Source organism: Neopelma chrysocephalum, unplaced genomic scaffold (genome assembly GCF_003984885.1).
Source record: "Neopelma chrysocephalum unplaced genomic scaffold, ASM398488v2 Primary Assembly neopelma1_22, whole genome shotgun sequence".
Classification (NCBI taxonomy): Eukaryota; Metazoa; Chordata; class Aves; order Passeriformes; family Pipridae; genus Neopelma; species Neopelma chrysocephalum.
The window spans coordinates 16755990-16900168 of NW_020897689.1; the positions used below are offsets into that span (position 1 = coordinate 16755990).

The following is a 144179-nucleotide window of genomic DNA, read 5'->3' on the forward strand; positions in this document are numbered from 1 at the left end:
GCTCATCAAAAGGATGATATGTGGCTGTCACAACACTTATTCTTTTATATTTCTGTCACTTGTACTTAATCATGACATGAGTGAGAGAAGGTTCTGTAAGACAGGCAAGTAAAGACCACCAAAACAAAATTTTGCTTATTACCATGTACTATTTAAAGAAAAGTTTTTCCATTGTATTTTTTTTAATTTTATGAATTTGTTCATAAATTTTTTTATAGAATTTTATGAATATTGGCATATAACTTGGTCGTTAAAGGGAATAGGTATCTCCTACTGGTAGAGCTTCTTTAGTTATTTAATGCTTATGGATATTGAAAGAAAATAAAATGAACCATAAGGATTTCCCAAATTTAAAATCCAGGGTGAATAATACAATTAGAATAAGATAGATGTCAGGCCATATTTAGAGATACCTATCTTAAGGATGCAATAAACTTACTTAAAAGTTGTAAACTTTGTTTAGTCTTAAAAAATATGCTGTTAAGTGCAAGGAATGTACCACGTCTCAAGAATTTTTACTGAGCTACCTTTTTATTTTTATAGGTATTTTTTTCTGTGAATATAAAAGTGGAGAATTTTCAGATAGCAGTTCTAGAAAAAAAATAAGTTTAGAAGACTAAAATAGACTCCTTTCTTAGACGATGCTAATAAATAAAATATACCTGTAATTTTTTCTTTGTTGGACCATAGGAGCTTTCCTGGGGTAACCAGAAAGCGGAGAAAGAAGATCTCTAGCTCTGAAGAAACCCTTGTTGTTTGAAGGAATCAACCAACAGAGAAGGACAATTTCCTGAAGCTCTTCCTTGGAAACAATATGGAAGAAACATGGAAGATGTGGGAAATTGAGTTGCTGATCTTCAAGATTTCCATTTTACTATGGTATCTATCAAGAAAAATCAAAGAGCCTAAATCCTTTGGAAATTTTTTCCTTTTCACTATGCCTATGCATGTACACAGAGACAGAGGACATGGCACTTGGAAATACAGTAACAAGGACTAAAAGAGAAAATAGAAAGAAAATGAGAATAAAGAAAATAAATATATGTAGCGAAAGGCTAGTGGACACAGTAAGGAAACAACTGACTGTTGCATTTAATTAGTTTCGTAATGTTAGCACCGGTGTTAGAAGAGGTTTTAAGGATGTAACAGACTGAAATACTGCCTTTTTTTCTGATTGTCATGTTCAGAATAAGGTCAGCCATTTCTCTTTGCTTCCTCTCTCTTTCTCTCTCTCTCTCTCTTCATGGGAGGGATAACACTTAAGTAGCACAAGCTAATGCCTACTGTGTCCTTTTGGATGGATAATCAGGAGAAAAATCTTCCATTCACACTGGGACCCAGCCTTCCTGGAAAGTGAGTGATGCATATAGAGCCTAGTGTAGCCTAATTTAATTTATCATCTGCTTGCTATTGCACACTAATCTTAAACTAATCAGTCTGCATCCTGAAAAAGAAGATGTGTCTGAAATAAAATTCATATAATACATTGATTGAAGACTAAATAATAGGAAATCATTTAGTCAGCCAAACGTAAAAGATGAGAGGTACCTATTTCCATGCAACCATTATGAAGACAAGACAGGTGGGACTAATTGCTACAAAACAGAAAAAAACTGCTGATTTGCTGTAACATTGACCCTAATAAGTTGTTTGGTGATGTTCAGGTATACTTATGAACAAGCCTGCTTATGATTTCTGATGACCATTTATTTTTTCAATTCCAAGTCCATCATTTTATTTTTATCTATAGCGATGTCCATCACAATTCCTTAAAATTCTGTCATTTTTATGCAAGTCAACTTTCCCAATTTTCTTACTAGAGGAAGTTTACAGATATTTCAGTTACAAATATTGTATGCTGTAACTAGTAGTTATTTATTCTTGGATATATTGTCTTTGGATTGAAAAACCCAAAGATTTTCTCCAAAGTCCAATAGCTAGAGAAAGCATAGTGATGTGTTGTTAGAAAAACAGCATATCATATAAGCACTTTGTTTAAGTGTGTGCAGGGAATCTGGGTTCTGTAACAATAAATCAGGCAGAGGAGGTAAATAGACATTTTCTGGATTAGTGTTCCAATAAATATGTTACAGCTTGAGGCAGGCTATTCTTTATAAAAAAGGAGCTGCTATAAAGGCTTTCTGTTTGAATTGTCAGGATCAGACTCCAATTCACTGACTGTGTTTACACATAGTCCAAGGGAGACTACCAGGCCGATCCCTCCTGGGAGAGAAAAGCTCCCTCTCTGGCTCTCTAATTTGTTTAAATATGCCAGTTATTTGTTCAGCTATGCTAAAGCTGGGTAATTCTGCACATATATCAGAGAGGTATCTGGCGAACTTTACAGCCAGAAACACCCCCAGGTTTATTTTTATGGAATCAGAGATTCTGCAGGGTGAGATAGCAGCTGGATGGAAGTTTCTGAGGTTATTTTGGATTTAGGGAGAAAAGTCGCTCTTTCTCACTTTCAGTGCATTTTTAATTTGAGCTGGCTGGAATAAAGTTAGGTAGATAGCAACATAATCAGCTGTAAAGTTCTTTTCTGCCCTTTAAAAGGAAGTAGAAAATAGCAGATAAATTTAATTTATAAGTAATTACAATGAATTCTTAATTGCCACAGTGCACATTGCCAGTCCAGCTGATTTGCTGATGGGGTAATCAGAGACAATCTTCTGACATTTTCTAAGGGCTCTGGGAGATGTGTGGTTAAGCTGACCACCCTGCTGCATTGTGTGAACTGCAGGTTGCCTGCATGGCTTTTGCGTCTCACTGCACCGTTTAACTGCCTGCTCAGTTAGATTCTTTGCTGGTGAAGGTGGATGAAATGAAGCTGCTGAGCCATCAGCTAGGGAAGCAAGGTAGAAGTGTATGTTCCTGCTTCTCCTCTCACTACAAGGATATTTCCTTACTGATGGGACAGAGAATATCATCATTTGTGAGTTGTTGAAGGATATACTGAGTCACATATATTTGTGCAGAATAAGTACAAGAATCAACTGGTGCACAATACAGAAAGGATGGTAAAAATGTTACCTGTCTCTCTGAAAGGTAAAGGGATATTAGTGCCAAAGGAAGGAATGGAGTCTTCCTGTTAGTGTAGTGAGTCTGAAACTGAAAGATTCAGAAGTGTGAGTGCTTTCCTGCTGTTTTCTAGACGGGGCTGTCAGAACAAAGAGACTTAGTTAGGGAAGAGGACTGTCTGACCTGCAGGCTCTTGTAGACAAATAGTGAAAGGTGATGATCACACTGTGTTCAAAGGAAGTGAAGGATCATAGTGAGATTTGTTCAAACACCTGGGTGCAAACTGTGATAGCTCAGTAACAATGAGTGGTGCCTTGTGTTATGCACTATTCTATTATACAATGGAAGTGAGATAAGATGAAGAGCTGACTGATATGATTGTCCTGAAATCTCAGTCTGTGTGGAAGGAAATACAGAAAGTATTCATCTTATCAGGTATTTCTCTTTATTCAAAGTAGACGAGTATGTAAATTAAATTGAACATACAGTTTTTTCTACTTTGTCACTGTTATAGGATCAAAAGAATGGAAACTATAGAGCAGCAGTCAAATGGAAAGTACAGAAATAAGACAAGAAGGTAATGGTTTTAAATGAAAAGGGGAGAGGTTGAGATTAGTTATTAGGAAGAAATCCTTTACTGTGAGGGCGGTGAGACACTGGCACATGTTGTCTAGAGAACTTCAGCCCTGGAAGTGTTCTGGTCTAGTGGGTGGCATCCCTGCCTGTGGCAGGGGAGTTGGAACTGGCTGATCTTTAAGGTCCTTCCAACCCAAATCATTCTATGATTTCAGGAAATATTATGGTTCAGGCTGAAAAGAAGCTTATACAAAATTAAATGAGATGGAATGAGGAAAGAGGAAGAAGGGAAAAGAAAAACATTGGGTTTGGATACATTTTTGGTTGTTTTGTTTTAGGTATATTTGATAGCATCTGTTGTCTTTTTAACTTGATTATCTGAAATGAAATTTTGAAAAGACTTTTCCATTTGAAAAACAATTTCCATAACCACTTTCAAATAACCTTTCCAGAAAAACCTAGTTCTGGTCTAATAAAAAAAAGTGAAGTTCTGACTCTAGGTTTTCTTCCATAAGAGAAAAAAATAAAATCAAGAATAAACATTTTTCAAAGCCAGCTGAAAGTCTGTTATTTAGACACAGGTCTAGACTCCTAGCCTCTCTTGCTCTCAAATACTACATTCTAAACCAGAGAAAATGTCTGCTTTCACTGCTGTTATTATTTCAATTATAGACTTCCACAATAAGTTGTTGTAGAAATTTGATTTTTTTAATTACTCATATATCCATTTATCAAATAAGTGCCATTGTAATATAGCATATGTTTTATTTGAAATCCTAATTACGCCATATATTTATGGAAATTCAATTTTCTGTTTTATTGGTCTCTTTCTTCTACATGTACTTAACATATTTCAGAGCACAGCAGGACTGCATAAAATAAAAGGCCTGGATACTGGTTAATATTGAAGGCTATCATTACTGAAAATGAAATTAATTGTATTATGCATTATGTGCTGTTGGTTTTTATGAAAACACCAGAACAAAACAGCAGGATTTCTTGAGAAGGGGAAAATCATGTAAACAAAACATCAAAAACCTCACCAGAAAACATTAAACTTCTGAAAAGTAGAAAGAAATTAACCATAATTTCTATCTTGCTGATGAGGTTACAACTACAGTCTCTAAAAGACTGGTTGCACTTTCAATTCATATCAATGACTTTGCTTAATCTTTTTAGCCTATTGCTGGTAAATTCAGGTAGTTTTCAGACTAACTTGTTCCACAGAACAGAAATGTTCTTAAAAGCCTGGTCAACTGGCTAGGACTACAAATCATATTTAAACACAATGTCTACACTCTTTGTCATTTACTTCATTCTGCTTGAGAAATTCTTGGAAATTTTAAAAACCAGTTTTACTCTTCAAATGATATAGAGAAAAAAAATCTACCAAAAGTAGATTGCAAAAATCTAGCAGAAGATTTCCCTTCCATCTAAATGAACTTTTAAAGTTTTCTTTTTTTTTCCTTGTGTGTGTGTAATTTTGTATTGATTACACATATATTGAATTGATCCATGAACTTTTAGTTAGCTAATTGCTGTCAGCTAATAATCTAGAATGTGCCTAAAATAAACAGAGGTTAGCCAAGTTTGCTGTTAATCCCCAGAACTATCCACAGCCTTTAAAACATGTCCCAGTTGGGGTTTTCGGTGTAAAGGCATAGATTTAGTGGGTTACATTTGTGCAGTGCCAAAATGGAGTTAATAAAAGGCTTTTTAATGCATCACAAGGTCTTGCAGCCTGTTCTAATCTGGAGTATAAAAGCTATATAGGCCATAAACCTTGTCTGAGTGTTTAAAAAATCAATTCTATTTAGAAAAGTCGCCAGAAGAAAAATTACACCCTCTGAGGATTTCCAAATAGAAGTGAGTCTGGAACTTTTTTTGAAATTTCTCAATTTATGTGAAACCTTCAAAACAATATTGATACACAACAAAAATTAAAATGTGAAAGTTTAAACACTCAGACTGTATACTATGAGGTATTTAATTCAAATAGATATTAAGAAAATGAAAATATAGCATTACTGTAGTAAGCTATCAGTATTGTTTGCTTGCTTAGCTATTTTCCTCTTTCTTTACAGATGACAACTCACACAAACCATAAATACAGGTTTTGGTTGTGGTTTTTTTATATTTTTCCCTCATATATTAAATTTGGTGATTTATTTTATTAGTTCTTCACCTGCAAATTGCACTGCAGATCAGTATGAAAATGCATATTGATTTGCTTTGTATTCTCTGTTTAAATCTTACAAAATCTTCTGAAGCCTTTCTAAATGGAGAGATTTCTCTCTACCCTGGAAGGTAAGGGTCCAGGCTGATTCTTTCTAGTCTGGTTGACTTTTCTGTGGAAGGACTGACTGTTGCCAGCCAGGACATAATCAGCAGTTCTGTTGTCTGTTTGTACTAGTACATACCTAGTGGATGTGTAGCATAGGTACTAATGCAAACTGAGGCACTTCAATATAATTCCAAAGTATGACTCCTGGAATATACAAAATGGAGTTGGTGTACATCCAAAGAGAATTCTTTCCCCTTTACCATAAGGCCATATATCAAATATTTTTTATCCATAGTGTATAACTGGAAATGAAGTTTAATTATATTCATGGATAGTTTGTTCCAAACCCTTTGATTTTATGGAGTATTTTGCAATAGTTATACTACAGTAAGTAAACTGTATTATTGGGGTCTTATCCCTACTGGTTAAGTCAGTGTCATTATCTATAGGAAGTCTAAGTGAAATGTTGATTTCAGCTTACAGCTAATTTGAATAGACAAATGAGAAACATATGACAGCACAGAAAAAGTTATATAGGTGATAATGTAGATGGTGGAAACTAAGCTAAGGGAGAGAAGAGGGTAACATTTTGAATGACCTTGAATCAGTAGTTTGGACCAGCTTGGAAAGCAAGGATTTTGTTGAGACATTTAGAGAAAAAAAATGATACACTTTAATGGAATGTGAAGGAAACCAAAAGTTGGTCAAGAGGAAGAACAAGAAATGGGTTGGACCAGAAAAAGACAAAGACTCTGAAGATATCAGTGATGCAGATGGATAACAGGAATCTGTATATCAAATCCCTTGACTTGAACATGTGGAGTGTGCTTGGAGTAAGAGATGCTACCCAGGGTGCATTTCCTAACTTCTTGAAATTTAGGACAGCTAGATATACCTGGCACAAGGGCTTAATCTTCATGTGGGGACTCATATTTTAAAGAAAGAAAAAAAGAGAAAAGAAAAAAGAAAAAAGAGCCTTTTATAGAAACAGCCAAATCACTGAAAAATGTTGTTAGAAAGCTTGAAATCCCAGCTGGTTCAACAGAATTATTTGATTTCTTTTTTTCTCAAGCGACTAAGCTGTCATGAGCAAAACAAAACTTCCAAAAGCAAAATGAAAAATATTTCTTTTCTGGAATTGATGATCACTAAAAGAAGTCTTACATAAAATACTTTTAGAAGTTTTTGAAGATAATTAGGTCTCCGGTGCTTGTGGGAGTGCTTTTCAAACTGCTTTGAGGCTGATATATCAGTGACTAACACAGAAAAGTGGAGGTGGAATGCCGTGCCACATGGTTTCCAGTGATACCACAGCTAAAAAAGGGGAAAAAAGACAAAATCAACAAATCTTATATCTGTGGTGGGGGTTTGGGGGGGCCTTTTTATGGGTGGTGGTGTTGTTTTGTTGTTGTCTGTTTATTTTTTTTGGTTTTGTTTTCTTTAGGGAAAAAATTATTCAAACTAAATGATGCTATTTCTGTAATGTTTATTTACCTCTGTTTTCCTTAGATTGAGTTGTTAGGGTCAAGGGACTTTTTTTGTGTTTGGGTCACTGTTAGTAGAAACTTAAGAGGTGATTTGAGATATGCATGTTTGTATCAGACTTAAAAATGTGCACATATGCATTTGCTATTCTTTCCAATACTTTGCATTGTATGGTAACAAACTTTAAAGATGTGTTAGCAGTGCTATGCACAGCTTAAGAGGATTGGCCTAAACAACCATCCAAAGCATCAGACTTACCTGAAGATAAGTCAAAACTTCCGACTTTGTCTTTAGTAGGTGCTAAAGAAGGGTTACTTAAGAGATATTTATTACATCCTGATATAATGATTCTTATTTTAAAATTAAAAGGAATACTGTAATGACTCAAGTCTATAAACATGTGCTTAAATGGTGGCTTTGACTTTCTCATTGTCAGGGAACACATACAGTGTTGTGTCTAAATGCTTTCTGTAAATTACCAGTCAACCTGCCTAAAGCTGGCATCTGAGTGAAGCAGCTGAGTGATAAATATCCCTTGTAGGTTTTGTAAGGTTCAGAATTAAAACTGTGGTCTGTGTTAAGGGGACTGTTGGGACATTTTCAACATTTTCATGTGAGCAGTAGGATAGTGTAACATTACTTCAGTAATGTTAATTCAGGCCATTCTTTGTGGCAGACAGTAAGACACTGACCGTTGTGCAAAGAAGCATGGACTCCTCAGACATCTTGAGTATTTTTCTCTCCATTCCCTTCTATTGTAAATTGATACCTTTTCAGCACCTCCTATCCTATTTTGAATTTTGTTAAGCTTTCTGCTTCACTACTACTTGTAACAGTGAAGTCCAGCATGCAGGATGTTTGCTTATTCTGTGAGAATTATGATTTCTGCTGTGAAATGTAAATTTGGTGCTTTCAGTTTCATGCACTGGCTGATGACTCTCATCTTGGCTTTTCAGACTCATCTAGCTTTCTTCATGTGTGTTCAAAACCTCTTTGTACATGGTATTATAACTACACCACCTACAAAGTTTTCATTGTTTCAGTTGTGCATCTATACCACCTTTGACAACTAACTTGATGTCCACCCTTAAATTGCTTCCTCTAGAATGGTTAATTTATAGTCTTTGCAAGAAAGAGGCAAGATTCAGTCCTGAAACACTGCATGTGCCTAGGTGCATTGGATCTATGCTTAGTTCAAATAATGAGCTTGCATAAAAGGTTGTGGCATTGGCTTGGAAAATGCTGATGGACAAGGACCACTAAACAAGGCAATAGTCACATAAAGGTAATTGTCGCAATACTCCTCTGTTGCATGGTTACATAGAGGTAATTTTATAAAAATTCCAGTTACAGTGAAACATAATTTAATTTTGAAATTACATCTTCATTTTATTTCACTTCATGAAAATTCAAATGCAGTTTCATTCAGTTTCCTTTTTTCTCTCTTTTGTAGATCTGAAAAGCTGACTCACCATGCCTTGTTTCTTGATGTTGACTCTCTTCTTATGCTCACAGTGATATCATTAAACTTGTTCACAGATTTAGTTGTACTTTACCAGATGGATTAAAGCAGATGGGCTAGTTTTATCTCTTCTGCTTCCCCCCACCTTATTCTCTAGATAAGGCTAAATAACGTTCTAGTCCAACCTCTCTGAGATAAGTGGGAATATATTCAACTAGATCAGGTTGCTCAAAGCCCATCCAACTTGCCCTCGAAGTCTATGTGTGATACCTCTAATGTGCTATCTTTGGTAGAAGCACAGGGAGCAAGGCTTGCACCTGGCAGGCATTTGTCAGAGCTCTTCTTTGAGGCAGCTGGGCACATGTGGACAGCTACTCTTGTAGACTGAGGATCATGTCCCCTTGTGGGTATCAGAAGGTACTGAGAGGAAGCAAAAGGTGTACATTCACTGTGGTATGTAGTGTTCCACTCCAGGAAGGTTTCAGATCATCTGAAGCTATGACTGGAAAGTCAGTTCTGCTGAGAAGCTTTAACAACTGCACTAGAAAGGCTTGAAATGAAACTGAGCCTACTCAGTCCTTACTGAACGAGGTGTATACTTTTTAATAAATAAAAAAAACCAAAACACACAAAACCCCGCAACAAATCCTTCATTAATTTTTTGATGTTCTTTTTCCTTATGGAGAAACTCACAAGGCTTCAAAACTCACAAGGCTTCAAATCTGTAGGACTCGGTAGGATGACACTATGAATGAGACTAAGTTATAAATGAACAGTCTTATGAAAGTGTACCTATCCATCAAAAATGGAATCACAGCTTTTCTTCATCCTTTCAGTTGCCAATGGTGCATTTAAATTCCATTTTAATAGTGTGGAGTTTTTTTGGTATAAGCAAGATGGGTAGTTTGTGACTGTTCTTTGAGCTTTTCAAGTGTGGGATGGGTGTTGAATGATGTATCAACACTACCATGAATTCAACTTTCACTGAGCATTGTAAAACATGCCCATGTGAAACCTGGCCAAATTGCATAGCAGATCTCTTAGAAAGACGTGGTACCATCAATATGTATAGTCATAAGATTTTATAGTAATTAAGAGAGAAAAAATGTTATGTTTGTTCAATTATAGATGGAAAGCAGTATGAACAGTATGAAAGATTATCTCATAAAAGCACATGCTATGACCTAAAATTGTGCATAGACCTAAGGAAAGAGAGAGAGACAGTAAAAGCAGGGATTTCATTTTAAGGCAAAAAAATAAATTGAAACCTCATAGCCATTTCAGCCTTTAACAATAAGGACTTCTACAGAATACGACAATACCTGGTTAAGCTGCACAAGATGAAGAGTCTACTTCAGAAATGAATGGGATGACAGAGGTTCTGGTTAAGTGGAATTTTAATAGCATTGGGAATTTTTATTGCAATTTTATTGCACTATTGCAACCCTGTGTTTTCAAAAAGGTCTGTAGGGATAAAATGAACCCTGATTTCTCTAACATATCAAGTCATTCTATGCCTACCAATACTAAAATCCCTAAAACCATGCTATGGGGAAAGCTCTTGTAGTCAGAAGCATTTCAAGAAAAGTTCTCAAGGGTATCCAAAGGTAAAGTTGTGCCTTCACCTGTTTTCTCAAGTACATTTAAAAGCTACTACAACAGCCCTGTGTAAAGCTCCTGCTTCAGACATAGTTATGATGTTGGTAGCTGGATGGAACTTGTACTACAGTTGGACTCTAGTGTTTTTAAAATATTAAAAAAATGTCTTATCTTCCTGGGCATAATTTTCATGTATTCCTCTTTGTAACTGTCAAATTTATTTGCGTTTCATTTTTATCAGTTTGAATTTCTTGCCTTTATTTCCCATGTGCTATGCATCTGAGTTTTGCTTTCTGACAATTTTCATTTCAGCTCAACAATTATGGAGTTTAAAGTAAAAGGGCTTTCCTTTTCTGGAAAATGTTAAAATATTTTAAAATAATTCCCCTTTACCAGTCACATTTATATATTTTTATTTTTCTCCTCTGCAGTCTTTTACATGTACACTTCCATGGTAAATTTTTAAAAAAATTTTCTTCCCCTTGAGTTGTGTCCTATCTTTCTAAATTTAAAATTAACCATCTTTTTACTTGTTTTCTGGTTTTCAACTTCCAGATCCAGCAGCAGCTTGTCAATATTTGGGCATTGGAGTAATTGTTTAAGAGTAAGTGCTTATTAGTTTTGTCATGAACATACACACAACCTATTTACATGACAATGTAAATAATTTATTAGATATGCAAAATATATTTAAAAGGAAGAACTAAAGGATCAACTCACCTGTCTACAAATGTTAATAAAATTGCAAATCTGTTTCTTGCTCAGAAAAAGAAACAAAAGTCTGATTGATTTCAACATTTTCATCCCCACAATTTTCAGTGACATAAAACAATGATAGGGAAGCAAAGTCTACAACAATCCAAACTTGGTTTAGTGAATATAATTTATTTGTCTACCCACACTCAATTAAACAGTATGGTATGAGGCTCATCTAATTTCATTGTTCCAGCACAGACAACCATCATTGAAGTTAATGTTTTTATATTATTTTACAGAGCTCAGTTAAATTATTCAGGAACATTTTAATAAATGCTTGCAGTGAATAGTCTCTTGCCAGTCTCAGGGGGATTACAGCTTGTTTCACACAGAGGGTGTGTCTGGTTATACACATCCATGCACTGATAGATGTGGTCGACTGATCTCATAAACACAGACAGAGTGGCTGAATTGTATTACATGATCATAACTGTAATAAGCTTAAATTAAAGTCAACATTACCCTTCTCGCTCATGTGCAGTCTGCAGAATGAAATTACAACTGGAGGATTTGGAAAACCATGCATATTATTGACCTCTGGAAAAATACAGATTGAGCCCTGGTAAAGCTAAGCTTGAAATCACTGCAGCTTCTTTAGGATCTAGAAAAAAATTCTAATGAGGAATGGCTCAGGGAACTGGGGCTGTTTAGTGAGCAGAAATGAAGGCTCAGGAGGGACGTCATTGCTCTCAGTAGTTGTAACAACCTGAAAAGAGATTGTAGTGAGGTGAGGGTCGGTCTCTTCTGCCATGTCTCAAGCAAAAAGGATGAGAGGAAATGGCCTCAATTTGTGCCAGGGGATGTTCAGATCATATATTAGAAAAAAAATGTTCACAGAAAGAGTCACCAGGCATTGAAATAAGTTGCCCATGGAGGTGGTGGAGTCACCACCTCTGGAAATGTTCAAGAGGAATCTGGATATGACGCTTGGGCTGTGGTTTTGGGATGATTATGGTGGTGCTAGGTTGACAGCTGGACTAGATGATCTTGAAGGTCTCTTCCAACCTTGATGAATCTGTGACTCTGGGATTCTTGCCTTGCTGTACTTCCTCCAGCATGGAGGTGTAGTTCAGTTCTCAATTGTTGTACATCAGGAAGCACTTATGTTTACTTTTTGGTAATTTTTAGGAATGTTACCTCAACAAAACATCTAATTTTAATGTTCACTTGTTCAGGAAGGGTGTTCTTGTGAGACTTACTGTATTTTCCTGTATTATTTCTCATCAAAGATGAAGTAGAAAAGATATAACACCATCCATTACTGAAAATAAAACTGACTTAAGTAAACTTAGGTTGAGGTCTTCAGTTATTACCAAACAGCACTATATATCTAACAATATGTAACTCTTTTGGTCTTCTGGAAATAACAGAACAACTATTCACTATGTATGCCTAGTCTTCTTCAAAAATTGCACAGCCAATCAGAAATGTGATTGCATTAACCATGTCTTAAGTGTATATTTTTACGCTAACAACAAATAGAAAAACATTTTTTCATTTTCACATATAATACCCAAGATATCATACCAAGAAAACAGAGACAGGCTCTTCACAGTGGAGCAGTGGGAGCACAAGAGACCAGAGGCACAACATGAAACAAGAGAGGTGCTGCCTGGATATATGTAAATACATTTCCTCATGATGACACTTGGTCACTTATGTGGATCTGGTAAAGCATATCCTATTTAGCTCCACCACGTGAAGTAAGAACCCATGCTCTTAGCCTTATATTTACAGACATAAATTTTTTTTCCTCTGTTTTAAAAGGCTTCTAACAATTGAGATTTTCAGTAATTAAAATATGCTAATATTTTTTTCAAGTAAAGTTAAACCCTCTATATTCTGTACTGTGCACTTGCATTAAAATGAACTGTGTTACAACTGAAGAATAATTCTCCAGATGAAATTGGACACTAACATAAAAATGCCTTTATTTTGAACTGTCGTTGGGAAAAAAAATTTAGTTCATGTTGTTGATCACATTTTGTATTCACTGCTGTCTTTCTTCATTGTAAAAAGGATTACTTGGTGTATTTGTATTTTCAGTAACATCTCCTCTGTACAGAAGCATTTCTGTTGGATGAGATTAGGTGCTCTGAGCAAATAGGCAGAAAAAAGTATTCTGCCCAGGGACTATGAATAGTGTCTTGCTCTTTCCTTAACCTGTGTCTTGATTTCTGCAGAAAATGAAAGCATTGAGGGCCTGAAGCTTTCTATTTGCTCCTCATGTTGGTCTGGATGCTCAGCAACAAAAACTGGTGCAGAGAAAAAAGAGGGTAGAGATTTGGGGCCATTGCTCAGACACTAGATGGGACTCTGTCTTCTTGAGAGGTTGATTACCTTTGTATAATTATTTTTCTTTCTTTTTCCTTCACGTATTAAGCTGTCTTTATCTCAACCCAGGAGTTTCTTCCCTTTTTTCCTTCCTATTCTGGTCCTTCTCCTACTGGGGGAGGGGGGGATTGACCAAGCACTTGTGTGGGGGTCAACCCGCGACATTGTCTTTTTACATATTTTTTAAATGCTGTCAGGAGACATTGCCAGCCTCTGGAAGAAATACCTTTAGCAGAGTTTTATTGAAAAAATGAGTTAAGTGTTAAAATGCTGAAGAAAAGTGCTACAAATTAAGGAATTTTGAAAGTATGACTTCCGATGTATCACTAACAAACCAGAAAAAAACTATTAATAACCATGGTAGGATTAGGCTATGATTGGATTAATTTTTAAGAAACAGATTCCGAAAAAAATTACTTGGAGTTAGTTACCATCACAGATCAACCACCCACTTTTCTTTGACTTTGTCTTCTGTAATAATGGCTAGTATCACGTTTTCTTTCTTTCTGTAGCACAAAGAAACAAAAATGTTTTGTCCTACAAAACAAAACACACATCACACCTGATACCTGCAGTGACTGAGGAGAAAGTAAGGCAATAATCAATAAATTATATACCCTACACACAGTGTGATTTTAGGCAGCTACCTTAAGTACTGTGAGGTGTTTTCTATATGATAGACATTTTTCTCTGCCTTTTGCCTTTGGTACTGCTACAGGACTTGCCCTAAGGTCTGTAGTGCAAAAGGGTTACTGAAAACTGGGTATTCTCTGGGCTGATGCATGGCAGGGGTGGAATGAGGGTCAGGGAGGGTGAGTAGTACCTTTAGCTCTAGCCTTTACCTGTACTATTCTGTAAGAGGGACTGAACCTTGACTTGATACTTAACAGAAATATTAAAGAGAACTTTTGCAAACCAAAATATTTAGCATGGGTGTCTGCCATACAATATCACACAGTTTTTACTAACATAGATAGCTAAGAGACAAACTAATGTATGCTGATTAATTTTTCATTTTCTAACGTCATTGTCCAGTTTTGGCACCTCAAGCAAGTATTAACAGCAGTTAGCCTGTCTGCGAGAACATTTGGCTTTGACGGGATTGCTGGATGCCAAAGCAGAGAATATATTTCACCCTCAGCGATATCTGGATCTTTGTTTTGCTCATTCCTCTTTTGTTGAATGATTTTTGGATGAGATGAAACATTACGTTTCTTTCTTCTAGAATTTCAAGAAAAGTAGTTCACACTCAAAAACACCTTAGTGATTCTTTAGATAGCTAAGGCAGATGGAAGAGCCTATGTGTGAACATTTTATTTATACTTTTTGAAAGGCATCAAAAAAACCCCTAATGTATTGCTCTGTACTGCTCTTCTAACAGGAATAGAATTTCACTTCTCTGCTATAAGATCTCTGCTAATTTCTTCTCTTAATAATCTCTCCTCTTCCTTAATAATGGTGATAAAGATTCATTTGAGAAAAAATCAATGAGAAAAGAAGTATTTCAGTGGCATTTCTCTGAATAAATAACATGATTTTTGCATTATAGTGGCTCAAAATGTAGCCACTATAAAATTATATATTTTATCAATATTAATCAATATATTCAGGTCACTTGCTGCTGTATTTCATGAAAATTGTTGTTCATTCACACTTTCAGTTTCCCAAGAGATGAACTTATCTCAGCTTGCCAAGTATCTAACACAGCTCCTCAGTGTACTGCGACCTTTCCTACTCCCTCTACTTGAGCAAGGGGAGGATTTGATGAGGAATAAAAGTAAAAGTAATTAATTTCAGAATTTTCTGCAGAATGGGATTTCCTTCTTCTAGTCCCCTACAAACCCAGTCACCGCCTCCTCTGTAATTCTCCTTGGTCCTGTTCTGAGAGGATAAATAATTTGATGAAGTTGCATAGCCAGATCTCAAGTGGTGAAAAATACTAGTGGAGAACATTAGCAACCTGAAAACATAAACATGTAACTAGGTTCCCAAGTCAAAGAATTGAAGTTGTGTTTCAAACAGGAATCCCTATCCCTGGTACATCCCAGATGGCAAATTGTGCCAAACCTCCAAGTACAGTTATCAGCATGATAGATTATTTCTTACAATAAAAGCGTAAGCTGCTTCCAGCCCTGATCCGCGCTCCTGTTCCACTGTCTTATTAATATATTGTGATCAACTGGAAGGGGGAATTCATGGTAAATTAAAGCAGTAGTGAAAAAAGGCTATTTTTAACTGGTCCCTGTTCCTTTTCTATCACGCAGCTCCACAAACAGTTGTAGTGGTGCAACTAAAGCAATGAACTGGAAGAATAGCTGACGGGGCTGTTTGAAGAAATGTAAGTATAAGCTCATGATTTTCCTTTGTTGTGATGAGCTGAGTACAAGTGCTTGTGAGTCTTTTTTCCCTTTCTGAAATTATCCTTTGAGAGCTGTGGGCTGTGAATTAATTTTAATGAAACACCAACTCTGAAATTTAGAGATGTTAAAGTTCACACTGCACATTGCTTCATGACTTATCATCCTAGCAGAAGCAGCCAGCTAATAAGATACTCTCATGTTTCTTCATTTCCCTTTCAAATATTTGGAAACCAAATGCACATAAAATGCTCAACAAAATTACCAAAAAATTCTCAGGTTTCTGTTCTCCCACTCCATTGCTTTCCAGAGTTGTTACTGAACAACTGAAATTATGACTTTCCTAAATGCATACATATCGTGAAACGGATATTAATGTTGGTTCATGCTGTCTTCACTCCTGACCATATTTTTGTGCAAATATTATGATTTAGTAGATTTTGTGCTGGTTTGACTTTTCAGAACTATGTACTTATGACTAACACTTAATAACATTATTTTCTCTTGGTTAAAGATGTAGTTTTTCATTGATTTAGTCTCCTCAGCTTTTCCGCAACTTTCAGTTTTCCTGATGTTTGATATGATTATTGAATTGTCTTGAAGACTGCATATCTCAAAATAGCAGCAATCTCCTGGCACCAAGAAAAAGATGGATAAATGGTTTCTTTCTGCTCACACTAACTTGCAGTTCTAAGGTCCTCTCAAGCTCGTTTGCAACACTCAGTGGATCTGTTCACCAGACACCAAGAAAGCACGTGAATGCCTCATTAAAATCATGTAGAGTATCTTTTTGTTCTGAATACATATTTCTTATTAAATAGTGTAAGAAACCCTTAAATACTTCCACTGTGAAAATTGATTCTACTTGTAAACTGATAAGATAAAGTTTTCTTCTCAGTAGTCTTTTGCAACTTAAAAAAGTCATTCAACTGACTTTCTTCTGTAAAATTTAAATTTAGGTAAATGGCCAGGTTTTTTACTTATTTAGATCAAATGAATACAGATGTAGGAGCACAGATTTTGAATTGGGTTTTATTGAGCAATTAGTTTTGAGAAAAAGAGGTCTGATTTGCTCACAAAAAATGTACGTAACCATAAATCTGTATTCAGTGATGATTTGCAAAAGTCCTACATGTTCAGTTTATATTGCAGCCATAGTTGAACAGAGGAACTCTCCTCTGCTTCTTCCACATTTGTCTCTCCTGTCTATCCTCCTTTCTGCAAACCATATGTTACTACAGTATATTTCCCTTACTTCTCAAACATATTCTCCAGTTTTAAGTGGAGTCTTTTGTTTTGTTTTGTTTTTAAAGAAGGAGTTTGAAAATGCTGTTTCAGAGCATTTCTTTAATGCTAGAATTTGAAGGAGTATAGTTCCAGTTTTCAGTTTTGTTGATCTTTAATATTTTTAAATAAATATCTCTAAGTATATCCTTTAATAAATCCCTGAAGGAGGTTGGAACAAGAATCTATGCAAATAATTTTAACTAATACTTAAACTAATCAAAGATTTTTTGAAAATTAATTTTCCCCCTTTAATAACCTTTCTTTGTCTCTATTCAATCTGTTTCCCACATCTACATACATAGGAAAGTAAAATTTTTTTGGTCAACTATTTCTCAGATATTCCCTGTTTTGACACCTCTAAATCAACTTAACTATGACTTCCCATACTAAGAAATTATTTTCCACTGAGTTGAGCTTTATTCACCTTTACTAGTGCAGGGTGAATTTTTGGAGGGGGGGAAAATACTTTTAAATAGATTTTGTACTTAGGTATGACAAAATGAAAATAACCAGTTGTCACAGTTACAGGACAATTTTTTAATTCCTCTGATGTGGCTTCTTTTGGTATTGCAGGCTAGTTTTAGGCACTTCCATGCAGGCAGCAATTTGAAAAGAGTTAGCTAAGGGCTTTAGTGACTCTATTGGACTGATACCACTAGGAGGGGTTTGATATTCTAGTTGTTCTAGCACCAAAACTATTGCTGTCCCTTCCTAAAAAATTTAGGTGTTTCAGTAACTCAAGCAAATTTTTCGACTTTTACATATTTTGTCAAGTCAAAACTATGGATCTAACCATTTAAAGTGCCTTTTCTTGATACTTGCACGTTAAATTTTCTGGGTTTCCATTACCATGGACTCATCTTCTGCAGAAAAGCAGCCTTTTCTCACTGGCACTGTTCCAAGGTGCTGCTGTTTGAATAGAAGGTTATTCAGGTTCACAATCACTTGTTCTTGCTATATCAACCTAACTGATGGCAAAGCCTCGTTGCTGAGCAGCTGGCCTAGTACAAATTGTGGTTCTACAAGCTAAACCACAAGCAACTGTCTTGCTTCAATTAATGGTTTTACAAGAGAATCCACAACTCCCGAAGTCTGCATTAACACATTTGCTAAACTATGAGGCAAGTGATTAGAAATGTGTTCAGCTGTAACTCTAAAACTGTAAGTTTTCATTTTATTAGTGCAATTTCTATCCTTATGAAAAATAATTTGTATTTATGAAATCTAGCTAACACAATGTAAGTGTTCTGTAACCAAACTCTCTACTTTCATTGATCTTCATAATCTCTCGACACTGAGATTAAAATTAGAGAATTTTTATATATAATTGGGAGAAAACACTGATTTGCTTTTGCAAAATTCTCTGCTCTTTCATCACCCAGGAAATTATTTGATAAAGTCTCAGGAGAGCACAGGACAGTATTTTTGAATCTCAATTATAGCTGATTTACTTAAACAAATGTAAATGTAGATTTTTTTTTAATTGTCTTACTTCTTAATTAAATAGTGTGCTTTATTACTGCTATGTAACAAAAGAAAGTGCTATTCTTTGATGCAATTCATGTCACAACCTCAGACATTTTTGTACTTAGGAGGGGATTTTTTAGATCATTCATCAATAACTCTTGTTATTATAGATGTAAATATAACAATTGAAACATTTCTTTGAGAACACTGGAGGGCTGGAGACCAAGACTTTTTCTTAATTTGTCATTTTTTTTTACCTGTAAGTGTTATGCAGGTCATGTAGTACTGAAACAACATTCAATTTCAGATGGCAAATACCACAGAAGCAGCAAAATGGTCATAGGGTAATAGCCTGTTTTGAATGTGAACCAGAAAACAGATTATGAGAAAGTAGAAAGATTAGTATTGTGCCAGCCTTTAAAAAGGGGCAAGGTGGAGGGTATAGGCTGGGCAGCCTCATCTCTTCTTCTGGGACTGTTTTTGAGAAAAACTTCCTGAAAGGCATTTCCCAGTACATGCTGGGCAAGCAGATGATCGGGAACAGCCAGAGGGGCTTTACCAAAACAGCTGGCCAACTTTTTTTCCTTCCATGAGGAATTGACTGGTTCTGTGAATACAGAAAAAAACAGTCAATTTTTTTAACCTTTACTTTAGCCAGGCCTTCAATATCTTCTGCCAGAGCATACTTAGAGACAAACTGTAGGGAGGGGGTTTGGATAGATGTACTTTGGGGTCAGTGGAAAATGGACCCAGCCTCAATGCAGGGTCTACAGTTTGCAGCCTGACTGTGGCTAGTGCCAAGCACTATGCCCAATAATTGATTCTGGAGCAGATAGTGTTTAACACCTCCATTTATGGGAAGATAGTGTTTAACATCCCAAATGGGATACACGCTGCGCACCCTCAGCGAGCTTGTGAGTGGCACGAAGCTGGAGGGAGTGGTCAATATGCTGGTAGAAATGGCTACTTGTCAGAGGGGCTTTGAGAGGCATGAGGAACAGGTTTCCTGGGAGAAACCTCCGGAAGTTTAGCAAAGATAAAGGAGAAGTCCAATGCCTGGGACAAAATAATCCTATCCAGCAGCAGAGGTTTTACTCTGGCTGACTGGGGATTAACCATGCAGAAAACAGCCTGGGATGATGGCAGGCAAAAGTTCAGGTGAGGTTGCGGCGTGTCCCTGCAGTGATGATATGGCTGCATTAGCAAGAGTGTATGGAGAAGTCAAGGGAATTGATTATTCCTTTCTATTTAGTATTTGTAAGGGTATGTCTTACCTACTATGTTCTCTCTCTGCTGTGTATCCTTCCACCCCAGTACAAAAAAGAGATTGAGAAACCAGAGAAAGTCCAGCATAAAGGTTGTAACATGGCTAGGGTGCTGTAGCATACCATGAAGAGACACTGAAGAAGGTGGCTTATTTCAGACTGGGCAAGACTAAAGGTGAGGGAGTGTAACTAGTCTTCAGCCATGTAAGTGCTGGCAATAGAAGACTCATTCCAGCTTCTCCATCAAGTGTATAGAATGACAGGCAATACTCACAGGCTGTATGAGGGGAAATTCTGTCAACTATAAAGAAAAATAAAAAATAAAAATGAGAATGGTTAAGCACTGGAATATGCTGACCAGAGATGCTGTGAAATGTCCATCCTTGCAGATATTTAAAAGATGACTGAACAAGGTCTTGAGCATTCTTATCTGACGTTGAGGTTGGTCCTGCAAGTTTGGCTGGGGAGTTGGGAGTGGGCTGGATGCCAGAAATTCCTTCTAACCTAAATTATTCTGTGATTCTAAGATCAAGTTAAGCAGAGAGGATCTCTGTTCTTTCCCAGGAAAGTAATAAATGGCTACATTTAGTCACCCTTTTATAAGGTCAATGAAAGCAATAAATGCCTCTTTAGAACTGTTGAAAATAGATTAAACACTGCCTTTGGCTAACCCAACATTAGAGGTACCACAACCGAATTACCCTCTGCCACTCATTGCACAGTGACACATTTTGGTAGTGATGATTTATCAGATAAATGTATGAATTGCAGAGATGAAACTTACTTGTTTTAGTGAAACTTCCCTGAACATCTGTATCATTTCTTGGGCATCCCCTATTGGCACTCCATGTACTATGCTTACAATTATCCTGTAAGGGGTTTGTGTATCTTCTACCTTTTTAAAACTGCAACACAGGCACTATTGTACTGCATTATACTATCATTTATGGACATAGGTGTTCATAAAATGTAATCTTGACCTTATTGAAAGCAGTGGTTAATCCCCACTAATTGTAGAAGAAATGCATCCTAGTGTAATATGAAGATTCACTCATATATCAGTTCCAAGAGCCTGATGCACTTTTGGTGATTATTCTATAATATGAGAACCCTTGAATCCTCACCGATAAGAAATAAAGAATTAATCAAAATGGGGAGCTTGCATATGATGTGTACATATGTGAATAATTTTTTTTTTTTTTCACATGGCTTATAAAATATGCCATATCTATCTAGTCTTTGTTAAAATTGATGGAATCTTTAGGACCTCTAAAAGACTGCTACTATTTTCTTTATCAATTGGATCAGATTAGAAGACAATATGATAACCTGCAGGTCATTCAGTTTGGACTGTACATTTAGACTTTAGATTATACTAATTAAATCAACCATTTATAACTTTGTATGTTTTGCCATATCTGTATTATTCCCATTGTATCTAATTTACTATAAAATGAAGAAGTATTTTTAAGAATATATGAATGGCAGAAATTTTCTGGGATACTTTAATGAATAAAGGCTTATTTGGAGGAGCTTTTCTATTAATGTGTGGTTAGAAATAACTGCTGAGGAATAAATTAAAAAGAAAAGACTTCTGTAGCCATGCATGTCTTGCTACTTACAAGTGGTCTCACAAAGCTTGTATCCCACTCTGCATAGCTATACAATATAATTTGAATTTCAAACTAAAAATTGGCTCTTTCTGCACAAAATTGTCCATAGCTGGTAATTTTGTATTTCACAATACTGTTACATATTGAAGAAGTTTGTAGAAAGAAAAATAATTAAAACAAGTTCTTGGCACATTTTTCACCTTAGAATTGAAATTGCAGTGGTTTAAAGCTTGAAATGTATGTGAAATTATAATTTTGTTTTGCTTGCAGCAGTACTGCTTGGTCCAGATCCTGTAGTGATTCTGACATTCAAGCACACTTGCCTTTGACAGCAGCAAGGGCAAAGACTGGTAACACAAGAGAAGTGAAACAAACAGGGTTTTCTGCTTAGTCTAAATGTTTACAAAGCTATCATTGCTATGCTAGCAAATTTCCAGTATTTGTGTTTTGTAGATTAGCAAGAAACCCCCAACAGTTTAGGCTAAATTCTTGATAATAGTTCTCCCTTTCACTAGAGAGAATTCTCTCTCAGCTGGAACATCAAACATGTCTAAAAGAAAAATATATGCATCCAATAGAAATATGCATAGATAAAAACAAGAACAAAATATTTTGACTTTGCATATGATTTATTTTTTTTTAGATCCCCTGTGGGATAGAAACTTTCAGTTTTCTTTTCATAGAAATGGTGTAGGGAGAAGAGTCTGGAGAGAAACACCCACAATTATTTCCAATACCCAAAATGAAGGAACAAATTATGCTCTTCCCAGTCATTTATTCAACAGTAATAGTTGTAACAGTTTTATAAATCAGACTCTGAAAATCTCTCTGAAAATTCATGCTTATAAAAAATTCCACTGGAGACAGTATTACTGTATCACACATCAGAAGTCAGAATGCTCTGCTATTTAAGCACAAAATTATAGAAATGAAAGGCTGTATGTCCATGCAATAGCAAGCTTACTATTCTTTCATCAGATACTCTATGCTTTAAAAAATGTGCATAAAAAGTTTTGAGTTTAGCATTATTGTATACATTGCCTATGAAACATTTCTTTTCCTGTATCTAACTTGCTTCTACACCTACAATGACATTATGCGAGGAATGTCTTAATTTGAATCTTTACTAAATGATGGTCCTTACTAAACTAGCTGGATGGTATTTTCATTTCCCAGGAATTCTTCCTGGCCCCAAGCATGACTCTGTTGAACAGTTTTACCTTTTTTTAAGTTTGTGATATAAATTTGTGATATAAAAAGGCAATTATTCCCAAGTAAAAATCCCTGACGCAAATTATTTGCTCTTCAGCCAGTGACTGTGGCTGTCTGTAGCACTAGAGCAAAATAATTTCAGCCTCAGCTTGCCTTGCTGACATTAGTCCAGGTTTAGATGCTTCACTATGTCACAAACCAGTAATATGTTCATTCTTCAGGCTGAGACCTTTAATCCAAAATTGAGTTCTAAACTGAAAAGAGTTGTTTTCTTCTGACGTCCTAGGAAAGCAACTGAGAAATGAGAATGGAAACAGCTTAAAGAAATTATTTATTTACTTTGGCTATACAATAGCAATTCTATTTCTAAAGCAGTGTGCACTTCTTACTACTGCCCATATTTTGGTACTGATTTTTTCTCAGCCTACCTACCTGCTGCTTGTAGACGCTGAGGTCCAGCTGACAGTGTTGCAGGGTTGAACAGCCTGGATCTCATGTGAGAGAGCCTGGATATCATGAGGTGGTCTGGATCTCATATCAGAATACTCCAAAGTGTACTGATAAGAGGCTTGGAAAAAGCTTTGTGATCAAATCTCTGGAGTAGGCTCTGTTTTTCAGTGCCAACTATATGTTTGTAAAATGATTGTTAACTAATATTGTGCTTTCCAAAAAATACTGTCTCCAGTAGGCAGAAGGTATCATGATTTTTAAATTAAGTTCTGGTAGGCTACCTCATCCATCTAAAATACAGTGTCTCGGGACCCATTCCCAATCTTTTCCATTTTTATTTTGAACATCATATTTCTTTTATATCTGCCCTAATAGTTTTTTTGGGGTTTTTTTTGGTTTTGTTTTCCTTTGAAACAATACTATGTTGCCAGTTTGCTGTCTCTGCCACATGTTTAACTACTGGTTGTCTTTATTTTTCTCCTTCCAAAGATGGTTATAAAAAAGTGTACTTTTATGCCTTTATTATTACATGGGATATGTGGTTGATAGCAGGAATATCAATGGCTCAAGGGCAAGAAAAATTCAGATTAATGCTTTTTCAGACTTCAGAGTTTTTCTGCACGTGAATTCAAAGATAAAATACGTTTTAATCTAGTTTTCAAAGTCCTTAATGATGAGACTGTCAGTGATGCAAAATTTTGTTTTCTTTAATTAAATTTTTTTTGACTTGATAAAAAATTTTACTGGAGTATACTTTACTTTTATTTGATGCTATTAGGTCTGGCTGTGAGCTGGGTGCAGGGAAAATAAAACTGGAAATGACTGGATAGTACCTTACCAGGAGTTGATGTAGACGTTGAACATACAAGATTCCAGATACTGGATCATTTGTCAGAGATGGACATCTAGTTTTATAATGACCGTGAGCCAAAGCACAAGCTCACTTTACCCAGAAGCTGTTCAGAAATAGCCACATGATAAGAAAAAATCTTGGGCCTTATCAAGCTGTGGTAGCTAGAAATAAAAAGAATTTTTCCTTATTGTCCCTACATTTCCTTTTATTTTTTTCTGTTATCAATCTCCTCTCTTGCGTCTAATATTAAATGAAAGTGCAATATGAGTCCTGTCCTTCTAGTGCAGTGATCCCATTGTCATTCTATTGTGCAAGGTTGGCTTTTTGTCACAAAACCAGTAATCCCATTTATTTTTAAATTAAACATGCCACAACTTTCTAAGAAAAGAAATAAAATAGGGGGCATTAACATTTTAAATACTAAACCAGAAAGTTAAGCAAAACTGACAACGCCAAGAATATGCCCTTTTACATGCAAAATATCTAACTCCAGAAATAACATTAGTGGTGTGTCAGTGATCATAACATGTAACCTTACAGAATAAGCGTCTTCAGTTATCAGTTATAAAAATCTTGTTTGCAATTACTATCTTTCACTGTCACCTAGTGTCCAAAAATACTTTCTGTAAGTGTTTGGTGATTACATAGAAGAATGAAATACTATTTTTCCCAACTTCATTTAAAAACTTTTAATTAGAAAGTAATTCCTAAAGTTGAATATTCAAGGTTTATTTCTGTCCATATAGTTACTCAACCTTGAAAAAGTCTGTGCCACTGAACATGCTTAGCTAGCAAGGAAATACGAAACGGAGAGGAAATACAGAGCTTTGAAACCAATACCATTACAGAAGATAGGGGAAGGAACAGTGACTTCAGGTCTCAGTTGCGTCAGGGCATTAAGGGATTTGTGGGCCAGAAGAAAGCACAGTCAAAATATGTCAGTACAACTGAACAGAAGCAAGAAGTAAATATATCTAGGGAAGAAAAACATTAGAAGATATTGCAAAAAAACTCACCCCAAAAGAAACAAAAACAAACTTTAATTGCCAAAACAAGAACATGCATTAAATATATTTCATACTTTCCCATGAATTGTTAATTTTTCCTTCATAAAGTACCAAGAAAGCAGGTTTGAGTCATGTTCACTTCGGGCAATTGTAAGGTGAGCACTGTTTCAGCTTGCACAGTGAAGAACAGAGCCATATTGATGGTTTACATGTTTAAGTCTTACTCTTCATAAACACCCATGTTTATAATTTTAATTAGTAATATTGCACTGAGAATATTTGATCACTTTTTCAAGGAAGTATATTATTAGTCTTCAGAATGAAAGACTGTATTAAATTGCTGTTTCTACCCACGTGTACTTGCCACAGACACATGATCAAAGTCAGTTTTCATTTCACAACGTTCAAACACTGCACCAGTTATTCTGAGTAAAGCAAAGACTATGCTTACACATCTGAAAGGACACAGGAGGAAAAACAAATATAAATAACCTGAGATATTGTTAATCTGTTTAGTCCTGGTGAAATTAGCCTCAAGGAACCATGGCACCAGACACTTAAAATGATAAACTTAATGCAGGGCAATAATATCTGTTCTTAAATGTAAGGTTGGTGCCAAATGTACATCACCTGTTTACTTCATAAATGTAACTCCAAGGGCAAAAGGCAGTATAGCGAAGCCAAGTAACCCAAAATTACATAAGGGTAGTTTATTAACATAAAAGAATATTAATAAAAGGGTAATATGAAAAAAATCTGTAAAAAAAGTTTCCCTTTCAGAAAAAGCCCCACAAAAAACAAAATACAAAACAACAAAACCCCACCAATTATTCTTTGAAGAATAATGAGAATTGAAGAACAGATAAAAGGATAAATATTGCACTGTTATTAAAGTTTTAAAAGGAACAAAATAAAAAATATTTATCGTCTCATTCTTGCAACATGGTAGCAATATTTTTACATGTTCAGTTGAAGGAAACTGGATTGATTGTCCATACAATTTAAGATTAAAAAAATAATAAAACCCTTACAAAAATTTCATTTAAAAATATTTATCTGGAGTTAGTGAAAGACTAAACTACACTCGACATTCTTGATTAAGGTAGATAGTGAACTTGAAGAGGTAAGGGAAATAAAGGTTTCAACCTATTTAATATTACTTTTATTAATGGTTTTCTTTATTTATTTACTACATATAGAAATAGCCAATTACATTTACTAGTTTTCAGAGAGCAAAAGAAAAGACACAATCATCTTTCAGTTGGTGGCTTACTGTAATGAGTAGTGATGTCTGATTATTAGTGTTAGAATAAGATGTCTATATGGCAAATTCTAAGACACTTGGGATCCAGTGGAATATGTGCATTATTTATTTTCCTTTCCATTGCTTCACCTGGTAACTAACAAAATTACAGTAGCTCAAGATTTTGAAAGTATTTTATCTCATTTTCTGTAAAGAAAACAATTTATTCTATAAAATTGAACTGTCATTTCCTTGCCTTAAACTGTGCTGAAAGAAAATCTAATGGCAACTTCGGAACTCCGTAGAAAATACCATAGAGATGGCTACCATCAGAGATGACTATCCCATCTAAATTGTTGTTTTAAGAAAGCAAACAAAATAATTATGACTTTTTTTTTTGTTATAGTTATCTTTAATGTTTGAACACAGACACTTTCAATTTGAACAAAACTTGAAAACCATTAAGCAGTTCAAGCACCTTCAATCTTTTGTGAAATTAATATACGTATTTATTATAATATCTCAGTATCAGTACTTAAACATTTGATGTCATGCTACATTGAACCTTCAAATTTCTACTTGCTATTTGTTAGAGCATTAGAAATATTCATGGATATAACTTTTGGAAATACTAAAAGACTTTCAGACAACTATGCAATCACTTGGTTCTAAAAGAAACAGAACAAAGATAACTAACTTTCTGAAAACCCTCCTAACCTCACAAAGGATTCTACATACTATATTTTGCATTGAAATTCAATAGATATTTCTCACATTGGCCTTTAATAAAAATATCAAAAGAGATTGGAAAAATAGTTGAGAACCAATTGGAGAGAAAGAAAGAAATTGCAGAGGAATGGCATACAGGTTGCTAGACCATTGTGTTGTTTTTAATATATATATTTTCTTGTCTGCTCTGGGATTGCTATCCTACTTCTAAAATATTTCTAAAAAGATAAAAATAAAAGGACTATTTTAAAAATATTTCTTAAAAGAAATCTAAAAGGAAGTGTGAAAACTTATGAAACCATAGATCAAGAGTGAATATGGATCCCAGGCATAATCCATACTTAAAGAATTTAAAAAAGCAATTCCTATCACTAAACCCTGAGAGCTCCAATACTTGCCTTCACACAGATTAAAAATGTAAAGACTACCAATGACCTCTAGTGTTGTGGCTTTAGTACTGCAAAATACCGTTGCTAGGAATAAACCGCAGCATCTGGGCAACAGCCAGGGATTTATAGACTGTATTATTCAGTTATTAGTGTAACATAGAAAAAGCTCTTTTAAAGAAGAAAAAAAAATGTCTGTTAACTAAAGCTAACAGCATTATAACAGCATAACTAAAAACCCTGCCATTTTCCTTAAAATCTACTTTGAAAAAATAGTGTAATACTACTTGAATTGAAAGCACCAGTTTCTGATGTACAGGGTGGAACATACTGTGCTCTTCTTTGCACCTCTTTCAAGAACTAGGATTAGGTATCAGATGAGATACTACTCTGATTGGCTCACAAGCCCAGGACAGGTAGAATAAGGGGAACAGGAGAGAGCGAATGAAATCCCAACAAGAAGAGTAAGTGTCCATTATATTTCGTACTATTGCCGGATACGTCCTTTGGACCATTTGCAGAGAAAGGACAAAGCAGTGTTGCTTTCTAAGATGATCTTCATGCAAGGCTGTTACTGTCGCCTTCACGAGCAAAAGAACCTGTTGCATATTGGCTTTATCAGTCATGAGCGTGAACAGAACAAGCCTAGATGCACAGATTCAGTTATAAAATGACAACATGACAGTACTGGACCTAAATCAATTTTCCATTGAGGCTTGAGAGGAAATGCAATACTTGTTTTTGCTAACACCACAGAATTCTCAGCCTTACTCTTATAGCTCAGATCTTGCTTTTAGATTTCCTATGCACTTATATAAGAAGTGGGATTTTTTTTTCTACTACATATTAAAAAAAAAGGTCTATAGCTTCAGGGAAATATGAAAAATTGTCATTAGGGACAAATCACCACAGCAGGATGGTTAAAAAAGATCATGTGAAATTTGTTGTGAAATTCTTGTGCAGCTTACCTGAGGATTCAGGGGTACTCCACAAACATAGCTGAACTGGAACCACAGAGTGATCTCCTGAGGTTTTCCAGGGCTTGTTCTGATCACAGGCACTGAAGAGAGTAATATTTCTGTGTCTAATTCCACTTTTGGATCTTCCTTCCTCTCACTCCTCACTTTTTTGTTCTTAATATTTCTTTCTTTTTAATTCCTAACAACAATGTTAAACACTTTGCTTAGCTATTCTTACAGCTGGAAGTGTTTTTACGCGCTCTTTAGCACTTTGATTTCTTTACATGCCTCTGTTTTATTGTTACTTCCTGTACCAATGTGGATATGTTTTGTTGTACTTTTTTCAGAGTACATCTGTGCAGTACTCTAGCCAATCTTTATCTGCAATTTGAGATTATTTTTTCATAGATTTTGAGAAATGTAATCCCTAATGTAAATAGTTGCTTTAACCACAAAACTTCTTGCCAAAGGTGTGATTCTGCTGGCCGTAAATTGGTTGCAGCCCTGCTGGTGCCATAGCTGCAACAACAAGGAGCTTGGGCTTGTGTAGTCTATCATGAATTTCCTCTTTGCTGGTTTTGCAGCCTTGGCTGAGCCATATGATGTATCATGCAGTTGCTTAAAGCAAGATCCACACTGCTTCTATGATTTGAAATCCCATATAGAGCATTAGCAGTGTGTGATGATTTTAAGATTAGCTGTCTGCAATAAAATCACAAAACACCCTGATTCATGCTAGAATATACTTCGCATAAAAATTAAGAGGCACAATGGTCATAAGGGTGTGTGGGGAAAAAAAAGGCTTTTGAGATGGTAGTCTGGAGAATTTCTGAATTACAGATAATTGCAGGAAATCCTCAAATTTCTATATGGCTCTGGAGAGCATAATGCAAACCTGAGCTTCAGCAGGCTCAGATTTTAAGAAGTACTTGGGAAAGACCAGGGTTTTCTCCTCTTCTGCACCCTAAGCAAACTCGTAAATTGAGTCAGTGCTTACAGAAATATTAAACAAAATTCTTTATGGCAGTTTCTCCAGCTCTGTCTTTAAAAAATAACCTCATAACTAAGCCGGAAAAAAAAATCAACAATTTCTTCTGCAGATAAATCTAGATTAACTGATTCTTCAGCTGGTTTTGTCACTATTCAGTGACCACCAATACTTTTTATCTCATATTCAGAACACGTATATTTTTTTAAGATTAGGGGACATATGTAAAGTTGGTGATTCTTTTTGCCTAATTTTCCAGAGGTGAAAGTAATGAGAAAAATAAATCTGAAAAACACATACAAAGAAACATGTAAATGAAAATGGATTATCTTTCAAAGGATAATCAGATAAAGGATAAGCAGACAAAATGCCTAGACTCCACAATTTAGAGAGAGCTACTGTTAAGAGCCTGTCCACATTCACCAGTTATATAAAAACATAGTTCGAAATTAAACAACAGCAGCAACAAATCAGTATTATGTAACAAAGCAGAGGAAAAGAGAAACTGATAGGAGTAATGTGAACTGGAAGCTATGAAACATAGCCCATAGCCAGTCAAGGTAGGGGTCAGTTGCTTTTTTTTTCCCCAAAACTCCTAGAACTAAACACAGATTATAACAACCTGCTGAAACTTTTAATGACATGAAAATTGTCTACTGCTAATTAAGAAAGTTACTAGACAGACACAGAGTTTTTAAGTCCAGGTAATTGGAATTGTACACTGTGGCCAACTAAAGGTAGTATTATAAAACTGTGAAAATCAGGGAAACTTCAGAAGATTGGAAGTAGTAATGTTAGGGCTATGTTCAAAAAGGGCAAATAGATAAAACTGCTTAATCTATAGTCTGATGTGATGTCTATAACATTATTTCTTTATAATGCCAGCAGTTCAATTCAGTTAACACAGATAGACGGATTAAGAACAGTTAATGTTGCTCAGAAATGTTCAGTGAAAATGGATTCATACCAGTAAATTTTGACTGGGATTATGTGTTTGAGGAAAAAAATATATATAGGGTTTACTGAAGTTAATTTCTTTACTGTTAAATAAGGAAAAATTCCAAACTTTATGCACAGACCTGATTTTGTACCTACAGTGTAACAAAACAAAACAAAACAAAGAAACAAATAAACAAAAAGTAAAACCCCAATCCAGTCTTCAAGAAAGCAGGGATATTGTGCCAGGATCAGGGATTTTCGGCATCTCTAGCTGAAACCGCAGGCCACAAGCCAGTCAACATCACAGCAGCCAGCCTGGAAATGTACATCACATGGTACTCTGGAAAGCAGAATTCTCATTACAGTTTTGACATATCTCTCTTTCTTTCCTGTGCTCAAATAATTAAGCAGGTATTGATCTATATTCCCTCTAACTTGCTTATTTCAGTAGAAGAGAGGAATTTGCAATTAGTAGAGAATTTTATGTGTTAGTTTCTGTTTGGTTGTCCTCTATACATTGGAGTATGAATATACTTAATGCAATAATTACAGAAATACATTTTAGAAAGTCATTAATTTAAGAGCTTTGGATATTCTTAGCTTCAAAACAGCCTACCACAATCTCTAGCTCTCTAAACAATTCCTTGTGTACACAGATTTGAACAATCTATACATGCTTTTAAAATGCATAGGAAACATAAATGAGGCAATCAAATCAGCAGTCATCTGAGCTGCTGTGTTGAAAAGCTCAAGTGAAGAGCAAATTCCAAAGCTGCAAAGCTCTGAAAGAGGATTCCACCAGCACCTACGCCTGATCTCATCAATGAATATAAAAAAGCTCCTACAAGTGAGTAATAAATGCAAGCGCACCCAGAATAGTTTTCTTTTTTTTTCTTGAAAATTATTTAAAACCTAGTTTAAATAAGTCTATGCCAATAGTATCTTTTAAAATAATATAGCTAGGTACTTAGGAATGTTTGAAAGGTGTAGTCTCTTCTGGACATGCAAAGGATCATCTTTTCGGTGTACTTAGTTCATCATTTTGGTTTACTTTGCTAATGGAGTTCAATGACTACTTCTTTGAATTGAGACTCTGAAACCTGTAAAAAAAAAGAGACGGTCTTGTTTCTATTCCATTCAGAAATGAAACCGAAAGAAAAAGGGCAGAACACTACAACTTATCAGAACAAAGGACAAAAAGTTAATTCAATATGTTAATATTCCATTAACAATTCATCTTTATGTAAGTACAAAGTGAGTTTAATTTATGTGGTTTAAGGCTGTTAGTAGTTTTTTTAAATATATTACTAAAATATTTTAAACAAAGAGTTTCTGTATCTTGAATTTCCAATTTGTGCTACTAGAAAGATTGGGAAGGAGAGGGGAATATAGACAGCCCCCAAATGTCTAGATTATTGACTCAGATTAAATATAACCATACTTTTCTAGCCTTTAAAAAATAGACTGCACATTAAAATCTAAATATAGAAGGAGTGGACATAGTTTAGAAGCATTCAAGTTTGGCTCTCTGGAATGCCTGATGAGGTACAGTTCCAAGCCAGATGCTGTGATGCAGGCTGGCCTGTAGCCTGTGGTTTCAGCTGGAGATGCCGAAAATTTGCATCTGGATTCCCATACTGTTCCAGGAGTCACAGTGAGAAACAAGTTCACTGCCAGGTCTAAGGGAGGAGCTGAAGCTGCACAGGTATGCCTGAACCCCTTAGTTTATAAATTCTGTCTTTATGGTTACAGAACCAGGGGAGTGGCTGATGCAAATCATGAAAGAATCAGAGTATGTCATCTGTGAACAGAAAGACCTTTAGATATTCGCAATGCTATTTTGTAAATGGGGACAGTCTATCCTGTTTCATTACTGTAAAAAGAAAAATACATGAAGTTGCTAGCAATCCAGGCTAAATTATTACTGGTATAACTTCTTCAACTGAAATATCTGCCTATGTAATTAATTTTACTGTTAGCAGGAATTAAACTTAAAATTTAAAATTATGATTGTATATCTGAACAAAGAGACCTATATGGATTAACAAGGAGCTCCTGCACAAAAACAAACAGAAAAGGGAAGCCCACAGAAGGTGGAAGCAAGGACAGGTAACCTGAAGGAATACTGAGACATTGTCCCAGCAACCAGGGATCAGATTAGGACTACTAAAACCCTGATAGAATTAAACCTGGTCAGGGATCTCAAGGACAACAAGAAAAGCTTCTGCAGGTACATCAGTGATAAAAGGAAGACTAGGGAAAATGTGGGTCCTCTCCAGAAGGATACAGGGGAGCTGGTTGCCTGGAATATGGAGCAGGTTGAGGTATTCAATGCCTTTTTTTGCCTCAGTCTTCATTGGCAAGTGCTCCAGCCACACCGCCTGAGTTGCAGAATGCAAAGTCCTGGAAGAATGAAGAACTGCCTACTGTGGGAGAAGATCAGGTTCAAAGTCACCTAAAGAACCTGAAGGTGCACAAGTCCATGGGACCTGATGAGAGGCATCCACGAATCCTGAGGGAACTAGCGCAGGAAGTGACTAAGCTACTTTCCATCATATTTGAGAAGGCATGGCAGCTCAGTGAAGTTCCCACTCACTGGAAAGGGGGAAGCAAATCTCCCATTTTTAAAAAGGGAAAAAAGGAATACAGGCTTATGACTAATACAGATTTGCTTGCTAGCAGGTCCCTAACTCCAGCCCTCACTAAAGCTCCAAGACATAAGAAAGAAACTTTTTACAATGAGGGTGGTAAAACACTGGAACTGGTTGCCCAGAGAGATGGTGAATGCCCCATCCCTGGAAACATTCAAGGTGAGGTTGGAGGGGGCTCTGGGCAACCTGGCCTAGTCAGAGATGTTCCTACCCATGGTAGGGGGTTAGAACTAGATGGCCTTTAAGGTCCTTTCTAATCCAAACCATTCTATGATTCTATGAACATGACTCAAGCATTTCAATATAAAACCCCCAAAGCTGATAGACAGTAAAAAATGGGAATTATTCTTAGTAACACTAAATATTCAGAAATACTAATACAGCAACACCTTTCTATAATAACCTTACTGTTGTTCCATGTAGTCTTCACTTTATTGCTTGTTTGGCCTTGTTGCATTCAGTATCATCTGTGTGTTGGGAAGGGGTAGGGTGGGAAAGTCCAGCTGGTATAATACACAAATGGGGCTTCTTAAATGAAAATGCACAGTAGGGGATTTTTATAGGATTATTCAGGGTGCCTATTTTCCCTTGAGATCTGTCCTTAACCACTTCTGAGGGTATGTCCATTCTGACTTATTTTATCTGAGGTTTAAATGTCCTCTGCATATTTTTGCCCAGGACCAAGAACTGATCTCATGACCTATATGTGAAATTGAAGCTAACTATCCCCTTCCTATAAGAAGCTCTGGCAGTAAACAAGAAAAATCACTTATGAATTCAAAACCTATGTAGTCAGAATTACTGAAACATATTGGGAAGCCACACAATGTTAAAATCACTGGTTAGGAATGATCCATAAAGAGGTCAGAGGGAGTGGCATGCTTTCAAAATGGCATCAGCTGCTCTTGAGTCATTGACCATTCAAAAACAAATTACTGATTGCTTATGGACCAGTCAGTGCTCTGGGAAAGCAGCAAGAGATGAGATAGTACCTGGTGTTTGCTATGGACTGTTGGGCTACATTAAAGGATAATCGAAGTTCTTGAAGTCTCTCTCGAAACATGCAGGAGCATTTGTGTTGGAGACTGGTATTTATGTTGCATATTCCAGTTCAGAACGGTAATATATACTTTGTGCCTTAAAAAAAATATTGGTTTTTGAAGTAGTTTTTTAGTTGCAGGAAGACTATATTGAAAATGAATGCTTACTAAAGATTACTTTACAAAATTGACACAAAGCATCAACAGAGAAGGAAAGAACTTGGGTTTAAAACATCAGCCCAATTTAGCAGGGAAATGAATGCAGCTGTTTCCAGTATATGAAATGGGGGAAAAAAACCCTAAAAAAACCTGGCAAGACAAAAATCAAGGGAAATTGATGAAGATAGCAATGTGTTCTGGTTTTGACTGGGACAGGGTTAATTTTCGTCTTAATAGCTAGTACAGTGCTGTGGTTTTTTTATTTAGCGTGACAATAATGTAGATAACATGCCGATTGTTTAGTTGTTTCTACGTGGTGCTTACTGCAAGTCAAGGATTTTTCAGTTTCCCAGGCTCTGCCAGCGAGCAGGTGCACAAGAAGCCAGGAGGGACCAGGGCAGGACAGCTGACCTGAACTGGCTATAGAACATTATTATAAACTGGGGGGGAGTTGAGGGCAGGAGGGGCCGATTGCTGTTCAGTGAAGGGTTGGGTATCAGTCAGCAGGTTGTGAGCAACTGTATTAGGCTTCAATTGTCTGCCTCAGGTTTTATTTCTCTCTTTTTTTGGTCTCCCTTTCCATTACTACTACAGCTACTACTACTATTACTATTATTATTTTATTACTACTATTTTATTTCAGTTATTAAATAATTTCTATCTCAAGTCATGGATTTTACATTTTTTTGCCCGATTCTCCTCCCCATCTCACTGGAGAGGGTGTTTACGTGAGCATGTAGCTTTGTGGTACTCAGTGGCTGGCTGGGGTTAGACCAAGAAACAACAGTAAGGGAAGCAGAAGTACACAGGGAGAGTTTATGGCAAGCAGACCTAAAAAAAATAGGAAGATGTGGTTTTTCAAGTACATTTGGAACTAAATAAATACTGACAGCACTGGTCCATTACTGGCACGGCAGACTACAATTGTACAGAAAAACTGTTGCCAGACCTCACTCTGATGCTGTGGGACTGTGCCCCTTGTCCATGGCAGTGCCCCTGCCTGCCTTGCTGCCATCTTTGGCTTCCAGCTTGCCTTGCCTTGAAGAGCAGCCTGCTCTTTTTACTCTCTGACTACAGCTGCATAAATATGTAGTTTAAAAGAGACACATTCTTTGGTGTAACAAATTTGGCACCCAAAATTAAAAGCACACAGGAGCTGAAAAACTCCTTCAAACTTCTCATCTGTTTTACAGAATGTGAAAAAAATATACAGCTGGATCCTAAACAGTTTCTTGAAAGAATAATAACCTACATTTGGTACAGCACTTTGCAAATGTGAAAAATTATCAGTAACCTTGATTAGATGCTTTCTTTTTGTATATCCTGGAGCAAAATAATCTTTATAAAATACAGCTTTTTCAGGATAGAAGTGCCAGATATAATGTCAAATTTTAGGTTTTGTTCAGACAGGCTTATGAAAAAAACCTGTAATTAGTTGCTTGGCATGAAGTGGCTCTGGATCACTTCGAGAGGAAGCAACATAATGAAATGTTACAAGAACAAGCCAGAACAACCTGCTCTGCTAGCAGCACTTTGCTTACTCCTCAGAACTGAAGTTTCTGCTTCAATCCAGCCTGAGCTGCTTTTCAAATCAATCAACAGTTGTCCCACACGTGCTGTAAAAAGCAGAACAATGCTTAAGCGCCTGAAGCCTCATTTTATGCAATTGTTGAGAGTCTGAGAAGCAGAGGTTCTTTGCCAGAAAACTACAAAGCCTGTTGGCACTGCTGCTTCAGTGTTTGAAGAGATGCTGCTGCTACTCTTGCCGGTCTCTCAGCTACTCAAACTTCAAGAGGTCACTCTCATAATTTCTCCTCAAGAGAATTTTAATGAAACTTATTGGTGCTTCAGGCTTACTAAAACTCAAAGTTGTTTTTTACCTCTGTTTATAGCATGCATGGTACTTGTTCTGTCAGGTTCTAGCTGGATATCATTCCCTTCAAAATAAAGATTAGTCCTTCATCACAATCAATGAATTTATGAAGGAGAAGATCATTTTAGGTGATGCAAAAAGCTGAACTTGACATCTGCAGAACTAAAACAACACAACTTTGACATAATCAGTGTTACATTACAGAAAGATCCCTTGAATTGCTTTGAAACTTGTATTATATTTCCCATTATTTCCCAAATTATATATTTTACATTACATCAGTTAATCCAAGTACCGATGTCTTCTCAGCTCCATTCACTCATGTAGTCTGAAGTGCCACAGGTGTCTTTCAGCATGTGGATAATTTGGACACGTCTCCCAACAAGCTGAAAAGTTGGGGAGTAGTTGTTTATGGGTGCCACAAGGTGGCAACTGGGGGTAGAGCAGCCATGTTTACCTTTAAAAGCCCACGAAAGTGGTGTTTTCCAAGAAAACGGGACAGGTTGTGAATACTCAACATTGTCTTTCATGAGTCAAGCAGGCAGGAAGCTCTCCAATGTAGCAGAGGTGGCTACTAAGAGTTTACAGTGAAAATCATAGGCCTGGTCCAGCTTGTGAGAAGTGGTAGACGTACAAGCTGGTGAACTCAAAGTAAAAATAAAACTAGGTGAAGGGCTGTGTGTATGTTTAAACACACCTAAAAGTAAACTTTTGTGAGGGGAAGAAAATGCTTTATATAATGGACCTAGCTATTTTACTAAATGCATAGAATCATAGAATGGCCTGGGTTGAAAGGCTTAAAGATCACCTAGTTCCAACGCCCCTGCCGTGGACAGGGACACCTTTCACTAGGCCAGGTTGTTCGAGGCCCCATCCAACCCAGTCCTGAGCACTTTGAGGGATGGGGCATCCACATTACCTCTGGGGCGACCTGTTCCAGTTCTCACAGGAAAGATTTTTTTCCTAATATCTAATCTAAACCCACTCTCTTCCAATTTAAACCCATTCACCCTTGTCCTCTCAGTACATGCTCTTGTAAATAGTCTTGCCCCATTTTTCCTGTAACTTCCCTTCAGGTACTGGAAGGCTACAATTAGGTTACCCTGAAGCCTTCTCTTCTCCAGGCTGAACAAATAAAATTCTCTTAGCGTTTCTTTATAGAAGAGATGCTCCATCCCTCTAATCAATCTGGTGGCCTCCTCTGGATTCGCTCCAACAGGTCAATGTCCTTTCTGCACTGGGGACCATGACATGCTTGCACTCTCTTTTGCAATCCTCTTCGGATGTGCAAAGTATATTCTATATCTGAATATACTCTGGCCGCAATATTATGCTTTGAATTTCCTATATTCCATGACCTGCTGTCTATGGTGTATGTTACAGAAGAAGGAGAGGTCATGGTGAGGTGGCAGGGAAGGTACAATCCAGTTGTATGTTGTGCTCGAGGGATCTTGGCTGGAGGATGTCTGTAATGCCAGTGTCGTGACTCCCACCTGCAGTTCCAAGTCAAACAAGCTTGCACCCCTCTCTAATTCACTCTAAGTGAAAATGTCCTCATCTCAAAGAAAAGTTCTGCAGGCTGAGCCTCTAAAGAAACTTGTAATAAAAGTGAAACCCAAAAGTGACGTGTGTGAGGTTCACTTTCATTTTCTCAGATAGGAATAAGAGGGTGCTTCCCACCCTACAGCTCATGGGCTGCTTTGCATCAGAAGCTCTTCAAGCTCCCATAGGGGCCCATCCTCCTCTGCAGGGAGGGAGGAAGCGTGGAGCCTGACTTGGGAGGTGAGCACATCTGGGGCCACCCTGTCCTGCCGGTGAGGGGATAAGTTGAATGTTTTTAAATGCAAACGATGGGCTTTTGCCTGCCCACCCCATGCTGGGGTGACCCGTCAGATTTTTAAGGTGTGAAATTTTAATTTTCCCTAGCAACTGGAAATACAATCAGCCATTGTCTTAAATGCTGAAATAATAGTCAATGCCTATGGCAGGAAAAAGAATATAGTGACAGAGAGCCCTTGATTCCTTGCTATAAATCCTTCTCCTTTTATTTATATACAGTTTATCCTTGATAGCAGGTCTTCACTTCAGGCCTTTAAAAAACTACCGTGTGTTTGGGAAGCAGACTCATCATTTGGCTGGACCGGCGATGGTGATGCCTTCTTTAAGCAACAGATGATACGTAGAAGTGTGGTGGAAACTGATATCTGTGTAGATACAGAAGATACATTTCATATCAAGTGTTTGATAAGTTTCTCTACTAGAAGCTGACATTTTTCTATTAGTTCAGGGTGTAACTAAGTATTGCAAGACATCTAAAAACATCTTTTTTAAATGAGTATTTAATTCAAAATATCGGTGAAGTGCACAAAAGTTATTTCAGTGTCGTTTTTTACAATAAAACTCAAAACACACCAGACAGATTTCTATTCTTTTCTAAACCTCTCTGTAGATTTCCTAAATCTTTGATCTCCTGTGATCTCAGAGTAAAATGAAATAGAGGAAACCACGTGCTGTGGTAAGGCCGAGGGCACAACTTCCAAAAGCCAGAGGTATCCTGGGCTGCATCACAAGCAGTGTGGCCAGCAGGTCAAGGGAGGTGATTCTGCCTCTCTGCTCTGCTCTGCTCTGCTGAGATTTCACTTGGAGTGCTGCATGCAGGTCTGGGGCCCCCAACACAGGAAGGACATTGATCTGTTGGAGTAAGTCCAGAGGTGGGCCACCAAGTTGATCAGAGGCATGAAACATCTCTCCTACAAGGAAAGGCTGATTGTTCAGCCCGGAGAAGGCTTTGGGGTGACCTAATTGTGGCCTTCCAGTACCTGACAGGAAGTTACAGGAAAGATGGGGCAAGACTATTTACAAGAGCACGTAGTGAGAGGACAAGGGTGAATGGGTTTAAATTGGAAGACAGTAGGTTCAGATTAGATATTAGGAAGAAATTCTTTACTGTGAGGGTAGTGAGGCACTGAACAGGTTGCCCAGAGAAGCTGTGGGCGCCCTATCCCTGGAAGTATTCAAATGCCAGACTGGATGGAGCTCTGGTCTGGTGGAAGGTGTTCCTGTCCAGGAAGAGGGGCTGGAACTCGATGATCTCCCAGTTCCCTTCCAACCTCGATCCCGCCCGGGCCCCGGGCCCCGCGCTCCGCTGCCGCCGCCGCTTCCGCCGCGCGCTGCCTCCCGCGCACCGCCCCCTCCCGGCAGCCCTCGCGCCGGAAGCGGCTGACGACAACAACAAACAGCGGCGGCGGCCGCGCCAGGCAGGGCTCCTCTGCTCCCGCGCCCCCGGCCCGCCCGCCGGATCCGCCGAGCTGCCTCTGCCGCCCCGCCGCCTCTCCCCGCCCGGCCGCGGTCACCACCGAGGCGCTGCGTGCCCCCGCCGAGCTGCCTGGCCCGGCCGCGCCGCGCGGGGGGGACGCGCCGCCACCGCGGCCGCCGCAGGATGCGCGGCGCTGCCCGCGCCGGACCCTCCGGTGAGTGGGGAGCGCTGCCCCCGACCTGCGGGCTCCCCCCGCCGCCCCACTCGGCCCCTCCCCGCCGCGGGGGAGGCGGGGACTCCGGTACCGGGAGGGCGGCCTTGGCGAGGGGCGGCGGTCGCGGCTTTGGGCGCGGAGCTGTACCCGTGGGGCGGGCGACAAAGAGCCGGGAGGCGGCGGGGAGGGGGTGCAGAAGGACCGGGATCCCACCGCTGCTGCCGGTGCCGCGGAATGACCCCTGCGCAGCCGGCGGGGGGAGCGGGCACGGGGGGCGGTGACTCCCAACCCGCAGCGCCGGGCAGGCCGGGGTGCTCCTGCCTGCCCAGGGCTCCGCTGCCAGGGCAAGGGATTCGCGGTGAAGTTACTAAAAGGAATGACTCAGCCTGGCAGCGCCTCCGTGCTCGCCGCCGGCGGCGGTCGGGCGAGCGCCGGCAGAAGCGATGTGTGTTTACAAACGTTGTTCTTTCTTTCCCTCCGTTGTTTACTTGTTCCTGCTCCCGAGGAAGCATGTGTCGTGTGCTGGATTTTGCCATCGGTTTCTTCTTATTGCTTTCCAGTAGACTTTCAGGCTGTTGTCTTGACCAGTGCTGGCATTTCTTTCTCACTGACCCCCAAAGTACTGGCTGCTAGTGATCCAGAAGTAGAAATGCTAATATAAGTGCTGGGAGAATTAAATGAGCTGATCTTTGTAATGCTCATGCTTCTTACTTAACGTCAGGTAGAGAGGAAATAAAAAGTCACGTCAGTTTCTGAGATACTCAGAACCAACCCAGAACCAACCCAGAAATGTTAATTTAGACCTCATATGGCCCTGTCTTTCTTCTCTTGTGTCATTTGTTTTTTGTCTGAAGTAATTACATGGTATGTTCTGGTCATGAGCCATTTCTTGTGGTTTGTATTTTAAGCTTTCACCTTTATTTTTTTATGGGAAAGAATGAGAAGGTTAAGCTGTTTGTGTTTTTTTTTCCTTCTGCTCACATAAATGTGTGTCAGAATTAGTTTGTGCCATTGGGTTTATGGAGGAACTTACACTCCTGAAGGTGTGCGTTTGTAAAAGATGGTAATGTATGAGGTATGGTAAAAGATACCTCAGTAATTATAGAGAAATGATGAGGGTGGAAAAACATGCTTCTTACAGTTGAAGTTTATATAGCTGAGAAGTACTATGAGAAATACTAGACACTATAAACAGAATTAGAATCATAGAATGGTTTGGGTTGGAAGGGACCTTATAGATTATCCAGCTCTAACTGCCCTGCCATGGGCAGCGAGACACCTTGAGGTAGACCAGGTTGCTCAAAACCCCATCCAACCTGTCCCTGAACGCTTCTAGGGATGGGACATCCACAACTTCTCTGGGCAACCTGTTCTAGTTGTCTCACCACCCTTACAGTAAGGAATTTCTTCCTAATATCCAGTCTAAACCAATCCTCTTTCAGTTTAAAGCCATTGCCCCTTGTCCTGTCCCATACATAGCCTTGTAAAAAGTCCATCTCTATGGAAATACTTCATAATAATAATGAAAATGTGCACTACTACAGTATGTTTAAGTTGTGATCTTGAAGAGTGTTTCATATGTAGTACCTTAGGAAGCTTTTAAAAGATGAAGCACATAAAGAAAGGGCCTTATTGTTATCTGGTGCTCTACTTCTGTGCCGAGAAACAAATATTAACAAAAAAGAAATTAGGTATTTAAGCATCGTTGAGTTTAAATGAAAGTGCAGGGGATATATTTTACGTATTGTAACTGCTCTCTGGAACTCAAAGTGGTTTTATTTTATTATGTTGGGAGTAGTAAAGAAAACAAATTTTTGAAGAACACGGGATAAGGAGTCTTAGCTGCACCAGTTATAGAGCTAGAAAGACAAACAGGATCTTTTGGGATAATGGATTACTGTAGACCTATCTGTGCTTTGGGAGTATACTATTGTTTTATGCTTTGTGCAAGTAGCTGTGTGTTATGTAGATTGTAAAATAGTGATCTATCTTATGCTTTATTTTATTGTTCTAGACTTGTACTCAGCACAGATTTGGGTTAGTAATCTCTGGGATCATATTCAATGGGCTGTCTCTCCCCATGTCAGGTTACTATATTTATAATTAGAAGTGTATGCAGCAGACTTATGCTGTGACTGGAGAAGAGGGCAAGGGTTATTTTGAGGTCTTTTGTGGTGTCTGTTTAAAAAACGTTGTGTCCCTGCATGTTGGCTGAACACAGCTAAGGTTACGTGGTCTTGCAGAAGTTAAGGTGAAAAACTGAATTTCTAAACTATTAGTACATTTCTTAGAACTTCAGTTATTCTGATAAATTAGGGGGTTGAGGGTATGTTGGGGATAGGAGAGCAGCACATGTTGATTTGCTCTTTTTGATAAGAGAGTGGCAGTTACAGTAGTTTTTCTGTGTGTTGTCCTCTAGGGCATGTTGTCACCGGTGTGTTCTTAAGTCTTTATTTGGTTTTAAACTAGCAGTTAGTTTCTGTGGAGGACTGGCTCAGAGTGATGTGAGGCTCTTGAGACTTACATTGCACAGGTTGGGTTCATTCGCATGTTGGGGTAAAGTGAAACAAGTTGAAATGAAAAACTGTAGTGTGTGTACCCAGCTGTCACACGAGTTACTTCAGTCATTTGGATACTACCCAAGCAGTCACGTGTCTCCTGCATATGAAATGTTGCTCAAGAAAGTTGTGCTCCTGATTTTTGGTTCACAGCTCAATGACAATATATGAACAGTTTCTGAAGAGGAGGAGGGGGGAAAAAAGTTAATACCTTACTACTTACAAGGACCCTATTAATAGTTAGCATGCTGATGCAAAGTTGTTAATCAGTATTATTGAATAGCAAACACTTGATTAGGAGATGCCAACTTACATAATAATGTATTATACTGCAGGACCTGATTGAATGCACTGATACCAAAGAGGCAAAAAAAGAAAAATATCACTAATATGTAAATTACTAATATAATTCCAAGAATTACAGAGTGTGTGTTTTATAGCTGATTTGTCAGAGTAATGATTTTGGTGTACAAGTTGAAAGATCCTTACATGAATTCTTTGTTGCAAAAGCCTACAGCATAATTAATGGTGATAAAAAAATTGCTAGCAATTATTTTTGTGAGCTAATTAGCATTCCGTCATTGTGCAAAAGTCACTTGTCTATTTATGAGTTAATTCATATTGCAGATCCACTCTTTAATTTTGAATTCAGTTGAAGGAGAGAAAGTGGAAGACATCATAGACGTGTATCAGCTCTTTCTATCCCTATTTGTAAGCAAGGTTGGAAGTGGGTATACTTTGTCTTTTCTAATGGGATTCATGCATAACTAAATTCTTAATAATACATAGTATCTTAATATCAATTGTTGGAAGTTGTTGCTAGAAATATCAAAAAAGATTTATTGACACAACGTTTTCATTCAGAGTTTGAGATGAGGCTGGTCAGGAGAAACACCAGGGATGTCAGGGCAATTCTTGCTTTTCTTCTGTCCATCTCCAGCTGTGTATTTTTATTTTTGTTGTTCAGGTTTACAGTCTGTGGTTTCAGCATGGTTCTGAGCTTAAACTACCAGCAACAGCTCAGTGTAGCTTTTTATGTCCATCCAAGATGTTGACAGTTTCGTTTGGAAACAGATTTTGCAGCTGGGCCTGCTGTCTTTATCGCATCAAGGTGAAACGATTACAGTGTGCTATATATATAAAGCTCTAGTAGTTTGTGCATCTAGAAAATAAGCTATTGTAGAATCTGGTAGCCTGCTTTCTATGTGAAAAGGCTTAAGTGCTGTATGAATTTCTTTCTGACCTGCATTGATTACCTGTTTATTGAAAGTAAAATGTAAAATTGCTTTGTTGACTAGTCAGGTTCCAAATGTCCCGTGTCTGTCTTGCTGTGTAATGCCATAGGTTCAATAAGAAGAATGACGTGCAAGTATTTGATAGCAACTGTGCTTAAGGAATGTTCTCATGAGTCTCTGACTTCAGAACATGCTTTTATTTTTTCCTCAGGAAAAAGCTCATGTTTTCTTACCTCCTAAGACTTACTTGTGCAACTGTATTTTTGCTTTTTCAGGAAAGTAGGAAAGTTGTGGTAGTGGTGAAATAATGAGCTCAGTATTTCAGTTGCATTGTCTTTTTATATGGAGGGATTAGGTGGAACTAGTATCTGTATGATACATCAATCTTCATTATTATTCTTGAAGATGTGTTTGACAGGCCAATATGCTGTTTTTATTTCAAACAGATTGAAAATAATATGTATTTTAGAGGTAGAAAGCAGCATCGAAGAATTAATTAAAGGCAAAGTTCTACTTGTATTATTCAAATTCAAAAAATCATACCACTCTTAGCAAAGCTAAATATTAATTCTGTAAGAGTTGCACTTTGCTGAGGCCCGATTTATAAATGTTTGAGGTAGCTGTTTCTAAATTCCCAAATTTTACTTTGATTTAGTGTTCAGGTTCTCTTTTGTAACTGACTTATCTGCCATTTTATTTTATTTTTTTTTTGTAGAATGTGTTCATGCTGCATTCTGTAAAATATGCTCTTCTGTGTGTTGTAGATATGGCTGCAGCACTTTTTGCTCTATATTGTTTGAATGGTGTTTTTTTCCTGATATAGTAGGGACTCTTAATGTCAGTGGTTTATCTCAAACTTTGAGTTTGTTGATGCCAAGTAGCTCTGCTGGTATGTCAAAGGTGTGGAAATTTGACCCTTATTTATTGTAGTTGTGCTTAGGATAGACAGTTCTTGCAGACAAAATGATACTTTTATTCATACAGTTTTCCTTCCATCCTCCAGAGTGTGTATTTTTATTAAATTCAAATGAAGCAGAAATTCTTATATAAGAGTATATTGTGTAACTGGACTAGAAGCTCTCTTCTAATACATTGTGCTTATGTTATATCGCAGATATTCTACTAGTAAACTCAGTATGAGTTTATATGTCTATTTAAAAATATTCTTTACAAGTACTCATGTTGTCTACTGATTGAAAGAGACTTGATTCTCAGTGAGCGGTTTAAAAATATGACTCAAAATTTTCAGTTCTGTCTGAATGAAGGGTGGGGGGAGGGGTAATGTGTAAACTTTCGTGTATGTTTTATGTGAAAGGCTTGGTGGTAAAATACCTATAAACTTCAAAAAGCAAATATAACAACAATTTCACATGCACTTTATGGCTGCATGCAGCACAACCCGAGTTCAGTAAAGACGAGTACAGTTTCACTACATCAACTGCTGTGAGTTGTGTTTTTTGTTGGTTTTCTTGTTTGGTTTTTATTTTTTTTTTGGTGAGGTTGTGTAGTTCTTAAGTTGGTAATATTCCATGAAGGGATTTATTAGTGCTGTTTGTTAACTGTTTTAAACTAGCAAAGACTTACATCCCAGAAAGATAAAGAAGGGCAGATGAAAATTAGGAAACACTTTCTTGAGATAAGAGACAATTCAATATTCTTCAAACACATCCTGCAGCTTTTTTCATTTCTGAACACATTGCTGTTATCTTCTTTCAAATTGATGCCAGTAGAGATCTGAAGGTGATTTGTAATTATGTGACATCCAACAAGAATCTAGACATGGTTTCTAAATATGTATTCCTAGGGAGGCTGGGGGTTATATTGGCTCTACATCTCACTGATAGTCCTGTACTTACCTGTTTCAGATACCACTGAAATAAAAAAGAATGATGAATGGCAGGAAGTTCATAGGTGACATGTGAATTATAAGTAGCTTAAAAAAATTGAGAAATTTCATCTTTAGATCATGAAATTAAAATGCTAAATTTATAAACATCCATATGGATAAGAAAAATTTGAAACAAGTTTGGAAGTTGCAAATTATTCGAACAGTTTTCCAAGATGGTGGTGCATTTCCTTATTACTGGACAACTTCAATGTTATTTGAAAGCCTGATTGCATATGAATAGAAATTAATTCAGGAAGAACCTGAGACTGTTATGTAGGCAGTCAGACTAAATCACAGTGACTTTTACTTGTCTTACATTTCATTATTTTCAATCTTTTACTTTCTATCTGTAGTGCTTTCATTTCTGTGAAATAAATACCATTTAATCAGTCTTAATTTCTGTGATTTCATCTTTTAAAGTAGGCCTGGCCAAGATTTTTCTCTTTTCTACATAAAAGAGAAAAAGGCATTATAATGGTATATCTAGAAAGGGGAGGACAGGATGAGTGGTCTCTTAGACTATATTTTGAGAAACTCTATCCTGAATTGCATCTCTAATAATTGCCCATTTTTTAGTTATCTTAGCCTGCTCTTTAAGAGGATGCTGGCTTTTTTTTTTTTTTTTTTTTTTAAATAGGTTTCCATTTATAAGCAATCTGCTAGTAACTGAGGATGACATGGGCAGTTAGGAGTGTGATGCCTTCTGAAAATTCTTACTTGTCTTCTTGAATGATGGTTCTGATGTTTGGTATCCTCTGTATTCATTGACCTCTTTCCAGCCTTAGTTGAAGTTTATCAGTTTGTGGAGCTGTGCAGTGAATCAGATCAGGGAATCAATTTGAGCTGTTGGTATCGTGGGGAAGTAAGCTGTTTCTAACTTGTTACAGCAAAGTAATCCAGTTTATTCCAGAGAAGTATAGACGGTTGCACCACTGAAAGTTGGTGCAGGGAAAGGAGCAGGAAAACTGGCTGAGGAAGGGGATTCCGAACTCTGGTGCTCTTTCTATAACCAGTGTTCATGGTCTTGGTTAACCAGAGAGAGCATGTTAGTGGAAGAAGCACCGATGCTGACTTGTCTGAGTTTGGTGCAAGAAAGAAAGGAATTTTTGTTGTCTGTTTCTTGCAGAATTGTTTCCAAACACTGTAAGTTTTTTACATGCTAATTATTTTAAAGAGTATGTGTCTACAGGGAGAACCTTCCCACCAGCATGAAGTCACTCAGTAACTTCAATAAACCCACCTGAAGCTCCACTTACCCAAGAGCACCATTCTTTGCAAAGCGATTGTATTAATCTCTGTAATTCGAGGGAGGCTTGTACACTACAAATGCCTTTGAAATGGCAAAATTATACATTAAAAAAAGAAAAATCTGACAAAACCTTCAGTTAACTTTGCAAAAACCAAGGTGCAGACAGCTGTAAAAAGACTTGTTTCCATCAATTAAAAACCAAAAAAAATAAAGGAAAGAAAGAAAAAGGATACTACAGGCTGTGGGCTGTTTCCTAGCAATAAGATTGTCAGGAATCCTTGGTTTGTTTTCTGACTTGTACCTGCTACCTGAGGCACAGAAGTTTCACTTTCTATCATGTAAGAGATGTGGCATTTTGAAAAATGTGGTAAAATTGTGTTTAACTGTTGGAGGAGAAAAACTTTTGTCTGATCTGTTATATGGATTGTGTTTTGACAGCTCCTCAAATCAGTGAAACCCGCAGTGTGAATAGATGCTAACCATCAGATCTCAAGTTTTATAATTATGTACCTATGGAATCATGACACAGTGCCTAATATTGTGCTTGTTACCTCATGAACGTGTTTGAGACTCTTACTTTCCTAGAATTCACAATGTAAGTTTTGTCTGAACTTGTAAGAAGCTGTATTGTTTTGGGCCACACCAGTTTCAAAGCTACACTTAAACGCACCATGTTTTCTTGCCTGCCCAGATGCGGTTGTTTTTGATCTCCTGCTGTTTCAGTGTTGATGTTGTTGAGGATCTATGAAGGCACTGTGGCACCTACGTTGCTGAGGGAGGAGCTTCCATGTAATTCAGAGTTGCAGGAACAACTCTGAATATGATGGTGATATGTAACTCAAGTATTAAGTTAGTATTATATAAAATGATTCATCTTAAAGGAAGGGGAGGGGGAAAGAAGCCTCTTATACTATGAAATACTGAATTTACTGACTTTTGAAATTCCAGTTTAGTGAGTTGGGAATTAGGAGCTTAGGGATATTTCCTGGTTGCTCTGCAGAATTGCAGCTTATTTCTTGTGTTGAGTGGAAAAGACTTGCTTTACTGACCAGCAGCTGAGTTTGAGAGCTGCTAACAACAAAGTGACTGTTGGAGTTGCTGTAATTAAGTAACCGCCTCTGTGCCTGATGCACATCTCAACACAGTATAAATAGAGCTCCAGATGGCACCTTACAGATGTCAGGGATTGACAGTCTTTCTTTAAGACTACAGTGTGGTTTGAACATGAAGTTTATAGGCTTTGATATAAGGTGGTAATGGGAGATAGGATCTCCACCTGCAATAACATGTATCTCTGTGATTAGATGAGGTCTTCTGGTTAAATTTATTTTGGAGGAGTGGGGGATGAAATTATTCTCTGCAGTTGGGTCATGAGGAGCTCTACTATTTATTCATCACATAGCTTAGGATTTTTCTTTTTTTTTAGTTTTTCTTTCAAGTTTTTAAAGTGCCTTTTAAAGCATATTTCCTTTCAACAGTTGGTTATCCAGAAAAAGGTATGCATTTGCATTGTAGTTTAGAAACATAGCCATTTCTGTTGCATAAAGCATTACTAAAGAATGTGTGCCCTCACAATGAGGTCATTCTTTCTATTCTTCTGGTGGTGGTAGTAGTAATCTTCTGCAAAATTAAGATATTTCTGGTTAGATGCATTGGTTGCAGTTTAAAGAAAGCTCCTTGAAGTCTGCTTTCAGAGAGAATCTTACAACTAACATGAAGAAAAGTCTTAGTGTTATTAAATTCAGTTTCAATTTCTGTTTTCATTTTCCTTTCATACTAGGATTTATGTGCTATAAAATACTTTGCTTGTGGAGTCTGCAAGTTGGAGCAAGAGAGCATTTTTTGAGAAGGGCACCTGAAAAAACCAAAGGAAGTAGAGGTAGAAGACAGGTTTATAGAAGAAAACATAATGAATTGTAAGGAACATTCTGCACTGGTCTTGTATCTTTGTCTATTATACAGTTGCCTAAGTTGAAGTGAAACAGGAAATCCTGCTCTAAAAGGAGAAGAGAAAAAGGTGAAATCACAGGAGTTGCAGCATCTCAAAGGGAAACCTTAAGATTTGCTGTATGGAAATAAAGCACAGTTTCATAACATGTTAATATGCTCCAAAGTTGACTCTCCATCTCCAGAGGTAATAAAGGTATATTCCCCTTTAGGGGAGATGTTATCCAAGAAGATATTTAGTGCATGAGGAATAGCACTTGAGTCTTTTTAAGCATGTGACAGACTTGTCAGCCTTTGCCTCAGATGAATTGCCCTTTTGACAGGAAGAAATTCTGCGGTGATGTCCCGTGAGACTCCTGACCCTTGTAATTGAGGGTAACACTTATGATTCATATTGGAGACACTCTTTTACCTGTAGTGTAGCCTCAGCTGGTCTGCAGTAAGAGAAGAGAAACTTCTTTATTAGCAGTGTACAGATAACAATCATACAGAGTTATGTGAATGTCTAATAGCAATGTGGAATTGCAGGCACTGAGCAAACAGTGAGAGTCTTGCCTTGATCACGTAGTTCTGTCTGCTGTCAGATTAGAGCCCCTTTCAACCTGGAGATATACATAAGGGGGAAAGAGTTTGGACCTCTTAGTTCTATCTGACCTGGAAGATGAAGCATTGATAAGTATGACACTTACTGTACAAATGTGTAGCCATACTTCTCTGGGAACAAAGAGCAAGGTACCTTATATGGCGGGTGTGGTGTTGTTGTAGATGGAATTTTAAACCACTGGGTTTAAAGGAAAGCCACAACTTTGGCATTATTCAGTTTAAATTCTTCGGAGTTAAAGAAAAAATTATCAGTATCTTCATTTGCTTAAGTTCAGTTTGCAATCCAGCTTATAAAGGAAGTATGGGAAATGAGATGTCAAAAACGTGTGTTCACTTGAATAAGATAATATGGAGGAAACATAGTGACTTTAAAGTGAAGTTGATTAATGTACCTTTAAACACAAACACCATAAATGTTGATTTCTATCTTTGTCCTGCCATGTCTGCCATGTTTCAGTGTGTGAGTTTGTAAAACTGAAAAGAATTGTACCATGAAACAATGGAACAGTCAGCATTAGGTAATGGACCAGGGATTCTGCACTTAAGGGCAGAAATGGGTGGTTAATGTAGCCATAGGATTATTTGTGGAGTTTTGTGAAACCTGTGATGCCTGTACTGTAATGACAAAAAGGAAGGGTCTGTAAACAGACCTTCATTTCCTTTTACAGATGTAACAATGAGCATATTCTGAACTAAATAAAATACATCTCCATACTTGTAAACATGTGTTGAAAGTATTGATCGACACAGACTTCAAAAGTAGTCAGTTGTTGAAGAGTTTATCGTATAGGGAAAGATTGCAGTAATTGCATTGCAATGTAAATACAACATAGAGCAGTGAAATAAATGTCACAAGTGACATAATGTATTCATTGCTGGTTTTGGTGTTTTGTTAGCTAATGTAACAAAATATACGTATTCTGAATTAATTACAGAAGCTGTTTCTGCTTTGGGCTATTCTTACTTACATGTCATCTCATTCTTTTTCTTATATTTATATCTACCATATTCTGTCTGCCCTGGCAGCTGTTAGAGAAATTTCAAATGTTCAGCTGTTTTTTTTAATGTTACTGATAATTTGTGGCAGTTCCTTATACAAACTTCCATCTCATAACTTGAAGGATCTAGTTTATAGGATAGCGTGGATCTAATGCTGCAAATCACACAGTTTAAAAAATAATCTGGTTGGATTAGTCATTTGTGGTTTTGTCTGATTACATAGTTAGCAGCTCTGTCTTCAGTAGCTGTCAAATTTTGTAATTGTTCGACCTTTATTAAAACAAATTAAAATGATTTCAGCACTATAACACTAAAAACGTTGAAACTTGTAACACTATGTAGCAGTTTAATGCTAAAAAAATTTTAAAAAAGCCTGAAATTCTCCTAATGGCCTGTTGTGGTAATACAAGAAGAATAATAATAAAATGCTGTTTGACTATTCTGTTGAAGCTTGATGGTGTTACTTTCACTCCAAGCTTATTTTAAGAACTTATGTTACTGCTGAACAATAATGTTCTGGAATATTGGGAACAAACATAAAGGCTAATTTGTGTTATGTAGCTGACCTTGCTTGCTTGTCTGCAGTAACCTGACCTTTGAAGGAAAAGAAACTTAGGCAACTGTGATGAGTTTCATACATTCCTCCCCCTATAACTAATCTTGGACTCTGTTCAGAGTCAGACATATGTTGTCCAGACATGCAAGACTAGGGAGAGCTCTCAAAATTCATTTTCTTCCAGTGTTGCAAAAACAGGCATCTGGAGAGAGGCCCTTGACATAGTTCCTGCTGAGGGAAGTTAAAGGCACGTATTCTCTGAAACCTTTCTTTACGCAATTCCTTTCTTCCTGAAAGCATTCACTGAAATTTGTGACAACCTTGGGAATGGGTGACTTGTGTGTATTTCTGTGAATTCTACTTCTTTTTTTTTTTTTTTTTTTTAAGGAGTAATCTAATACAAATTTGTCCTGCCTGTGTTAGTGTAGTTCTATTCCCTCCAGGATTGTTGGCTAAAATGTTGGGTGGAAGAAATACCACTTGTTTTTGGTCTCCTTAATGGTTGCAAAGAAATTACAAGACTAGAGATTCCTGTGTTGTGATCCTAGTTTGTGGCTTAAGTGTTTCAGTAGTTTCATGTTACTGTGCATTACTTTGATCTAAAGCAAATATTCATAGATTCATTTTGCTCAAGTACAACTACTGACTGATGATAGCTAAACTGGAGGAAGACACTTCAATTACCGTTTTTCTAGTGGTAGTACTTAAACACATTGCTTATTTCCCTTTTATTGTACCTTTCCTTCTGACAAAATGACGTGTGCATTTTTCATAGGAGTAAAGAGGGAGTGGACAGGAGAGAGGAAGATAATGTCTCTGTTCTGTGCCCATAAAATAATTTTTTTCCTTTATCATAAGGTTTCAAATTTGGGACAAAGTGTTTTTGATTTAACGTTAGTAGCATGAGTTGTATAAAATGGTTTACACCTTCTAATGGTTTTCAGGCTTCAGCAAGCCTATTTTTAGTAATGGATTATCACCCTTTATAGTGCCTGATCATCTTCTCAGAAAGCTTGCTGGGGCATTAACATGATAGAAATAATGTTTGTTTGCAGTTTGGAGTTTGATTGTGCACTTGCCTTACTGCCCTGAGCCCAACGGCTCATCAACACATTCCTTGCCAAGGGTTCCTTCTCCTTTGGCACTGCTGCTTAACGGAAAACAGTTAAAATGAACTAGGGTAGCCTAAAAGGATCACCTTTGGTAATCTGGCTCATTTTGATTGTTGCAGTTTCCACTGTACTTTAAAAAACAGTTCTGGGAGAGGAAGCCCCTGGCAAAAATGCCAATGACAAGCAGGTGGGAATGGTTAACATCTTCACTTTATTTAAAAGAGAAATTAGAATAAATCAATCTAACACATGTTTTGAAAGTAGGCGAGTGGCTTAGCATAATAGGTTACCTTGTTTCAGGTGAGGAAGGTGACACTGATTCCTGAAGGAGGCTGTTGGAGATTGCTGTTCATTCAACATCAGTAGCATGTATACCTTTTGATGCTGGATTTTCTTAGATAAATTTCATGTGTTATGACTTTTGCTGTTGCTCTCAGCATCATTGTATCAGCATTCAGCACTAGTTCTGAACAATAATTTCAGTTAATGGAAATGCAAGCAGTTCCTTTTTAATGAGCTAAAATTCTCTCCTTGTAAAGGAGAGAAGTATCCAAAAGTATCATTAACAGTTACTTTCAACAAAACTCATGGGCAAAAGTGTTCAGGTGTGTAGCAGTTCTGGGCAGATTTGTAACTGGATAGTGTTATTAATTAAAAAACAACTACCATATAATTATTCTTCTGGCATTGACATACACTGATTTCTGGGTTAGATGCAATTATGACCATAAAATCCTGGCATTTTAATAACACCTGTAATTGCATTTCCGTATCTTTTCTTTGCAGATCTTCTCTGGCTTTGAACAGCCATGCTACTCTGTTGCCAAAAATCAAGTAAAGCGAATGTGTGCAGTTACTCTCCTCTTGAATTTGAAGAAGGTGGTAACTTTGTATAGTGCCTGAAGGTAATTCTTTCTTTGCTTGAAGTTAAAAAGTTGGAGTCTGCTGATGCATGGCAGATGCTGTCATAAATATTCTTGATCTTGATAATGTTTCTTTCTGTGTTAGTTAGGTTTAGCATTATGGTACAGAGGGGTAAATGATTAAAATTTCACTGTGTGTATGAGATGAACACATTGTCTCATATTTCACTTCAGCCTGGAAAGTAATGTTTATGTGAAAGCTGGGTACTACAAACCTTTTACTATGCTTAGATTGAAAAGAGCTTATTTTTTTTTCTGTGTGCTCCATGCTGCTTGCTTGAAACATTGTGTTATTTAATGTTTGTTTCTAATTCTACCTGGATCACAGTCACAAATACATTCTTTGTGAAAAGAAGGTTGTGCACAGGAGACTGATCAATTCTGAAACTTAGTCCAAAGAATTTAGTAATAAATAAATAATCGTTAGCTTGTTCTTGGTGTTCAACAGTTTTTACCTATCTAATAATTTGGTTTATAGAATATATTCATTTCCCAATACAAAATGGAACTGTTGCCACTTAGTACAGTAGAGTTCAAGTGTAAGGACAACAAAACTCTGTTCAGATCAAATTATTTAACTGGGGCTTTTTTACCACAGGTGTTTCTGAAGTCTTGATGTGAAAACGCATGTTTTAACTAGTTTATGTACTATAATTAATGCTTGAGAAATGTGTGGAAAGCCACTCTCTTGTAAAAAAAGCTCTTTTAACTTTCTGAAATAATTTTTCTGATAAAACCTCTCCTCTCTCCTCATTTTAATGGCATATTTGTTATTTTTCTCTGTGGTCTGTCAATTTTTCTGGGTGTAGGCAAAGAGATAAAGGCAAATTCTGATTAAGTTGAGAGTTATACAGTTAGCTGTGTAGATCTTGTATATATGTTCAGGGAAAGAGGGGCCACTTATAGGACCTGTGTAGTAATTTGATTGAAAAAGTCTTTTTTATAATGATATAAAAATATTACTTAGTGGCTAAAACTTTTACAGCTCAGCTTTTTGTAACTCCTTCCACATAACAAAAAAAAAAATTCAGATTGTTAGTGACTGCAGTGTTACTCTGCAGCAGCTCTGTTAGTGTGGCAGAAATAACTCATAAACTTCCTACCTCCTGTGGAGGAGAAGAGAAAAAAGGCTCAGAAGTAAGGAGTATTTCAGTGATAAAATCTCAGATTTCAATGTTTTATGAAGCAGGTCAAGGTTTTTCATCTGTCACATACACTGGAAAAACCTGTGCATGTAGTTGCTCCTCCAGATGCTTGTGGGGCACGGGACTGAAAATGCATCCTGTGTGTTGGGCTGCACATTCTTTCTTGTATACTCCATATTTGCCATTGGTGACAAAGAAGGTAGCTACAGATTTAGCTAATGCTGGTAGCAGAGGAAAATATTTTTTAAAACTATTACTTATTGTGGAGAAATACAAAAAGGAAATCTACCTTTTTTATTTTTTTTTTTTTGGCCAATACTTCAATATATCTGAATGAAGAAAGTATGGGTAGGGATATTAATGAGCAGACAGACTTTGTGGCTGTAAGCTGAGGGAAATAGATAGCATAGGTCATGCTACTGTTTGTTAAATCTAGAAAGGATGGCTGGAAATAACTGTATCAAGGGCTTTAACAGTATATTTCATAATTGAGACAAGCCAGATAATGATCTGGGATGGTGACCTCTGCAACTGGAAGTCACATTTTTTTAAATTTTTTTTAATTTAATTTTTTTGTTGTCAGTATATATTTCCATGTGTTCTTCTAACCATCTGCACATGCAGAGACTTACCTTGCCCATGTTTCTGGTCAGAGGAACATCTCTATCTTTAGAAATGGATAAAGAACTGTGGAATGTGAGGGATGATGTATTCAGCCACTGTTGATCTGAAAGTATTTTTTCAAAAGCATGTGCGTGTCTTTTTCATAACTCATGTAAAACTAACACTTGAAATTTTTATTTCAGTTTCTAAATGATTTTATCAGTGGAAGTTATAAACTTCAGAGACCTAAAGAAATCATCATGAAGCTATATGTATTTTTGGTCAACACTGGAACTACCCTTACGTTTGATACTGAACTTGCTGTGCAAAAGTAAGAGAGTAAATTAATTGTATATTGCTTGGTTTTTTAAGTTAAAAAGCATATATAGTTGTTATATACTAGATTCTTGACAGATGATACTCAGTTATATTTTTTAGTATGTTGATATAGTTTTCTCACAGGTGTTCATGTATTTGAGTGGATTTTGGTTGTGGGTTTTCTTCATTTTTTTTGTGATTTAGCATTTTCAATGCCTTGCTGGGTGATTCTGTGTGTTCTGTGTGTTTGAGATCCCATGAAAGAGTAGAGAGGTTATTTACTTTCTGGAGTAGTGACAGAGACTGACCTACTCTTAGCTGAGTCTGGTAGTATATTTGTTGCTTTTTGAATAAAACTGTCAGAATGACTTCTGATCTTTTGTGCTCTTTTATTGAATCATATTTTTATTTATGATTTCTCTGTAAGAGTTTTGTTTTTCACTGACTGACATCATAGAAGAACTTGTGGAGGTTGTTCTTTTTCTCCTATCAATATGGTTATCCTGAAGAAAATGCGTGCTCTTCAATGTTTTTAGATTAGATGCTAAAGAATTGGCATGAAGGTTTTTGTGTCATTTTCTGGATGGGTAAAAGTGGGTTCTGTCCTGTGTTGTAAGGCTCCAAAATGTTTTACATCATCTTGTATATAAAACTTGAACCTCTGAATGCCCAATTGCCTGAAGCATTTATCAGTGTTATAGGATCACAGTTAAGTCCCAATATGTCTCCTGTTTGTATTTTTTTTTTTTTGCTGCATATCAAAAGCATCTTTCAAATGTGTGCTTTGTGTTATATCCTTTTTTCGTTGTTCTCATGTGCAAGACACACTGTAGGTAGCAAGAGCCAAGCTTACCTGCTGTCTTCGTGCTCTACCAGTGCTGAATGAGTTACAATAAGTAGTTGTGCTTAAAAGACTTTTACCATGGATTTTGTACTCAAATGCATTGTTTCCTTTCTCCTGAATTCCTGTTTTTAATTTTCGTGACTCAGCAAGTGAATTCGGATTTTGAAAATTGTTTGTGGTGGAAGGATTCTAAGACTGTCTACTGATTGTTTTTGTATGCTGTTCTCTAAAAGCCTGTTGACACACAGGGTATTATCAGTGTGAAATACTGTTTCAGCCACTCTGGTTCTACCAGGTCATTTGCAGATGTGCCCATATCCCTGTATGGTGTCCTGGTACATTTAGACATTATGTTTCCACATCATGGTGAGTGAAGTACGGCATCTGAGCTGCCATTCCAGGCTCCTAATAATCCAGTAGGGGCCAACTTTTTGCTGATTTGGATAGTTCTTTGAGAAAGAAGCTTTCCAGCCAGTGAACCAAATGAAATCAGGGACTCTTCAGTTGAACTGTTTAATTTCTTATTCTGTATATCTGTACATGTGGACTTGGTCTTTCTAGAAAGACTAACTTTCTTGGGTTCTTTGCCTGTTTCCTTGTACATGGACAGGCCAAGCTATCTTCCTAAAGACCATGGAGATGATAGGTGAATGGTTACGGTAACACAGCCAGCAAGCTTGTGCTCGTGAGAGGTTTGTAATGAGTTTGTGATGTCATGTTGAATCGTGGTTATTTTAGATAACTGATCTTTATTTTTTGAGTACCGTACAACCAGTACCATTGTTATGTTTCCTGACAGTTATATCAAAACCATTGATGCTTGTGTTGATTACTCTCTTCATACTCTGAAGCTTTTTAATATCTTTGCGCAGGTACTACCACAGTGTGTTATAATTTGGTTCAGTAACTGTATCAATTAGTAAATTCTTTTTTATTTTGCTGTTTGCTTATGTTTTAAAGAAAAAGTCTAGAACAGTCTAAAATAAGCAATAGTATTATCACCTAGATACCTCATACCAGGTATGAGGCTGGTAAACTGAAAACAGGGATGATCTGTTGATATCCTGTTTCTACATTAAAAGTGTCTGTGATGTTTATACAAATTTGTTGCATATGTACGGATTGTTAAATTTCCTGTTACTGTTCAGTGCTATTAATGCACTTCATGTAAGTAAATCAGTCAATTTATTAGGTGAAACTCTGCTTACATTACACATAATGAAGTGTTGATATTTTTGTCTTGTAGGGTTTTAGCAAGTCAGCTCTTTGTTCATGAAGTCTACATTAAAAGAACATAATACGACTTTTACAGTTGTTATCCTAAATGCTTGATATGACTTAATCCAGAATTTCAGCATGCAAACAGATCTTGGAAAAACATTACTAATGATGCACCAGTAATGCAGAGGCAGTCTTCTTTTAGCTGATAGCTTATTAGCTGGGTATCCAGAATGCAACATGTTACAACACTTACAAAACTTAGAAATATGTCATTGTGCAGGATAAAAAGTAGTGCTTGTTTTAAAAATGTTCTGCTTTGACACTGACAAGTCACCTGTGCCTCTTACTGGAGTATGTAAAATTAGAGACATCGATATGCTGATAGTGTCATCTTCTCTTCCCATTTCTTCCAGTGTGGCTGATCTGAAACATGCAATTCAAACAAAGTATAAGATTGCCATTCAGCACCAAGTGCTGGTTGTCAATGGAGGAGAGTGTATGGCACCAGACAGAAGAGTGTGTAGTTACAGTGCTGGAACAGTAAGTGCATACTGCATTCTTAGTCTAGACTGTCATTTATAGGGGAAGAAAAAGATGTTTTACTAAGGAATTTTTAAATATTTTTCCATAGTATGCTGTTTGCTGGATTTCTTTAATTTGAGGAACAGGTCCTTCTGTATTCACCTTATACATGTAGATTTTAACTTGTTCTTAAGACGTGTTACCCACACAGTGGAATAATTGGTGATTAAATAGTATGTTGCCTTTACTCAGTCTTTGATTTCATTTTCTTTTTTTGAGTATAGGACACCAATCCAATTTTTTTATTCAACAAAGAAATGATCCTGTGTGAACGTCCACCAGCTATCCCCAAAACTACGTTTTCAGCAGAGAATGAGATGGAATTGAAAGTAGAAGAATCTCTTATGATGCCTGCAGTGTTTCATACAGTAGCATCACGAACACAACTTGCTGTAGTAAGTAGATTCTTACTGTATTTGCACACCAAAGGAAAATATGTCAGAGGGGATGCTTGCTGTAAAATATGAAATAGTTTGTTCAAAAAGCAGTAAGAACGGCATGCTAGTGATAATGTATTCTTCAGAGCCTTTGTCTCAAAGTATTTCAAGGTAAGTATTGAAATGTGCTTGCTTCTTTAGCATGTTCAGAGCTTCTTTCAAAAGCATAATGTAAGACACCTTTATGGATGCATATGTTTTACACCATTTGCAAAATAAAAGCAATCTGGTTGCTTTGGACCTATGCCTTAATGCACTGCCTTGTTTTCAGTGTCCTCTGTTTGCCTCAACCTGAAATCAGAAAAGTAACTCTGGAAACGTTGTTAACCCAAGTAGAAAATTAGCAGTGTAATTTTAAAAAGCACCTTGCCAAGCTTCTGTTTTATCTTATGTGTCTAAACAACTGGTGAGGAATTAATAAAACTAAGCTTCCTTTTGCTAAAATTCAGATTGCCCATTATTGAGTACTGGCTTTTACTTGCATATATTTACTTGCAAACTAGTCAGAATCCCAATTTGATTACTTTTGTGTTATTTTAATAGAGAGAACTCGTTCCCTGCAGCGTGGTCAGTAAGATACCAAGTGTGCATGCAGTAGGAGCAGCAGTTTTTTGATGTAGTCAAAAAACTGACACAATGCCTTCAGTAGATGTACTGATTGTGTTTCTTCATGTTGGGAACTGATCTAATTTCTTTTCAATTTTTATATTTAAATGTATTAAATATATTTAATATCTCTAAAGGTTATTTAAGGTTCGAATGGCTGGGAGTGGGAGAATGGTTATATGTAGCACTTTGCACAAAATGAATAGTAATATGTGTTTTGTCTCAGTAATAAAATTTCTTGGTTTCAGTGACAACTTTATTGCAGTCCAAAAGAATATTTAGCACTTGAAATGCCTAGATTTTAATACCATACAGCTGAATTCAGAGAAAAGTGTTAAGTCTTACGTATAGTACAGAGATTTTGTTTTTTCCATTGGCATCCTGACCTGTTGGGAGGGGGAATTTTTACTGAATAATCTGACCTTGACATACTATTTGATTTAAGGCAAAGATTGAGTCCAGTAGACTCCTTCTCTTTCTCCCACCTGTTGACAGTTATTACTGACTTCGTAAATAGGGCCTTGAGTTACTGAGTATCTATCTGTGAATCATATGACTGTCATACAGTAAAGAGTAGATATCAATGTGAATTCAGCTAAGGAGTGGGAGGTTTTCAATTGTGCTCCTTGAAGAGTATGAGGATTCTGGGTTTTAGCAGCTGAAACTGAAAGTGGTTTAAAACCTTTTTTTTGTGAGATGCTAAGAGGAGGTTATAAAATAAGCAAGACTGGTAGCTGCTAAATACTTAACATTGATTTGATATGAAAGGGGGACTGTAGTAATTTATGGTCTTAGTGTTTGTGTTTTACTTTGGGTAATGGAAGTGAAAGGTGGTGGTACTCAGTCTCACATTTCTCATGGTTGATATTTTATATTCTCCATGCCATCCCCTATTTTCTGGTCTTAAAAGTTCTTAATATTGCTTTCAGTTTGATAAAGTTGCTATATAATGATGGAACATACTTAATTAGTACTTAATTATTCCAGAGATTTTATTGCTACTTAGACTTGAAAAGGATTGTTGTTGCTACCTAAGCTTCCCCCTTGATTCTGAAGGTTGCATTAGTATGCAGAGCACAAGAGTTTATTGCAGTGTTTGTGCTTTTCAATATGCTATTTAGATCTTTACTGGCTCATTCTGATGGCAGGTTTGTAATACTATAATGTTTAGCTACAGACTGGATAGTTTATCTAGAGAGAGTGATCTTGAGTTGATTTGTAAGAAGAATATAAATCTATCCATACTTGATGACACTTATTGGTATTATTGAAGGTTGGGGTGGGGGGGAAGAATTCAATATTTAAAGGTCTTTAAACTTGAATCTAAATAGAATGGAGGTTTTATTTTTAGCCTGCAGATTTACCTTTGGGAAGATTATTTGTTCCCCACTTCTACCAGTTCTTCCCTGCTTGTAAAAGGGCTGCAGTGACAGTAGACTTTTTTATGGTGAAAAACTTGGACATTTATTTAAAGACTAAATAGGTAGTAATATTCGTAAATCTGAAATACCCTTACACCCACAGTTAATTTTGTCCTAGATGTTAAATCTTTTAAAGCCATAGGATGTGTGTTAGGCTGTGAAAATGAATTGGGTACTTCTCTGGGGTGTCAGGGGAATGACAAAACTGTCATGTGTGGTGGAAGATTAGTAAATAGTCTGTTGTGATTTCAGATGTACCAAGTTGTGAAAACTGTATAAAGAAGTATTGCGGTATTGAACTGAAGTAGTTATTCATGACGCCTGCTTGAAGCGTATTGAGCAGCAATTCAGAAGAAACTGAGGGACTGGGAATGTGGTTAGAACATTAATCTTCTTCAAGCTTCACCATAAGCCTCTTGCTTGGGAGGAAGAAGAAACATGGGATATTAATCCTTCTCAAAATCAGTTAAGATCTGGGGAGAGTTAGAAAGGCTCTGAACCTCTGTAGTTGTGTGATTGATGCATCTAAAGCCACAGAGAGTACTGTATGGCAGACTTCCTGCAAAACAGACAGGAAAAGTCTACCATATAATGGTCCGAGCTTTGTCTTTTTATTAATTTTAGAGAAACAGTAACCTACTTTACCAGAAAAGCAGAATGGCAGTACTTGATGATGGAGAGTTTTTTGCCTGTTGTAATTATTTAGGACATTTTAATTAAGTAAATTTGGTAATTAATACTTACTACTAATGCATGTGCTAATACATGATGATAATGTTTGGGAGCAGGAAAATAAGAGTTTCAGTCTAGATTATTGCTCATGATAAAGTCTTACCTATTCTTGTCCACAACAAGAAGCAGTGATGTGTAGCTATGTAAAAGTGGAGGAGAATATTTGATACCTACTGGTTTCTATTTAATCTGCTATCTGTTCTGCCCAGAGGATCTATGATTTGACTTTTAAAATCAGACATAAGAAATTGTAAACAGCGTATGAAATAGTAAAAATTGCTTTTAAGAGGGCTGTTAATGTATTATGCAAGAGTTCTTGGTTATCTCTTGTACTTCATGCTCTAGGTCTACTGTAGTAATAGACAAACTCATTGTATGAAAGATTATGAATATTTCAGGGGGTGAAGACTTATTTCTGTCTTATTTCCTCCCTCATTTTAAGCCTGCCTGAAAACTGTTTGGTTTAATTTTGGCATCTGTAATTTGAACTGTTATACCACTTGGCAACTATGCTATAGAACTGTAGGAAAGGTGGGGGTTTTTTAATTTGTTTTACCTTATTTTAAACCTTACTTGTACTGTGGAGAAAAGTGGACAGATTTTTTTATTCCCTTTTTTTGATCTCTACTTTGTATACACTGGTATATAACCTTAAATTTTTTTCTCCTCATAATAAATGTAACTCTGGATTCTCCTTTAAGAAGTATTTTAACTAGTCCATGCCATTATGGCCTTTCCTTCATTTTTTCTATGTCTAAAACTGGCCATTATTGACTTAAATTATACTTTGGCTTTCTGCATTTTTCTCTCTAATATTTGTTACTATTCAGGTATAACCAAAAGTCATTGTAGTTCACAGTGGAGGCCCTGCATTCTTACAGCCTTTTGCATACACATTTTTAGATAAGTATATGTAAAAGGAGCTATTTTTTACCCCCAATTGAAACTAATTTCATTAACTCACATGTAGCCTTTTTTTAGATTTCGTAACTCCTAACCAAAAATTATTCCTGTGGGAAACTTATTACCTCCTGTTTGGTTTTCAATCGTACTGGTAGTCATATCAGGATATATCAATTTTCTATGTGTTTTCATGATTTTAACATCTATTACAGATTTTATTAAGTTCCTGTTCACTACCTATGATCTCATTATGTAGAATTCACAGTATAAAGATTAGGTAGCTTTAAGGAAGCTAAATCTGCTATCTGAACCTGTTCCTTTACCATTTAAACTAAAAATCTTGACATAGGTTTTGTCCTACATGATGTAATGTGTTTGTTTATGATTTTTTGGTTTTTAAATCTGTTAAAGCAACTTTCTAAGCCGGTTTTCATTTTATGTCTCAGTGTTCTGGTTTCTCTTGGACTAAAAACTTACCTTTGAGATATCTGTTCCTATGGGGTTCCAGCTTACCCTTTTACAAGGCTCTGGTTTCCCACCTCTCCCAGTTCAGCAGTTCTGGCCTTGAGCTGCAGTATGTGAACAATAAGGTGCACACAGTGTTTGCAGAAAGTTACATACACACCAGCTTGGGAGAAGACAAGCTGTTCTCTACAGAGTGTGTTGTGCAGTAAGCTATGTTGTGTCAATCTTGTCTAATCTTGTGGTCTTCTAACACTACTGCTTAAAATAATTTTTGGTAGCTTAGCCTTTAAGAAAGGATTATTTATCTTTTTTCTTTAGTGATCTAACTGTTATTTTTCCCAGAAGGATATTGAAAACTTGGGCTTTTGTTAGTGGGTATGTTTCACATTTCATGTGATGCTGTTGCTGTCATGATTACTGTCAATTCCTGTCCATTTTTTTTTTTTGAGAAGTGGAAATGAGGATGAGAAACTGTGTGGTCATTTAAGTTGGTTGCCTAAAACCATGGCTGTAGTCATAGTACCTACGTCATTCCTGGTTTAGTTTCAAACACTTCATAATATTTAAGCCAAGAAGTATAGTCATGCTTCCTGAAAGCTGTGTATCTATTTAAAGAAAAGCTCTCTCTTCTACTGGAAAGCTGCTTTGGGACTCTTTGGAAGAGTTACTTTAAAAAGTTCATGTTCCTTAAGGTATTGGAGTGTTTGTAACAATTGCGTGACCAAAGTAATTTTTTGGCTAAATTACTAGTCTAATGGTCAGACACAATTCTAGCTCCTCCAGAGAAGTCCAGATTTGTTTGTAACTTGGATTAGTGATCAGTCTTAATCTTTTAAAGTAATTGAGAAGGTTGGGTTAAAATGGAATAGGTATTAGTTTATCCTAAGGGATAATGAAAGATCTACTCTCAGGTAGATCTTCCCAAATGCTGCTCTAGCACTTGTTTTTGTTAACCTTCGTAACCAGAACTTTAGATCACGTTTTTAAAAAATTCACCAGAAAAAGAGTTGGGTGGCTTGGAATCAAGGTGGTAGAAGTTAACACTTACCTTGTACCATGGTTTGATTCCCTGACAGTGGTGGTTTTCAGTATGTTTTTCAGTGGTAGATTCTATCATTTGACTTCTCCAAACCTGCTTATAATGTCAGAGTGAAGAACTAGTGAAAACAGTACTGAAGAAAAAGTCATTAAGCTGTGACTTACAGAATAACTTATTCTGTATTATGCTGGTGAAATAAGTACTTTCCAAGTACGAAATAAGTCACGAACTGTGTGGACAAATGCCCAAAAGATGCAGTCACCTGAAATGACCAATATTAAAGGAGAATGGAATAATCAACTATCTACTGAAAGGAGACAAATTGCCATGAAATATCAAAGTCTCCCTCACAGTGAAGTTAACAGGTTTTAAAAACTGAAATCATGAAGTGGTTATTCTGGTAGCTTTACTGATGTTTTAGTTGGAGGTGTATGCATTAGGAATAATGGTCTTGGTTATTGATTTTGGTAAAAAAGGTAACAGTTCCCTGTTGTGAATGCATTTGTCTGCTGTTACAGTGTATGGGTCTGTGGAATTGTACTTTCAAGGATTTTTTTTATTGGTCTAAGGCTGATTTTTAGGGTGACTGAAACCTGTAAGGAGTCCTTTTTACAGGGTTTCAGGCACATGGCAATAGAGGACTTTGATGACTTGTTTCCTTTTACTACAGGGTTGTAGAGAATGGAAAGAACCCTGCATTTCCTGAGAACTTTTGTTCTTTAGAGGTAAGTCCAAAGACCACTTAAGACAGACAGACATTGGTCAGATTTTGTTCATTCAGATGAGCAGAATTATGACAGTAGGATGCAAAGACAGTCTTGAAATTGATGCAAAACACTCTGAGATGATTTCTGCTTTAGATTAAACATATTTCGTTACTTCTACTGGTTTTTGGTTGGAACGTGGAAAACAAAAGTAATTATGATCAGAAGAATCGCCTAAACTTAGGTTGCAATTATCAAAGGAAATAATTCAACTAAACACTGTTAAAAAACCCAGCCAAAGATAAAAAGCTTTCTGATTGCCCTGGGGATTTCTTGACAAATTTGGTAGTGAAGATGTCTTATTTTTCAACATAACAGCAAGAAGAGATTAGCCTGGGTTTTTCTAGTCTTATACTGATGGTGGTGCTTCTCGAGGTCCACATTTCAGTGGTATGGTGAGGCTGTTAGTGTTCTAGGTATGCTGTTGTAGCCAAGTAGGATGAACGTAGCCCTACAAGGCAACTGAAGTTAACTTTTGTGCTCTGTGAACCATTGGGTGTCTGCCAAGAACCCTTGAGTGCATCTGTGAAAAGTCAATGACAAAAGCAAGCCTGTTGTTAGGCAGGCTTCATTTTCTGTGCTGAAGCGGGCAACCTTACTGAGAAGCATTAAAACATATGTTGGATTGCAGGCCTTTATTTCTGTGCCTGACATAATTCAGTTTTTAGACTGTATTCATTTAGCAGAGAGCTGCTTAATTCTTTTCTGCATACAGCCATGCCAGTTTTATGAAATAAATTGGTCTTGATCCTTCTAAAGTAGTCTGAGATCTCCCCAGAAATGTTGTCTATGGAGATTGTAGGAAGAACAAGCCAAATTAATTGAAACTTTATTTCAGAAGTGATGGAAAGATGAGAAAGGTACATTTGTGTAGCTAAAAGCTACAACAAATTAAACATTTCTGAAGTACTTTTAAGTTATGTAGATACTCCAAAGGAAGCAAAAAACTTCACTGCTTTGTCTTTTTGCTGCAGAATCTCACATTTTGAAAGCAAGGTTGACTAAAATACATACAATAGTGGTTGAACATACTGTTCTTATTGCCTGCACTGGTATCTGCTTAGTATAGTCTAAGACTGAAACAGTTCTGGCATGTGGACAAATAGTTACTCCATGTGGTTTGAACTTCTTTAGAACCATCTACTTGCAACCCTCCTGTTTAAATATAATGAGCTCATTTCATGGTATTGCCTAAATAACCAGCATCAAAGGCAGAACTGTGTTTCTGTGGACTCCTAATTGCATTCAGGTTCATCCATGCAGAGAGAATTCTACTGCTTACCTCCCACCACCTAGAGAGAATTTCTTTGGCACTTGGGATGCACATGTAAAAATAACTTTGGGAGGATTATATTATGGAATGGTGTTGCAGTACCTTGCATATGTGCCCTGAAGCATGTGTTTGTTTAGTTGTACAGTCTGACTGGTAGTCTATTTGCTTACAGGTAGCTTTGAAAACTTGTTATTTGAAAGAACCTTAGCTATGTTTTCAGGCTAATGAATTTTGATCTCAATGTTAGTTCAGAAAAAAAATTGTCTCTGAGAGACCTGTCATGTCTCAATAATTATGTTTGAGATGATTTATGAGCAATATTTATGATTGCTTTCATAAAGGGTTTTTTTGTTTTAATGTCCACATTTCCTGTGTATGCATTAAGAAGCTGCAACTCCTCTAACAGTGATATCTGGTTAAATGCTTAGATGGCATTGGGGTATTTTTATATAATAGTTCCCTTGGACATGTCTGTTATATGACAGATCCTGATTCTCTTATGAGGTTTCTAAAAAATTAACAAATACTAATTTGCTGCTCTGGGAAATACTGTTGTTTGGTCTCACTTTTCTAGGAGCCAGACTGCTGGGACACAAGCTTCTGGTTTGGTTACCCAATCTACCACAGGGTAGATTCCTAGATACAGAGTGTCAGTGCAGGTCATCAGTTGTGTAATAAGCGATCTCAATTGTGAGGATTTTTTTTTCCTACTAAAATATATTGACTTGTGACTTCTGGTTTGTGTTTGAAAAGTGTTTTGGTGGGGAAACAACCTTGTTAAAACTAAAATACTAAACTGACAAATTTAAGGTTCTCAGGAGAGCATCAAAAATTATATATAATAAAGCTTCATAGGGCAACACTAACTTCTGACTTCCAGTGTGAACACAATAAATGGATCTCACTGAAAAAGCAAACATTGTCTACCAGTTAAGGGTATGTCTCTGGGTGGGAAATTTGGTCATATGAAGCCCAGTGTCTACCTTAATGTGTTAAATATTTGAGCTGTGCCATGCTAAGTGAGTTTGTCCAAAAGAAAATAGAACTAACAAAAGCCTCTACCCAGGGCTTTTAAAGAAACATTGGAGTCCAGTCTTTACTTTCTCAGTTAAACTGTGATACTCACTTGAAGGAACTGCATAAAAAGACTTCATAATCAGTTTTGATTTTGTAAGTGGCTTATGTTGTTTCAGTCTTCAAACTGCCGTGTGGTTCTGTATATACTCTCACTTCTGGAACTATTGGCGGTAGTTTGGAGGAAGAGAATAGTGTTTATGAATTGAAAGTAAAATGCTTGTGTATGTTTCCAGGACATAGATTATAATACAACAGATTCATTTAGTTACCTTTTCAGCTTCATATTTTTGGTGCATTTTTCAGTATACCTTAGGATAAAACAGCCTGTTCTTTTGCTTCTTAATATGATAATTGAGGAAGCAGTAAGTCTGCTTTTTTTTATATGCTGTGCAATTTGCCTTTGAGTAATTTGTATACAATGTGAATTTAAGAAAATAAAATGTTCAAGTTGTCAATATTGCATTAGTCAGTTTATGGGCATATAAATTGTACGGGCAAACTGGGTGTAGTCAGGAGAAAATGACTTGCAGATTTCAGCACTGGGTACTATTCCAGTTGTGTTATTGGTTGATTTTCGACTTAGGAAGTGAGAGTTCGTACAGCAATTAAAATAACTGTTCTTCTCAAATCAGAAATCCTTATTCTCACATGCACAGAAAGTGACCAAAGTTCAGAAAACAATAAGACAAATACCATCTTTACTAAGAAGTGATAGGAATTTTTAATGACTTTTGGTTTCATTGGAGTTGCATATGTAAGTATTTTGTATATTTGTTGTTCATCTGCTGATAGTTTAACCATCAGTGATTTGAATGACAGTGGAATTTTGTCATGGTACTTGAGACAAGGTTGGGACTTCTAAAAAAGGGAGGGTGTTCACAACTATCAGGTTTTGTCAGTATTAATTCTGAAATGTTTGGATAAAATGCTCTCAGTTTTGTAATTTATTTTGGGAAGGTAGATGTTGGTCCCTAAACTTTTTTGGGTATGCATGTGTGCTGCTAGCCCCATGTGTTCAGCAGCAAATGCATTCTGAAATATGCAGATGTGTTGGGTTTTTAACATTGCTTTCTCACTTTATTTTGTATAACTTGTTTCTCTATGCGTGGTTTTCTTACATTTACAACAGCAAAGTTGGGAAAGTTGTGTTCAGTCCTAGTTTAACAATGTGCTCAACCTGCAGGAAGTGGAAAGACTTTTTTTTTTTTTTTTTTGTAAGGTAGGTAGATAGTAAATTTAAAATACAGGTATGCTCAGGAAAATATTTTCGATGTAGTATGTTACTGGTAAAGTTTTAAGCTGAAGGATGTATTTATGATTTTTGTGTTACTTTCTCATTTTGGTGTTTTAGTAGGCCCTTTGAGGGGAACAGCCTGTTTTCTTAAATTGCTAAACTTAAAATAATTGCTCTTCCTACTACTTAAAACTTTAGAATTGATTATAATAGTCATTGCTGTCAGTGCACTTATAGTAAAATATGGTACTTGCCATATGTAGGTCTCTGTTTAACTTTTCCATGTGGGCTGATGAATCCTCGCCTTCTTATGACTGTAAAATGCCTCTGTGTCATCCAGTACTTTTAACAGAAAAACTTCCACGTTGTTTTCTAGATACCAAATTGCAGCATTATGTTTTAGTTTTGTGGATGCTCAGCCCTGCTGCTCATCATGTTGCATCCGGTTTATTAATCAGTAAAAGACTTTGGTTATTTGCCCTGCTGTTTCCTCATGCATCTTTTCTTGGATTTGTTGCACCTCTGCTTTCGTGAAATGATCCTGCAGTTCATTGTCTTGTTCTGAGTTTCTGCTTGACCCATTAAAAGTTTTGTCCTTATCGGACCTTGTTTCCAGCTTCTTCTATCACATTTTTAGTACAAGCGTTATTAGTCGTGTGTAATATTTTATATTAGCAGCATTTGATTAATTTTATAAGGTGCTTTTGGAACTGCAACTTTCACCTGCCTGTTTTTGAATTATTTCTCAGTAAATAGTACATAGTTTTTGTCATCTAATTTTTTTAATTCAAGAATAAAGGAAGTATTGTTGTTTTTGATGAAGTTTTAAGGTGTACAACGTTTTAGCTATTTAAATTTCACACTTTATGTTAATCTTCGCTTCAGTGTAATTACCACAATAACATGATTTGCACTTTGCTGATTTTTTTATTTTTTTTTCCCTCCCCAGGAAATGTATGAGGTTGCCAAGAAGCTTTGCTCCTTTTGTGAAGGTCTTGTACACGATGAACATCTTCAACATCAAGGCTGGGCTGCCATAATGGCCAACTTGGAAGATTGTACATACTCTTACCAAAAGCTGCTTTTCAAGTTTGAAAATGTGTATTCAAGCTATTTGCAGTCCATAGATGATATCAAGTTGAAACTTACACAGTAGGTTTGCTATTAAATTCAGTCTCAATACTTTAAACATAGCTTTTGAGTCTTGTATGTCTGGTGCTAGTTCTGATTAATCAAGCATGTGTTTGTTTGATTATGTGTCATGGAGAACAGTCTTTCTGTTCTTTGCTGGCTATTTCTTTAACTGACATTTTTCCATGTATTCATCAGCACAAAAGAACTTGTATTGAATTATATGGAAGATAAGCTCATTAATGAACAGCTGTTTAAGAGCTGGAGTCATTCCAAATGTGCACTAGAAATAGCTAGATAATAAATTTAGACATTAAGATTTTGTAAATGCCTATTTACACTTTTGAATTAATTTTTTTAATACACTTGAGGAGATATTAACAGTTACAGTCTGTGTTCAAAGTATGAAGTCATAACACAAATTTTGAGTGTATATGTATACCTTGGAGGGGGGTGTGTACATATATGTATGTATATGTGTGTATACTTGTGTCCTGCACGCTCTGGATGTTACTTGGAGGAAAATCTTTTGCATCTTTGTGGCTGTTATAGTATTATGGTATTTATATGAGTGCTTTGCCTGATAGAGTGTAAGTGGATGTTGAATACTTCAAAAAATAAACTATAAATAAGTTTTATCTTTAAAAAATGTTTAGCTTCATAGCTCTTACCAAATATATAGAAACTATTTAAACTCTGCAAAAGTAGTTGGGCAGAGGATACTCAAATCTTTGATAGTAAGCATTGGTATCCATGCAGATTGGAAGTCCCAGTTGTGTGTTTAAAAAAAAAAAAAGGAAAAGCAAATGGGTATGTCTCAGTTTCAAACTCTTTTTTTTCACTCCATTATAAGCTTACTTCCTAGTTTAGAACACTTCATATTATGCAGTGGAAGAGAGCAAAAACTGTGATTTCTTCAGCTGTCCTTTCTTGATGTTAATACTGAACAGAGTATTTTGAATGAGTAGTTCCAAAGTAATTTTGAAATCTGTTTCAATTCTAAAATAAATAGTATTTCATATTGCAGGTGATTTGTAGCTAAGATTTCGTGCCACCTTGGCTTCTGGATAATGATGTTTTTTTTCTTTTCACTTTTTTTAAAAAGGTTGGGTTCTGCTGTTTCTATCATGGCCAAGATACCACTGCTGGAGTGCCTAACGAGACATAGTTACAGAGAGTGTTTAGGAAGACTGGATTCTTCAACTGAGCATGGAGGAACAGAAAGTGATGAAACTGAGGATGGGAAATCTGCTGAATTGGTGCTTTATCCTGATATATCTAAAGTGAACAATAAATCAATGTTAGCATCATTTTGCAAGTCAGTCGAACATTCAGCATTGGAAGGCACAGACCCTGAAAATGTAAAAGATGATAAGGAATGTGGTCAGAATGCTCCTGTCCAGGATAGTGAAACATCAGTAGAATTGAAAGACGATGATCAGCCTTCCTTCAATGTGTCTTTGTTAGACTGGATAAATGTTCAAGATAGACCTAATGATGTTGAATCCCTGGTCAGAAAATGTTTTGATTCTATGAGCAGGGTAAGTTAATTTTTTTAAAATCAAATTGCATTCCATTGAATGTTGCTACCTATTCCAGATGCAGGTGCTTTTGGAGTCTCTCAACTTTTTGTAACTACTTGTTTCTTAGATAATGGTCTGAATGAAGGCCAAAACAGAGACTAGGTATGGATAGGGGTGGAGAAATTGTTTTAAGATTTCAAGTGTTAAGAATTTGAGCTTTAGGAAGATGTATAATTTCACAATGGATGCTTGTGACCTTGCTTATTTCTCAAATAGCCATTCCTGTTGGAAAGTCAATAGCTTCTTGTAACATTTAAGCAAAGTGACTTCTATTCTTTCTTTGCCTTTTTCATAGAAATTACATTTATAATAAAACTCAAGATTTTCCTTGACCAAAGTTAATGTTCTTTGTGTTTAAAATACTGAAGCCTTTATTAAAATATAGAACAAATTCATGTGGTTAATTATGATAAATTTATATGCTATATCTATGAATTCTTTATTAGCTAATACAGATATGCTCAGAAGAGCCCAATCAGTCTGGGGAGTGTCAGTTTGTATTTCTGCTGCTGGTAGAATAAAACATTGCTCACTTTACTTTTGAAATTACTATTTTAATCAGTGAGCATTATAATCTTTTAAAATTCTTTTGCCTATAGTTTTCCTTCTCTCTTTGCTGTCACTGTAGCTGATATTTCTTACATTGTCTAGCTTGTTTGCGTATCTATAACATCATACTGTTACAACTCAATATACCTTGAACAAAGAAAACAATTTCTATTGTCTTTGACACTTCATTTCCTCTGTAAGGTAGGACTGAAAAACCTGACTGTTATTTCTAAAACCCATCTGTTGTAGGGAACATTATGATGTGGTCAGTTCCGCATTGATTTTTCCATTCTATCTTAAAAGTAATAATATTAATAATATTAAAGGCTGTTTAAGATTTTAAGCTGTCTGAATTTTAGTAGTGCAGAAAAGGCTAAGAAAAAATTGGACATTACAAATTTTTTTTCTTTAGCAAAAACAATAATTGATTTTGTGTGTAAAAGACTTCCTATTTGCTAAAGTCTGAGACAGTCCTCTGTCCTGTTTGTTCAGTAATGCTGCCAAGTGCTTTCTACTAATTTAGAGCAAGAGTAACAAAACCCACTAGTTTGGTTGCGAGACAATAAATTCAATTTCTACATAATATTAACAAGATACAAATGTAGTATCACTTAAAAATCAGTATTTTAGGAGTCAGACATTAAAAAATTGCTTCCAAATAAATTAGAATGATCCTAAAGACAGAAAAATGCAAAAAATACTTTGGTTAAATACTTACTCCAGCTTTTTTAATCAGCTTATAGTCTTATCTGACATACATCACATGTTTTAGAGAGACTGTCTTGTACTTGTCTTTTCTGTCCTTGTCTTACTTAAAACTAGGCAGAAATTGTTTTTTAATTTAAGCTGATTCTTTTTTAGGGGAAAAATGTGATTGAACCTGCAAAAATTAAGTTTCTTTTTGTATTCTTGGCATAAGCAGAATTAGCAGGTAGGGAAAATGCTTCAGTCAGAGTATTCTGGCCACCTCCAGAACTGTGATCAATTCTGATCCATTTGGGTTCACAGAAAAAACCCCAGAGCTTTGAAGTAATGTGATCCTGGTTTTCCTTAGGAAAACATTAATTTAGTTGTTATGATTAGCAGCATAGACAAAGGATTGAATCTTTGGTTACCGCTGATATGGAATTAGTTGAAAAAAGAAGCAACCTGCAGCTGAAAAGGAAAAGAAAATACTAAATATCTTGCGGCATAATTGTTCTTTTAATGCTCATTTCAGATGGCACTTTAACACAGTAAGCTAGAAGAAAATGGCACTAATTTTTTTTGATTGTTTTGCCTACCTTCTCTCCATGCCCTTTCCTTCTTGGAAATATGAACCATACAAATGGTTTGTGATTGCAATTCTTGTTGAAAAACTGATTTCAGGTAAGATTTTCATGAAAGTACAGGGCGTCAGAGTAAGGGCTTTATACCTTTGGTAGTCATAGTCTTGATGTAACTGGTGTGTTGCACAGAGTGCTGCTAGTTATCTGATGGTTATAGGCCCTAGGTGTTTCTACAAAATTACACTTCTAATTACAGAAACCTAGGCTGCAGTAAAAGCAGTGGGTAAGTAGGAGCTGACCAGATGTTTCTGTTAAGTGCCATTGTAGCCACTTAAAAGGCTAGAAAAGGAAGATACTTGGAAAAGATGAGGAGAACAATATTGTCTACCTGTGAATGTAGAGCTGAATGCTGGAGAAGCAATTAGGTCAAAGATGGGATGAAAAGAATGGATGGAGAAAATAAATTATAGAGTGGAATGAGAGGAATAGGCATTCCTATATTCCTGTAAAAAGACATAAAACACAGATAGAATATGGATGTAAAAAGGAAATAAAAAACCCCACTGTATTGTTCTTTTGTATTTTGTCTGTTAAGAAACTGTTCTGGATGCTGCAGCAGATTAATTCAGGATGTTGAAGAGGAGTAATCCTGAATAGGGTGGCAATGAAGATGATCCTATAAAATCAGTCTGGTTTTAATACCAGAGACTACTTTTGGTATCGGTTCTTGAAGATGGACAATTCACTCAAGAAAGTCCAAGATTTATAAGACATCACATACTAATAATTAAACTTTATTGTTTTCGGAGAATTTGGATGTATTTTGTCACATTAATAACAGTATTAATTATTTATTCTGAGAAGTTATGGGCTAATTACTGGGTTTTGGTACTTACCCCTGAAGTCTTTTGGTTTGAAGAAAATGGAAGACCAGTTCTTTGTAATTGCTCCTTAATTTGTAAGTGGCATAAATCCTGCATGTGGTGAAAGAAGCCAGTGCTGCGACAGATAGTATGACCTCATGAATAGCATTCTTTTCACAAGATTCTCATATAAGAGATTGGCATACCCATTTTGGATAAATTTGGGCAAGTTTGTTAATCTTCTGCTTACATGTAATGATTCTGATTATGTTCCTAACTAATATATTCCAGGTTTAGACTAAACTCTGTCCTTCATAAGATGTTGCAATTACCTCCATTGTTATTGGAACTCTTAATTTAATTCAGTACTCCTATGATGAAACTTGAAGAGTCACCCTTAATATCTGTGGACATTTGCAGCCTCCTAATGTTTCAGATACTTTTTTTTTTTTCTGGATGATGGCCTGTGAAGGAATATGATGACATAATTTTTTAAATGTGTTTCTATCAGGAAAAAAAATTAGCTAGAAGTACTACAAATACATTATTCCTCCATGGCGTGTTTTCCAGTTGCTTAGAACTGATCTGCTTGTCTGAGTAGTCAATTAAAACATTCATTTAGTGGGAAAAGATTGACAGTTCTTGCAGTTTTTTCCCATCACCCTCCCTTCTGCACTTTCCATTGAGTTACATTCAGGATTTGTTTTGATTGTAGCTGTATGGACTCTGTTCCAGGGCAGACTGTGTCCATTAGCTTTAAACTGCTTCTTCCCCCTGCACCTTGCTTTGTCCCCTCAACTAATGTCCCTTCTCCTTACAAGGATCCTGATTTCTATGATGGCCTGGTTGGAATACTTCAAAGACGTTCATGCTGTGATATAGAATCTACAGACTCATTTACTCAGAATTCTGAAACAGATGGCAGATGTAGTCACAGATTAGATTAAAAAAAAAAGGAAAGAAAAATATTGAGATTAAAAAATCTCATTTAACTAAATGATATCACCTTTCAGTGTGTCAACTGCTAATAAACTTTTTTTTTTTTTTTTAGCTTGATCCAAGGATCATCCAGCCCTTTCTGGCAGAATGTCGCCAAACTATCGCCAAACTAGATAATCAGAACATGAAGGCTATTAAAGGTCTTGAGGACAGACTCTATGCATTGGACCAGATGATAGCAAGCTGCAGCAGACTGGTGAATGAACAAAAAGAACTTGCTCAGGTAATACACCTTTGTGTGTGCAATGTTGGAAGATTGTAGATTTTTGTGTATACTGTTAAAGTTACAGTGAAACAATTGCATGTTTAAATGCAAGAGTTTTCAACATATCACACTGGAGTTGCTCCAAAAGATACTATATTCATAATAATTTGGCGTGTAAATATTGGCAGTTTTTACATCCTGTGGTCATGTTTTCACATAGTTTTGAGCTAGAATATCATAACTTCAGGAGGAGATAGGGAAAGAGTTAAGTAGAAATACTTTAATATTTTGAAGGTCAATACTGAGTCCTTGATAACTTGTAACTCAATGATACAGGATCAGGAAAGAGGAAGTGGGCTTAATGGTTGACCATCAGTCTTGTAGTGAGGAGAGTAGTGTGTCTTCACCAGACAGTGTCATTTTAAGTGATAAGAAATTTGATTAAAGGCTATTCTAAATGTAAAACATATAGCTCCTGTTTTTAAAAAAGACTACAATGTCATATGAAAGTTGCTGTATTAAATACAGTTCCTGTGAAGAGCTTCAATCAACTTGATAATTAGGTTGTCCTTTAATGCCTTGTTTGCAGTTGAAAGTATGTAAAAATCTTTATATAGCCATTACCTGCTGATGTTCAGATTTTCATCATGAAGAAAGGCATGAGTTTCTTTTTTCTGCTTGCACACTGATAAATTATTAGTAGGAATAAACGAATAATCTTACCTCCCTATCTTGGAGAGAGTTAGAGAAGAGAGCTGGGCTGACAGTTGTGTAGGATCCAGGCTTCCTACTTCCTCTTTGGTCTGGTGCGTAGTGGTGGGTGCTACCAGTGCTTCTGGCAGCATTGTTTAAAAGCAGAGCCTGTCTTCAGATAAGTTCAGTGAGTAAGTTTAGAAGCAAGTTTGTCTTGAGTGTGTTTATTTTGTAGGCCAGTGCTAAATGCAAGGTAATTTAGCGTGATGGCTAAGCTAGTCTTTGATTCCTATAGTTGGTTGCCCCACGCAGTGAGTGATGGTTTTCGCTGTGTTTTCCCTCTTCCCTTGGATGAAGAGCCTACCTCAAGTCTACTAGTCCCACTTTTGAGTGAGATTCCTAACAGTCAGTTGGAAAGGAAAGTTATTTCATCACCTTGTTTAAATGCTACTGTAAATTTAGAACTTGTATCTTTTCAAGACTTGTCAGAGACTTTAACTTTCAAATCTTCGTCTTTGCCTTTTCTGTTTTACAAATTGTCTATTCCTTTACATATGATATAATGGTTTTTAAGAAAAGTTAGCTAGAATGTGATGGTGTGTTTAGGGTTTTATTGAGGTTTTTTAAAGCTTCAGTTAATGTTCATGGTTAAACAAGTAATTAAGTGTACTGTGAGATGCTTTTATGAATTGATTTTTATATTTGAGCCTCAGTAAGTATTTTCATACCAGCTTTAGTAGTTGTTTGGGAAAAAAAATTAGATGCTTTTAAGATACTAGAGTTGGTATCATGTTACGCATTAAAATGATAGTCTTCATGGAAATTGAAGAAGATTGGCAAAGTGCAAGGGCTTAATTATGTTTAAAAGTACAGATGAGGACTTGTCTATTTAATTTAAAGATAGTGCTCACAATTTGTGTTATATGAAAACACTCATAGTTTTTCTTAACCTCACACCTTCCAGCAGTGAACTGTTCCTGTTCATAAAGAAATAATGTGGAGGCACTTTATTAGAACAGAGATAAGGAACATCTCAGTGTTAATCCCATTGGCAGTATTTGGTTTGGAAGCTGTAGGCTTATTTTCCTCTGGCCAGAAAAAGCTGGTGTTCTATCCAGAATTTGAGTTGACTTTCTATGCCAACCTCAGTTTCATTATTAAAATTCAAACCAAACTTGTCCCACGGAACAAATTCATTTGCTGCTTGATGACCTCATTGCATAGGTAATTTCCTTGTTCCTGGACCTGCCTTAGGAGTTTTTTTGATTTCCATTAGGCTGTTCAATTAACTGACCATTAAACAGCCAGTTCAATAGTTAATCTCCAGCCCTTAACATTTAACAAGAAAAGCTGCCTTGATAAATTTAAAAACTGGTTTTCTCTGTGGACACTGGGATTTGTAACATGAGCGTATAGAGCTGTGATCAGCAGGTGGCATTATGTAATAAGAATATGCCTCTAGAAAATTTGGAGCCTCTATAATCTTTCAGTGCGATTCTGCCCAAGAGCTTATCCTTTCCAACACTGCCTTGTGTTTGATTTTATGTTTTTTTAAATTTCCCTATTAGTGTAGCTTTTCAGAACATTTTATTGCATCTAAATACATTTCTATTAGTTAGGTTCGTAGAACTGTTACTCTTCTATTAGCTCTTTTAAACTGTCAAACTGTTTGGCAGATGGCCTTGATTCTGGTTCTGTACTTTTATTTTCCTCTGCTTCTTGTTACATCAAAGAAAACCTTAGATCTATATGTTTACAGTGTTTCAGGGTCTTCTTAGCTGCTTATTACACTGATACCTTCCCTGTTGGTTGTCTGAACTTCAGTCTAAAATGTTTTTAAATATTCTATGATTGTTGGTTCTTTGATTTGGAAATAGTCATTGGGAAAGATCCATAAAGGCATTATCATACCTATTTTTCAAGACCCTTCTTAGTTTGACTGTGAGCTGCATGTCGTGAATCCTGTGACCTGATCAGGGCTAGAAAGGCAAGATCTTGTAAGAACAATTGATTATCTACATACTGGATTTCTCCACAATTTATTGGTATTCCCCTAACCCTTCTACTTTCCCTCACTTTATTGCAGTTTTTCTTAATTGGCCTTTTTCAAGTATGCTGAGATTTTTCTCTCTGATTTGCATGCTAGGGTAATTTTAGTTTAAATTTTACTTTAAAGATGAGTCCACAGATACAGAAATCTCAAAAATACTCAACTTCATGATTAACCTTTTGAAACTGCAAGTAAAACTGAAAAAAGATTTTCTAGCTCACCTCATCCAGTTTTATGTAACTTCAAGCTCTGTGCCATGTGATTGATTTAAAAAGCTTACTGAGCTGCTATTTAAAAGCAATTATTTTCTTGACTTCTCTAATCCTGATGCGAAGTTATATAGAATCTGATTGTTCTAATGTTTATAAACATCTGTTAATCTCAGATTTGAAAGTATTCTTGGCTAGTTCAAGTCTTTGTCACATGCCCATACTGCTTTTCATTTCATTGCTTGAAAATTCCCTAGCTATTATCGCAGCATGTTTCTTCAGTGTCTGTCTTCCTTGAGTAAACAACCCAACTTCTTTTGGTGGGGCTCTCTTCCTCTGCATCAATAACAGTTTTCCCCACCTTTTCTGGTATTGATTCGTTTGGTTCAGATAATACATACAGTTAAAATGTTTCCGGCCAATATTTGTTTCCCAGAGGGTCTTTGCTCATTCAGTACAGAAGTTGCTCAGAGTTCAGTAAATGGTTGATTCTTCAGTATTCTCTTGCATCTTTGGTGGGCATCTTTTTCCTTTTCATTATACCGAATGTACTTGTTTGATACTTTGATTTCTGTGCTGCTCTCACTAGGATATAAATATTTATTACAGTCTTTGTAAATGTGTTTTATAGCATCTTAGGACAAGATTTTTTTTATTCAATATCAAATCACTAATGACTGGTTTCATTTCTCGGCAGTTTTTCGTATAACTCTATGGTTTTCTGTTCTCATCAACTTCAGCAAGAAACACTTAAAACTATTGCCTGGTTTTGAATTCTTTATTAAGGAAAAAGACTTAATAAACAAGTTTGTAGAACTACAAATATAGTGACCATTGTGATGTTCAAGCAACCTATCAGAGATAAGATATGAATGTGGACAACAGCAAGGCTAAAATTGGTGGTATTGGGTGGTATTTGCTTGCCTAAAAAAACACACTATTTCCAGGAATATTTTTATCTTGTCTGTTGAATGAGATGAAGTAAACAATGGCCTAGCACAGTAGTTATGCTAGTAGTCTCTGTGTTTCTTCTGTATGTGCACATATGTTACCTCCTGTAATCAGCCATCTAAGACATGTTTATCAACGGCAGGCTATCTTCCCTGTTTTGCCTCCCACCTTTTTAGGGTTTACCTGTAACCATCCACAATGGGTGATTCTTTGCTATGCCCACCTTCTACATGTGAATAAAATGTCTAACTGTGATCTTGGCTCTCGAGAAGAATTAGTGTAGTATTGAATATGCTTTAAGTTGGTATTAAGTCTTGCATATGACAGAAGTTAACAACATGATTGTTTGCAGGAATTAGGATGATGGTTGATCCCCTCTATCAGCATTCTACAGCATTAATTTTTGCGACCTTTCTCTGGTGTTGGTTAGTTGTGTGAAGTTCTACTAGGGTTGTGTTGGTAACTGTTTGGGAGTGAAGTATCAGATAAGATTGATTTGGACTGCATTATAGAATGGAAAGAAAGCAACTTTGAAACTTGATTTGTCCATGTATCTTTTTGTTATACTCCTCAATGGTTACAGTAGGTTTACTAAACTTCTTGCCTTTCTAGAGAAGATGTATCATTTCCATGCTTTTTGATTTTCAAACTTGTGTAACAAATGTCTCTCTTCCTCTAGGGATTTTTGGCTAATCAGAAGAGAGCTGAGAACTTGAAAGATCCTTCTGTGCTGCCTGATTTGTGTTTGAGTCATGCAAATCAGCTGATGATTATGTTAACTAATCACAGAAAACTGTTAGATATTAAACAGAAATGTACCACTGCCAAACAAGAGCTTGCAAATAATCTGCAAGTCAGATTGAAGTAAGTTACAACTTTGCAAATTTTATTGCTACAGGTTGCAACAAGGCTGTTTAAGGAATGTGTGTCTTAAGGAAATCATTACGATGAGAAAGAGTGAATGCCTTGTAGTTTCTCTGTTAGTATGTGTTCCTAATTGCTTAAGGTTAACTTGTTTGTATTTGTTTCACTTTTGCTTGACTTCTCTCAATAAAAGCAGTTTCTTTTTTTTTTTTTAACTTGTGGGATATGCCTCCACCATATGTATTCTCTAGTGGCAAAGTTGTTGTAATGTTTCTCCTCAAGCCCCCGAGTTGATCACCTTTTCAGTAGTTACCCTGTGATTTAGTTATGTTGGTGGCTGTGCTTGAAATTAATCTATTGATTGTATCATTGATAATTGAAGTTGTGGTTACAAAGTGCAAGAATTTGTATGTTAAAGGGACTGTTTCTTCGTGTGGACTTCCCAAACAGAATTTTGTTCTTAATTCTTTGACAATATTCCTACCCTTATTATCTCTTGCTAATGCTTTTCAGTAAATATTGATAAGATTTATAAACTAAAAGTAGTCTTTTTTTTTTTAACTGAGTAGGTATCAGCTTTTTTAATTCTACTGGAGAAAGTTACATTATTATTGGTCCTAAAGTCATTTATGCTAAGAGCATTTCTTGCCAAAACAATAGCTCAACTCAAATGGTGGTAAATGTTCATTTTTTGAACACTGATGTGGATGACTTACCGTAAGAAATTAACAGGCAACTGCAAGGTGACTACTGAATTCTGAGTAGCTTGGTACTGTCAGATAGTCTGTTATTGTCCCATGTGAAACGATGCCATTGTTCATTTCATCCAGACATGTTGCTAACCTAATTTAAATGAAAAAAAAAATTACTGAGTTGTAATCTTCTAAAGTGTAACCTACTTTTGTAGGTGGTGTTGTTTTGTAATGCTTCATGCTGACCAAGATGGAGAGAAACTACAAGCATTGCTTCGTCTTGTAACAGAACTCCTAGAAAGGGTCAAAGTTGTAGAGGCTCTCAGTACTGTTCCTCAGATGTACTGTCTAGCTGTTGTTGAGGTTGTGAGGAGAAAAATGTTCATAAAACACTACAGGGAGGTAAGTAAATAAAATTTTGAGACCAAACCTTTGTGTCAGTATATAAATTGACAACTAACTACATGTTTTTTCCCTTTCACAGTGGGCAGGTGCTTTAATAAAAGATGGGAAACACCTATATGAAGCTGAAAAGGCAAAAAGGGAATCTTTTGGTAAACTGTTCAGTAAGTACTTTCTCTTGTGTGAAATCAGAATTGTGTTGAAGTATAACTTTTGTAGTTAAAATACTTTCATTATTTTTAATTTCAATACCTGTATAACTTTTTTAAACTTAAATAGGAAGTTCATGCAGTGTGTCAGGTGTTCCTGCTGTGAACAAAATGTTTTTCTATTAATCAAACCAGAGAACTGTTTCATATAATTATCCAAAATACTGTGAAAGTTGTGATTAATTTAATATTTGTAAAAGATAAGATTTCTAACTATTACATTTGAATGCAGTTTTTGTTTAAATGTTCCCTGTGTGCTTTATTGTTCTTCTAAATAACACTTTTAAAACTATTACTGGATATTTGAGTATTGCTATGACTTCCTCTGGACTACTTAAGAAAAACCCAGGAACTAAGACCCATGTCTAAAGACCTTGATCAGAAGTTTAAAGAAAACTTAGAAATGAAGTTGCTGGTAAAAGTATTCTTATTACTCTTTCTGCAAAGTCTGCAACTTGCGTTCTGAATTGGCAGCTAAAATAAGAAATTTTTGGAAAGAAGATTAGCAAGGTTAGAGTGAAGGTTTGGAAAAGAAGTTGAGGATTTTCAATGGGTGAGCATTAAGCAAAAGGAGGCTTCCATGAAGTGAGAAGTTCTACTTGAATGGTGGGGTTTTGCCTGAAGTTCTGTGGTCATTCACAATTTTGTGTTGTCAACAAATGGCATAGTTAGCTTTCAAATGTAGTTCAGCTGTAAAACTGAAGTAATTGTTTTCTGTTGAGACATTGTTTGTATGTTGCATTTCTTCCTTTAAATAACTTTTTTCTCTCTTCCCTCCCCAGGGAAATCTTTTCTAAGGAATCGTTTGTTTAGAGGACTTGACTCCTGGCCTCCATCCTTTTGTGTATGTACTCATATCTTTGGGTTTATTTAATTTCTATAAACAGCAATCTCAGGAATTAAAAACCTAAGCTTAATTCATTCAAGCTATATCCTTGTCACATTGCTGTGACACAAATGAAAAAGCTGGGAGCTAGTGGCCTATATTAACACTGGTTTGTAACTTGCAGTGTAGTGGGAGAAGAAATGTCAACTTAATACTCCTATTTATAAAGGAGTTTGTGATATTGAACAGAAAATTGCTGTTAATGGTCAGAAAAAAAGAAGCCAGGAGGAATAATTTGATCATCTAATCATCTTGTGAATAATAGAGCCATAAAATTAATTGGATGGTAAAAGCAAGTAAAAGGTCTCCCTGTTTCCTGATAATCACTGAATAAGTGGAAAAGCATTTTTGTCTCTTAATTGGCTGATAACATGAAGAGGTGAAAAGTATATCTGTAATTAAGCATTGACTGCTAACTTTGATTTTGTACAGCTTGGTTAATTGAAGTAAGCTAACTCCCTGATTCTAATGCTGCCATCTCACTTTACCTTTCTAACATTTTAGCTTCTCCTTTCCAGTTTTTCATTTCAATGTTTCAAATACTGAACTGAGTTAATATTTTACTGTCTGTTCAGTAGCATAATAAATAAAGCTTCAATGCCATCTCTTATCCCTTAACTTTTAAGCTCATCCATAGTATTTATGAAGCTTGGTAATAGGGAGGAAGTTGGACTAGATGCTTGTAGATGGATAGAGTTAGTGGATACAAATGTGAAGGTATTTTGTGGTGGGTTTTTTTTGGTTTTGGTTTTTTTTAGGGGGATGGGACCAGACATGGTTTCTTAAAAAAAAAAAAGAAAAAAAAAAAAGAAATCTTTTGAGAGAGGTCAGTTTAACGTCTTTTCTGTGTTATTTATTAAGCTCTTTTTAGTCCTTCCTTGGTAATCTTGGTCTTTACCTTTACAACAATGTGTAAATTAATTTCTTCTTTACAGACACGAAAACCTCGCAGATTTGACAGTGAGCTTCCAGATATCTCATTGAGTGACTTGCAGTTTTTGCAGTCTCTTTGTCCTTCAGAAGTACAACCATTACTCAGGTAAAGCACCTTTTTAAACTTTATGTGTTACAGAAATAGCTTCCCCTGGTGGTCCCACCTTCAACTTTCCAACCCCAAATTCATTTTCCATAAAGAACAGACAAGGATATTTTCTGAACTGATACCATTCTTAACCAATGGTCTTCACTGATATATATCTATGTGCTTCATGTACTCAAGCTCTGATTTGAACACATGTATTCTATATCGAGATGTAAAGCATGATGGGTGTTCTTTTGAGCTGCCTCATGGTTAAAAAAAAGTTGTCAGTTTCAAACTGAAATAAACTCATAACTTTGTTTTGTCAGATCAGAATTAGATTAGATTTTTTTTTTTGCTTTTTGTTATGTGGTATTCTGGAGGAAATAAAATTGATGTCTTTAACTCAACACGAGTTCATAGGGATCTCCTATATTCAATTACTGTTTTTTCTCTAACACACTGACTTTACTAAAATGTGTATTCTCCAAGTGCCTCTGCTGTCTATGGAAATCCATAATTTTGAGTAGAAACTTTATTTCTACGTATCTTAACTTCCCAGCAGTGAGGCAAACATGCATATGTAGACAGGAAAGCTACTGTTTTTTTTGTCTCACAAGAAACGTGACAGGTTTAGTTTCTTATCTAGAACTTGGAGATGTCTCTCTAGAAAAGATGACTGTTAGAGTGAGCTTTCAAACTTGCATGTCTTAAACCTGGAGCAATCAAGATGGAGAAATGCCAACCAAGATAATGGGCAAGAAACGGGCAGTAGCAAGTTCTCTGTAGGGTTCTGTCTAAGAGGAGATCTATCAGTATGACTACATTCGGATGTTTCATGTATCACCATCCTTCACTAGACGAGATGTGCAGAGATTTGTTGAGATTCCTTTTTTTTTTCTTTGCCCCAAGGCCACAATCCCACAAAGGTGGGATTACATTTGCAAAGGTAAAGGCAAGAGGCAGATGATTCACTGCCATCTGTCAGTTACCTGTCATGTTCACCAACAGTGTCAGTCCAATACCTGTTACTGGCGCTTAACGCAGGTGCCGAATTCACTGCTTTTTTTCACCTCTATTTTGTACTGGCATTCTTTTTGATTCATTATCTTTGTGGTATTGTTGTTGGAGTTTAGAATAAGTGTAGTGAACTTAGTCTGCTTGACAGTGGATTTTTCTTATTCTGCTCTTAGTCTTGTTCCTCATTGATTCTGCAGGGGGGAGAAAGTGCAAACCATAGTATCTTATTGCTAATGTTTGCCTGATTTTTTGATTAGTGAGAATTTTACAAGCTTCCTGGGAAGTTTGTACTGAGTTGAGGGTGAATTTTGCCTTGCTATTGTCCAAAAAACAATCCCTAACTAAGCTGTTGTAGTTGATCTGAATTGTAGTGACATAGTTTTCCACTTGATGGCAATAGAGGTGGGATTATGTCACGTTCCTCCTGGTTTTTGGGCTCAGCGTTGCATTTAGTGAAAATGTAGATAATAGAGGTGAACTTGCAACTCAAGTGCAAAGCTGTCACACACTTTGGGTAGACACTGAGCTTCAGAAGAAACTTGAGTAGTACATTCTTTGGTATATTCATTTAACATGTAAAGAGCAAGCAACAGGTGAACTGAGACCCAGCACAAAATCCTTTTCTATCAGACTGAACCTCTGAGCTGCATAATGAAAATGATTTTTCAGTTTACTTACAGTGCCTCAGTCTTCTGAAATAATATGCTTGAGCAGTGTTATTGAAATCTTAATTCTACAAAAATACACTAGATTCCACTTGCCCTATGTATTGAGCAGAGAATGCAAAATACCTTGAGGTGTAATCTTGCAACACTTGCAATGTGATCATGGCACATCAATCAGTCTTTTAATTCAGGTTACCTATCATGAAAATGGAATAGTAGAGAATTAATTGCTACTTCAAAGGAAGAGCTGTGTTGAAGGGAATCCAACTGGAGAGAAGAATAGAGTCATTTGCAAACATAAATGCTTCAATTACAGATCTAATCACTACCAATTCTCTTCTGTTACTGTTATTGTAACTCTAGATCCTACTGGCAAATGTTTCCTGTGGGAGAAAAGACTGACGTGTTACTTACCCATCGTGTTTATTGTTATTTACTCCTTAAAAGCTCTCAAGGTTTTAATTTCAAACGCAGATACCGGGTAGTTTTACTAGATTTTCCATGTAAAATAGATGAAATAAATCAAGTACGAACCTTATACAAAGGGAAGTTTAGTGTTGTTGAAATATACTTTAATATATTTGAATATTAAACTAACAGTGTGGGGAAAAAAATAATCCTGTACTATTTTTAAGGGTTCCCATACTTTGTGACTTCGAATCTCTTCACCAGCATGTACGTGCTCTACATAACCTGGTAAAGGCAGCACAGAGTTCGGATGAAATGTCACAAACGATTACAGACCTGCTGAATGAACAAAAGGTATTTTTTCTTTTCTTTACCAATAAAAAAGAGAATATTATATTCAAAATGGTAGAATATTTTCATGATATTGTTTTATAAAACCCTTCAGAAAGCAACTTTGTTTTTCCTGATGTAAAGATTAGTTGGTCTCATTACTGCATAAGTTTCCTTTCTAATCATGAACTACTAAACATTCCAAAAATTTTGAGCTCTTCAAACGCGTATCTAGAGAATAGTCAAAAGATATTCAATAACTTCTAGACATTTAACAGATGCTTCTATTCCACAGAAGTTGTAGAAGTAGAATTACACTGTTAATATTTTTTCTACCACTTTCAAATCTTCTGTCTACAGAATGTCTGCATTCTGCCTTCGTCGCTTTAGTTTGTATTCAATGAAGCTGTTGTTTCTCTAGATTTCTGCATTGCTTCTAGGTCCTTTTGGCACAAGCAGTTCGGGAGATTTTAAGGCCTTGGTTGGCTGTTGTGCAGCTTTTTTCTTTGAGTGTAGAAGGAACAGATGGCAAAAAGATCTTCTAGTTTTTCTGCCTGTCAAGCGGATATCTTCCCCTAGAAACTGTGTTTCTGCCAGTCACTTTTGCTTCTCTGCGTTCAGCCTCTAACTTTCATAATACATCAAACAGGGTCCTTTTAGCTTCTGACTGCAGCCTGTCACAGTGAAGCTCTGGGTGAATTTAGCAATGCTTAAGATTTTTTGTGAAGATGACTACTTCAAGTTTGGAGTTTTTCTGTAGAAAATCAGTGTCAGTTTGGGGTACTGCTATCATTTATGGTGTAAATTCTTGTATGCACTTGGCTGACTAGAAGCATCTTCTGTAACTGCTAAGACTGTGACATGTTTAATTTTGAATAGCAATTTCCTGCTTAAACCAGGTAACACGAAGTCCTCTATCTTTTTATTTCTCTGTGACTTGAAAGACTTCCAATAAATCTCCTGTTCAGTTATGTAAAATATGAAATCTGGGCTGCTCTTTGTTCTATAACATAGAAAAGGTGTGTCACCTAAGTAATTTTTTAGCTATTTTCTCTCTTTTGAAGATTGTTTTTCAAATGAACAGCCATTAAGAACAAGAATATTAGGGCCTTAACACTGTTAGCCATTGAAATGCCTGGAAGTGATGTAAATTCTGTGATATCTTGGAGTTTTCTGAATATGCCTTTTCAACAGACCTTTGTCTGAAATACAGAAGTTCATTCTCAGCGTGGACTACCCTGAAATTTTTCTTGTACAAAACCAAGATAGTGACAGGTGTTCTAGTAAATTAATTTTTCACTAAGGCTTGCAATGTCAGAAGAGTGAGAAATTTAAGATTTAATTCGAAATATACATAGTAACAGTAGAAAAATAAACAGGAAATGTGCCTGACTTCTTGAAGTCTTTGTGGTTTGCCCTTCTTGGTTCAGACTTGCCTATCTGAAAAATTTTTGTCAGTATCTGGCTGCACAAAAAAAGATGTTTGTCAAATCAGGAGAATATTCTTCCCACTCTTCTCTTTTGCTGTACTTTGACCACTTTGGATTCCTGGCTGACGCAGAAATGTCAAGTGTTAGGACAGATTTGGATAATTGTCTCTTTCCTTAGAGTAAATTGCATTGCACAGTTAGAACTGGGCTGTTCATGATGTCATCTTGAAAATGCCCATTTCAGTGTGTAATTTCAGTGATTCATTTGAACTCTTTTTGGAATTGAAGCAAATAGATTTGTCAGAGATTTTTTTTTTATTCTCAAAGACAGTGCTCTTGTTACTACATGATGAAAGTCTTTCTCTGCATTGCTTTTCCCACAGATAATCTAGAAGTGTTTTTTAAATTATGCTACTTTTGCTTATGGGTTTTTTTGTGTAGAATTACTGAAATAATTTTTAAAATATTCCTTTTTTATCCCTAGTATTGATAGGAATTTAGAGTAAGTAATTAGAAGGATGAATAAACATTTAATGATTGTCCCCAAGATGCCTACAACTTCATACAGCCACACATTCTGTTGGTGAACTGATATATCGTCCCAGTTTGGTGCAGAGTTGGCAAAAACTGGTCAGGTGTTGAGCGTCGCCCATACGGCAAATTATTGCTCTTGCACTTTCTCAAGGAGACACATTTGACCCCAGCCTCCCTTTCCATGCTAGTGGCAGCAGAAGCCTGGTTCTTTAAATTGGACTGGGATATTTCTCCTGAATTGTTGGTGGTGCAGAAGTCTTTCCAGGTCAGATGGGAGCTCATCCTACTTCATCAGCCACAGCAACTGGTCTTGTAGTAGTTGCTTTAGGCAGGAGAGAAAAGTTGTGACTGTAGACAAGTGAGCAAAGAGCAAGTCAGAGGAGATCCACTACCTTACTAGGGGTGTTAAGAGCATTTCTTTCTAAGTGTCCCCATACCTCTTACTGTTTCAGCTTCCAAGTTCATAGAACATGATGATGTGCTTCTCTATCTGATTTCTTATTTTAGTATTACATCAGGGTAGTTAAAGAATATGGTTGTGGATATTTCTTTAATTTGTTACTACTTTGAAATCTGTTTTCCTTTTTAATGATTTCTGCTCATTCTTTGTAATTTAATAGTTGCACATCAAAGATGTGGCTGTGCCCTCTTATTTCCATAATACAGGAAAGTTTAAGCAGATCAGCGATCAGGTTAAAAGGTGTCCAGGAGAAAGTTAAGGTGCTGGTAGGAGTTGGGTAAGATGATTAAGGTGTCTGCTCCATGGTTAGTAAGTGATTAACATATGCAATCCTTTGCTGTTAAAATTTCTCTTGTAAGAGCAGCTGGCTTTTCAAATCAGATTATGAATCTACCATTTTTTCTAATTGAGTTCTAAATTCAAACACTGTTTGTAATCTCTCTAAGTTGCCCCATTCTCTGAGTATGTTTATCGCAGTAACATAACTAGAACAAGGCATGTAATCCAACAATACTTAGGAACTGTGAAATTAATTCTACTTTTCTGTCTCTGCTTTCTATTTTTTTCATGTTCACTCTTGACTCCTCTTCGCCACCACAGAAATTAGTGTATGACACATGCATACATTGCTGCCTGTAGGTTGTAAAACAGACTAGAAGGCAGGCACACGCTTCTTAGGGAAGAAGCAATAGTAAAAAAGCTCTTCATATAGTTTCAGCTACTGAAAATGTGAGGTTTAACTCTTCACTAGGCATTAATCTGGTACTCTCACTAGACACTCATCTCACAGCAGCCACTGCTGAGGTGTGTAATACATTGCAACCCCAGGTCATGAGGAAACGAAGTTCATTAGAGTGTTGCTTCACAGAGTGACATTTATTTTTTTGTTTTTCTTCATGCTATATTCTTATTCTTTATGTTTTAGGATGATTCTGCAGGATTGCTAAATGTAGATACCATCTTTCCTTTGCATGTGGCTTTCCGTTGGGCTTTCCCATATTCTAAGTCTTTGAAGTGCTTTTCTTAGTATGTGCTTATTGACATCTGTTATGCTAGCTTTTGTTACTGTTAGAGCTCTGGTTTATCACTGGTAAATGTTTGTCACTTAAAGTGTGCTTTGAATACAGGCATGTATCAGCCTGGATCCTTCAACATTTATTTTTCTAAGTTTTCTTAGATAAACAGCAAGCTGAAATTAAACACAAGGGAAATACTTTAAAAATAGTTCAACCTGGCCTAATAGTAACCACTAAAAAGGAGCATTTTCCTTTAATTTTTCATCTCATGTCCTCTTCATTTTTGATAAAGACAATATATGTTAAGACAAGTTTTTTTTATAGTGGGTTTTCACTACTGAATTTCAAAATCGTTGTGTGATTTACTTTCATAAAGATGCAAAGGCTAATGGAGGTGAGGTTTAAATGCTAAATAGATAAGCTTTGGAGCTAGAAATAGGTTATTCTTAAATCAGAGTTGAGAATTGTTAATCACACTACATCTCCATTAAGAGAACATTTGCACAGTACAGAGGAGGATTGGGTCCCTTTTTAAATAACAACCATTTGTAAAAGATTGAGAAAACAAAAATTGGGTGTTTATGCACCGGCAGTTCAATGTCTGTCACTTTTGGGATTTTATGGAGTTCTGTTGCTGACCATTTGTTGCCAAGCTCCACTAACTGTTGCCGGTCAAGCAGCTGAATTTAGTGGATGGCAAAAGTTTATTCAATAAAAACTAGTATAAAAAGATTCATCTTCAAACACGCAATTTAGAGCAGAGTATGCACTGGAACTTGAGATCTTGCTTTATAATTCGTATAGTATTGGACAAGAACTGATGGTAATGAGGTTTAAAATGTTACCTAATCACAGTTAATTGAAAAAAATTGATTTGAAGGAGAGTTTTTAGCCTTTTAAGAATCAAAGCACTGGAATTGATCAAAATTACTTGGGGACAGTCCCATGAAGGTGGAGAAGCTTTAACTAATCTTTTTTTGGTTTACAAGGTGGTGTTACTCATGAATTATTATGCGTGTTTATTCTAACCATTAGCTTTTCAGCTGAATATTGAAGCATCTGGTGCTACAGAATCAGGTTTGGTGGTGTCCAGGGTCTAGAGGCAAAATGCCAAAAATTGGGATCTATGGGAGTGCATGAAGGGGGAAAAAATCCACTCTGGCTGTGATGTCTTGGATTCTGAAAGGTCAGAATGTTGCTTTTAATTAGAATGTGCTCTTCATTATGTACTAGTTCTACACTCTCACATGCAGAGCAATTCATACATGTTTTTAATATGTTAGTAGACAGCATTTTTGTTTATAGTAAAGCTTTTTGTAAGCCTTAGTTGGGTATGGTAATAATGACTGGGTTACAATGCTTTTTTTTAATAACAGGATTGGCAATAACAAAATAAAAATATTTTAGTAACAAAATTATTAGGAAAACTGAGTTCAATAAGCTGTTAGAAAACAAAACCTATTTCTGACTGATTACTTCATTTTATTGTCATCCAAAATTATGTTTCAGTCCTTTCAAATACAGTTGGATGTGATCTACGTAGGACTTTTGGCTTGATGAACGTTTCATATTTATGTGTTGACAAATTAGGCTTTTTTGAAACTTAATAAAAAATCTCTTTCTGAATTTCTGCAATTTTTTACTTAAGTTTTAGTAGTACATATTTTGGACTCTTACAAATAATAAGGCTGATTTTTTTTTTAAAGTTCTTGTTTTGCTTGGTAATTTTTAATCAATTTTTAATATTAACAGTTTTGCTTATCACTTTGTTGAGTGTTTATTTCGTATTTTATAATTTGTAGGCCTCCAATAGCCAAGCTTCGCCACAATCTGCTACCACACCAAGGATGGAAAGTACAACAGGAACCGCAATTGCTACCTCTTCAAGAACTCCTCCGTCACTCAGTCTTCAGGGTCCCCTGTGTCCTTCTGTGTGTCCCCCAGCTCCATTAGAAGAATTGTCTCCAGACAGCATTGATGCTCATACATTTGATTTTGAAACTATTGCCCATCCGCACTTGGAGCAAGCTCTTAAGCAAGGATCATTAGACTTGGATTCATTAGCAGAAAGTCCAGAATCTGACTTTATGTCAGCAGTAAATGAATTTGTAATAGAGGAAAATCCGGTATCTCCTAATGTAATAAGTGACCCACAAAGTCCAGAAATGATGGTGGAATCTCTTTATTCTTCAGTTATCAATGCAATAGACAGTAGACGTATGCAAGATACAAGTTCTTGTGTAAAGGATGTTTCAGTAGAAAATGCTTCTCTCAATGTTTGTGTGGAGAAGTGTAGGGTTATTGCCCAAGACTCCAAGGTACATTTAAGAGGCATAAAAGAAGATCTTTGCCACTTTAGAACACTTGTACAAAGAGAACAGTGTGACTTTTCTAATTCTTTAAAATGCACTTCCTTAGAAATAGTCAATACAATTGAGAAGGTAAAACTTTCACTTGAAAAAACACTAAATGATAAACATCAAAATGAATTACAGTCTTTGAAAAGTGAATATGAAACTAAAATTAATAAATTATTGGAGGATGGTGAAGAAAATAAAAAGAAGATTAAAAAATTAAAAGGTGACTTATTAGGCCTTGAGGAAGTTCTTCAGAATAAGAATGATGAATTTGCAATGGTAAAAAATGAAAAAGAAGCTGTAGTTTGCCTCCAGAATGAAAAAGACCAGAAATTACTTGAATTAGAATGCCAAATGGAGACACAAAATTCTGAAATTAAGGAACTGAGGCAGTCACGTGAAATAGTACTTGAAGACTTGAAAAAGCTTCATGTTGAAAACAATGAAAAACTACAACTCCTGAGGGCAGAACTCGAGAGTTTAGAGCAAAGCCATTTAAAAGAACTGGAAAGCAACCTACAAGCCAGGCATTTACAGGAATTTGAGAAGGTGCTAGCTGAGCACAAGGACTGTTTGGATAAATTAAAAAAAGAGAACCAGCATAGACTTGAACAAATGCAGGAATCTCATGAAGTAGTTATGCAGGAGAAACAACAACAAGTAGAGGAGTTACAACTGAAGGTTTCAGATCTGTCTGATTTGAGGTGCAAATTAGAAGTTGAACTTGCCCTGAAAGAGGCAGAAACTGATGAAATGAAGCTTCTTTTGGAAGAAAGCAGAAACCAGCAACAAGAGACCTTAAGATCTCAGATCGATAAGGAAACAGAAAGCTTAAAAAAGGAGATAGATAAATTAAACAATAAAATACAAATTAGCAGTGATGAATATCAAGTGGGCTTATCAGAACTAAGGACTCTGATGACAATTGAGAAAGATCAGTGCATTTCTGAGCTAGTAGATAGATATGAAGAAGAATCAAATTTGCTTAGAACTGAATTAAATAAAGTAACACTTCTTCATAAGAAAACTGCTGAGGCTGAAAAAAGACTTTCAGAGCAAATAACAGAACTACAGAGTAAGTTAGAGTTGGAAATGAGTGCCCTAGAAAAGGAAAAAACAGAAAAATTTTCTCTCTGTGAGCAGCAGGAAAAATATGAAGCAATTATCCATAAGCTAAAGGAAGAGAAAGAACTGTTAGTATCTAACCAAGAACAAGACAGGCAGTTGCTCATTCAGAAGCTCACTTGTGAAAAAGAAGATGCAGTACAAAATGCTTGTAAAGAGTTTGAGTTACAGAGGGAAGCTGCTGAAAAAGGGCTTTTGGAAAAAATACAACAACTTGAGATGCAAGTAAATCGGAGGTACTGTAATAATTCAGTTACTGTGTTTTCCTAGTATTTTAAAGTAATCAGTATGGTATATTCCTGATGCACTACTCAGTAAGTAAAATTTCTACGTAATAGAGTTTATCTGGGTTACTTTCTATATTCGCATTTCAAGTTACTTCCATTTTATAGGTAATGGTGTTCACATGTCTGTAGTTAATCTCAAAGATTATAAAATATTTTGTGCAATATTATTTCCAGACAGCAATGAAGGTTTTTTATTTCGTTCTTGTAATGCTACGTTGAAGAAGTGTTTCTACAATAGCAGGTTACTTGAAATTGATTTTTTTGTGTTCTCAGCTCTCCTTACCCATCCTTTGCTCTGCTGCTTACCCATCCTTTGCTCTGCTGCTTACCCATCCTTTGCTCTGCTGCTTTCCCATCCTTTGCACTGTAGCAGCATGCAGTGGTTTAGGTTTTAGATTAGGCTGACAAATTTCTTTTACTGGCTGACTATACACCAGGTTGGTGATAATGGTGTCATGGAAAATTGTGTTGGAATTTATATACGATTGGCTGAGAACTGTCCCATGGCCACCTGGACTTCCATTGACTTTTGCTACTGCATTTATGTATTTCAGGGTCTTCAGTTTGAGCTCCATAATGAAGCACAAATGTGCAACATAATCTTAAAGAACATCCTAATCTCATTGGTTTTCTTTGTTAATTTTTGCAGAGATTTTTAATTTTAAAAAGAAAAATACATTTTCCCCTTGTAAAGTATTCATAGAATTATTCTTTCTGACTTTTCGTATCTTGTCTACTTATTGGCTTGTAATGCCTCTCAGCAGGCTAGATTATGTTGTTAAGGAATGGGAATAGTAGAATTTTTCAGTGTGACTAATGCTTAGCAATATTATTTTATTTTGAAATGCTAGAATTTGTCATTTATGTTTTTGTAGTGTAAGTGAAAGCAGCAGATAGGTCTTATTTGTAAAGATAATAGAGAATTTTTTCGTAGGTATTAGGATATACCAAGTATGTGAAATGGGAGAAGATCAATAAAATGGACAGAATGGGCACAAAACCCAGAAAAATACTGCAAAAACATGAGTACAGACTTAAGTTAACTTTTAACTTTCAAATATCAATGGAATGTTAAAAAAATTAAGGAGAGAGGAAGTTATGCAGAGGGTCCAACATGCACACAATTCACACCCATTGCAAGGGAAATGGGAGTATCTGCTTCACTTGAGTTATCTGCTACCTCAGGATTTTCATATGCAAACATATCCATCATTAAATGATGTTGTGTTAGTGTCTGTTTTATGCCAATGTATGAAAAAATGCGTCAAGGTAATATTACATTCTTTGAATTAAGATTAGGATATAATGAAACTTAAGAACAGCCCTTCTTACTTGAAGGAAATATTCTCTCAATGAAATATGATGAAATGAGAAGAAAAATGATAAGTTCTATGTTCTTTTCCTTTTCTGTGTATTAATGCACTGTACAAATTTGAAAAACTTGACTCAACAGGAAAAAGATGTAGCTGTGTCATCAGACTTTTTAAATCCACCTACACTTAAATTTGAACTTCTGAGTGCAGCTGTGTATCTTCTTATCCAAACTGGATAAATCAGATAATAACTTATTTCAAGGAAATATTATCAACTTCAGTCTGAAGAAGTGCTGTTAGTTTGTTATAACTTCTGTCAAGTAATTTGATTTTTAGTGTAACACTGAAATATTTATTGCCTCCTAGGGCTCCTTTTTATGCCTTTATTCTGCTGTTAGTTTTTTTCTCTAGGAATCAAGACATTCTATGTTTTATCTCCAGAGAGCATGTATATTGAGTGAATCTGTGTTAATATTTCCAAGTCACTGTTTAGTTGTTTGATTTTTGAGTTCCTAAGACCCCTAGCTATGTCAGTAACTCAAGTTGACTTGTTATCCTCGGTCATTGTTAAGCAGTTAACTTCTGATGGTAGAAACCAACTTTTATTTGGCACATGCCTATTTGCCAGATAAACATTCTTTTCTGCAAGAGTAATGTTACATTAGCCATTCAGAAGAATGTTACATTAGCCAGACAGAGAGAGATGGATTGTTAAGTTTGACTGGAGTGTGCACTGGTGTCAGGAGTTTAGTTTCTGAACTCTCATGTAAACTAAAAAAAATATTTGGAGATGACGAGGAAATGTTTGTGATCTATGCGTTACCACTGCATGAAAACTAATGTGGTTTGGTGTGTCTGAAAATCAAGTGGTTTTGATTAGAAAAGATAATAAAACTGCAAGGCATTTGTAACTCTCCTATTTACCTCATTTAGTACTAGCCAACTGAACATGACAATTTCTCTAATGACTTTTGTTGTTAAGCAGTTTGCTGATCAGTTAAAAGATCTATAATATTACAAAGGATATTAAAGACAAAATAGGAATCCTGACTGCTTTGAAAAAGGAATTACTTTTTTGGTATTTTCCTACCTTGGTATTGTCTATCCACTTCTGTCACTTCTGCAGTAGTGAAGCTTCTTCAGAGAACACATGCTCTCTCTCCCTTAGCTAGGCTTCATTTAGAAATAAATTGGAATTTATTCAGGCACAAAAATGTTTTCTCTGTGGGTCAAAAAAAGATTTACTTGGGTTTTTCATGACTTACTTTGTTCTCTGCTTATTTTACTTCTGATTTCTGGAATATCAAAGGTTGTTTTGCCACTCTAAGAACTTCAGTTGGCTTTCAGAGCTCTTTTATTTACAGCTTCTTAAGGGCTATTTGAGTGCTTAGCTGCTGCATAATACTTTGTATCTTCAGTATATGCCCATGTAGTAGAACAGTGGCAGCATTGTTAGATACATCCTCTTTCATCTTAGAGTAGTACAATGTTTATTTGCAAAGAAACCCCAATCTGAAGATATGTGCTTTTGGTATCTTGAAAACAATAAGAAAGTTAGACATTGTCATTATTGCTGTAGTTGTGAAGACTTTTGCAGATTAAATCTGTAAACCTAAAGCCTGACACAGTGATGAGCTGTAAAAACTAGTAATGTGGGAGCATTCTTTGAAGAACAAGAAGATCTTTTACCTGGCTGTCATTTGTAGTCAGTAGTCCAGGCAGCCTATTTGAGAGGCAAATGATTCCTGCTTTGGTTTAGTGCAGCTAAAAGATGTGGGTTTAAATATGATTCTGGTGGAGGAGAATAATAGAAATTTAAAGTAATACAAGTTGACTGTTGGTGCTTTTGTCCCTTTATGATTACTGCTGTCCTCCAGATTTTGCAATCCAGAGTTTTGAGTTTTGTCTCTGGATTCCTAAGCATCAGATTTACTGCTTAATTGTTTTAATTATGTGAGAGTTTTGAAGGTGTTGTATTTTAATATACTAAGAATCTTCATGAAGTTGATGGTTTTTTGTTCTTTTTACCACTTTCCACACCTTCTGTTATGTTTAGAAAAGTGTAAACGAAAACCTTCCCCCTCAGCAAAACTTCAGTTAGCCAGCGTAATACACTAAACAAACAGAATGCCCAAGAATAAGAATTGGTGAGATGCTCATGATTAAAAGGTAGAATTGAAGAGTAGTAGTGACATAATTGTAATACAGTATTTATTAAATATTTCAGAAATAATGTCTCACAATGAACTTCTGACTTTTTGTGTGTTTGCTTATTTCATGTACTCTGGGACTCAGTATATGCTGCAAATTTAAAGCCCAAACATTTTCTTTTAAGTCCTCCTGCTGAATCATCTGCTGAATCAACTCTAGTTGCTGAACTTCAAGAGAAGCTTCAGGAAGAAAAAATGAAGTTCTTGGAGCAACTTGAAGAACAAGAGAAAAGAAAGAATGAAGAAATGCAGAACATCAGAACATCACTCACTGCAGAACAGCAGGTAAAGTTGATTCTTTTTTTTTATTACTTTTGCTCCCATGACAGTTATGTGTTCTTTTGCTGTTTTGAAGTTGGAGTAGGGTTTTCTCTTCAGCTGTGTAACACTTCCACATTCTGGAAGTTTCTGTGATGTGTTAATGGAATCCAACACTTACACGTTTAAAAAGAAAAACAAAACAAACAAAAAACCAAACCCCTCCCCCCAAAAAAAACCAAAACCAAACAAAAGCCCCAAACAATCCACAAACCCAAAAATAAAAAAACGACAAAGAAACAACTGGGCTACCGAGATTCAATTTTTGTGACTTCTTTTACTTGAAATTTTTATTCATTCATCTCTTTAACTGCAGAAAGATACCAGTTAGTACAAAATTTTGGGCAACACTACATGTTTGAAAAACTAATTGATTTGGAATGCTGCTTACTGGCTTTTAAACCTTATTCGCCTGGACAGGGGGTGTTTTAGGTTTAAAGCTAACACTGTATTTTACATAATGAACTTAGAAACACTACGTACTCCACACCTTGATACAAAATCATACTGCACTAGATTAGTATTTTATGTCTGTATCCACACATCTTCCTTTAAAAACGTCTTGAGTTCTTAAATTAAATCTCTGTTAGCAACAGCTATTATCTACAGCTTTGTTGCGTTTAAACACTGAGAGAGGATTTTCTGTTTTAAGCACCTCTACTTACTCTAGCTATGATGGGATCAAATAAGGACAAAGAGACAGGGTAGTGATCAGCCAGCTTGGTGAATGCTATGAATCACTTGGTGCATAGAACACAAAATTGCAGACAGCTATAAAAAAAGGAATATTATTGAAATTCCTGGACTGCAAGCATTAATACTGAGGTGAACCTTACATAGTAAATCTAAGAGGAATTTTTTCCTACGTGGGTAACTATTAGATTTATTTTTCATCACAATATTCCTTACTATTCCATTTTCCTCATTGTCTAATAGTATTCTTCATTTTTGCAGCAGAGCATAGAAGGGAAGGTTCTGAGGCATTCACAGCAAATTCTGGGGAAAGCTGAAACTTTTTATAAGCAAACAAACCACCCCAATAAAACAAAGCAAACAAATACCTTAAACCCAGAAAAGTGGTGTATCAGTCAGTGCTAACAGTTAACCACACTGGCTCTGCTGATTATTGAATATTTTGGGTATTTAATCCCCAATTTAATCTTTTTTGTTCTTGTTTGTTTCCTCTGTGAAATTTTCTTAAAGGTGTTACTTATGTTTGTGGTCTGATAGTTTTGTTATGCAGACATATGCCAAAGGCTGCTGTGCACTATGTAAGGTGTGTAGCCTGCCAAATATTTTCCATTTTAAGACTGAGAGTTGGTAGGGATAGGTCAAGACGATCTTAAAATTCACAGAAAAAGTGAAATTAATTTAAAATATCCTTTTGATAGATGGTGTTGGTAGTTTTTGTCTCTCTTCAGCAGCACACTAAGAGTAAAAGGGATGAGGGTGTAATGGTCAGTAGAAAGATTGAATAAACAGAAAGAGTTGTTGGATTGAGACTGACGGCTATGCTGGCCTCATTTTTTATGTGCAGTTATTCAAGCTATTAACTAGGACTCCTGTATATCTTTTGCATTAATTAATTGTTCCCTGAGCAATTAATGCATGACTTGAAATGTATTGTTTAGATTATAGTATACTAATATTTTTCTTTGTTATTGTATGTAACATATCCTGATTCAGTTCAGCTTTGTCTTAATAATATTAATCTTTAAAGTAACTGTTTTAAATATAAAACGTACAGCTATTTTACATTAACTGAAATATAAAGTATTATAACTAAAGAAGAAAAAACAACTTGCAGATTATTTTTTTGTAATGATTTCTTTATTATTGTACTATTTGTGTGTACTGGGCCTGGGGGAACGAGAGAGTTAAAAATAAAATAAATTTTAAAAAACTGTTACGGAGAAACATCAAAATGTTGCGGTCATTGTATCTCTTCACCAAAGCAATAAGTAAACAAGTTTTGATTCCTTTTTTAATTATAATTTAGAAAACTGAAATGCGTGCTGTCCTTTATACTTTTTTGTTCCGGTGATGTATTTTGCATTATATTTATACAGTACATTTCTTATTTCAATAATAATTCCTTTCTGTTTTCAGACCAACTTTAACACTGTTCTGGCAAGAGAGAAAATGAAAAAAGAAAATATAATTAATGATCTTAGTGACAAATTAAAAGTACTTACACAACAGCAAGAAAAAGATAAGGGTAAGCAAAGTTCTGAAGAAGTATTTGTCTTCTCTAATAGGACTATTCTATTTGCTGCAGGTTGGTTTTGATCCTTAGTGCTTGCTGTTATCAAAAGCATTCCTGTTTATTTGTGTCATAGATTTGATTGAAACACTTTCTGAAGACCGAGCTCGCTTGCTTGAAGAGAAGAAGAAGCTTGAAGAAGAAGTTAATAAACTGAGAAGTAGTAATTTTTCTCCATCAACCTACTCAGCAGCAGCATCAGAAGCTTGTGGAGCCTGTGCAGCTGATGTTCCCACTGACACAGACAGATTGGTTTCTGACTTTGGGGCTGAAGGGAGAATGGACTCCACAATGGAAACCAGTATGATGGCTGTGCAGTAAGTATGGGGCATTGTAGTAGAAATCTACGAAGCACGTGCCCGTTCTAGAAGCGTACGCGGTTGGGTGTTGTGGAGTACCAATGGACATGTTTAATACTTTTTCCACCTTTGATGTGCTTCCTAAAAATTATTCTTTTAAATGTACATGAACATACAATTGTGGTGTCACAATCATCAGAAATGTGTGAGTTTGACGACTTATAAGTATACAACTTAAAGCTGAAACTTGGTCTCACAGTCGTGGGATGAAAAAATAGATCTAAGTGCACCAAATGTAAATTAAACAGAAGAAGAACTGTGATAGTGAATGAGTTGGGTGGCTATGTGTTACGGACATACCTTTTGAACAGTGTCTCACTTTCATGCCTCTAGCTTTCTGAACAATCCCAGACTTCTCCTCCATACCTTTTACAGAAGCAATGAACCTAACTGGGAAACACACAAGGTTTTTGCCAGAGGAACAAAAGCAGAGTTGTCAGATACACTTCCATTCACTTAATAAATGTCCGTCATGACCTATGCTGCCCCAACCCAGAATCGCATACCCAGAGAACTAAATAGCTTTGTGGAAGTGAGGATGAAAACAGTTGTTGCTTACCAAAATAAACTTGCACTGATAATAAAACAATCAGTCCAGTAATCATTCCAGTCCTGAACGCTCAAAACAGATTTACAAAAAAGAATAATTGTAAAAGTAAGCTTGTGAACAAAAAAATTATGGCTCAGTATATTAAAAATCAGGTAATAGACAGAAATTATTACAGTTTTTTGTTGACTACTTCCTATTACATGAGAGCTAAACAGCCTTTTAGCTGAAATGAGGTAATGATTAGCATGGCTTAATTATAATTTGCTACAAGTTTTACTTGGCAGTTTGCTTGACTTGTTTCATCCCAAAACTTGTCCATTTTCTTTTCCCAAGCAAATCAGTTTGGACTACAAAATGCATTGCTTCTTCCCTATTAAATTGCTTTTAAAATACCTTTTAATTGTTTTAAGAATTGCTCTCTATATTCTTAAGAAATTTCTTATTGGGATATGAGTATTGTCTTACCATGACCCAGTGTTCAGTTTATGAGACAAATAAATGGAAACAATTAGCAAGTTCACATTAGTGTCTCTAGGAAAGGGTCCCAGGACACTCTAAACTACTCCCAATAGCCTTTAAACTACAGACTAGGAAAATATGACATCACAGAGCTGAACTGCACTATCAGGAGTTAACTGTCAAAGCATTTGGAGCTGTATCTTTCATCCTGATGGCTTGTGAAATACCAAGAAATGTCCCTATCTAACTTGATAGACTAATGAATGACTGAAAGTTCACTGGCTTGTTGCAACAAAGAAGCTTCTTGGTTTAAAGAAAAGAAAAAAAATCCCCCAAAACATGCCAGAAATGTCAATGCTGATTCTTATGGTATCTTTCTGGGCTGTTCCATCTGTGCTAGCAAATATTATAGTACACTTCACTGAGTGAAGATGGTGGGGGGGGTGGAAAAGATATTTTTGATCATGAAAAAAAATTTCATTTTTAACCTATCCATTTTCTTTCTCTTTTAGTGAAAATGTCCATATGTCTGAAGAAAAGCAGAGGATAATGTTGTTAGAAAGAGTGAGTAGATTGTTTGGGAGGTTAAGTGTTACAACTAATTATAAATACGTGCGTGTGAAGTTGTGCTGTCACCAGTTATATGCTCTGATGTAAGACAGTGTCTGCAAGGATTATAAATATAATTTCAGGGCATATTTTTTTGTTGTACTCTTTTTGGATCAGTATAATTCACTGAAGTAATTTAAGAGAAGTATTAGTACATTATTCTTGTCCTAGCTTTGTTTTGTTCTGTTTATGTAGGCTTCAGTGTGGATGACTCAGATGTAATATTTCTTCTTAGAAGTAACAGGTGACATTGATCCAGAGAATTTCTGCAGTAAAAAAAAAATTGCGATTACTTTTTCAAATTAAGACGTACAAAGCAGCTGGACAGGAATTAGAATTGATTTACTGTTTTTTCATGGAAATGAATAATTTCTCTTAGGCTGTATTCTGGGGAGAAGATGAGATTGGCCCTTAGTCGTTACACTAGAATATTTCAAATTCTAGGAAATCTTAACCGTTCAGTCATACCTAACTCCATGTCAGTTGCCATTTTAAAGTTGACTGTAAAAAAACAAAACAACGGTGTCCTTAGCTTTCAGCTTTCTAGGATCATTTGGACTAAAATCTCTGACCATATAGAGAACAGTACTGTTTTCTGTTGATGGATTGTGGCACTCTATGATGCAAGTGCCTGGATGTTACTGACAGAAGTGCTTACCTGCTTTATTCTGTCATCTGATTATAAAGGATTTGTCATGGGTAGAAGCTTTAATGTAGTAATATATTACATTTCTTTTGCTGTTCTATCAGTGACTTGTTTATCTAACTAAAAGGAAAATATGAGTGTGGAGGTAAATGCAGCTTAGTAGTGGGTTTTGTAGCACTGGGATAATTGGTAGACTTCTATTTTTTTTTTTACATGTCTTTATTCAAAATATATTTTGATAATTGTTTTAGAATTGAAAGCTGTAGTATTGTATAAGTAGTCAGGCTCTAGTCATATCAAAACTTTTTTAAAATGTTTGTCCTGTATAAAGTGTACTAGTTAGCTCATCAGATGAGATTTTCTTTCAGACTTTGCAGTTGAAAGAAGAGGAAAATAAGAGATTAAATCAAAGATTGGTAAGTATTTGTGCAAGGCATGTTTTAAGTCTTATGAAAAAATGAAAGCTAAAAAATGTTAAGTCTGCTAAAATCTATAAATATGTATTTATTAATTTCAAAAATGTTTTCAATGTGAAGGCAAGAGGTAAGTAACCTGATAACCTTTCAAAAGTACCTCATCTTAGCAGTCTTCTCATGGAAAAGATTCACAGGATGGGAATTATCAGGACTGGAGAGAAACAGAGTTTTTCCAGAAAAAACTTAGAACATTCAGGCTTGGGGTACAGGGAGTTAATTTCCATGGCTTAGTTTTTCAGCAACAGTAGATTTACGGCCAGTTTACAAGAATTACATTAAGCCTAATTAAGAGTGTTAGCAATTATGTAGAGATGGTTTTGGGAAAAGTGCACCTGTCACTTTTGTAAGGTGTGAAACTTTTAATTCTACCTAGGCACTGGAAATGCAAACAGCCATTGTCTTAAATGCTTAAGTAATAGTAAATGCCTATGGCAGGAAAAAGAATATGGTGACAAAGCATCCTTGATTCCTGGGCTATGAATCCTTCTTTTATTTATCCTTTCTAGCAGGTCTCAACTTTAAGTCTTTAAGAAATTACTGTGTGTGGGAAACAAGACACATGGTTTGGTTGGACTGACCATGATGATCTCGCCTTCTTTAGGTGACAGGTGATATGTAGAAGTGTGGTAGAAACTGATATCTGTGTAGTTGGAAGTTACATTTCATAGCAGAAGTATTTGATAAGCTTCTCTAGTAGAAGTTAGCGTATTCTGTGAAAAATGTCGAGTTTGAAGAAACCCACAAGGATCATTGAGTCCAACTCTTGTCCCTGCACAGGACCGTGTGCCCAAGAGTATCATCCAAATGCATCTTGAACTCTGTCAGGCTTGGTGCTGTGACCACTTCCCTAGGCAGCCTGTTCTAGCACCCAACCACCTTCTGGATGAATAACCTTTTTCTAATATCCAGCGTAAACTTCCCCTGACACTTTAGGCCATTCCCTCTGTTTCTGTCACTGGTCACCACAGAGAAGAGATCAGTGCCTGCCCCTCCTCTTCCACTCACAAGGGAGTTATAGACTGCAATGAGGTCTCCCCTCAGTCTCCTCTTCTCCAGGCTGAACAGACCAAGTGACCTCAACTGCTCCTCATACAGCTTCCCCTCAAGGCCCTTCACCATCTTCTTTGCCCTCCTTTGGACACTCTCTAACAGCTTAATGTCCTTCTTGTATTGCGGTGCCCAAAACTGCACACAGTATTCAAGATGAGGCCGCACCAGTGCAAAGCAGATTGGGGCAATCACTTCCCTCGACTGGCTGGCAATGCTGTTCCTGATGCCCCCCAAGGACATGGTTGGCCCTCCTGGCTGCTGGGACACTGCTGACTCATATTCAACTTGCCATCAATCAGGACCCCCAAGTCCCTTTCCACAGTGCTGCTTTCCAGCACCTCATTCCCCAGTCTGTACATACATCCGAGGTTGCCCTATCCCAGGTGCAGAATCCGGGACTTCTCTTTGTGGAACCTCATACGATTGGTGATTGCCCAGTCCTTTGATTTGTTGAGGTCTTTCTGCAGGGCCTCCCTGCCTTTGAGGGAGTCAACAGCTCGTCCCAGTTTTGTGTCATCTGCAAATTTGCTTAGTATCCCTTCTAGTCATTGATGAAGATGTTGAAGAGCCCAGGGCCTAAGATGGAGCCCTGTGGAACCCCACTAGTGACAGTGGGATCACCAGTCTGATGTTGCCCCATTCACTGTCACCCTCTGTGCTCGACCTGTGAGCCGTATGCTCACCCACCACATGATGTGTTTTTCCATGTGTGTGCTGGACAAAATGTCCAGAAGGGTACTGTGAGAGGCAATATTGAGAGCTTTACTGAAATTCAAGAAGATTACATCAACTGGCTTCCCTTGGTCAACTGGGAGATTACCTTGTCATAAAAAGAAATCAGGTTTGATAAGTAGGACTTTCCTCTCATGAAGTTGTGCTGACTGTGACGAATGACTGCGTTGTCTTTCAGGTGTTTTTCAGTACTTCCCAGAATAATATTCTCCATAACTTTACCAGGCACTGAACTGAGACTGACAGACCTGTAGTTTCCAGGGTCCTCCTTCTTGCCCTTCTTAAAAATCGGGACAATGTTCACCAGCTTCCAGTCAGCTGGGACCTCTCCAGAATCCCAAGACCGCTCAGAAATCATTGAGAGAGGTTCTGCAGTGACATTAGCAGCTCTTTGAGGATTCTGGGATGAATGCCATCAGGCCTCATAGATTTGTGGGGATCCAGCTGGAGCAGCAGATTCTGCACAATTTCAGGGTTGACTGGGAGTTGATCATTCTCGCAGGGCACTGAGACCCCCTTGGTCTGTCATCTGTGTTGAAGACAGAGGCAAAGAGTGTTAAACACCTCTGCCTTGTCTCTCTCCCTGTTTATGAGGTGACCACCCCCATCCTGTAACTGGCCAATTATATTTCAATACTGCCTATTACCATTAACGTATTTGAAAAAACTCTTTATTGTCCCCCGTGTTTCTGTCCAGCTTCAACTCCAGCTGAGCTTTGGCCACACAAATTTTCTCCCCATGGCAGCAAGCAGCATCTCTGAATTCTTCCTGTGTCACTTGACCTTGCTTCCACTGGGCATACACCTTCCTTTTTTGCCTTATTTCCAAGAGAAGATCCCTGCTCAGCCAAGCTGGCCTTCTGCCTCGCCTGCTTGACTTCCACCATTTGGGAATTGTGTGCTCCTGTGCCCTTAAGAGGTGATGTTTGAAAAGTGACCAGCACTGGTGGACCTCGGCACCTGAAAAAACATTTTCCCAGGGGACCCTACTTACTAATTCCCTGAGCTGCCTGAAGTCTGCTCTCCTCATGTCCAGAGTTGAGGTTTTCCTGGCACTTTTCCTCCTGTCAACAGAGATTTTAAACTTGATCTCTTTGTGGTCGCTGTGGCCAAGCTGGCCACCAGTCTCCACTCACAACATCCACTCTGTTGACAAGCTCAAGGAGAGCGTCCTTTCAAGTCAGCTACCCTAGGACCTGTTAGATTTGTTCAGGGTGTAAGAAAGTATTGCAAGACATCTAAAAGCATTTTTTAAAGAATTTTTTTATTCCAATTGTTAATGAAGTGCACAAAAGTTATTTCAGTATAGTTTTTTACAATGAAATTCAAAACACACTGGACATATTTTTAAACCTCTGTGGATTTCCTAAATTTTTGATCTGTTTTCATCTCAGAGTAAAATGAAATTGAAGAAAATGCGATGTACAAGACAATAGAAGATTCTTTTTGTTGTTATGGTAATACCAAGCCACCTAGGAGAAATGTGCAGTTGATTGATCACTAAAAAATTCAAATTTTATTTTTAACTGGGCATAGGAAATTAATACCTTTTCAATTCTTTACTTATAATCTGATTTTTTATAGATAAATTTATTTTTATTTTTGTTTTCATCCTTTTTCCCTCTCTTTCCCAATGCACTTATAAAACTGAAATATACATCAACACTTAAATATCAGTGTTTATTTCTATTAAGCTTCTTCAGATATGCAACTTAGAAAGGGATCTGCACAATAAAGAAAATCTTTGAGAGTCACTGTCTTTTGCAGCAGAACTTGTGGGTTACCTCTGCAAGGAATAAAAAATAAAAAGTACCTTATTTTAGTACTAGGAGTGTTATTACAGGATTTTTTTATTTTATATGAATTACTGAGAAAGGGAACCTTTTTTTCTGTGTAAAGGCCATAAGAACTGTACTCAAAAACATTCTTTAGTAAGTTTTAATGGAGTTATTCTCAATATTCTCATTTCTTCTGTTTCTCTTAAAATTAGAAATTGAGGAAAAATACAGAAATCAGGCTAGTTTGCATTTTAATTTAACACTTATTCTAGTTTTTAAAGTGGCAAGAAAATCTCTGATCTTAGTATCTGAAAAGAACTCTGAGACACTTTTGTGAACAATCAAGGCAAATTTGACAACGTTCATGCTAGCTGCAACTTTTTCAAGAAAGAGAAGAACAGCATGAATAAGACAAATGTAGCCTCTAACAAAAAAAAAAACCTCCGAAGTTGGATCCTCTAAAGAAAACTGCTGAAAGCATCATCAGAATTTGAGAGCTTTTTGTGTTGTACTGCATTCAATTTGGACTCATTCTTTGAAGAAATGTAGAAAGTGAGTTGTGAAAAGGCTTCAACCTCATGGGAAGGCAGAGGGCAAGATTGACAATAGGAAATATGGTGTAGGAAACAATATTTGAGTTACAGCTGAAAAATCATGTGCTAAACTTCAAGTATGAGCAATCTAGATCTGAATAGCTTGTATAAATAATCCAGGAAGTAGGAATGAATGGAAAATCTGCAGGACCTCTAGTCAAAGTTTCTCTGGAGCAATTATAAATTGTCTTTTTTAAGGGAATTACTAGAGGGTAATGAAACGGATACATTTACATCAGATCAGCTTCTCTAGCTACTTGCCTGCATGTGGGCCATGTATTCCTTCGTAGATAAAAAGTAGTGTTACCCACTTTCATTTCCCATTATCATAGTTACTGTAGAAAGTTTGTGTACAGTTATATTCATTTTTAGGTCTGGTTTGTCCTATTGAAGTTAGTCCATGTGCCATTAATTTAAGTGGATTTAAATATAGGAGAATTCTTATGTTCGAAACTTCATATAACTGAGCCTTCATTTGGTCTTAGTTGATTTGACTCCAGTTTTATTCCAGGGAGTGCCGATCCGTCTTATGACAATAAACTTCAGATTTTGTGACAGTTCGTAGAGAAATTGAGAAAACATATTGAGTTCAACATCTAGAGTTTAATTATAATAAATATGTTTAACCTTCAGTGTTCTACCATCAGCCTTTTCTAGTGTCAGTGGCTTCTGTGTTACATGCACAGCTGTATCATAGATCTTGTATATGCTCAGAATAGATCTTCACTGGCACTGATCTGGAAAGCCCTTCTTAATTTTAAATAATGAAGGAGAAGTCAGTTATGCAAGAAATTTCATAATCAAATGTAGCTCTTAAAAAAAAGGGCACAATAATGAAACCCTTAAACAAATCACAAACAACCAAACCCACTACAGAACAGGATGACAAAAGTATGCTGTGTTTTGAGTGAATATAAAATCTGCAAGACTAGACACTGTTTGAAATCAAAAATTATCTTACCATATTCTTACCTGTAATGTACATTTCATCATAGCTTGTCAATACTTTATAGCTTTTCTCTTTTTTTATAGATGTCCCAAAGCATGTCATCAGTATCCTCAAGACATTCTGAAAAAATAGCTATTAGAGAGTAAGTACATGTTAATTTTCTTATCAACAGATGGATATGCTTTCAATAAAATAAGTGTATAGTCAAAGAATATCACGATTCTTCTGTTCTTGCTCTGTGGTGAAAAGATATATAGATCTGTATTTCAGATCATCAGCTATCGAAACATCCCAGTTAAGCGTAAATCAAATTTTAGAAAGCCAATTTGTAAACAAAAAACCAGCCTTTCTGAATTCTGTATGTCAGTGACTTTCTTGAATTCTGTAACTTTCTTTACATGAGTCATATCAATAATACTTCATGGGATTTCTGGAATCCTCCCTGAGTTTTTTCCTTTAGATTACTCTTTGTTTATCTGTACTTTCTCTTTGCATGACTTCAAGGTTAGAAGGAAATCTGTTCACCTTTTAATATGCATAGTGCTGTATTATATTACAAGAGGAGTTTTACCTTCCTGAAGTCTTCAAAACTCTTGGCTTACCCTGACAGAATGAAATTAAATCAACTCAAACATTTTGTTAGGTATTGTCAATCTGTTAGCAGCTGCATGCAGAATTGTTACTGGAAAAAGAAATATTCTTGCAAAATATGAAAGCTACAGACAACTTCTTATTATCAGACTTATAAATTACTTGAGTAATATAAGAAATCTTTTTGGTAAGAAAATGAACACAGATTATTCCATTCATATTTTCTGAATTGCACCAGTTTGCATTTTTATTGTAACAAGGTCAGTGTGTGAAGTATCAGTTTTTCCCTTGAGAATCTGAATGTTCTGGCAACTCTCTTGGTAGTCGTTTGGGAGGAAACATGATGAAAGAAGTCATCTTTCCAATAGGGATGTCTTTAAGTCAATATATCCAGTCTTCATAATAAGTCCAGACAGAAAAGCCTGGAATATTGTTTATTTAATCAAAAAATGAACTTTAAAGAAGCTGAGCTAAATTTTCTAGATTTACTCATTTGTCTCTGACTATGTATCTGTCGTCTCCTTTGATGAAGAAGAGTCTTCTGCTTTCTTTGCCACTTCCTCCCCCATCCCCAGAGGACTAGTAATATTTATTCTTAGAACCCCCCTCATGATCTAATGCCTAATTTGTAGCTATTTTAGAATTCATTTCGTTAATGGCTAAATAATTTACTTGCAACACATTTGCACTGTGGAAAAGAAGTTTGGAGACAGAAAAAGTTCTTTGAGTTATTTTACTGAAACCTGGCATGAGAACTTGGTGGCTTCTTATGTTACCCTGGTGTCAGGAAGAAGCAGATTTTTAAAACCTTTTATGTAAAGTCGCCACAGTGTTTATTTTGCTTTTAACCCCTTGATTAAAGATGGGCACTTCATCCCTTCTTTGTCTTGTGTGCTTAAAATTTTAAGATTGAAAGGTACATAAATATTTTGCTGTATTTTTCTATGTTCTAATTAGCTTCAGTTTAAAACATCAAAAGAATGTTTGTAAACCCTGCTATAGCGATGATTACCTTAATTTTGGGCGAATAGAAATAATACAAAATTGAAACTTTATTTTTTGTTAGGCATTTCTGATTATTTTTTTTAAAGCAAAACTGACAGTTCTTTTGAAAAAAAAATAATTTCAGCTGATTGATGTAGTACATTTCAAAAACACTTTTCAAAAGGTAGCCTGGTTTTGTTGACTTGAATATATAAAATGTATATATGTTGTTGTAGTTGAAGAGCAGAACAGATGTTTCTACTTGCTAAGTCTCAGTCTGTGCAATACATGGGGAAAAAATCTAATGAATGTAGTTTTAAGCTTCTATGCTTTTTTTTATTTAAGTTCTGTGATTTTATATTTTTTCCCCCAGTTTTCAGGTTGGCGACTTGGTTCTCATTATCTTGGACGAAAGGCATGACAACTACGTGTTGTTCACTGTTAGTCCAACCTTGTATTTCTTGCACTCAGAGTCCCTTGCTGCGCTGGATCTCAAACCAGGTGAGTGTGGTAAGTGTCAGATTTCTTCCAATTACTAACTCTTCCTACAAATAACGCTCTTCACTTTCTAATGCTTAGTACGTGATTTTATAAATGTCTATGTGATAAATATGAGAAGCATGTAATACAGGTAGTTGTCAGCTATCTTTGTAGCTTTTGCTATTTGTTCTAATGCGAAATATTTTTCAGGGCAGAATATTTTTAATCAAAAATTTATGTAGATGTTAATATCTTGGAAAAATAGGGAAAAGTATCTGCATCTTCAGAGAAGCTGAAAAAAAAAAGGTGGTGAGGGGGAGAAAATGCCATTTTTGTACACACAAAGAGTATGTTAACATTCCCATCGGGTTACTTCAACTATTTAGTAGAATGAATAATAAATAACAAAATGTGGACAGTATATGGGGATTTGCAAGCAATATTTTTGCTGATTGTTTTTCCACCAAATTCAAATGGTATTTAGCAAGGCTAATAAGTTTTCATAGAACACTTTCTGTATGTTTTTTTTTTATGTTGATGGCACATTTGCTTTTTTTCTCCCTTAATCTTCAAGGGGGTTTTTTTGGCTGGTTTTGGGAACTGTGTAAACATAGCTAAATCAAAATCTTTTTAAATGAGGAAAAATAACAATGCTTTGCACTAAACTATGAGGTACATGAAATACATTCATGTAAATGTCTTTAAACTGTCATGTGTAGTATTTTTTGCAAACCCACCTGTGCTCCCAGCTTTTCGGAAATGTCTAAGAATATGCATCAAAAGAAAATTTAGTATTCATTCTAATTTAGCAGTGAAAGTTTCTACATGTTATTGCATGTCACAAGCTGTCAAATTATTTTCAATGAACAGACAATAGATTTCAGTTATGATGAAAGATGATAGATCTTGAATAATTGTGTAGTCTCCAGAAGACCGCCAGTCCCTATCTGAATTCTGAGTCTGCTGAAGGATGTGTGCCATGTGTCATCTGTGAAGCACAAGGGGAGAATGCCTGTCTTAGTTACAGATGTAATACATTCTGAACAATGGCATTAGTAGTGCAATACATAGCTATGTGAAATATGGTAGATTTTCATACTGTTGGTTTACATATATAATGTAAAAGCCATGTCAGTTGGTATGTTACTGTGAGTACATAATTCACTGCCCTGTTTTCAAATGGACTTAGCTTGCTCCATTCCTTACCACTTGCTAACCAGAGTTAGTCTCAGATTTGAAGAAACCGCACATAAAAAAACAGTGAAGACTTACCTTTTGCATTAGGAACACATTTGTCTCTATCTCAGTCCTTCAGGAAACCGTGTTTTCTTGATTCTATTCCTCCATCAGGGAAGTGGGAAAAATGAAGTCCAGAACACCAGTTGTATTTATGATAGATTAAAATTGGTGTGGACCTAGATAATGCAAATTATTGTTTTAAGGGCTGCCAAAATGTTGCATTTAAACCTGACCTTTTGTATTAACATGCATATCAAATTGTTAATTCTGTATAGATCTACCTGAACTATTAAGTGTCAGGGATCTAGGCTATCATAGGATGTCTCTGCCTACATTACGATGGCTTAAAATGTTATGTCAACACTGAAATTGGTTAAGGAAGGAGCACATGGTTTCAGTGTTGCCCCTTAGGGATATGGAAATTTCCATCTGCAGATGTAGGGAAAAAAACCCTGCATCTCTCTCACTGTCTCTGTTAGATCAATGAAGCCTGTCAGCCCAGCAAATTCTAATTAAAAAAAGGGGCTTTGTAATTTAAATATTAGCTGTTGAGCACTCAGTCCATATGTGAATTCTTTGCACTGATTGTGGGAGTGTGGAGTAGAACAGAATCTACTCCACTGCCAGTTTAACCTTGAAGACTAATAAAATTTCAAAGTGTGGTTCTTGAGTGAGTCATGTTCTAGTCACTACATACAGTATCTCATAAATAGTCATGCTTAGAAAAGCATTAATTTGATTATTATGTATGGGTATGTGATTTTTTCCCTTCTATTTATTTTGATATTTTCTTTATGCTGTGGTTAGTGATAGTTAGAAAAGAGCAAAGCTAGTAAAATGGATGTAATTTCTTGGAATACAAGACACATAGTTTTACTTACTGTTAAAGAAATAGATATAAGCTGAAAGTTTATTTATGCCCACTGTTGCTGTTTTAATCTGTCAGTTTATTATTGAGGTTTTTCACTCTTCTCCTTTCCAAACAGTATCAGGTACTCTCAGAAGACTGCAACCAAAACTGTCAGACTTGTAGGGCTTTGAAACTATTATTTATGAGTAACTAATTTCCATCACTAATATAGAAAAATAATCAAATGTTTCAGTAAAAGCAATAATAATAGCTGAGTATAGAAGAATTTGTCCTTTGAAATATTTCAAGAAATTTCTGCCTTCAGTCAGACCAAAAGGTCAGACTTGGTTAGTGAGAATAATTTTGATTTATTAGTGAGTTTCAGTTTTGATTTGCTACTGTCTTCTCTAATATTAGTTTTTAAAACAAAATTTGAACTGAAAAATCAAGTTTTCGTTTGAAAATGCCAGTAAGCTGTCTTGATATCTGAACTTAATGTTTGTTCATTTATTAAAAAAAATTGATTTTTTTAAGAATTTCTGCTTTTAATGAAAATGGAATGTAATATCCTGTTACCTGTAGTTGCTTATGTAAAGTAATAAATATATTTTCTATTTAGCATCAGGTGCATCTAGGAGACCTTGGGTGCTAGGAAAAGTGATGGAAAAGGAATATTGCCAGGCAAAAAAGGTAAGGAAATAATAATGGAAAATCATGTGCAATTAATAGAGAAGAAAATCAGTTTAAATATTTGTAACAATTGTGACAAGTACTCTCTGCTTAACAAGTTAGATGAAAATTGTCTTAAGTTCTGCTATTCCTGTTCTTCTTCTGCATCAGTGAATAGCAAGAGAAGGGTTCAGTGAGCAGTGGATTAGGTATTTGCATCCACACTGCCCAAACCTTGCCAGACTCATAAGGGTCTAGTAAATGCTGAGAGGTGGCAATCAATTTCTGCCTAAAAATATAAAAATCAGAGGAATAATCCCACATGGGTTTCTAATTTGTTGTGTTGTTTTTTTTTTTCTCTTAGGCACAAAACAGATTTAAAGTTCCTTTGGGTACAAAATTCTACAGAGTGAAAGCAGTACCATGGAACAAGAAAGTATAACACAACAAAATTTTAGTTCCTTCTGTCTCCGTTCTTTTTTTGACTTGTCCTTCAGTGCTCATTCATCGCTTCAAATACCAGGCCATCTTTTTATACTGAGGTCATGAGACAAGATACGTCATTGATGTACTGCTTTTACTTTTTAACAGGTGACATTTTAGAAACAAGAAATTCATCAAAAACTCTGGCCCTAACTGCTTTGATTTTTTTTTTTTTTTTTTTACCCAGATAACTTTAAGAGTGTGGACCAAATGAGTTCATTTTCTCGAAGGGCAACCACATGAAACATGGTTTGTTAGCCATGTTAATTGCCTGTTAAATATACATTAGCTTGTATTTAGATGTTAAATGTTAGTTACCATTATTACCAGCATATGTCCTTTTGTGAAATCATTATCAAAGTACTTGCACTCTTTAACAGATTCTTTATATGTGTAAAATTCATCAACTATTTAAAGAGGAGTGTTCATTGCATGCAGATAATCATATAATTTTTCTTCAACATGAGTTTGCCTCAGTAGATGAATAAAAATAACTACTGCAGCTTGTTTCATTACATGAAAATGCTCTTTAATGTTAAAAAAACCCTTGTAATTTGATAGACTGATTTTGAAAATCAGTCACAGTTAGATCTGCAATCTTCAAAAGCACTTTCAATGGATTGATCACACAGATTCTGAAGGGAAGACACCTGTGCCGTTTGTTGAAAGTGAAGCACTTGTTCTTCTCAACAAAACAGAAATCTTGTATTAATCTATTTAGAAAAATCATATTGATGAAATTGTATTTCATGGTTGAGTTTCAGGAAAAAACTCATTGTACATTAACCATACAAGAGTCATTTAAGTAACAAATTATTGTAATTGTAAAAGACATGTAGAATTTTAAAACAATAAAGATTTGAAACCATATGTGTTGGAAGTATTTGTGTGCCTTTAAATTTTAGCTCTAATATTTATTTCATGTTAATCTGTTGCAGCTTCTCTGATTTCTCCAGCAGTTTCACTACATAGAAATACCCAAATTTTCTATGAGAGGTAGTAATTTTCAACAACATTTGGGAATTGCAAGAATTACCTTGTAATGATAAAAAAGAATTTAAGTAGACAGAAATTTTAATTTTGTCAGCATATTAAATGAATAAAGGAGATTTTAAAAATAGTTTTACTAGATATATTTTTTAAATGTCTTACTTATTTTTAACAACAGCATAAAAGGATGTACTATAAATGTGTAGTCACTGGAAAGTGAAATTATGGGCTCAACTATGAGCTTATGCCTAGGACTTAATCCATAGAGTTAATCAACTTTTGATTTATCTTCAGAAGGTGTGGGGTGGAAGAAAAGAGATAAACGAGAGAAAAGAGATGAATATCTGCTTCTGCCCATATGTTGCATATAATATTTCTTCAGACTAACCAGTGCACTTGAATACCCAGAAGCTTCTGTATATGCTTTATTTAAAATTTTGTTCCATAACAATTTGAAGTTCAGATTTTTATGAAATGCATGGGCTTGTAACTGTATCATATCTTTGATTAAATAAATCTTAGACATTTGATCTCTGGAAAAGAGAATATCATTTCATCAAGTTGTGTTCTTCCCTGATTGTTAAATGTACTAGTTTATGTACTGACTGCTTAAAATTAGTTCTCAGAAATGCGCCTTATTCTTCAAGAAATAGTTTTACCACAGTTGAGTACTGCCCAGTGTCAAATACATAAATATCATAGATCTACAGGACAGGTTTAAAGCATGAAAAAAGAACCAACCACCAAATGAAACCAACAACCCATGTTGCAAAGGGTTTTTTAATCACTGAATTTTTGACCTTCTAAATGGGAATTCAGTTCTGTCTGCAACTGGTGTAGTCTTGTTCCTATAGTCAACTAAGTCACAAGTGGTTTAAGAAGTTATACACACACTCATTCCTTTTAATATGCCAAGTGTTTAGAACCTGTTGTTAAAACTTTCCCAGCCTCATAATCTCTACTGCTGTGAATATTATTTGTTCTTCGGTGATTAATTATCTCCTGGAAGCCATCAGGCTTTGCTAAGAGGCACAGAATCCTTCCATTTGTGGGAGGACAGTAATTCATTGTGTAGCAGCAATGGATCTGTGTGGCAGTGGGTAACCCAGCTCTATAATGTAAGACGCCACTCTTTTGTTATTGAATAGTCTACTTCGAAGATAAGTGAAATGACCTGTAGAATTTTCTGCATGGAGGAAAGGATGTGTTCTTTGTCAAGTTCTTCCAAGTTGGATAAAACTGCTAATTTGATGATGGTCCTACATGACAGAGTACCTACACTGTACAACAGTCCTTTTAGGGCATACAAAAATAAGCGTTTTTCTGATAATCTAATGACATTAAGCAGTAAGGCCTGTGTGTGTGTGTGTCTTGCTGCTCTGTGTTGATGACATACCGTCAAGTTCATTTGTTGCAGCCTCTGAGATGGTGACCTGAGTGCCAAAGCGAGGTGAGTACAGAACTCCTTGCTGAGAATTAAAGTCAGAAATTCTTTCATCTTTGTCTAAAAAAATCTAAACTTTCTAGTCTCAGTTTATTGTTACTAGGTTAAAAAAATATATATTTAAGCTTATGTATGGACAGTAGCAGTGATGATTTGTGATACTATGAAAGTTGGCTTGATTTCTACTTTAAGATAGACAAAGGCGTGACTGACGTTTATATAACTCAGAAACATATGAACAATATATGAAAGTGAACTTGTGAAGCACCTAAATAAATTGATTAAAATAAAGTGCTGTAATGCAAACTATGGGGGAAGAAAAAGTCCTTCCCTGCTGATATCTGCCACTTAAAAGAACACCAGGATGTGTCTGTTATTGTTACATGACATCGTATTTTTAAAATATAAATAAACAGCCATGGCTTTGGTTTTTCAGAATATTTGTCATGTGTTTCATTTTATAATCTTTATGTATATTCAAAATGGAAATTCTGTCAAACAAACTCCTAACATATTCAGTAATGATTCTGAACAGTCATTGAGAAAAATGTAGTTTACATATTTTTTGTATGTCACAGCCTTACCAGTTCTTGAAACTATGTTTGTTATGCACCACCTATGTAGTTCATCTTGCTCCATAATAAAACTTTGTGTATAGCTATATAATTTGGATGAGGGCCATGTTCAGAAGGGGTAGGGCAGAAGTTGGGGGGTAAGTTGGATGATCTCAGATTTCCCTAATTCTTTTGTGGAGCTGCATGTTGGAAATTTAGCTATTACTAAAAAAGCCTCTTGTGCTACTGCTAATACATGTTTAGTCCATAAGTTTGGCTTTAGACAAAGGCAATTAATTTTTTTAATTGCTAAAAGGAAAGTGAATGGTAGAGAAAGTTGATAGAAAGCAAATGTCCTGCAGACTCAACACAAAAAGGATGTGATAATTAAAAAGGAATTTTTTCTAATGTTCTAATATTTGAATATTCTGAGTTTTTGCACTATCAGTTTTTGCACTACTCTGAAGTAGGTCTCGGGTCAGGAACTTTTGCTGTTTAGAATTTAGTTTTATTTCATTTGAGTCTTAAGATGGTCTATGAGTTGGACCAGTTTACACTGAAGTATACACTTTTCTCTAAATATACTTGTTGTTACACGTTACATAGTAGGACTGGGAAATCTACCCTCTGCAAAATTATTATGTGCCTTTTTGCGGTGCTAGTTTTCTTTGCGATCTAATATTGCATCCTTTCTTGTTTTATGGAGTTTTAGCTAGAAGCCAGACTGCCTGTAAGCAGTTATGGCAAAAATTGATTAGTACTTTGTAGTGCTTTTTCATTCCTATAATTTTTTCATTAATAAACTATAATGCAGGGAATTATTTCTTAGTGCCAAATTAATAATTCTAGAAATGGAGAAGAACTATATTGCCTCTATTGCCTTTTAAAGCTACATTTGCCTTTTAAACTTTGGTCAGCTATCTCAGTGCTGTATTTTAAGGTCACTGATGTCTTCAGCTCACTTTACAAGCCATTTTGCAGTCCTAAAACAGCAATGATAAATGATGAAGGATAAACACTTACTTCCTTTAGCACTCACCGTATTAACACTCAGTCATATTAACAACATCCACATAAAATACTGAGGAGCATGGGAAAGTCTAGTCCCCAAATACTGGCTAAGAATTGAGTTCAGTGTTACTGCCCTCAAGCAGCATCTGACTTGGAAAACGGTTGAAGTTGGAAGGGACCCTCCAAGGTTGTCTTGTCCAACTCCCTGCTCAGGCTGAATTGCTATGACAGGTCTTCAGTTTACAGCTAACTTGGCAAACATTCAATTTGGTCCTTTGTTTTGAAGCCTCAGTTGAAACTGATGGTGTAATTTGAGTAATTTTTAAGTTCTCCCCTCAAAATCTATCTTAGGTAAATGCTAGTTTTTAACATACTTTCACTGTAGAATGTTTTTTTATTTAATTATAAATGCAAGCAATGTGGCAGCTACCAAGTAGTTATTTCTACAACTGCTCCCAGCAAACACGCCAGACTTTTTTTCTGTATGTTAGATGATTATTCTGTATAAGAAGAAACTGATGCACAGGAAGTTTCACCTGAATTTGAGGAAGAACTTTTTTACTCTGCAGGTGATTGTGCACTGGAACAGGTTGCCCCGAGAGGTTGTGGAGCCTCCCTCACTGGAGATATTCAAGAACCATCTGGACACAATCCTGTGCTGTGTGCTTTAGGATGACCCTGCTTAAGAAGGGAGATTGGACCAGCTGACCCACTGTGGTACCTTCCAACCTGATTGATTCTGTGATTCCGTTTTATAGTTCTAACTGAATTTTTCAAGCACCATGAATTTATGGTATTTCACTGTACTTCTGAACAGTTGCTCTGTACTTTTGACTCAATTCTCTGAAATTAGTTGTGGGTAGCAACCTTGGTTTCCTTTCCCAAAGTTTTGCTTTTTAGACTTAAATTTGCTCTTTATCTGTTTGTGTTGAGACTTTCTTAATAGGTGATTTTTTTTCACTGTATTTTACTTTTTAGGCAAGATTACTGAGTAAGGAGAAGGTTTTTTCTGTGGTGGGGTGAGCATTTCTAGTATCTTCTTCTGTCTCAAATCTCTATGTGAGATCTACCTGTTCTGAACACATGGATGTGTGCTTGTGTACGCACCTGTAGCAAATGCTGATACTTGCAATCAAAGCTGCTATATTTTGGTCCTGTTTACATGTGCTAGGAGTATTAGAGATGCAGAAAAAATAAATGGCTCATTTTTATTCTTTAAAGAAGATTAAATACAAAGATAAGACCTATGTATAACCAAAAAAATTGTTGTGTTGGAGTTTAACACTTATGAGTTTACACATTCTATAGTTATTGTCAAGGACATTATCTATTAATTATCAAGGAAGAACAAAGAAACATAGTCTAAAGATCCTGGGTGCTTAAGGAGTAGCCGTCAGTTTTAAGAACCAGTGCACCTCTCTGAGTTTGTATTATTTAAGCAGTTGAAATGTTGGCACTTAATGTCTAATATAATCAAAGTAATGAGGAGACAGCTGAGCTATGCCTCTTGTGGGGTTCTGGTCAGCATTGACTACCACGTCTCTTATGAATGGTGGGGTGTATTTTTAGCACAATGATTGAAATGGTAGAAAAAGTTTATGATGAATACTGAACTTAGCAAGGGAGATGATAATTTTGTAGAAAATTGATAACTTTCAAAACTTTTGAAGAGGGCTTTATTTTGTGTAACTATACACAGAAAAAAGGTATTTTAGTATCAATTGAGATCAACAGACTAAAGTCAACTGCTTTTAAAAGGCTGTAAGCGAATTGCCCTTTTTTGGTATATAATAAGCTTTCTTGAATTAGACTGTAATGATTTTTCAGAGATTGTGTCTTTAAAAACATTTAATCAACAAAACAGCTAAGCAGTAAAATATCCTCTTTTAATTTTAGACCTTGTAATACACATCATTTCTTGTGTTTGTAACTCTTACGGATAAGTGAATTCCTGTAAGCACAAAGAATTTGCCACAGATATGATGCATGCAGTTAAATATGCCTTTGTTGACCCTCTGACACTACATTATAGAGTTTGAAAAAAATTTCCAGATTAATAGTAAAGTGTAAGTACATATAAGTGTTGTTCCTGATTTGTGGCTAGTCCAGAATACAAGATCTTTTGAACGCATGTATAGGATAGAACAAACAGTAATGGTTTTAAACTAAAAAAGGGTAGATTTAAACTAGATATAAAGAATAAATTTTTTATGATGAGGGTGGTAGAATACTGGGACAGGTTGCCCAGAGAGGGGGTGGATGCCCTATCCCTGGAAGCTTTCAAGGTCAGACTGGATGGGGCTCTGAGCAACCTGATTGAGTTGATGTCCCTTCTTATTGCAGGGGAGTTGGACTAGATGGACTTTAGAAGGTCCCTTCCAACCCAAAATATTCCATAATTCTATGTATGATTACTGTGTGTGCGTGTGTGTGTATAGTGTGATGGCATATGCTTCAATTTTTGCGATGCTTCAGTTTTTAAGCACTGAAAAATTGAGAAGTGTCAGCCTATGACTGCTTGTCAGACTTGGATTTCATGTGCCTGGGGATGCACTTTTCAATTAGCTAATTAGGTGCTCTTTTGCTCTGCTTGTGTTTCCACATCTGTTCTCAGTTATGCATTAAAACCTTGCCTTGAACATATGATTACATTCTTGTCCTTTTTATGATGACAATTTCCGAGCAGAACACTTGCTATGTGCCTCTTACGTAAGACATGAGTGTCTCCAGATAATTCACTTATTTTTGGTCCCTGACAACCAGGGTGACCAATTTGAGATACTTGGACTGATGTTTCAGAGCGTAGCAGTTTATATATTGAAATACTGTACTCTCACCGTTATATAAGTGAGAAAGTGGTGTGTGCAAAGGCATGTAACACCTGAAATAAAAATTACAGGCTTGCATCTGTGTCCTGATTGACACTTGTGGTTCTCAGGTACCCCTGGGAACTGTATGTTGGTAATCTGCATGAGTCAGTTCTTACTCCGTAAACCGGTTTCCCATATTAATACAAGGCATGCAGTTATACTGTGCTGTGTATCAAATCACATACCCTTCTGGAGTTTTTCTTGTGGGACATAACATGCACACAAAAAAAATCAATTTTTTACCATGGTTTATCTGAAAAACGTTAATTTTCAGTGGATTTTTGTAGGTTTTGATTTCTATCTACAGGGATCTTTTGTGTTTTTCAGCTTTATATTAGACTTTCATAATGTGAGTATTTGAAAAAAAAGAAGAAAAAAAATCAATCTTGGTACTTTTCCATCTGCCAAATTACTTTTTGCTAATCTATAAGTGCTGTCTTGAAGTTTCAGACTTTCTGTTCATATAGTCACCCAACAATCATCTTGAGGAATTTTTGTTAAACCCGTACTGCATGGGAAGCTTAGGATGAGCCATGACTCTTGTATGGTGCCTTTGGACTGTCTACAATGATCTTTCTTCTTCTGCCTTTTTAGTCTCACTTTTCCCAGCTCTTCGGTGAGTTCAGAAAGAGGAGCTTACTGCTGACAACTGAAGTGCATTCCCTGTATGGTTAAATGAAGCAAATGCATTTGTCTCATTGTGTAGATGAATAATATTTTCCATGACCCGTACATAATTTTAACCTATTCACTGGTGACCAAAAAAAAAAAAAGTGCACAAGCTTTAATGCCCTGGTGATGGAGCTGGTTGGTTAGTCTTAGGAGAAAGTTCTTTTTTGGAAAATCTCAACTCTTAGGAACTTGAAACGTCCCATAGAAGTACATCTAACTACTATGAGTAGACATGCCACAGTGTAATCTGGCATGAAGGGGTTCTTAAACAGAATATTTTGTGAGTGTTCTCTGTGAACTCTATGAAAATAGCTTTCTCCAAGGGGCACCAGTGTTTGGAGTTTTATTTGGGTTTTTTTGTTTGTTTTTCCCTCTTTAACTGCAAGATAAAACTGCAATACTTTATATGCAATGGGATAGCTGTTTAGTAGGCATCAGTAGTGCCAGTCTCTCTCCTTCGTACAAAACATTCTTATAACCAAGTATTTTCACGGATACGTTAAAAAAACTATGAGAAAGAGGAGAGGTTAAACTTCTTTTGTTTTCTGTACTTATTAAAAAAGGTGTATTTTAAACTTTTCTACAAACCTATTTTTTGTGTTCCTTTACCCATTAGAAAATTATGTATTTATTGATTTTGTGTTTCTTTAACAATTGAAATAAATACATCTGTTGTCTTGCATATTTTGTTTTCGACAACAGGCTACATAGCAGTTTATTCTGCAGAAACATCTTGGGAAGTCATTGAATCTCAATCTATCTTAGATAATTCTGCTGTAATTTCACTGTCAATCAGATTTTGAGACAAAAATCAACATTTTAGAGATGGTGTTGTCAATTCTCTCCTTGCTTCCTATAACAGCTATAGAAGATGAAATCGTAAACCTATTCAGGTGTTCAGTGCATAATTCGATTATTTTTTTTTTTTCTAACTTTATGGAAATTTTTGATCAAGCATCCTCAACAATGATAAAGAGAACCAAAGCATTATTTTTATTGTAAGGAAAAGAAATCTGTAAAGTATGTCTTGTACTTTTAAGCATAAAGTAATCTAAGAAGGAAGTTTAATGATGAGGTCGTTCAGTCATTTCCCAGTAGGTGTTCTTGGAAACCTGTTTTAAAAGATGGCATGAGAAAAACGACAAGCCCCTTATGTTGTGCTAATGGCTACATTTCTCTTTTGCTGAACTTTACACAACGTGAGAAGAGTATTCTTAAGAGTTTATAATAACCATCTTCATTGGTAACCTTTTCCTTTCTACTTGTCACAGAATTTACACCACCTTTCGTAAATACTCTTCACCTGCCTTTCATGTTTTCAGTGGCTCCAAATTTATAACATTTAAATTGTTTAATTATTTCTCTGGGTCAGTGGGGGATTATAATTATGTTTGTCTATAGGGGATTTCTGCAGAAACTGAATTGCTTTGCTACAGGCTGGATGTTATTTTCCTTTATGATTATACCTTCTCATCTTCAGTAACTGTGGAGCAAAGGAGAGAGAGGATGTTGGGGTATGTGTTAGGAGCAGTGGATCTCAGTGAGACCAGAGCTCTGACTCTGGCACTGGCCTGTGCTCGTACTCATGATGCAGGGTCAGGCAGGTTTTTAGGATGTTGCTTTGCCTTGGGCCTTTTCTTGCATTGACCCAGGTTTCTGTGGCTGTGTTTTCCCTGAATGTAGGTGTGAGGAAGAGGAGGTAAATGTGGGGGTTGAAGCATCTGTGTCAGAAACTTCCTGTGATTCCTCTTAACATAAACCCCAGGAATTGGTACCCAGACAGTCCAAAACATTCTAGCAGAGCTTTTAGCTTCTTAGCCAGGAGAAAAAAAAGTAATTTTTGAAACTGTTCTTGAAGTTTAACACTTCAGCTGAGTGCTGAGTGTGTCCTCTGAGGGATCAGTGGTGAAGCAGTTCTGCACATTGTTCTCAAAGAAACTAAACCCAAGACACTGTTTGAATCTCACCCCCTTTTCTACAAAGTGTGATGCTGCAAGTGGTAGGGATTCCTGACCCCCCTCAAAAATTCAGTCTACTGTTCTGCCAGCTCTGACACTTCCCTATCACAAATATTCAGAGTGCCAGTGACTTGCAGTTGTGGCATTTATATATCTTTAATACACTTGCAGAAAGTACAGTCTCCACATTTTTAGCTTCTTAAAATAGATAAGTATTTTCTACTGGACGATGTCTGTAGACATCGTTGCATAACCTTCTTTGAGTTCTTTCCGAGAGAATATTTTTGTTAAGTCTATGAACACAGTTATTAGATAAATGACAGAGCAATAGTAGCACTTCCATTTCTGCATGCTTAATTATTCCTTTTTAAACAAGCATGTGATTATCACATGAAGGTCAAAGGAGTTGATTTAGTAGTTGTTTTCATTTAAAACCTTTTTAGATGTGGGAAAAAAAAAAGAAATTCCAATGCAGGGGAGGTCTATTATTACATTTTTGAGTGCATAAAATGAATCGTGGTAAGTTACTATTTTAAATGTGTCTCAAGAATCTGTGAGTCTTTTTATAGCACAAAATCTATGGGTTACTTCAATGAAAAGGAAAAAAGCATGCTATTATTCTCATGCATTTTTTGACATAAGTAATGTTTAAATCTATTTTTAAATATATAGAATGAGTTGCTTTCTTATTTTAAAATAAAGAAATTTTCTTTATTTAAAATTTTAAAAAAATTTTAAATTTAAAAATTTTAAATGAGGTTGTCCTTTATTGAACTTCATCCAATTATGTATGCAGGGTAGTTAAACAGTTATTTTGTGGGTTTGAGGCAGTTTTTTGGTTGTTTTTGTGATCAGTAAAAGTAGACAATAAATGTAGTAACCTCTAAAATGGAATTTCTTGCTTTCTTCCTGCTGTGTTTCCTCTTTGTGACTAATACAGTATACCTGAGCTCTGCTTCTAACATATGTTTCTATATAGGTTATTTAGCATGAAAACAGCAACGTAGTATTGCTGTTGGATAGCTATGTAATGTTTCCAATGTGCTTAATGTAAAGCTGGTAATTCCTGTTGTCTGTTTCTGTCTGACTTGAGATTAGTCCTTTCATTACACCAGCTTCCTCTAGGCCTGCTTTTAGAAGTTGCATGTGTTGAAGGTGGACATTAAAAAAGAGTAATTTCCTGCAAGGCGTTAGTTTAGCCTCTGTTTTGTCTCTTTCCCTAAGTTCTAATTTTGATACGTGAGTGACCATATATTCTATTTAAAAAACAATATATACATAAAGAATTATAAGGGAAGTGTGGGGCTATACAGGCTACAGTTCTCCTTTGGAAGAAGCAAAATCCACAAATTTTTGAGTTTTGGAACAAATCAATAAGGGAGAACTACAGATAATGGATAAAGTAACTTGCTGGGTATTATACTAAAGGATACTTTCTTAAGGATAGGTAGCAATACTTTACTATACTGTAGGTTCCACTTTGTGATAGCCATTGTTCATAATTCCAGTGACTTCTCTGTATTCCACTTGGTAGGTGGAAATAAGGATCTCAATTGAGTTGCTTCTCCAGGTCCCTGTTTCATAAAAAGTAAGCCTTACAGTCTGCATCTGCTCAGCATATTTTTCCTGTTCTCCAATTTGATATTTTTTTCCACTTTCTTAGCCCTTGTTCTTTTCCTTGTCTCCCGATTTCTCATCTCTGTTATTTGATTCTATGTGAGAATATATATATTTTTTTGCCTTGTATCATTTGCTACCCCAAAGTCCGGAACTGTGAAAGAAGAGAAGGAGCAGTGCCCTGCTAGGCAGCTAAGGCTCATCTGTTGATGGTTTGCTTCTGACCTGAAGACTTCACACTTTGAGTGCATTTTTGATGGCAGTTTCAAGGAGGAAATGGCTGCTTGCATTTCAGGAAGATATTAAAACTATGAAGAAGGAAGAAACAAAAATTGCTGTTTTCAGGGTAAAGATGAAAATTGATTATTTCTGGTATTAGCTGCTTGGAAGAGCGGCAGTACTAGTAAGAAATATCACAGTGGAAATGATGCTGCTCAGATTTGAAGTGGACATCAGTAATGTGATACAGATCCTAGAATAATCCTGACAGTTCACAGATTAGATATTTTTGTGACAGAAATGGTTTTCAAGATTGAAGGGAGAAGGAAATATTTGTTTATTTTGCCGTGGCCAAAAGGAGAATTGGGAGAAGGTGACTGGGTACTAGCAGGAGGACAGAGGCCAGTGGTATCTGGGGAAGGGTAGCAGGACTCTGGAGACCTGGTGATGTCTGGAGAGTGGTGTCTTCTGGGGTGTGTTTCCACAAGGATGGAAAGATGCCATCCTGGTAGTATCAACCAGGTACACAGTTGTAGCATGGCTCAGTCTACTGATTTTTGTTTGTGCTGAAGATTATGAATGTGTTCTAATGGCTCCCATGTGCTTCACCAAATGTTCTGATGGGTCCTGGTTTTCCCAGTATCTCTGATTTTCTAGCATGGAGAAAGGTTCCCATAATCCTCACTGTTCATAAGTACATGGAATAGTTAGTAAAGACATCTGATTCTGTGTGGAACTGTATCTCCAGAGCAGAATTATATTCCCTCATACATTAAAATAATACATGGAAATCTCTACCCAACTCAGAGATTTGAGAAGGACTTTCCAAATACAGGTTTGGCTAGAGACCCTGAAGAAATGCTCATGCTAAAAATAAAGGCCAAGACAAACAAGAGAGCCCAAGCTGGTGGCTTGGGGAAGATCAAAATTATCCTGACTGGTTTGTGGGTAAAAAGTACATAGGCACTTGCCTTACACTTTTACCCTTAATTTCTTGTATCATTATCCCTCTTTAGGCTTCACTGTAATGTTACCTAGTACGGACACCTACTACAGAGAAACATCTCAGTGACTTCAGATAGCTGATAGTCTAATGTTTGTAATGAGTCACAGTTTGAGCATTAAATGCTTGGCTTTTCAGAGAAGTTCAGGCTTAGATACATGATTCCAGGTGCTCACTTTCTTCATACCAAAGCAATGGAGGGAAAATGATGTCCAAAGCCTTCAAAGATCTAAGAATCTGCACTCCCAACATTTTTTACCTTTTTCTGATTTGTTTAAAAGGAAACCCAGAACAGCTATGTTAGAAACCTACCCATCTGAAGTTCATCTGACACTGCGGTTCATTTGAAACTGAAGTGTCAAAACGTACAATGGTTAAAAATTAATAAATAAATCAATGCTTGGTTATTTAGGATGCCAGCAACTGATACTGTGTCAGTACCATGATGTATGCAGAGGGAAAGGTGGTGCTTTCTGATAAGTGTTTATGAATAAGATACCTTCATTTTCTTATGAGATTATCTTCAGAGACAGGCAAATAGAGGATTAAGTGACTTCAAAACACGCAAGAAGGCGAATTAAAATTGCCAGGTCTTCTGTCCTGCTGGAGGAAAGCATCTCTCTTGCTTTGAGGCCCAGTGATGCCAAATGAAATGAATGCAGTGACTCCTGATGGCAGAGCAGTGCTATTTAAAGGACAAGTCCAGGCAACAGAAAAACATCACCTATAAACTGAATTTAGAGGACTGATCCTAACGTTCAGAGTTTTAAGTGTTTTTTGTAAATTTTTAGGAGGCATAGATTAATTTTCTTTTTTTTTGCCAGTAGTAGAAATATGTAAGTTTATACAATTGTTTCTTTACTGGCAGAATGGGATAGAGTTTTTTGTGAGGGAAAGTAGTGTCAACTGGCTGGGCATCTGTGAGGAAAGTGGATACTTTTTAGTACTTTATAGCTCTGAATATCACAACCATAATAGTGGGAAATTCCCATGAAGTTATGAAACTAATAAAAAAAACCTGCTATTGCTTTGAAGTACTTTTTCCAAATTAGAAAAAAGTCATCTATGACAGGAAATATGAGCCAAAAAACAACAGATTAAATTGCCTTTGATTTTTCTTTCTTTCATTATTCATGAGAAGCCTTATCTTTAGTAAGAATGGTTTCTATTAGTGTCTTGCTGAGATGAACCTTTGAATCCTCTAACATCTGCAGTGCCACAGACAGGGTAGTCTGTTAACTGATATGGGTGTTCTGCAAGAATACAAGCAGTCCTAGATATTAAACACACCATGGGAGATGTTGCAAGATCATGCAGCTTGGTCAGAAAATTGGTGTAGCAGCCTTTCTCCAACATCTTTAAAATAATAAAAGGAACCAACAAACATCTATAAGGAAATAGATGTGCCAAAATAAAAATGCACTTCGTGAGAAAGGCTACCTTTTTGAATTTTATTAAAGCTTTCTATCTGTTTTACCTAATTTAATGTTCGGGTTTTCAAAAAAAAATTTTAAAAAATTCTAATCTCATTTAAAATTCTTTTTCACAGATTTGTGCTAAATGTGCTCTTAAAAATCATCCTGCACATCTGATACTTGAGGAAAGATATTGAAAAGAGGAGGAAAAAAAAAGGGAGGGCGAAAAAGCTGATGCTAATTTATCTTGGGAAAAATAAGTCATGTTAAAAAACTTTTGGCATTGCGCTATGAGACTAAGCAAGTGAACATTTGTTATAATAAGCTTAAACATCTAGATAACTATTTTGGTAGCTGGCCCTCTAGAGTGGTCTTCCGCTATAAGCTCATTAGATGAGGTACCTTAAAAAACAAAAACACCCATTGAGCTGTGAACATTAGCTAGCAAGTACATTCTTAAAGTAATTTCTGCGGTGAGGAAGTGTCTCAATTATGGATAAATACGAATTCCTTTTAGGTAATTCAATAAAAGTCCTTATATTAGGAAGTAAATAGTAAATAGTAAATAGTAAATGTCTTTAGGCCGGTCTATTTCTACTTCTACAGGGAAGGCCAGCATGAGCAATTCTTCAGTGTCAAGACTCCCACTAATTCCTAGCTATTTGTTACAGTGATTAATCCTACTTTCTAAAAATAAGAACAAAAAACAAACAAAAAAAAAGGAGCCTGACTTCTAAATCTAATGCACATGACTTAGTTTCCAGCTCATGTTTTCATTTTGCTGGTTGCTGTCCCAGGGTACTTTAGAGAGGGCCCGGGGGGGGTATATTGCACTCAAAAATGGTTGAGTGACCCTGTGTCTGCTGGCTATGGGAAGCAAGAGAGCATCTTCCCTTCCTGAAGATCCTTGTGTCTTATTCCTCTTTTTTGACTGACTTACATAGATTGATCTCTAGAAGTATGTAAGAAGTTTGTGGTTTGGGTTTTTTGTTTTTGGTTTGTTTTTTTTTTTCTCTGTATGTGGGGGATCTAAGGTGCCTTCACAAAAATTTACCAGCCAAACTGACTGCCCTAACCAGGTGCACCCCCAAGGGCAAAGACTTCCCATCTCTCAGGAGATGGTCCAGTTTCTGTGTCTGCTGTGTGTATCTGTGCACGTGCTACTTGGTGTTTGTCCACTGTCCAGGTCTGTGACTAGAAATCCCAAAGCAGATGGCCAATCCTAAAGGTGGATATGAAACTATCTCTAGTGGCAGATTTGCGTTGGATAAGTGCTCTGTTGCCAGGGGAAAAAAATGGTTGAAGGTGCTCTCATTGTGTTGGATGTGTAGCCATCATACTGAAGGATTTGTTTAGAAATATTAGAAAATTTTTAAAATCAGTTGCTATTATATTCAAAGGCAGTAACCAGAACTGGTGTGTTGAGTGAGTTAAATACTGACAAAAAGTGACTAAGTGTCAATGCAGAGACGGGTGATTGACAAAATTCTGAGGAGATGATTCCCTCAAAGCCTTGTTAGATGTGATGGCAAAATAATTTATCAGTCTCTTCATGCTGACCTTCTTGCAATGTGATGGGCATGATACGTTGGGTTTATTGTTTGGGTTTGGGGTTGTCTTCCCCCAACCATGTTTGAAGCTATTTTTTTTTAGCCTTTTGATTTTTCTCTAATCTGGTTAAGTAAAATGATTAGCTAAGCATTTTGATGGTATAGGTAATATCAAGATTCCTTGACAGCCAATGAATGGCAAAGCTTCCCACACCTTAGTATTTGGACCATAGTGAAACATGATGCCAATGCTGGGAAGGAGCAGTTAAGCAGTAGGTAGTGTACTCCTCCTCTGTGAGCATCTTGTCAGCTGCTGTAGCTGCCAGGTGTGGAGAGATCTGCAAACAGGTTACGTATCCTGTGACACTCACACTGTGGGAGGTGGAAAACATCCAGCCTGAGAGATTCCTAGGAATCATGAAAGGTAATAAATATGCTTTCTTTAAAAAAAAAATGTAAATTCTTCTTAGATATTAATCGATCCAGAGAATTTGTCACAGCCCTATTTAACTAGATATAAACTTCCTTTTTTCCTAAACATCACAGGCGTTATGGAATTTGCAGCTTAAACAGCTGAGGGGAACACAGCTGAGGTATTTGAGGAACTGCATTGCATAGACAAGTAGGGTCATAACTTATTAAAACATCTGCAAAACACATTCCAGTGAGATGAAGTTAAACAGCTAGAGCATCTTCCCACATAAGAAAGGCATCAGGGAGCAGAATGAGTAATCAGGGAAATAGGCTGCCCAGACACATTCTTTGGATAGTTGAACCCACTTTTGATAACTCTGAGCTCACTGTCATTGGCTTGTAGGGCAAATTCAATTGGTATTACAGTAAGTGATGCTGTAGCTTATGTAAGAATTTTTTTCTTCATTCATCCCACTGTATTTCTAAGCTGTATGTGATTGTAGGTTGCCTTGAAAGCATGCGTTTTGGTCAGAAATAGAGTAGTGTGCAACATAATTTTCTCGAAAATCCTGCATATAAATAGTACAGGTGGAAAAGATGTTCTCTAGTTCAATGGCAACTTGAAAACTGATTTGGCTGTCCTAGTACAGTGATGTTATGTTGGCAACAGTAAGCAGTAGCAGAGCCAAGGATTTAAAGTTAGTGCACAGAGCTCCTAGGCATCTTCTCTGTGCCCCATCCAACATGCAGTTAGTGCAGCTGCATGATCATGACTCTCTCCCCTTCCATCCCTCTTAGCCCTTGCATTTTGAGGGGCTAGAGTACTGGAGAGTATATCCTCCAAAGAAGAGGCAAATTATGTGGGAAGCTTCCCTCCATCACTTCCTAGGAGAACTACAGATATATGCAGTGAAAGTGCCTGCCCTGCACTTTTAATGGCAAATGTAGTGTTCATAGCGATGTAGAAATATGTCCTGTCAATGAAGATGAGAGTGAGAAGTTCCCTCTGCAGTCTCAGAGGTCTTTGGTGAACTGGAAACACAAATCCCTTCAGAAAGCTGCAGACACTGTTCTGAGGGCAATAAGCATATTAGAGAGATTTTGTTTATTTGTCTTGTGTCACAAAGTTGTTCTGAATATTAAACAGTCACCATCATATGTAGGATATATCCTATAGCATTTAACAACGTACAGAAGATCATCTGATTTGCTAACTGGAGAATTCAAGTGCATCATCACTTGAAGGCTTCTTTGAATAATGCTTGCACACAAGAATGAGTAAAATCTGCAAATAAATCGATGAATACTGTAACTGAAAGTGAACAAAAAAGTGAAGATCCTAGTTGACATTGGCCAGTTCCTTAAAACACGCAGATTTAGGATTAGTTACTCTTAAATCAGCATTCCCTTCTGCAAGGCTGGGTACTGATAAATGTCACCTGCTGTTGTATTTAAGTGTAAAAAATTGATTGTTTTTCTGGCTCTAAGGCTAATTGCTATTAGCCCAAATGAGCTATCAAGGTGATATGATAAAGGCCCTGTTGAATATTTATACAGAATTAAATTAAATACACATGTACCAGTTGCTCTACAAAGAACGTAAGGGAAAATATGACTAATACATAAGAACAAAGATTAGTTTACTTGTCAGTTCATGATCATGATATAGATGGAATTTCCTTCCATAAAAACAGCATGACAAAGAGTTCATGAATATTTTCATCAGTAGCTAATGTTTCCATTCCCAGAGGAGAGCTCTAGACCCACAAACAAGAAAGGCTGCTATATTTAAGATTCAAGGGAATGTCATCACAAAATGTAAATTGTCTCAAGAAACTTTCAGCTTTGATAGTTTTATCTCATGGGAGGCAAGTGCATCCCAGCTGTGAAGTGCTTCCTAATCCAGACCCTTATTTATGAAAACGTTTGGCTAATATAGCATTTTGTTATTTCGGAAATCTGTGCTGGGTTCCACTGAGAGCAATGAGGGTATGTAAGTAGAGGGCAGTATTGTTGTTTCCATTTTGTAATTTTCAGATTGAAACGTGCAGCTTTTACACTGCTACAAATGTAAGGACGTATTTTCAGAGGAGGGCATAATGAATTTATATGCATTTACTGTCTGACATGTAGGGTCTTGTCATAAATGTAATAGATTCAATTATAGATTAGTAAGTAACATTTAGGTGTATCATATATATGTTTTGGATATGGCTATGTCATGAAAATAATTCTCTCCTAGAATAACAATAGTACTCATAAGTAAATATGAATTAGTTAATTACAATCTGACTTTGAGGCCTTGTGTAAATTGTTTAAGCATTGAGCTGATTTGAAATAGCAATATCAAGTATTTGGAACTAGATTAACCTCTGTTAAGGTATAATTTTGATAATTCTTGTGTACTTTTTTCAGGCCTTTTATCCCTTCTTTTTGAAACTGGGAGGGATAGGCAAATAAAATTGGAAGGAATTTTACCCAAATATGGGTAATAAAAAAGCAGTGCTGCAGCAGATCTGCAGAAACGAAAACATAGGAGAAAGTAGCCCTAATAGTAAATGAAGGAGAATGGTGAGAATAAAGTTGGAACAATATTCTTAAAAGTGAATACTTGGCAGAATGAGTTAGAGATGACACAGATGGGGGGAATACTTTTACAAAATGGCTGGCAGTCTTCAAAATGTGATAGTGAGAAAATCTGCACGTTTCTATAAAGGGAATAATGATCTAGAAATATTTTTATTTTCAATTGAGTGCTGTGACATCTTTTCCACAGAAGGAGTACAGAAATTCAGGAAGTTCTTATTATAGCGGTTGAGCAAACCCAAATGGGCAAACACTTTTTCCAAGTGCATGCAAGTTCTGATGGCAAACAGCAAAGTTGTAAGAAAATTAGATAATTGAGTTATTGGATCACAGGCATTTACTTCTAAGAGCACTTTACTATATTTCTATTGTTTATATTATTTTAACATCTCTACTTAAGAGACAGCTGGCCTGTGTCTGTAGACCATGTTATTGCATAGTCTGTTATTGTTCTGTTTTACATGCAGTGTGGTCCCAGAAGCAGCCAGGATGTATCTGGAGTGGAATAGAGAGTGATGTCTTTCAATGCCTGAAAGCATACCAGAGAAGGCAAGGAGTCTCTGGGCTCCCTTACTGATGCTCTGTGCTCAGGGTACACGTGGGGGCAGACCCTGCACCATGTTACAGAGTGAACTCACGGGACCACGTATGTACACACTGTGCAGTGCATTGTGACATGGGCAGTTGTGCCCTTGATGCCCACTAAAATTGTGCCTAGTTTTCCATGATTCCCAGAAGTTCAGCATCCTGTGCTACTGAATATCAGGAAACACTGCCTGGCAGTCACTAGAAGAAATACTGTGTCTCTTCAAGTAATAAATTTCTCAGTATTTTGTCCTCAAGAGCTGTTATATAAAGTACCATTGAGGGAATATTTGCATAAAGAGCAGTTTATTCTACTCTTCTGTAGAACTTGAGAGCAGTTCCACATGATATTACGTGAATAGTCAAGGCTACATGACAAAAAAAAGTCTCCAGTTTATTGGAGGAAAAACCAAAAGAAAGTGGAAGGAGAAATGGGATGTTTGTTGCAGAAGGAAGATATGTGAAAGGGAAGATACACATGTAAAGCAGCAAAAGAAGTGCAGTGGTATGCTCAGAACTTCTCTGTCAACACAGAATTCCGGAAATTTAATGTTATGGAAAGATACCACAAAGACGTGGGCTGTCTGCCTGTTCTCCTGATGTTCCTTATAGGAGTGCAAACTTTGGCTTGTTTAGGGAATAGCCAGGCAAAAATCATTTCAGGAGCTGCTATGATGCCCAGGAAAGCGGTTGATTTTCAAAGAAAATAGCCTAGAAGCTCAGGAGTAAGTTATCCTTAATTTTAAAGGAATGTGGATAATTCTGGCAAAGGGCCTATTTGGCCAAGGAAAGAGTTTTTGATGAACAAAAATGGAGAAGATGAACACATAAAAAGGGGAAAAAATGACAGGCTGCAGAGGTGTAGTTTGAAGGCATTGGTTGGACATGCAAATATGAAATTATGAAGGCCAAAGCCCGGCAGGAGCTTAGAGTAGTAAGGGTCATAAAATAGGCATTTTACAAGTTTCTCACAGAGAAGCTCAGGGAAAATTGGGGCTTTGGGATAATGGTGGGAGACAACTGAGGGAAGGAGGATGCAGAAAAGCCTAAGTACACAACTTTCTTTTTTCTACCCTCCCCACGCTTCACAGGAAAACCATCCCTATCATGGTTTGTGAGAAAAAGAAGAACCACTACTGAAAGCAACAGAGTATGGAAGGTGGGTGGGAAAAGTTAAATAGAGGATCAGGGTTGCTTTACGCTTCCTTGCCCCTGTTTCCTGGCAAAATCATGGACTATGTGCTTCCCCTGATGATGCAGAGAATACCCTCAGCAGATTTGTGGATGACACCAAATTAGGGTGGACCTTGCAATAACAGACTTGGGCCAAAAAATCCCCGAAAGAGTTTCAGCAGGGACATTTGCAAAGCTCTGCTCCCCGAGAGGTCTGACTTCACGCATTGTCTGTGGCCTGACCACGAGTAGTAGCTCTAATAAAAAAGAACTAAGTGTTACAGCAGACATGAGGATGAACATGAGTCAACGGTGGTCTCTCATCATTAGTAAGACAAAACTTATCCTGAGCTACCTTGGAAGAAGTATGACCAGCAGGACAGTGTTATTCCTGCTGAAGCTGCTGTAGTGTATCCTCCTCTGGGTCCCCTGCTTCGAAAAAAATGGGTCTAGTGGAGAGATACCAAGATAATCAGAGGGAACAGACTTGTGGAGAGAGGCTAAGGGTGCCAATGGACCATGCCAGGGAAGGGTTGTTGATGGCAGCATATGACTACCGAAGAGCAGGCTAAGGGGGGACTTTGTGGCAGCCTCAGATTACTTGAAGATAAGTTACACGCACAGTAGAGAAGGATTTTTTTTGATAGTGGAAGCAAAGCAAGAGACAAATCACTTCTTGGGACATTTGGAGTGGCCTTTCTTGTCTAGGAAGGTGGTGCAGCACTAGAGTATGTTGCAGAACTGGAGCAGGTTGCCAGGAAGACTTGGGATTGGTGCTCTTGGAGGCTTTGAGAACTCTGCTGGACAAGGCCTGCTCTAGTGCTAGAGATGGACCACTAATCAGGGGGTTGGACTGGATGGCCTCCAAAGGTGGCTTCCAACCAGCACTTCTATGATCCTATGAGTTTGATGAGGATTTATACCTTTTTACATATGGCTATATATATACATACAGCAGCTATGATTTTCACATTTAAAACTAAAGGAAGAAAAGTTAAAAGCGAAAGCCAAGAGAAGACTATAATCCTCCTGATTCAAAACATGTCAGCCAGTAATAGAGGAGATATTTGATTCTCATAGAAATAGAGATGCATTTGCTTCCTTGGACATGTTACATATCAGTTGCATGTTTCTAAATGTGGGAGGGAAACTAGAGGCCCCTAGAGACCACTGTTTTACTGACTGAGTAGCAATCTTTATGTTAAGTTCTAACATGGTCATGTCACTTCAGCAGAACTTAGAAGCTCTTCTATGGAGCCACATAATTTTAAAGGTATACTGCAAGCACATATAGGGCATACCTGTGGTTTCATTGAAGAAATGGATTAATTTAAAATGGTATTAAAATCTCAGGAAGGGAAACGCTCATTTAACATATGAAAATAACAGCAGTCATGAGGGGAAATTACAGTTGTGAGCAGAATGATAATCTCTGAGCACTTGTGGCTGGATTGTGAGATGTCAGATGAAATCTATTTTCTCTGTCTCAGTTCGGAGGTATTTTGTTTCTAAATGGTTCACCATGTTAGTGAGCGACAAGGCCCAAAACCAGAACACAAGAGAGTAGAGCAGAATCACAACAATGTCATTAGTATGCATTAATGCATTCTACATTACTATCTTGTTCAAAATCAAGTAATTCTATTCAATTTAATTACATGCAATTAATAGCCACTTGAAGGCTAAAGCCTTGATTTTTTTCTATATGAGAAAGATACCACCTTTTGCCCTCTTGAGCAGCAAGAATGATCTAGGTACTTTGCAGTTTGGTTTGCTTTGTTATCCCCGGACACATGCACTGGAAATACACTTTATTTGCAGCATTTATATTTTTGAAGTATCTCATGAGAAAAAGCAGAAACTAGCTGTAAATGCTTTTTCTGCACTTCATAGTCTAAACATACAGACTGTTGTCTTCGTTGAGCAACAACATCTGTTACTTTGGAAAAACAGATGTGTGAAGTATAATAGCAGTCAGGAAATATCAAAAAGGTGAAGATAAGGCTTCAGCAGCTCCAGAGGCAGCAAGGAATTTGGAGGAGAAGACAGATGCAATATGTGCTTGTGAACAAGGTGTGCAAAAGAGGAAAAAAGATATTGTGTGAATTGTTTAATTTGCAAAGATAAAAAAGTTCTAGGAATAAAAGTACAATATTGTGAGGCCTTGCTTATACTTCTGTTTTCTTTAATCACATTGCTTATTTCTAACAGAGTTGAGGACTTAGAGGTTTCCCAAGAATCCTTTCATACTTCTGGGTACTGATTTATACTGAATCTCAAGGGTTTGCTGTCAAGGGGATGTTAGATTAGTTGAACATAGCTGGGTATAACTCTTGGCCATGTTATAAAAATTCATGAGATGAAAGTCTGGCTGCAGGAGATCAAATAGAAGGTTTTTATTTGATATCAGGGCTTTCCCTGCTTTTTTATTTTTTTCACAGCTTGATCAGAAAAGAGGAAAAAAAAAGAAAAATGTACTGGTACACTGGCTGTTTTGTAGTGTCATTAGAATTAAGAACTCCAAGTCCTTGTAATCTTGTGATGACTTTTTTTAAAAAAAACACCTTGAACCACAGAATATAATGCTTTATGTATATTTGTAAACTTGGAAAATTATTTTGACTAAATGTTTTAATTTCAGAATATTAGTAGATTGAAATTTATTTATTAAAAGAATTAAAAAATTCTTATGCTTGTAAGGGTATGAAGTGATGCTAACTCATACTACTGGAATGCTTGGAAAAGCTAGTCTTGGATCTCACCACGTTTCTCAAACCCTGATGTATTTCAAAATAGCCTTCTTGATGCTGCAAAAGTTGGCTAGATGTCTTTGCCCTTTCTATCTAAGTCTAGCATGAAAAAATCAGAGTTCAGAAACAATAGATAGATAGTTTAAATAGACAATTGTAGTTCAGTCAACACATTCAAATTTCTAAAAGTTTTGATCTGTTCTCTGTTTTCCCTGAATATTTGCTTCTCTGCAGTATTAAAAATTATGAAAACTGGGAGATATTTTGATAGCATTTCTTGCTTGGGGGAAGGATTCTTTTCCTGACCCTTACGTGATGAACTGGTTCTTTTTGTGTCTTTGAGGAAGCATTTTAGTCTCAAGGTTGCAAGCTAAGACAAATGCTGGCAATGGTTGCTCTGCTTCTGGGCACCCTGAAGGGGGTTAGCAGAAAAACTAAAAGTAGAATTGAGCTGGCATATAGGATATACCATCTTGGATTAGGTCCAAACCCCACCTAATCCCATACCATGTCAGCAGCAATGATTAGTGTCATATACATCAGATGAAAATGGGATTACATGACCTTTGCTTATGCAGAGACATTTTAAGGCTTATTCTGAGTTGTAATAATTTGAAATTGGCTTAAATCCTGAAAGCTGTAGTTTAATGTCCCTAGCATTGAATCAGTTGCAATGATTTATTATACTATGGGTGTTCTGTCATCCAAAGAAGGGACCACTCACTCCTCAAACTTTGCTGATTTCTTGACCTTCACAGCTTTTCATGGCAGTATGTTATGAATACTTGAATTGCACTTGGGGTGAAAACAGCTTTGAAGTCTACTTTGCCCTGTATTTACAGTGAAGGAGCAGAGAAATTTCTTGACTACATGCTCTGGAGCACTGCTTATTTCTATGATAGTTATTTTGTATGCTGTTATCACAGCACCAAGTTTTCCTCTTGTTTTCAGGCTACCTTTTGCAATCTTACTTCATATGATCAAGGGCTTTTCTTTTTTTTCATGTGGGATCATTTTCAGGGCATCTCTTAGACTATCTGTGTTTGTCCATGTCTGACACTGAGGCTCAGGATTGCCTATGGTGAGAGGAATGTGTTAAGCGAGGAACACTGCTAGTGTAAATTCAGAGGACCTTGAAAGGCACAGTAAAGGTTTTTTGGCTAAGAAAGAGCAGCAAAGAAATTCTTGAAAACAGAGAGATGGGAGAGTGTGAGGCAATTTCGTTGTTAACAGAAGCAGTGACAAGAACTCAGAGAAAGGATGTCTCTGGTGCTGGGAGGGACAGAGCAAGCAGAAGAGTTTGCAGGCACCCAATCTGGGATGAAAGGTCTGAGAAGAAACTATTATAAAGTATGATGCTAAAATAAATTTCAGGTACTTTACTCCTCCTATAACTGCTTCCAATTTTGTAATGAAAAATCTACCCCCTGGTTTTCCAACAGTCAATAAAGTCTACAAATAGTGTATTGTTTTTCATTATTGCATAGTGTTAGATGACTACAGATCACCAGTTACAGAAAAAAACAAAGCAACCCATTCTAAAACTATTGCATGAACTATATTGACAGAATTTTTAAATATGGTCTTGAGAGGATGCAATCTCCTCCCATTTATTTGTAACCATCTAATTTAGGAAATGGTAAGTGGCTCCTTTGTTCTGAGGAACAGTGGTGTTTCAGGGAGCTCTTGCATGTTGATCTGTTGGGTTTATCTAGGTTAAATAAGTTGTATAAAAGAGGATTTTTTTATCTGCTTCCAAACACAGGCAGCAGTTAACTGAAACCATGAAGGTACCATGGCTGTCTGGGAGAGTAAACAGAGCAATCTTGTTTTACTGGGCTTCATAAACTGGAAAGGTCTTGAACTACTGCAACTGTTATGGGATTAAGAATTTCTGACTAGGGATACTCATCTTGTAAGTACAGAGCAATATGCCTGCATCTGGATATCCTAGAGTATATCTGCACTGTTGGTTTGGCAAAGCTTTTATCATTGTTTCACCTGATGCCATAGGTATATCAAGACTTTTTTGCTTTGAAACCCTGATAGCCTCAATGTTCATGCAAAGCAGAGGCATAAACTGGTAGAGGTACATCTTACTTGTGCTTAGTATGACTATTTTTGTGTGAGGACACAATTTAATGTGTCCTGGAGTTTGAGAATAAGGAGGCCTCTTCCCAGCAGTTCCTGCCCTCTTCCTTCCTGACTTTCCACTTGTCATCGACAAACCATAAGTGACCTGGTGGCTGATAAGTTACTGGTCAGTGCTTAAACCTTCACTCCAAGGCAGCTGGCTCCATTTCTGTGTAACTGTACTGCCACAAGCTTGCCACACTTCTTGGTGGCTGAAATTAATTTTTCATTTAAATGTATCAAAACACCTATTTTTCAGAACCTGGTTAAAATTAACAGTGATTACAGATTCCTGATCTAACCTGCAGCCCTACTGCAGGCGTATAATAATGATTGATTCCTCTATGCTTTTGGCCCAGTGAATTAAGTTATTTTTTTTATTAATGTTCAGACACTCACCATGGTGCCCAGGTATGTTGGAGGGCCTGGGACTGGGGAGAGAATTTTGAGGGCAAGAAAAGCTTTTGATTGCAGAAGAGAGCAGACCTGAGAAATGCATGAGTGAAAAAGTCTGAGACTATATTTCGTTGGGAAAGGCTGTCAGGTGAGAGAGATGGATTGGGTGCAGCAGCAGTAAGACCCACTTGAAGCAAGCGTGAGACCCAGTAAGCCAGACTGCCTCCCATGTTCCCTGTGACAATACCAAGGCAGCACATGAAGAGGTTGGATGAGCAGCCCAACTGGGATGGGCAGAACATCCTGTTGCAGCACGTGCACTCCTGCACCACCCAGGGCTGTGATATCCATTTCCAACCACAGTGGCTTATTTTTGTGTAATAGTTGCAGCTAAGGGATTGGTTATGTGCATGGCAACATTTTGACCTCTTTCAAAGAATTGCACACGGGTAACTGGGGCATCTGAAATTGGTTTTTACAACATGTTGTTCTAAATTTGTTGTTTTGAATAATTTCTTTACTCTTTCACAGTAGGAGAATACTATTCTCAGCAATCCATTTGATGTACCTGAAGCACTAGTCAGGTCTGTCAGATAAGGGTGATTGCAATGCTCCTTGCTTTGCAAACCACTGTTACCAGCCAGGTGGGTGAACTTAGTGCCCAATTGCGTGACTCTGTGATGTGCCTGTGAGTGGGAGAAATCTGTTTCTAAGGCTGCTATAGAGCTATATACTGAAACATCAGCAACCCTGCTAAGAGATGGGTCTGTGCTAGTGACCTTATGGTTTGTCTGAAGATTCTACTAAAATTACTTCTGGGCCACAAGGGGTCCATGAGGAAAAGGCATTTGAATTGACTTTTCTATTTGTGGCCTGTGGGTGTATTTCTGTCTAGGTTGTGGACCATTTTATGCAAATAAAAAATTGAGAAATTAATATGTGCAGGAGACTATTAAAATCTCAACAACTTAGTGATATCCATGAGAATGCTCAAGTTTTTATATTGTGCTCCCAGTATTATAAACCTAAACTTTATGGTAACTTAAAAAAAACAAGCTTTCTCTTTTCTAAGTTGCCTATACCCTTTAACACAGAACAAAACATTTCCTCTGAGTGAGCCCAAACTTTTAAATTAAAAAAAAACCAAACAAAAATCGAAGTAACCGTAATTGTATTAGATCTGAAATATAACCTACACTGCTGTTTGATTAGGTGTTTAATGTCCTTCCTTAGCTGGTTTCCTGTTTACTTGCTGTGTTACAGCATCTTCTGTGGGACTGTTAAAGCTCTTACATAAATGCAGTTCACATCTGATGCTTAAGCCTTATGATTTATGAATGGACTGGTGAAACAACAAGTAGGCAACATATTACCTTCTGGGCACTGCAGGTGATGTTTCAGGAGCTTGTGGTTTTGTTTCTTGACTTTCAGTATTGATTTCAAGACTTCTTTATATTTATACAAAGAACTAAACCTCTGTTAGTTCAAAACATTGAAATGTTTTTCAGCTGTAATAGTAGCAGACAGATCAGGTTAAAACTCAGCTACGTGTTCTGAATTGAATAAAAATCACTTTTCTAGTTTCAATAGACTTTTTGGTGCTGTTGAAACAACCCCCCTCCTAACCACCTTTAACTGTTCTTCTCAGGGAATTCAAATATTTATTGACACTGTGAACAAAAATTGCTACAATTGCATTGGGAGGGGGGAATTCTTCAGAAATATTGGTTGTTTTTATGTACAAGTAATAAAAATATTCAAACAACAACTTATGATTTAGAGAAAAAAAGCAATAAAGTATGAATGACTAAAGGAGGTTTAGTAAGAGTGATTCTCACTGACCTTTGTGCTCTTGTACTTAATTGAAAAGACATCCTTTCCTAGGCAATCCTTCCATATATCAATTATTTTTTATGTCTTATAAATCATAATAAACTAGGTAATTTTCTGCAATGGTCTTGGTTGGTAACTGAAGCAATTGCATACTTTAAATTAGTGGCTGAACTGACTAAATTGACATGTAAAAAATTAAGAGTTTCCATTTATATTGGAGGCATTTAATGATTTATCACAAGGGTGTTCTAAAATTTATGTTTCTTTGAAGATATCTAAAATATTAAGAGAAGAGAAATGTACAAAATCCTTCACTTTTTTGCTATAGGAAAAAATGTCCCTTTCCACATACTAGAAGCGATCAGGAAACAGAGGGGATTTTAATTGCTGTCCTTAGTGTTATTTGGCTTGGTGCTGCAGAAATCTATTTACTGTATGTATCTGTACTATTGTTCTAAAACTACTATTTTCAATTCAATATTCAAATATTCTTTGACAAGCAAAGATTTTTTTGGTGAAACTTCTTTTTTGGCCTTTTTATCAAGAAATAAGATTCACATCATTTTTAATGTAACTTTTTGTCACCTTTTTGACAGGTATGTTGAATGATGTGTCAGTATTGAAATGAGAGACTGCAAAATTTCAAAGGTATTTGGAGGCTACCTTCTGCCTTAATTACAAAATGTAATTATTACCTGACCTGACTGCTCTAAGATCCACAAGAAATTGGCTCCAAGAATCCACAAATTCACAGGCTGATGACCTTTTTTCTTATATTTACTATTGTGAATAGGTCAGGATGTAGCCAAATGTCTGAACTTCTCCATTTTTTTCAAATCAACCCAGTTTCTTCTAAAAAGAGTCCATAGCCCACACTGCTCCCTGTTTTCAATGAAAAAATATTCTTTAGTCCAGCTGAGAAAATGACAAAAAGGGACTTTTGAATTCTGGAAGCTGCTATCTAGTTAGAGAGAAGGTATAACAGGGAAGAGTTTTGTGGGCTTCTTTCACATGATCTTCAGAGTGTGGCCCATGCCCTGTGTAATGCAGTCAGCTCTTGGCCTCAAAGGATTGAAGGGATCCATTTCCTCTTAGACAGTCCATCCTCTATGCCAAAAATTATGTCACTATTCTGTCTTTTCACTTGAAAAATTAACTGATCACAAATTTCCCACACCATTATGGTTTTTGGCCATTACAAATATAGACTGGACTCAACTCTGTTAGGATATATTCCTCATATGCTAGTTTACAACTGATAATGCCCTTTGCAAAAGGCTTGTTCACAACTCTTCCTGATGGCACCAATTTAAAGGCATTTTTTCTTTAAGTTCTAACTTCATATCATAGAATTTTTAAAATTTATACTATGTCCTGTTCCTGAAGGCCCCCATGAAGTTGAAGCATTTAGTGGTTGTAGAGGGCATGAGAATCTCCAGTGCAGGCAGCAGGACTCAGTATTCAGGGGATTTTGTTCTTTGAAGGCTTGAGTAGTTTGCTGGCGCTAATGCACATTAATGTCTCTGACTTTAAAGACTTTACAGTTTCGTTTGACTGATGAAGTAGTGAAAGTTTAGAGTTCCTAAATTTGTTTGCTCTCCTCTCAATTCCTTGTCCCCAAAATGTTTTCTTACACCAGAATGGTTAGCTGTAAACTTACCAAGCAGTTGCTCTGAGTTTCTCCTGCTTTGTATTTTGTAAGGTAGCAAGTACTTCCCTCCTGAAGTCAATTGCTGCTGGACCGTTCTTGTTACACTACCTCAATTAACAGCATTGCAAAAAGAAACAATTATTTTATTGCAAAAGACATGATTCCTAAAGTTGGTGAGAGATACCGGTTTGGATGCTCACTGATCCAGACTGCTCATTCAAGGTAAATTAACGCTTTATTTTTTAAAGTTTAGCTATCTTTATTGGCTTTTTACTCCATACTCATACTGTGGTAAAAATATACAGAGCAAGAGGTTCTGAGAATGATAAATCCTTCAGAAAACTTATCCTTCTGAACACGTCTATTAGAAAACCAAAAACCTCAGGGGAGGTTTAGGTTGGATATTAGTAAAAGGTTCTTCACTCAGAGGATGGTTGGGCACTGGAACAGGCTCCCCAGGGAAGTGGTCGTGGCACAAAACCCACCAGAGTTCAAGTGTTTGGACAATGCTTTCAGGCACATGGTGTGATTTGTGGGGCTGTCCTATGCAGGGCCAGGAGCTGAATTTTGATGACACCTGTGGGTCCCTTCTGACTCAGAATATTCTATGATTCTATGAATTTTTGTTTCTGCTGCTGCTAATATTGCAGTCTTTACAAGCCACAAGAGTAGTGGCTACTTTAGCCATAGTGTTAGAAAGCCCTGCACTACAGAAAGCCGAGATCTGTCTGCTAATGCTGAATTCTTCTGAAGTTAAAATGATAACCTAATCTCCTGCAGCACATTAAACTTCAGCTTAGTACTTGCTTCTGAGAAGAAGCCTCCTTGGTATATGGGGCAGCTGGGGTCAGGCATTAGGGTGGAGTGCTCAAAAATTAATAGATCATTTAGTTAAATTGCTATTAAGGTGAAATTACCTGACTTATAATAATACTGCCTGGGACGCAATGGTTTTAGGAGATTCAGGCCTAGAAAAAACTGCCTTTTCCACTAACTTTGATCCATGTGTGTTTTGTTACATTTATTTTGGTAACTTTTCGTCAGACTAGGGATTACTTTTAAATCAAAGTGATATGTTTTCAACAGTGAAAACACGTCACACATTTTGACCTATTTTGCCATCAGTTTCTTTCCAACACAGTGTTTTGCATGGTAGTTTGCACTGTGCTGAACTCTGGAGAGTTTTTTTTTCTGTTCATCTCTTGGTGTTTACTACAGAAAGAATGAGACCATTTCCAAGAGGATGCTCTTTAGGCATGTTACCTGCAGATCTGCATAAAACTTCTTTCTGAAGAGTCAGTACTTGTATAGTCAGCTAGGTAATCAGGAAATCTGCTTTTCTGTTAGAATATTTTCTTATCTGAGAAGGAAAAAAAGTTAATAAGAAACAGGAAGAAAAAATGTAGATGTACGCCTCATGATAAAATTTAGTTGATCTTTGCAAAAATAAGAATTTGAAAAATATAAGTATTTTACTTTAAAAATATAGGTATTCTAGGACTGCTAAAAGCTGTGAAAAAAACTTGATTTATTTTAAAGATTACACTTTTTTTAATCATTACCGGAACAAAAATACTACTTTGATATGATCAAGATTTTGCATAATAAGACTCTAAAATAATTAAAAAAATCAATTAGGCTTGTCATCATCAAAGTATCACTTTTTTGTGATTTCAGTGAAGTGGATGACAGTTAATCTCTGGCATGGTACTTTACTACACTTTTTCGAAGGTGGATTTATAGGTGAGCCTAACTCAGACTTTGGGTACTGAAAATTTAAAAGAGAGCTGGTCTGTGGCTTAGTTTGAGGACATCAGGTAAGCAAATGTGTAGAGATATGAATCTGTCAGCTTTAACAAATGCTTTGAAATTACATGCTTAGAGTCAGTAGCTAAACGGAGTTGGCCTAGACCTCTCAGAGCTTTGCCCTCATCTCTCAAGGACAACAGAAACACCGTTCAACAAGTGAACAGCCACTTTCTTCTGGGAAGAATGCCTCAAGCAAATTAAGGTATTGTAAACAAAACTGGGTTTATGCATTTGACATCAGTGCTAATACTTTGAAAAAAGAGTTTTTATTTAATTTCAGCTACTTATGTTATTTGATTCTCTCTGGAGTGTTTAGCTGATATCTGTATGTTGCTGAATTTATGTTGCTGAAATCAATGACAATGAGTCATTAAAATAATTAAAATGATTCAATAATATGAGTCATCAAGTGAGAGTTACACCTGCAACCAACTCCTGTCCTTATGTTATGCAATTAAATTTATGATGATGAGCTTAAAACTTCTGCCTGTCATGTTGAAGTGTTTCTTAACAGCTCATAATGCTATCAGAGTTATAATATTTAGTACTGCTGAATGAATCTTTGTGATTGAATTAAATTGTTAGTCACAGAAAATAGAATCTGCCACAAAGAAATGGAACTTCATTGATCAAAAAGAAGTATTTTCTCGAAAAAGTTTTCATAAGCCTATGCTTGGGCAGAAATTATTGGGATATCAGGGTTAACCTTCAAAACCAGTATATATTGCAGAGATATACCCTGTATTTTAGATTTGAGTTTATTTACACCCTTTATTCTTGCACTGGTAAACTTTTTTATATATGTGAATTAAAATGGTTTGATTTTTGGAGGGAAGGAAATTATAATAGAGAATTATATGTTGTATATATTTATATTTTATGAATTAAGCACTTGAGCTTTCTAAGGAAGGGGTTTACACATTACAGGTATCTGTACAGTGCCTGCTGTATCTGTTTCTCCCTCTTATAGTTTGTGCCTTATTGATTTAAAGAGAAAAATGCAAGTAGTATCCTTATTTACTAGATATTAGGTATTGTTTGCCAAATACTGAAGACCAGAAGTGTCAGAACTTCTAGTGATCGAAGATCATTCATTTAAAGAGAAATTTGGTCTGTATATGGTTGGGTTTATTTTCTGACCATAAGATGCAATATTTAAAGCCCAAAATTTGCAAACTCGTGTATGTGAATACTGACTGCAATTCCTTTTCTCTTTCCAGATTCTTTCCAGATTTTGCTTGATTTCAGGGAGCTAAGCATAACTTTTGCTGTCCACCTTTACAAAACCATCCATGAAAAGTTTGGCCCTAGGTATTGGCATCAGGTTTTGGGCAGGTTAGACTAGAAGAGAAAATTTTACTTGTTTGACCACTCTCTTTTTTATTATTCTAGTAGCTTCTTTCCAACTTTTCCCAGTTAGTACTTTGAGATATAATCAAGCTTGTAAGAAAACAGATTCCGAATTCTTAGTTGATTAAGAAGAAAATCGGAATATTTTTCAGAAAGTGCCAATAATAACAAATCCATAATTCAATAGCAGATTAACAATTCAATATAACCCCCTGAGGTTGAGAATGTATCGAAATAAACTGACGAATCTCATTAAAAATATAATAATGTCATTGGCATATTATCAATCTTTATTCCATTTTTAAATCATAGATATTTCTCCCCTTTAATTTCTGGACTGGTGTGTCAGGCTGACAGGGCAAATGAGCAACATGCTGAAGGTGAAGATGTCAGTTGTAACAGGCACCTGTACAGATAGTATCAAAGGGCCCAGGGACATTAAGTGACTTAGCCTCTTACTGTAATACATGGAGGTTTTTTGCGTGGTTGGCAAGCAGTGTAAGATGGTGGAAAGTTGCAACTTTCTCCTGCCTGCCCAATGCTTTTTCTTGAGTAGGCTTAAGAAGTTCACTGAGGAATTAAAGAGTTTTAGCTTTCTTACCAGTTATCCAGCAGAAATTTATATCATCCAACACAATGCCTTTTCTTGACAGATTACACAAGTCTGTTCTATGAGTTTATTTCATAATCTGTCAGGTCACAGAGAGGTACCAATGGGAACTACTTTTTCTTCTGTGCTAAGCTTCTATTTTAAAAGTGATTTACAATTCCTAGACAGAAAATCAGAGCAATAGAGCTATAAAATTTATTATTGTGATCATATGCCCTTTCTCTGTGGACTTCTGAGTATTTAGTAAAGGAGAGAAAATCCATCTTTCATGGGTAGTATATAATCTACACAGTGATGGGAATCTTTCATTTCACTTTGGCTCACATGAGCAGGGAGATACCATTTCTATGGGAAAACCTCAATCCCTTTCCTCTTATAGTGACGTCATTTGGAGCTTTCTAGAGGTAACACTGTGCCTTTAGTCTGTTTTTCACCATGCAGCAGAATAGGGATTTGGTCACTAAGTAACAACTCTTTTTCTTCATATCTGTTTGCTACCCAAATACATTGTTTGTAGATGGACAGGCACTGAAAGAGTCGTGCTTGGGATCAACGTCTAATACAGTTCAGACAGAAGAGGGA

At 36.4% G+C, this 144179-nt stretch overlaps 1 protein-coding gene across 3 annotated transcripts; it reads left to right on the forward strand.

Moving 5' to 3' along the window:
* The first annotated feature begins 39416 nt into the window (after positions 1-39416).
* Positions 39417-111880, forward strand: RB1CC1 (RB1 inducible coiled-coil 1). 3 transcript variants are annotated; one of them, XM_027673955.1, is made up of 24 exons: positions 39417-39465; positions 52399-52517; positions 54487-54614; positions 57080-57206; positions 57473-57643; positions 68149-68351; positions 69436-69871; positions 73645-73815; positions 78380-78564; positions 79472-79658; positions 79741-79822; positions 80650-80711; positions 81689-81792; positions 84092-84218; positions 89437-91352; positions 95052-95211; positions 97354-97462; positions 97584-97824; positions 99388-99439; positions 100499-100546; positions 105792-105850; positions 107657-107793; positions 110472-110542; positions 110886-111880. In XM_027673955.1, exons 3-24 carry the CDS (start codon positions 54544-54546, stop codon positions 110961-110963), a joined length of 4797 nt encoding a protein of 1598 aa, XP_027529756.1. In that variant the 5' UTR covers positions 39417-39465; positions 52399-52517; positions 54487-54543; the 3' UTR covers positions 110964-111880. The 3 variants fall into 3 exon arrangements, with proteins under 3 accessions (XP_027529756.1, XP_027529773.1, XP_027529765.1); XM_027673972.1 differs by having other exon boundaries at positions 107657-107784; XM_027673964.1 differs by lacking the exon at positions 39417-39465 and adding an exon at positions 43116-43134.
* The last annotated feature ends 32299 nt before the right edge of the window (positions 111881-144179 follow it).

Coding starts and splice junctions, on each gene's coding strand:
- RB1CC1 (XM_027673955.1), top strand. CDS start 54,544: ATGAAGCTATATGTATTTTTGGTCAACACTGGAACTACCCTTACGTTT. Junction 80,712..81,688: donor CCTGGCCTCCATCCTTTTGT/GTATGTACTCAT, acceptor TCTTCTTTACAG/ACACGAAAACCTCGCAGATT. Junction 91,353..95,051: donor GAGATGCAAGTAAATCGGAG/GTACTGTAATAA, acceptor TTTTCTTTTAAG/TCCTCCTGCTGAATCATCTG.